Source organism: Gossypium hirsutum, chromosome A09 (assembly GCF_007990345.1).
Source record: "Gossypium hirsutum isolate 1008001.06 chromosome A09, Gossypium_hirsutum_v2.1, whole genome shotgun sequence".
NCBI classification, from domain to species: Eukaryota; Viridiplantae; Streptophyta; class Magnoliopsida; order Malvales; family Malvaceae; genus Gossypium; species Gossypium hirsutum.
Genome location: NC_053432.1, coordinates 60,153,178 through 60,297,356, shown reverse-complemented (window position 1 = coordinate 60,297,356; position 144,179 = coordinate 60,153,178). Strand labels below are relative to the sequence as shown.

General features: G+C 31.4%; 10 protein-coding genes, 2 non-coding genes and 2 pseudogenes across 18 annotated transcripts; 6 read left to right on the top strand and 8 right to left on the bottom strand.

Moving 5' to 3' along the window:
* Positions 1–19,585: 19,585 nt before the first annotated feature.
* On the bottom strand, positions 19,586–19,675 carry TRNAY-GUA (transfer RNA tyrosine (anticodon GUA)). The gene is given in 2 exon segments: positions 19,586–19,621; positions 19,639–19,675. It is a non-coding gene; the product is annotated as a tRNA-Tyr (tRNA).
* Positions 19,676–43,102: 23,427 nt separating this feature from the next.
* On the bottom strand, positions 43,103–43,192 carry TRNAY-GUA (transfer RNA tyrosine (anticodon GUA)). Its single transcript is given in 2 exon segments — positions 43,103–43,138; positions 43,156–43,192. It is a non-coding gene; the product is annotated as a tRNA-Tyr (tRNA).
* Positions 43,193–46,248: 3,056 nt separating this feature from the next.
* On the top strand, positions 46,249–50,716 carry LOC107889005 (probable hexosyltransferase MUCI70). The gene is made up of 9 exons (XM_016813293.2): positions 46,249–46,933; positions 47,585–47,842; positions 47,962–48,175; positions 48,283–48,392; positions 48,481–48,671; positions 48,874–48,977; positions 49,140–49,327; positions 49,420–49,619; positions 50,296–50,716. Exons 1-9 carry the CDS (start codon positions 46,693–46,695, stop codon positions 50,491–50,493), a joined length of 1,704 nt encoding a protein of 567 aa, XP_016668782.2. The 5' UTR covers positions 46,249–46,692; the 3' UTR covers positions 50,494–50,716.
* A 631-nt stretch (positions 50,717–51,347) lies between these two features.
* LOC107890025 (lipoxygenase 3, chloroplastic-like) lies at positions 51,348–55,404 on the bottom strand (annotated as a pseudogene).
* Positions 55,405–69,107: 13,703 nt separating this feature from the next.
* Positions 69,108–72,364, top strand: LOC107890258 (heat stress transcription factor B-2a). Its single transcript, XM_016814736.2, has 2 exons — positions 69,108–69,404; positions 71,920–72,364. The coding sequence occupies exons 1-2, from the start codon at positions 69,135–69,137 to the stop codon at positions 72,217–72,219; spliced, it is 570 nt and encodes a 189-aa protein (XP_016670225.1). The 5' UTR covers positions 69,108–69,134; the 3' UTR covers positions 72,220–72,364.
* Positions 72,365–73,265: 901 nt separating this feature from the next.
* LOC107889004 (putative nuclear RNA export factor SDE5) lies at positions 73,266–77,460 on the bottom strand. Of its 4 annotated transcripts, none has more exons than XM_016813292.2 (12): positions 77,121–77,460; positions 75,839–76,529; positions 75,703–75,728; positions 75,335–75,412; positions 75,180–75,223; positions 74,809–75,092; positions 74,610–74,692; positions 74,426–74,482; positions 74,049–74,116; positions 73,843–73,949; positions 73,697–73,767; positions 73,266–73,623 (listed from the first exon to the last, which is right to left on the bottom strand). In XM_016813292.2, exons 2-12 carry the CDS (start codon positions 76,524–76,526, stop codon positions 73,507–73,509), a joined length of 1,623 nt encoding a protein of 540 aa, XP_016668781.2. In that variant the 5' UTR covers positions 76,527–76,529; positions 77,121–77,460; the 3' UTR covers positions 73,266–73,506. The 4 variants fall into 4 exon arrangements, with proteins under 4 accessions (XP_016668781.2, XP_040932202.1, XP_040932201.1 ...); XM_041076268.1 differs by lacking the exon at positions 77,121–77,460 and adding an exon at positions 76,736–76,853; XM_041076267.1 differs by lacking the exon at positions 77,121–77,460 and adding an exon at positions 76,668–76,771.
* A 7,374-nt stretch (positions 77,461–84,834) lies between these two features.
* Positions 84,835–88,292, bottom strand: LOC107889003 (E3 ubiquitin-protein ligase AIRP2). 3 transcript variants are annotated; one of them, XM_016813290.2, is made up of 5 exons: positions 87,897–88,292; positions 86,548–86,698; positions 86,400–86,466; positions 86,073–86,307; positions 84,835–85,321 (listed from the first exon to the last, which is right to left on the bottom strand). In XM_016813290.2, exons 1-5 carry the CDS (start codon positions 87,974–87,976, stop codon positions 85,111–85,113), a joined length of 744 nt encoding a protein of 247 aa, XP_016668779.1. In that variant the 5' UTR covers positions 87,977–88,292; the 3' UTR covers positions 84,835–85,110. The 3 variants fall into 3 exon arrangements, with proteins under 3 accessions (XP_016668779.1, XP_016668778.1, XP_040932200.1); XM_016813289.2 differs by having other exon boundaries at positions 86,548–86,704; positions 87,897–88,250; XM_041076266.1 differs by having other exon boundaries at positions 84,835–85,329; positions 87,897–88,244.
* A 16,505-nt stretch (positions 88,293–104,797) lies between these two features.
* LOC107889002 (stem-specific protein TSJT1) lies at positions 104,798–107,199 on the top strand. Its single transcript, XM_016813288.2, has 4 exons — positions 104,798–105,238; positions 105,814–106,054; positions 106,161–106,281; positions 106,798–107,199. The coding sequence occupies exons 1-4, from the start codon at positions 105,027–105,029 to the stop codon at positions 107,016–107,018; spliced, it is 795 nt and encodes a 264-aa protein (XP_016668777.1). The 5' UTR covers positions 104,798–105,026; the 3' UTR covers positions 107,019–107,199.
* Positions 107,200–110,153: 2,954 nt separating this feature from the next.
* On the bottom strand, positions 110,154–112,013 carry LOC107889001 (epoxide hydrolase A). The gene is made up of 5 exons (XM_016813287.2): positions 111,827–112,013; positions 111,507–111,721; positions 111,215–111,382; positions 110,917–111,152; positions 110,154–110,571 (listed from the first exon to the last, which is right to left on the bottom strand). Exons 1-5 carry the CDS (start codon positions 111,894–111,896, stop codon positions 110,325–110,327), a joined length of 936 nt encoding a protein of 311 aa, XP_016668776.2. The 5' UTR covers positions 111,897–112,013; the 3' UTR covers positions 110,154–110,324.
* Positions 112,014–113,243: 1,230 nt separating this feature from the next.
* LOC107889000 (probable polyol transporter 4) lies at positions 113,244–117,189 on the bottom strand. Its single transcript, XM_016813285.2, has 2 exons — positions 115,941–117,189; positions 113,244–114,852 (listed from the first exon to the last, which is right to left on the bottom strand). The coding sequence occupies exons 1-2, from the start codon at positions 116,191–116,193 to the stop codon at positions 113,486–113,488; spliced, it is 1,620 nt and encodes a 539-aa protein (XP_016668774.2). The 5' UTR covers positions 116,194–117,189; the 3' UTR covers positions 113,244–113,485.
* Positions 117,190–123,269: 6,080 nt separating this feature from the next.
* Positions 123,270–123,824, top strand: LOC121206016 (uncharacterized). The gene has a single exon (XM_041076173.1). It carries the CDS (start codon positions 123,270–123,272, stop codon positions 123,822–123,824), a length of 555 nt encoding a protein of 184 aa, XP_040932107.1.
* A 4,580-nt stretch (positions 123,825–128,404) lies between these two features.
* Positions 128,405–130,304, top strand: LOC107888998 (polyphenol oxidase, chloroplastic). Its single transcript, XM_016813284.2, has one exon. It carries the CDS (start codon positions 128,428–128,430, stop codon positions 130,183–130,185), a length of 1,758 nt encoding a protein of 585 aa, XP_016668773.1. The 5' UTR covers positions 128,405–128,427; the 3' UTR covers positions 130,186–130,304.
* A 3,851-nt stretch (positions 130,305–134,155) lies between these two features.
* LOC107890023 (uncharacterized protein At4g04980-like) lies at positions 134,156–138,206 on the bottom strand (annotated as a pseudogene).
* Positions 138,207–140,322: 2,116 nt separating this feature from the next.
* LOC107888996 (protein GID8 homolog) lies at positions 140,323–143,069 on the top strand. 2 transcript variants are annotated; one of them, XM_016813282.2, is made up of 7 exons: positions 140,324–140,479; positions 140,631–140,733; positions 141,380–141,539; positions 141,633–141,739; positions 142,001–142,132; positions 142,263–142,419; positions 142,729–143,069. In XM_016813282.2, exons 2-7 carry the CDS (start codon positions 140,680–140,682, stop codon positions 142,848–142,850), a joined length of 732 nt encoding a protein of 243 aa, XP_016668771.1. In that variant the 5' UTR covers positions 140,324–140,479; positions 140,631–140,679; the 3' UTR covers positions 142,851–143,069. The 2 variants fall into 2 exon arrangements, with proteins under 2 accessions (XP_016668772.1, XP_016668771.1); XM_016813283.2 differs by lacking the exon at positions 142,001–142,132 and having other exon boundaries at positions 140,323–140,479.
* The last annotated feature ends 1,110 nt before the right edge of the window (positions 143,070–144,179 follow it).

Here is a 144,179-nt window from a genome sequence, read left to right as displayed (position 1 = left end):
ATTAAGTCATTTATCAGAAAGAAAAACGACTCGTGACCACATTTACTTTTCATCTATCATGTAATGTCGAAGAGAGAATATCATTTACTCATTAGTTGAGCTATGAATTTCACTATTGTGAATGATGCTACATATTGCAGAAGTTGTATACCCAACGCATTAACTTCTGATTCCTTGTCTATTTTAACTCAAGCTTTTACTTACATCAAAGCATACAAGTCACGGATACATAGCCTATCATCTACTCAAGATTAAAGTATGTCACACTATGAACGTCACAAGTAGAGGTGTCCATGGGCCGGGTTAGGTCAGATCCAACCAAAATTTTAGGTCCATTTGTTAGGCCCAAGCCCGACCCAAAAAATGGGCCTAAGATTTTGCCCAAGCCTGGCTCACCCATATTAATTTTTTATATTATATATTATATAATTTTTTTTAAAAAATATAATACATCAAAAATACTAAAAATATTAAAATAAATGTTTCCCAAATAAATTGAAAATAAATATATATGTAGACTTAAATAACACTAAGATAATTGTAATTTAACAAGCAAATGTCTCTAAAATAGTAATAAAATTAACAATAAAACAAGAGTTCTACAATATCCAAACAATAATAACAAAATAATACCAACATAATAGTGAAATAGTAGCAAAAAAGTGAAAAAAAAGGAAAATAGGAAAAAAAAAGTAAAAGACAACAAGGAAAAGCAGCATTTTTTTTTGCTTATTCGGGCTGTGCCCGGGCCAAAAAAGCATTATCCAAGGCCCGATCCATTTTCTATTTTTTTCTCAAGCCCATTTTTCGGGCCTATATTTGTACCCAAACCCTCCCACTTTTCAAGTAGGCCTTCATGCCAAGATAGGTGGCTCGGCCCATAGACAGGTCTAATCACAAGTGAATAAATCCATAAATAGATCTAGGATCTATTCTACTAGAGTCTTGTTTGATTTACAGTCAGTTTAGCCAGTCACTTCTATGTCTTATCTTTTAAGGAGTCCTCTGCTCCGATGCTCAAGACAAAACATCTCCCCAATCAGACTTGATAAATGACATATTAGTCTTTCAATTGGTTTTCTTATTTCTGATTAGATTAAGGACATGTTTAGGTTCATCTACTAGTACAAGTTGTCTTTTCGTATTACAATCCGACCACGTAATATTGCTTAGTATTAGTTAAACGTTAGATAACTAGTGAGTCAATATTTGCTTTCATTTTGCTTTGCATGCAAAAACATTGAGGACAAGATACAAAAAGTAATTAATGGATATTATTATTAAGTCAATTTGTTTGAAAAATACAAGTATGCAAAACGAATATTCTACACTTAAGGCAGTAGATCCAACACTATTGAGAATGGTACCTTAGTCCGATTTTGGGTGGATGATTTTTTGTCGGTCGTGGGGCCATTAATTGAACTTGTTACATCCCCGTCGCCGAGGTTTGAAGACATATTGGTTATGGACATCGTGATTGCATTGGGATTGGAAGGGGATGGTCAATATGCTTAATGTTTAAATACGTGATAGCATTGCAACTATGCTTGTACCCCTGTTGAACATTGGGTCTTATTAATGTATACAAAAACCAGCTACCTCGGAGAGGTTCTTCGTAGCAACGACATATAAAGAAATTATATGTGGTAATTTAGGATCACCAAATGACAGTTGTAAACTGGTTTGGAAGTTGTCTATGTCGTATCGAGTCTAACATTTTATTTGGGTAGTCTTCTGGGAAGGGTTATTAACGAACTGATAGCTCAAATAATTAAATTGAAATTGCCAAGAAATGGGTGAATTGACTTTTAAAAATTTTATGGATGTTAGAGATAAAGGATAGAAAAATGAACACAAGATTTTATAGTGGTTTAGCCCCAATTATCTACTCCACTGCCTTAACTTTCCACTACTAAGAATTTTCTCAAATTCATTAATTCGATAACCTTTGAGGATAAGATTTAACCTTACAAACTCCTTTAAGGCACAAACCCTCTCAAAGAAAATAAAAAAGAAGCAAAAATAAAGAAATAATTCTCACAAGATTAGGATATTTTCCAATTAAGCACAAATACAAGGAAAACAATTAAGTTGCACTACAGGAAAACAGACTTTTAGCGGCGCTTTTAGGCGCCACTAAAACTTTTAGCGGCGCTTTCTAAAACGCCGCAAAAAACACTGTTATATGTAACACCACAAAAATTTGTGGCGTTTATTGGAAAAAAACGCCGCTAAAGGTCAAGGCTTTTAGCGGCGTTTGTGGGAAAAGTGCCGCTAAAGGTCAAGGCTTTTAGCAGCATTTGTGGGAAAAGCGCCGCTAAACGTCAAGGCTTTTAGCGGCGCTTTTTTTACAAACGCCGCTAAATTTGGCAGATTTGTAGTATTTTTTTTCACCAATATCGAGCCCTTCCTGCATTAAAATCCAACCAAATACAACAAATATAATATAAAATGCAGCCAAAAACAGCAAATTTAACATAAAAAATACAACCAAAAATATTAATTCTAAATGATACTTCAAATTTAACTAAAGATATATGATATAATTAATAATAAAGTATAATTTAAAATATTTTTACAATAATGTTAAACGTGACAAAACTTAAAAACATTCTTACAATAAGAAAACTAATGTCTAAGACGGCGGCTTTTGCGATTGTTGAAACATATGCATCATCTGCTGAAGCTGTAGCTGGAGGTCATCGTACTTTTTGCTCTGTTCTGCTACCATCGCTCGTGCCTCTGCCTCTCTCGCTGCAGCCGCTGCCTCCCTCTCTGCTGCCTCTGCTCTAAGTTGTTGCTGGAGTTCTTCATATTTTCGTTGAACCTCGGTAATTTGCTCAACCGTGTTCGCTTGCATCTGAGCTATCTGGTCTCTTAACCTCTGAACTTCAGCTTGAGCTTGACTTCCAGAAGGCATGTATTGCTGGGAGTCGGATCCAAAATATTGGGTCGGGGTAACACCAGATCCTTGAAATCGAACCTGACCGTACCTTTCAGGACCCAAAACTTCAGTGATAATTCTGTTATCAATGTTCTCAAGATTAACAGAACTATCACTCGAAGCAATCGCTTCATATTCCGCCTTCTTCTCCTTTAGGTTCTCCTAAAAAATCAATTAAAGAGTTAGAAACGAAATATATAATAAAAAGAAATGCAACATAACTTAACATTTTTTAAAACTACTAATGATGAATTGAATTAAACAATTATAATTAAAGATTATAAATATTTAGAATAAATCAAATATTATTAAGTGAATATACCATAATTTCTCCAGCTTCGGATGTCATAGGAGATCCATCTTTCTTCCTATGCGTAATCTCAAAAAACTGAAGGCGTCCAACTTTTTGTCCGGATTTGACTTCCTACAATATAGTAGTAAGAATATTATTTAATAATAGAAAGTTATTAATATTTGAAAGAATTAATAAATTCATAATACCTCGGCCTCAGCTACAGAAGCAAAACTTCTCGACCCTGCCGTGTGCGTGAATTTTTGTTTTTGCCTGCTGTTTGTTCCAACTCGCTCACGGTCCTACATAATAAAATTATTATTACGTATATAGTAAACACTATATATAAGAGTTTGGAAATACGCAATACCTCTCCTTTCTTTGAATTCCAAAATCTAACCGCATCTTCCCATTGATACCTCAGCATTCCTGGCGGAACATTTCTCAGTTTTTCCTCGAGGCTTATGTCTTTCTTAAAATATTATTTCTTTAAAGTGCTTTTATTGTCTCTCCATCTTTTACCTAATGCCTTCTTGATATAATCATCAGAGACTTCTAAAGCAAATCTCTCCTAAAAAAACATAAGTTTAGAATGTAAATATAAATGAAACTTAAACCAAAGTATTATAAATTGCATTCACATTTTGTTACCTTAATATTAGCGAGAGCCTGGTTTTTGTTGCTATCAGGCATGTGATGCCATGATTCGTAGTTGATGGGGAACATATTTGCATTTCATGCTAAAATGCCCAAATAGCCTGCTAAAAGTCGAGCTTCAGATCCAACAGGCTGACCATGAGTATTTCTACTTACTTTAACACGCTCAACAGGATCTAAGTCGTATAAATCTCTAAGTAGTGTACGTCTTTGAACTCTGCGCGTCCCACCACTTTCAGCTGAAAAATGATATACTATTATTATAGTAAAATTGACAAATAATTCAATAATAAAAGTCAACACATGTAAAATGAACATAATATTACTTTGAAATTCTTCAGGCTCATCAAGTGTCTCCGGCACATTCGAAGATCCAACAACTGTCTGCTGTTCACTATTTCTTTCTTCCGAATTTGGAGTATTCTCGATAATACTTAAATCCCGTACTCTTCTTCTACGCATTTTTCCTGCAATACATATAAAATAATTAAAGTTTTAGTAACAAATTACAACAATAGTAGTACATATAAAATAGTTAAATTATATAACATGACAATGATTAAAATTATAATATTACATATAATTAAAAAATTGTAAAATCTTACTACATCATTATTCGTAAATATCTTCATCCACATCATGTCGAACCCATTGATGTTGTGTATTAGTACTAGGGATATTTTCATCTAAGTTTTGTTCTGGAAAAGGTAATGTTTCTGATCTTTCGACGATGTCATCTCTACTTCCATTACCCATGTCAAACAAATCTCTAGGGGTGTTCCGGAGTACAACATACCAACCCTCATCAGTTGGATCTTTCGAATAAAAAACTTGTTTCACTTGAGAGGAAAATACATATGGCTCGTCCATCAATTGTTGTCCAGTGTGAATCAAGCGAGAGAAATTCACCATTGTAAAACCAAATTGATCTTTTTTAATTCCTCGAGCAGTATTAACATCTGGCCAATCACACCGAAATAAGATAACTTTCCATCTGCCATAGTAATCCAACTCAATAATGTCAGTAAGAAGTCCGTAATACTCCACATTACCCTCAACCGGATTACTATCCCTAGCACTAGCATAACTTGTAATTGAAGAATTAACAACAACTCCACAATTTTGAGCTCTCCTCATTCTCTCGCGATACTTTGTATGAAATCTGTATCCATTGATGAGGAAGGCACTATATCTTTTTATTACTCTGTTCGGACCTTGGGAAAGCCATTTAACTTCGTCATTGACGTCCTTCCCACTCCAAACTTATTGAATCGAAAGTAAATTAAATAATTAAAAATGTATTATGTAAAAACATTCTTATTTGATTAACTAAATTTCTCGATTATATGTAACTTATTAACTTTAGTTACATACCGTTTCACTTAACCATTCATGAAAAGATTCTGTGAATAACTTATTAATCTCTCGATGTTGTAATCTTCGAGAGCGTGCACTAGATCTCAAAATTTGTTTGTACTCACTATATTAAAAACAAGTTTAATTGGTTAGAAGATAAACAAATCAAAACGACGAATATGTAAGACAATTTTATAACTTACTTGCGCAACGGTTCAATTGAATCGTGGTTAAAAAGTACATATCGATGTGCCTGTATCCACGATATATCATCTAATTCTACAATTTCAACTTTGCTGATTGGTTCTCCATAACTTTGAAATAAATAAGTTTCGGCCAAGTCATTATCATTGAGCCCAGCATTTCTACTTGGTCTATTCAATCGTGTTTCAGCATCTTCTAAATATCTAGAACAGAATGTCATGCACTCTTCTGCCAAGTAGCCTTCAGCAATTGATCCTTCTGGATAACGCTTATTGCGACAATATAACTTCAATTTGCTTAGGAACCTAAACACGATATACAATATTTATCAAAAGTTGTAACTAAATGTATAGAGGTGAATGAATGAATACTTGAGAAATAAATTAGCACCTTTCTATAGGATACATCCATCGATAAAAAACCGGTCCACCAAGGATTGCTTCGTAAGGGAGATGGATTACCAAGTGCACCATAATAGTGAAGAAGGAAGGTGGAAAGATCTTCTCTAAATTGCATAAAGTCAAAGCCGCTCGATCCTGTACTTTCTCAAGTTCTTCGACATTCAAAACTTTGCCACAGATAGCTTTCATTATATTGGATAGTTCAATTATACAGGACGTTACATTTTTTGACATACAGCACCGTAAAGCAATTGAGAGTAAATCTTGCATCAAGATGTGGTAATCATGTGATTTTAATGAATATAATCTTCTATCTTTGAAACTCACACATCGAGATATATTTGACGCATACGCATCTGGGACCTTTATATCCTTCAACACCATGCAGAAAACTTCTTTCTCTTTCTTTGACATTGAAAAAATAGAAGGCGGCAACCGATATTTCCCATTCGGAAGTACTTGAGGATGAAGATCACGCCGGATTCTCATGTCAACTAAATCAAGTCAGCTCTGAAGATTGTCTTTTGATTTTCCATCGACATTTAAAATTGTCCCAATTATGTTCTCGCAGACATTCTTCTCAATATGCATGACATCAAAATTGTGGCGTAAAATGTTGTGCTCCCAATAAGGTAACTCAAAAAAAAATACTCATTTTCTTCCACAACTCCGCCTCATTAGGATCATCCTCTTCGTCAGATTCATCATCAGATTCATCCTTTGATCTTCTCCTTGTTTGCGTGATAGGTGGTTGATTCATCTTCCCGTAACTAAAGTTGATATCTTTTAACATAAACAAGATTTCAGATCCAACGGTCTGCTCAGGAGCTCCTCTGTACTCTTCAGTACCGTCAAATAGAGTCCTCTGAAATCTAAATTTATGATTTTCATCTAACCACCAACGATGGCCCATGTACGAGAACTTCTTCCCATTATACAACCACTTCGAACAAGTTTGCGCAACACAACAAGGACAGGCATAACGTCCTTTAGTACTCCAACCCGATAAATTAGCATAAGCCGGGAAATCATTAATTGTCCACAATAAAGCTGCACGTAAATTAAAGTTCTCCTTTCTCAATACATCATATGTCTCAACACCCGACCATAATTGTTTTAACTCTTCAATAAGTGGCTACAAATAGATGTCAATATCATTTCCGGGACCTTTCTCTCCAGGGATAATCATTGATAAAATAAATGAAGATTGCTTCATGTAAATCCATGGAGGCAAATTGTAAGGAACAAGCACTACAGGCCAAGTAATGTACGAAGTACTCATGATTTTAAATGGATTAAAGCCATCAGCTGCTAGCCCAAGCCTCACATTCCGAGGATCGCTTGCAAAGCTTGGAAATTTACTGTCAAATGATTTCCAAGCTAAAGAATCCGCAGGATGTCTTAATAATCCATCATCGGTCTGTTGATCATTATGCCACGTCATAGATTCGGCTATCTTTGAGGACATGAAAAGCCTTTGAAGTCTTGGTATCAGGGGAAAATATTGCAAGACCTTGACTGGCTTCTTTCTTAACTGTGCCCCACCTTCATCCGTATTCACATCTTCTGTATTACTATTCATCCAACGAGACTTACCGCAAACATGACAAGATTGTTGGTTTTTTTTATCACCCCAGTACAACATGTAGTCATTTCGGCAACTATGAATTTTATCGTACCCAAGGCCCAAATCTTTTATTAGTCTCTTCATGTCTTGACAAGACTGGGGAATTTTTGCAAACGGAAACATCTCTCTTAGAAACTCTAGCAGCATTGTAAAAGAGTTTCCGGTCCACCCTCCCAAACATTTTAAATGAAATAGACGAATGCAGAAGGACAATTTCGAATATTTTGATCCCTCGTAAAGTTCTTCATTCATTTCATTAAGTAAATTGTAGAACTTAGCCGCTTCTTCATTTGGCTCCTCATTAGGTGCACTTGTTCCCGTTTCGCAAAAAACATTTCCACCAATATTACAATCCTCAGATATAATAAAGTCAGGTGGAAACGATTGCTCACCATGACTACGCATATTAAATGCATCCCGCAACATATCTTCCATGTCATCTTGTCTAACATACTGATGGTAATCAGTATCAGGATAAGTCGGATTAATCGTTGAAGAAGTTCCACTAGATGTACACTCTCCATCGGAAATCCATTTTTTATACCCCCGAATAAAGCCATCAACAATTAGATGTTCGTAGACAACTTCACGAAAATGCCAGTAGATGTTGCCACACTTCTTACACGGGCAAAGAATCATATTCTCTTGGCTTGCATTTTGAAATGCAAAATTTAGAAAAGTTTGTACTCCATTTTGATAGGCATTGCTTACCCTTGACAATTTCATCCAACTCCTATCCATTTTGTAGTTCTTGAAATCTAAAGTTAACAACATATTACAGTTACTTAAATGTTCTCAATTGATTTAAATCATATCATTATACTAAATATCAAGTCTCTAATGGGTATAAACTAATTTAGGCAAGTTGCAGGATTTTCGACTATAGATTTATGTATTATGTAAGCTAAGTAAATTTCGTAAACTAGTTATGTATGATATGATATATATTTAAGTATTATGTAAGTTATGTAATTTATGATATGATATATATTTATGTAAATTATATATTTATCTAAGTTATATAAGTTATGTAAATTATGATATAAAATATATTAAGTATTATGTAAGTTATGTAAGTTATATATTTATCTAAGTTATATAAGTTATATAAGTTATGTATGTTATATAAGTTATGTAAGTTATATATGTTATATAAGTTATGTAAATTATGATATCAAATATATTTATGTATTATGTAAGTTTTTTATTTCACGATGTGGAAAATCACATGGATAATACATATCAAATATCAAGTATCTACAGGTAAGTAGCGGGATTAAATAATATTTAATTAAATAATATTTATAAAAATTATTTTAATTAAATAATATACATGTCGTTCGTTTTTATTTGACAAGTCACATGTGCAGTTAAAATAGTCCACACTTAATTTAATTTATGTTTTACAAGTCATCTTTTCTTAAGTACATATTAAAGCACTGTGTGGACATCCGTATTTAGCTTAAAAGCTATGATTTAGTTTGAATAAAAAGTTTAACTTAAATGGTAAAACGGACGATAATATTTGTAATAAAACGGAGAATAATATTTGTGATAAAACGGACGAGAATATTTCAATAATAATTTAAATTTAAGTTAAAAACTATATAAAATATTTTATTAAATATTTGTATATTAGATGGGACATATTAAATTGAAACATTTTAATTTTTTAAGATTCATCATACGTGGCGTTATTACACCTAGGGAGGATCCATTATATCTTGCAGCTCGATATAAGGCAACCCGTTAGGTTTCCAGCCTATATACTTTGAATCTTTAAAATATTTAAAATAAGGTTGGAGAGAAGGTCAGCTATTGTTGTAATTTTGATAAAAAGTAGTTATAACTTTTAAAGAATTTTAAAAATATTAAATATTAAAATAAAACATTATTAATATAAAAATATAGTAATTTGAATATAATAATATCAAAAAAGAATCGTAGTTTAATTTTTATAAGTAAATTGGAAATAAATTAAGGTTATATAAATATTCAATAGTAAATGAGCTCGATAGAACTTTTTTCAAGTCTTTTTGAATTTTTTAAGATTCATCATACGTGGCGTTGTTACACCTAGGGAGGATCCATTATATCTTGCAGCTCGATATAAGGCAACCCGTCAGGTTTCCAGCCTATATACTTTGAATCTTTAAAATATTTAAAATAAGGTTGGAGAGAAAGTCAGCTATTGTTGTAATTTTAATGGACAAGCAAGCTACACGGTAATAAAATTAATTCATACCTATTCATACTTAAGTTGAATCAAATAATAATTAAGTTGAACCAAATATTTAAAATTAATTTGGAAACAAAATAGTTCTACTCCAAACAGAACTAGCAATTAAATCTTTACAAAATCGCAACCCCAAAATATTAATTTTTCCAAAATCATCATGATAAAACTATTATTGATTAGAATTTTGAAATAAAGCCTACCTTAATAAAACGTACCTGGTCTACTCCACTCTCACCAGCAAACAGAGGCTGGAGTCAAAAAAGTAATATTTGTTAAGTAATTTAAAGTGAAAATGCATAGAAATAAGGAAAAATTTTAGCAACGAAACTTGTACGTACCTAGAACAAATGCCAATTGCTGTGGTGTATTTAGTTGCACCAAATATTAATTCAGGTGCTCGATAGTACCTAGAACAAATGTAAGATTATAAGAGTAGCACCAAATATATTTCAGTTTAAGCAAATATAGAAACTTTACCTATATCAATTTTGCAAGTGCCCACTTGTACCAGGATCAAAGACACTGCCAATGAAGCTATACACCTTAGCAAAATATGGCAAAACTGCACAGTAAACACATAAGTTGGATAGAAACATGAAAACAGACCAAAAGAACATCTAAAAAACAAAAATGGAATCACCATTAGTATGTAAACATGAAAATGCACAGCTTTAAACAAACCAACTTTGCATGTGCAGAATCATACTCCACAAAACTCATAAACATTAACTTCTCCTAACCAGAATACCAACTTTATGTTTACAGAGGCCTTGATCAAAACTAACATAACTGTTGATTTATAACTTATCTAATAAGAATCACAGAATGTGCAGAAAGTACCTGAGCATTTAATTTCAAGAGAACCATGTATTTGAAGGAAAAGAGCCAGAAAATGATCAATGTATGCAAAACCTGGTCTATATTTCAAAACTGGAGTAAAGCTTTCATCTAGTACCAAATACATACATATATAGAGACACAAACACACAAGCATACATCTTCCATTACCTAAATCTGTTTCTTGCAAATAAAAGATAAGTACCTAGAATAGATGTAAGATTATAAGAGTAGCACCAAATATATTTCAGTTTAAGCAAATATAGAAACTTTACCTATATCAGTTTTGCAAGTGCCCACTTGTACCAGGATCAAAAACACTGCCAATGAAGCTATACACCTTAGCAAAATATGGCAAAACTGCATAGTAAACACAGAAGTTGGATAGAAACATGAAAATAGACCAAAAGAACATCTAAAAAACAAAAATGGAATCACCATTAGTATGTAAACATGAAAATGCACTGCTTTAAACAAACCAACTTTGCATGTGCAGAATCATACTCCACAAAACTCATAAACATTAACTTTATGTATTTATTTATCTATCATCAACCAAATATAACATCTCATCACTGCCATTTCCAAAACTAATGAATAAACAAATTACAGTCAAAATGTAATTCAATAATAAACCATACCCAAAACACATCTAACAACCATACTTAATTCACTTGAGACAGAAAAATAACAACCACAAATGCATATCATACCAATTAACAATCTTACCAAGATGAGCTAATTATAAACCATACTTATCATTACTTCATACCAAATCATATATCTAAGTAAAATGATTTTTTTTCAAAATCATCATGATGAAACTATTCTTTATGCGAATTTTGAACTAAAACGTACCTTAATAATTTCAACAAGCTGGTCTACTTCACTCTCACCAGAAAACAGAGGCTGGAGTCAGAAAAAATAGTATTTGTTAAGTAATTTAAAGGAAAAATGCATAGAAATAAGTTAAGTAATTAAGCAACGAAACATGTACCTAGAACAGATGTCAATGGCTGTGGTGTATTTATTTGCAACAACTATTAATTTAGGTGCTGGACAGTACCTAGAACAGATGTAAGAAAAAAACAAAAATTGCTTTATGTATTCGGATATTTTCATAAGTTCTAAGAATTAAAGGCTCAAAAAGAATCCATAGATTCGCAATAATATAGCTAAACATCATGTACCAGACAACTGAATGACAGACTGAAAGATGAAGCATATGATTGAGTTCCTAAACTTATTGATGCCCACTTAGAGTATCATTAGCTTATTGATTTTTTTAAGAAGATTTCTAGAAGATCTTGTGTTTTGAAGTAGTAAAACCACAAAGTGCAACTGACAGCTAGAAACCAGAGCATAAATAGTAAAGATGGCATAATAACCAAGAACAGAAACAACATACCTGCATATAAATGCTAACAAATGGTTCAAACTTTCTAGTAATATAAATGCAGAAAAGCACACAGCAATGCTGAATGGACAATTAAGAAGCTATGCTATTTAGACTCAAGTGTAACTATCATATGCATACTATATTAGTTTATTTGAGGTCCATTTTATGACGATTTTTATGGACAATAGGCAGTATTGTTTTACCATTGCTGTGATTTCTCTCGCCAATACATTAATAGTATTACTTGGAATCTTCAGTTTAAGAGCCGAAGTCTTATCAGCTAATCTCTGGTTTAATCCTACTATTACTATGAATCCTGTTATGATCAGCTCCCTAGAAGCTACCAATATAGTACACGGTTAAACTTTTAGAGTCAAATGGACTTCCTGTCCAATTTGGAAACAGGCTTATGATATGGGATTGACTTCAACTGCTATGCTCAATTGTTTCTTAGAAAGATGGCATGCCTTTTAATTGAAATAATGTTGTTTGTGACAGGTAGTTAACCGGTATATTGATGAAGGTGTTGCATAGCTTGTACCAGGAGTTCTATTCATTGATGAGGTCTTGTTCTTTTCTTTAGTTGAGCTGTTTTAGCATACGATATATGTCCTTTAGATGCATGGATGCAATGTATGTTTCTATGCGAATAAGCATGCAAACAAATATATATCTAAAATACTTCTTAGGTCTTGACCTGTGCACATGCTCAAAGCATTTTACACATCATGCATGTTTATGTTCTCTAAATCATGGTTAGCAGGTGCATATGCTGGACATGGAGTGCTTTTCATACTTGAATCGTGCTTTAGAGAGCTCACTATCTCCAATAGTAATTTTCGCTACAAATAGAGGCATTTGTAATGTAAGGTAAGTGAAATCGATTTTGTCAGAATTTTTGAAATATCGGCAGCTTTTAGAGGGCTAGCTTAGTTTTACATGTTGACTTTCCAGGCATGCATGCAATTTGAGAATCTGAATATATTAGACCTCTTCTGCAAGATGAATTGTAATTATTTGTGTTTTGGGCCTGAGTTATATTTTCTATCATCATAAAAACAGCAACTCAATTCAGTAAAACTAATGTTCCTACTATATTAGTTTATTAGTATAAAATTTTTGGGTAAAACAAATAATTCATAAAATTCACAAACTTCAGAATTTATGTATTTAGAATTATGTATTTATATAAACACACAAACAATTCATATAAGTTCAATCACGAAGACGACATCTAAACCTGACTAAGTTATAGAACACACACACGGATAAATATATATATATATAACTCCTATTAAGCTTTCCAAGAACAAGATTCAAATTTCCAAATTCCAGTTTTCCAGCAGGAGCTATTAAAAGAAAATACAACTCCACTTAGTACAAAACTGAATCAAGCAACACAAACCCAGATAATAAACTTGAATGAACTTAGATTATAACATAGCAAATAATGAAAATAACCAGTCAAATTGAAATCTGAAGCGGAAAAGAAATATGATTTTCCGTTGAACCCAAAAATTATCGAGGAGATGAGCAGAGAAGAACTTACAGGTGTAAACGGAAATGGCAAAACCAACGCCTACAGGACACCTGACACTTCGAATACCGATCATTAATATAGAAGAAACAAACTTTGAAAATCATTAATCGTTGAACTATTTTCTTACCTTGAACTGTTTTCTTCAACCCCGAAGCCAACTTCTGAAACCTTTCCTTTCTTAATCCAATTTTCTATAGATGGAACATCAATGGCCAGTGGGAAGGGTGGATTTTAGGGATTTCAAACTGGGGAAGAATGGGCTATTTTCGGATGTCGAATTGGGGAAAAAATGTGATGATTCTTTAGGGATTTGGGAGTAAGGCAGAGAGGGGAGGGGAAAAGAACTGGGGAGACTTAGACAAAATTTCTAAGTGTTATCGTCTGTAAAAATGAAGACAACAAAAACGATGATGTTTTGACAAACTTAATTTAACATTTGCAGCGTTTTTGCAATAGCGCCGCTAAAAGGGTAAGCTATTGCGGCGTTTCAAATAAACGCCACTAATAAACTAACAAAATGACGACACTTTGATCTGAACAAAATAATATTAGCGGCATTTATACACTAGCGCCGCTAAATCCAAACCTATTGCGGCGCTTCACAAAAAACGCCACTAATAAATCCTACAAAACGGCGCCATTTTGTTTAAAAGATGATGCTCTTTTGTGGCGTTTTTCAATAAGCGCCACTAATTATATATTTTTAGTGGCGTTTTTGTAAAAACGCCGCTAATGCCTCTGCACACAAATCATAAAACGACTTCGTTTTGCCTGATTTGAAATTTTTTTTGCGGCGTTTTTTACAAAAACGCCACTAATGCATTTAAATTTTAATAGTTTAATTATTTCTTAAATTCCTTTTAAACTAATTTTGTTTACTTTCAAACAATATATCTAATTTGAAAAAAATTAAATTATATTGAATAATTATTATTTAAAAATTTAATATTTAAATTTTAGGTAAATAATTTCTAATAATTATTTAAAACATGAAATGAATTCAAATAAAAAATATATATATTCGTATAATACTAAATCCATGCGTAATTATCTGGGAATATAAACATATACATCGTAAATACATGTATAAACATGAGATCAAGTATTTAATTAAACCACACTACGAGCACTCCAAAACCTAGATTCAACCAGAACATCATTTAATCAATTAACCCTTAAACCCTAACACTAACTCTTATAACCTTAAACATTAAGACCCTAAACCCTAAATTAATACTTTAAAACAGTACCAAACCCCAAACAACAAACTAATTTAAAACACTATACCCCAAATCCAAGATAACAAACCCGGCCCATACCATTAACTTAATATATATACTATACCATTGAACCGGCCTAAACCATAAACTTAAAATATATATTAATTCTACCATTGAACCCTAAACCATAGGCTTTAAACCTTAAATCCTAAACCCTAAATCTAAAAATAAATTTAATCAACATTAAGTACTTCTTCCACAATTTATTATAAACATAAGCTTTTACATTAATATCTATATATATACACATCAACATGATCCATATGATTTTTTGTGGGGGGGGTTTAGGGTTTTGGAGTTTATAGATTAGTGTTTATGTTTTATGATTTAAAATTTAGGGTTTAGGGTTTAATGTTTAAGATTTAAGGGTTTACAGAAAGCCATAAAACGTCGATTTTAACAGCTTGGTAACTTAAATAAAAATTTGTAAATAGTTTAGTTATCAATTTGTAACTTTTCATAATTAAGTAACAAAAATGAAACTTTCTCATAGCTAAGTGATGAATAGTGTAGTTCCCATTTTTTTATAAAGTTAGCTTTAAATACAAAAATAATTAAATCAAATTCAAAATAAAAATAAGAAAATAATATGAAAATTAAATCAGATCAAATCAAAACGAGTGTCAGTTACCCTACTAAAAAATGCCTGCTAAACTTTTTGCGGCGTTTGGACCAAAAACGCCGCTATTAATCAGTTTTTAGTGGCGTTTTGGATAAAAACGCCACAATTGATCAGTTTTTTGTGGTGTTTGGGACAAAAACGCCGCAATTTAGTGGCGTTTGAGATTAAAACGCCGCTATTGATCAGCTTTTAGTGGCGTTTAAAAATGCCGCTATTGACCAGTTCTTAGTGGCGTTTTTGGCAAAAACGCCGCTATAGTTTAGCTTTTAGTGGCGTTTCGGAAAAACGCCGCCAATGTGTATTATTTGCGGCGTTTTTTGTTAAAACACCACTAAAAGCGCCGCTAAAAGTCTATTTTCCTGTAGTGTTGATAGAAAATACAATGAATGCTCACAAGTACTTATAAGAAGAAGATAAAGAATTAAAGTACAAATGATTGGAAATGGATTTTTTATGTATCTTGAAGCACTTGATCAATGGTAATCTCACTAGTTGTTGTAGGAACTTTAGAAGATGATATTTATACCTTCTAATTGATTTACAGTCGTTGTGGTTGTTGAGGAATTGAATAGAGTCATTGGAGATGAAAATATCAGATCATTAATTCACCTGCAACAAAAAATATCGATATTTTTTTTACGAGTATCAATACTATTAGTATTTAATTCCTGATTCAGAGTTTGTTTACAACAATACCAAAAACATTTTATCGACACCTGGTAAAATATATCGATACTCGTAGAAAAAGTATATAAACTTTTTGTAATTGTTTGAAAATTCATCAAGTCAAAATGCAAAAACGATATCGATATCAAAGATGGTATCAATAAAAATACAATACGTATCGAAACTTTTTGAAAAGGTATTGATTTTTATTGTGATTGTTCAATTTTTGTTTCAAGTTCGTAAGCAAGATTGGTATTGATCTTGAAAAAAGTATCGGTGAAAATTGTATGGGTATCGATACTTTATGAAAGGTATTGATACTTTTTGTAGGGAACAATTTTTCAATCGATTTAAAAATGTTTCAATTGAGTTAAAAAAGTTTAAACCATTTTTAAATTTTGTCTAAACGTTTTCTAAGTGTTCAAAATATTTTCTAAGACGTTTGGAAGTCTTGAAATAATTTTTATACTTTGAACTTTATAATTTCTTTGTTCAAAAACAAATTTTATTCAAAAACACTTTTGTTTGTTATATCAAAAAACATTTTGATAATTATAGTAGTATCTTGAAACTCAAGTCTAACAACCGAACCGGGCGAGGGGTGTTACTTATCAAGTTCTCTAGGAAGATTTAAATCACGTTGGTGCTCCACTTGGAGTTGTGGGTGGTGCTAGATGGATTGGAGGTGGCTTGGGCTAAGATATTCCGACAGGAGATTGTGGAGAGTGATGATATTGAGGCATTATAGTTACTATGTCGAGGATTTGGAGGGGAACATGTATGCTTGTTGGTTTGACGAATTATGGGCATGCTTTAACGACACTGGACTATCATGCTAGAGAAGCAAGAGCTTGTAATACTACCGCAAATTTTATGGCTAAGTGGGTACATGGTGCTGATGATGGTTTGCATTTGGTGGGGAAACCGCCAAGCAGCTACTGGAGGCTGTTGCACTCAGACTTGGGCATGGTTGCTAGAGTTGATATAGTGGAATAGTAGGATTTGAGATTTTTCTCAATTTTGTCATTTAAAAAATATTATAAATATTATAAATACAATAATAAATACATCAAAATTTTAAAATACTATATGTTATTTTTTAAAAAAATTCAATTATAAAACGTAAAATATACTAGTGTAATTCAAATCATTTCTTTTTCTATTTTAAAGGCTTACATAGATGTTTTTCTTTTTAAAACGATGGTTTGATATTTCTAGCTAGCCTTGTATGACTTTACAAGTATAATAATTTATCATGCAAATTTTCTTTAACATGTAATTAACTAGTTTATGCTTAAATTTTGTTTAATCTTTATTTACACCATTAATATTTTTGGGTTAGGCCCGGCCTTGGGATAATTTGTGAGTGTGGCCACTTAGGACCCACGCCTGAAAGGGTTTAAAAAAAATTTCGACTCAAAAAAAATTTTCTTTAGTTTTTAACGTGAAAAAAAAAGTTTTAACATTTTTTAAATCTTCTAATCGACGCTTCATTGCAGAAAGAAAAAAAGAAAAGAACGGTCCCCAATTTTTTATTTTATTGTATTACATTCTATATATATATATATATTAAAAGGGATACCAATTTATTGTTTGGCCTAAGACTCCTAAAATATAAAAAAATGGACCTAGTTTGGGTTAAGTAATCTCGAATTTAGATTTTAAGTTTTAATTGTTTTTCAAATTATTTTGAGTTTAAATTATAGTTTGGATGACTTTAAATTTATGTTAATCTAAGTTTTAATTATTGATTTTTTTAATTAAATTAAATTAAATTAAATCATAATTTATTGAAATGAGTGCGAAGACATATTACTAGATTAGGTGGTTTGAAAATGAGATTAGTGACTAAGGGGATTAGGATTCTATGAATGGAGTAGAAAGAAATCAATCAAGTCGATTTTGTCCCCCATACCAAACACATGCATTATTGTTGTTAGAATATTGCATAATGACTCGGACAAGAATATCCAAGGAACAAATATATATATAATGATGCTTAATTTTCAAGGTATATACTAATTATGGATTAGGATACTGATAAAGTTGAATGTTTTGTCCCCTAAAATGATTGCAATACATGTGTATGATTGGATTGAAATATTCAATCCGAGATTTTACTTCTAACCTACCGTTATCCAAAAATCATCATCATGATGAATGAAATGTATTAAGTTACTTAAAAGATGATTACAATTAAAAATTATTTGAAATTTCTATGATGGTTAAAGTATTAATCTATTTAGGTATAGTCTGGATTCGAATTGTTCTAGTCATGTTGCTATTAAGACTTTACTATTTTCTTCTAATTCATAAAAAAAATTATTTCACTAATAAAAAGACTTCTCTTTATAGCTACTAATTGAATAACTTACCATTATACTTATGGGGCTAATACTTTTTTTTTAAAAAAATAAATGTTTTTTAATTAATATTTATTATTTTTTGGCATAATAAATTTTTTAGCCTTTCAATTTTATAAAAAAAAATCATTTTAGTCATCTATTTAAGTTTTTGTTTCTTTTAACCATTGATTTTGCATTTGTTTCATCAAATCACCCCATATTTGATGGAAAAATTGACATTTTTTAACTTTGCTAATGTGACATATATGTAGATTACCACGTAGATAACACATCAATATTTAATTAATTTTTAAATTTTAAAAATATTAAATTTTTTAATATTTTTAAATAATTTTTATTTTTTAAAAAATAGTTTTTATATATTTTTTGAAATTTTTAAATTTTAAAAATTAATTAAATGCTAACTTGTCATCCACATGGCAATCTACATGTATGAAACATAAACAAAGTTAAAAAAAATGTTAACTTTTCCCTTCATTTTGAAGTAATTTGACAAATAATACAAGTTTGAGAGCTCAAAAAGGCGAAAAATTAAATGGAGAGCTAAAATAATTTTTTTTATAAAGTTGGAGGGTCAAATAAGTCATTATGCCTTAATTTTTTAAACTTGATTTACATTTAAAATATCATTTAAGAAATTGTTTTTATAAGAAAATTCGGCAATTTAGTATTAAAAGATAGCATTAATTGTACCAAATGTTGTTAAACTTTTATCCAAATTTAATTGTTTTTTTATTTTAAATTTTAAATTAGTTCCTAAATTTTAAAATGTTAATTATATGTTCAAATATTAATAATGTATCAATAAAGTGATTTTAATATTACATAATAATTCAAAAATACATGAAATTTTTTGAAGGGATAGTTTGATTTTTTTTATGAGTTAGGTCAAGTCATTGATAAATCAGTTGGGTATAATATATTTTGTCTAAATTATAAATAACTAAGGGAAAGTTGTAAGAGTGACATGATTTGAATAAAATTTTACTATACAATGAACGATTTGAAGCAATTTTTGGTAGAGGGATTAAAATGAACTTTACATAGTAATATAGGGATTTAAGGTAGACTTTTACCATATGTGTTTCAAAATCTGAAACATCATTCGGGGATCATTGTTGAAATTAACCCCAAAAAAATGCTAAAAGAAAATTTTCCGACCTGCAGGATTCGAACCAGCGACCTAAGGATTACTTTGAGTGATCTCACTACAGTCCTCCGCTCTACCAACTGAGCTAAGGTCGGACGATGCTCCTAGCCGAAGGATATATAAATATATATCAAATGAAAGGGCTTTCCCAAAATGTCAGGCTTTTAAATTAACTCAATTCAAAACTGACCTAAATTAACTTATCCCGGGCCCCTAAAATGATAAATTTTCTATCTTGGTCCTTTAAGTTTTAAAATTTTTTAAATTAATAATGTAAAATTATACTTTGACCCCCTAAAAACAATAAATTTTGATTTAATCCTTTAAAAATTATAAATATATAGAGAATTTAATTTTAGCCCCTAAAATTTTTTGCTCACAAAATTCCTACTAATAATATTATCTCATGTACTACTTAGGCTACCTTTAGATCTCACATCAAATATATATATATTTATATTTATATATGTTCTTTTTAATCGATACCCACTTTACAAATTTGATTGGAGTTTTATGCTCCAATCGTGTAAGAGTCAATTTCACATCATAATTCACGTTACTATAAATTGAATCCAAAAACATCTTACAACTTATTTTAATCTCATCACTATAAAAATTGACTTCACTAATATCATTGTTTTTAATTTTACCAAAATTAATCTCATCCCCTATTCAAATAAACCACTATTTATCTAGATTTTGATTGAGATATGAATTTATTAGATAATTTTTAGAAGTTGAAAATGTTTTCTATGGTGTTCTTAAGAGGATTTCCCGTATCTAATTTAGTTTCTCAGCAACGTAGACATTACAAAGATAAATAACATAAAACATTATTTACATTCAATATATTATTGGGAAAGATAACCACATACTTCAAAAGAATTAATTTTCATCGATTGTAATGTTAAATTTGTAAAATAAATCTAAAATAAAACTAAATAAATCAGGATCTATCATGTCAAATCATTAAGAATAAATCAAGAATAAAACTAAATGCGGAAGCGTACCTGAATCCATGAATTCCTTGAAGCTTTTCCCAATCTTGGGATTTGATCTTCCAAATTAGCACACAAGAAATTCAAAGAATATTTACTCTTTCTTTCCTAAGGATGGGATATTAAAAATATATATATTGTGTATAATTTAGGGACCATAACCCTAATATTTATAACCTTGGCATATTAGTTCTAATTCCTAATTAGCCCATCATTAATTAGAATTTGATTAGAACTCAATTACTAGAGTATCTACACATATTGGACCCATACTTTATTTAATAATTAAAGCCCAATAAAATTCTAACCAAATTGGATCACTTTTAATTTGGGCTAACCTATCATGATAGAAAATAATAACATGTAATTACCTTTATTATATATGTGATGTCCATATTTTCCAACAATCTCCTACTTGGACCACACATATATATACTAATTCCTTTATAGTTACATGTTATTATACAACACTATGAGCTCAAAATTTTACTATCATAACCAAAAGATATTCTGAACAATCTCGTTTATTAATTATGCTAACATAGAACCAAGGCGACTTTCATCACATATATCGTAACTCAATCCATCCCTGATCACGTATATTAACACAAATAAATGACATAGATCAAATATGGATGGGTAGCATAGAAATTACATGCAATATGATCTAAACATGTCTATTCCCAACTTGTCATCTTTAAACTTAAGTGAGGTTAGTATCAAAATAATAAACAGAGTGAATAAACTAAATACTTCATTTCTGATCAGAAAATAACCAAATACATAAATGTGTGAAAACAAACAAAAAACAAATAAAATATAAACTCCTACTAAATCATGATATCCTCAAACAATGTAACACCTATGTGAGCAGTGTGCTCATGAAAGACCTTAGGTGGTACACCTTTTGTGAGCGGATTCACTATCATGGAGTTTGTCCCAATGTGCTCTATGGATATTTGACTTAGATGAACTCCTGTTGCTATTGGAATACAACACTACTGACTTATTGTCACAAAACAATTTGAGTGGTCTTTCTACATTCTCCAAAATGTGCAACCCTGTGACAGAGTTCCACAACCATATTTCATGGTCTGATGTCTCATAGCATGCTACAAACTCTGCTGCCATAGTAGACGAAGCAACAAGTGTCTGTTTGACACTTTTCCAAGATATACCTCATCTAGCTAATAGGTAAATATAGCTTGATGTAAATTTCCTACTATGTTGGCATCTAGCAAAATCAAAATCAAAATACCCTATGACCTCCAAAAGATCTGATCTCTTATAACTAAGCATGTAATCTTTTGTTCTCTGAAGATATCTCATAACCCTTTTGGCTTCTATCCAATGGTCTATACCAGGGTTGCTTAAATATCTGCCTAACATCCCAACAATGTACACAATGTCTGGACGCATACATACTTGAGCATACATTAAACTCTCAACAGCTGATGCATAGGGAATCTTTTGCATTTCCTGAATTTCAATGTTACTTTTAGGCATTGAGTAAGACTAAATTTGTCTCCTTTAGCGACAGGGGTGTCACATGGTCTACAACTCTGCATGTCAAACCTTTTGAGTAATTTACCGATATAGCTCTGTCGAAACCATTTTTTTGAAAAACGGGGATCGACTTTAAAAACGAAACATGTAGTCGCCACCGATCTTCTTCGAGGTGCAATCAGAACATCTAACAAAGCATTTTATTTTACTAAAATATTGACTTTGGCCCTTGAAAATCAAAAAAACCGGTTTGGGAGTCGGTTACACACGATGAAGGGTTAGCACCCTCGTAACGCCCAAAATTGGTACCAATTGACTAATTAATGTCAAAACGTTGAAAATTTGAAAAAAAATGCTAAAATACGATCCCCTTAAAAAAGTGTGAACAAATCGAGTTGGATTTTAAGATTCACTCGTTCCAAAGGAATAAAATACCACATCCAGCACGTTAGGATACGATATTTTAAACCTCCAAAAACTGAGATCACCTCATGATTTCCAAAACATGCAACGAAATCTTAAAAGGGTATCGGTTATTTGGTCAAACGGAAAATCAAAACCCAGCACGTTAGGGCACGATTTCTTGAATTTCCAAACACGAAACATTACCTTATTTTGAGGAGTTTCCAAATAAGCAATTATAAAACCGGCTCCAAATGCTTTTTATTTGGTTAGGAATAAGAATGAGCCAACCAATATCCATTAAAACGTTAGAATTTGAGTCATAATTGCGATTGATGCTCCGTCAAAATTCCATTGCCAACGGCGTTTGATGCTCCGTCAAAATTCAGTTTCCAAGGATGATCTTCTGAAGTGTCTTCTTCCGTAGTTGCCACATGAATTAGATCCTTATTAGGGAAATCAAAGTTCAAAGGCTCGTAATCTTCTAAAGATCTACTGGCTAGAAAATCTGCTATTGCACTCCCTTTCACAGCCTTCTGATTCACATACACAATGTCGAATTCGGAAAGCAGAATTTGCCATCGGGTCATCCTCCCACTCAAAGTCGTTGACTCCATCATGCACTTTAAAGGGTTATATTTTGAGATTAACTAAGTCATGGTATAACATGTACTGCATCAATCTCTGAGTTGTCCAAACCAAGGCGCAACATAGTTTCTCTATCGGCGAGTATCTCATTTTACACTCAGTGAATTTCTCACTAAGATAGTATATCGCCTTTTTTTCTTTCCTGTCTCATCGTGTTGGCCGAGCACACATCCCATTGAATTGTCAAATATTGTCAAATATTGTCAAATACAGTATTAATGGCCTACCAAGGCTAGGTGAAGTTAGCACAGGGGGATTGGACAAATATTGCTTAACCTTGTCAAAGGTTTTCTGGCACTCATCATCCCACACACCTGGTTTGTGTTTCTTGAGAAGACGAAATATGGGGTCACATTTCTCAGTTATTTGTGAAATGAATCGGGCAATACAATTTATTCTTCCTAAGAAACTTCGAACTTCCTTCTAAGTGCGCTGCAGAGGCAATTTTTATATAGCCTTGACTTTGTCAGGGTCGACCTCAATTCCCTTTTCGCTGACTATGAAACCCAGCAATTTTCCTGACCTAGCTCCGAAAGTACATTTTGTTGGATTGAGCTTTAGCTGAAACTTTCTCAGCTTTAAGAACAATTTCCTCAAAACCTGTACATACTCCTTTTTTGTTCGGGATTTTGCGATCATATCATCGACATAAACCTCAATTTTTTTATGCATCATGTCGTGAAACAAGGTTACCATGGCTCTTTGATACATTGCTATCATATTATTCAACCCGAATGTTATCACCTTATAGCAAAAAGTTCCCCATAAGGTTATGAATGTAGTATTTTCCATGTCTTCAGGATGCATCTTTATCTAATTGTATCCAGAGAAACCATCTATGAAAGAGAACAGTGAGTAACCTGCCGTATTATCAACCAAAGTGTCGATATGAGGCCACAGGAAGTTGTCCTTTGGGCTGACCTTGTTTAAGTCTTTGTAATCTACACACATTCGCACATTTTCATCTTTCTTAGGGACTAGGACAATGTTGGCTACCCATTCTGAGTAATTAACTACTTGCAAGAACCTAGCATCAAATTGCTTCCTGACCTCTTCTCTTATTTTTACTGTAACATCAGGTCTCATTCTTCGAAGCTTCTATTGAACAGACTTACACTCTTCTTTTATGGGGACGCGATGCACTGCAATATCAGTGCTTAACTCAGACATGTCTTGATACGACTACGCGAAGATATCTTTAAACTCTTGCAGTAATTCCATAAGGTCCCCTCTTGTTTCCTCAGTTATGCAAGTTTTAATATTCACCTCCTTCCCTTCTTCCAAGGTCACATTCTCAATTGTCTCATTATAGGGTAGAATCTGTTTCTCTTTCTGCTCTACCATCCTTAACAAATCCGGAGGTAAGTTACAGTCTCTATCATCTTCAAAATCCTGAGGTCCCTCCAGACACATGTCTCGCTCAAAAGGGAACTTTGGGTCTGTAACAGTGTCACTTACGTCATTGATATCTAGAGACCTATTGTAGGCACGAAAGGATATCCAAAAAATAAAATAATTTAAGCATAGCTTATTTGTATGGCATGATTATAAATGAGATGCAAGAAAAGAATATTTGCTTAAGATAAAAAATATTTACTCAGAATAAAACCTAAAGATGTATATATATATTGAAATAAAGACATTTTGAACATGAGCCTATTTCAAAAAAGATTCTTATTGCTTTTAGGCTTTAAAACAACAAGTGTGTTTTGAACATTACTCTATATTAGTTCTAAAAACTACAGGAATTTCTTCCACAGTCCAGTTGTTCAGAACACCTCCAGGCTCATAAGGGCGAATACTTGCTAAGCCTCCTCTCATCACTTTCACTTCAGATATGACGTTTATATTCAGAATTCCCATCAAATCTTCGGTCGTTCCTTCTCCTGTCATCTTCGGTTCAGGATAGATAATTCCTCCTGACACGAATGTATTGGATATATAGGGAAAAGTCATTGATTCCCACTTGACATCTGCCCCACTCAATCACGCGCTTCGTCTCTCTTGCTTCCTTTCCATCTCCTTTCTCCTTTACCTTGCGTCTGGTTTATACCCTAAGCCAAAGCGATCCCACTTGTCAGCTAAAATTGGCACTTCAACCCGTCCATGGAGATATTTCCCAAACCCCCTTTCCAGGCAATGCCCCATTTTCAACTATTAGTTGCAAGCTCATCTTCATAACCTCAGATATTTTTGGCCTTAGAATCCTACCCCCTTCAATGATGAAAGTCGCATTTACAAACTCCAATGACCGAAAGGAACACTCTATTGCCTCATTAGCATTTTCTATATATGGCGCATTACTAGTAACAAATGCGATAATGTCCTCCTCCGCATTAATCATTATCAACCGGCCCTCTGTTGCCAACTTTAACTTTTAATGTAATGATGATGGTACTGCCTCCGCCGAGTGAATCCAAGGCCTCCCCATATAGACAATTATAAGAAGGTGTGATATCCATTACTAGGAAGTCTACCTCGTATATGTTTGGTCCAATCAGAAGAGGTACCTCAATCCTTCCCATTACCTTCCTTTCGGTGCCATCAAATGTTCTCACTATGTTCTGGCATATCTTCATATGAGAACTGTCTATTGGCAACCTATTCAATATGGACAAGGGCAAGACATTCAATACCGATCCATTATCAATTAACACCCCCGGTAATGTATACATTTTCCAGCGGGTAGAGATGTGCAAAGCCTTAGCGGATCTCATGCCCCCTAGAGGTATTTTATTGTCACTGAAAGAGATGAAATTGTCGGCACTTATGTTGTTGACAAGACAGCCTAGCTTGTTTACCAAAATGTAATCAGCGAAATAGGTTTCGTTCAACACCTTCATCAATGCGTTACAGCGTACCTCTGAGTTTAGGAGCAGAGCTAGCACCGATATACACGTCAGTTGCTTGTGTAATTATTCCACAATGCTATACTCGCTGTGCTTTAGGAACTTCAAGAATTTCTTAGCTTCTTTCTTCGTTACAGGCTCATTAATGGATAATTTCGGCTTCTCTTTCCTTTGCTCGACCACTAAAGATTTCCCTTTTACAAGCTCGGCCATTGTATTTGGCGTGCTGATCAGACTCCCCTCTTCTGATTATGTCACATTACAGTTATAATTCCAAGGCACTCTTTTGTTATCCCTATAAGGAAAAGCCACAGGTTTCTGAATTACAACTCTTGGTGCAATTCTTGCTCCAGATTCATTGATTCTCGGTAGTGAAATGATCACCACTGGATGATTGACCTTAAGAATTTCTCTATCGACCCCTCCTCCGAGGTGCATACATCTTCCTCTTCAGTAAATTCAAAGAACTCTAGCTCTTTGTTGTCTATTAAACTATGTGTTAGGGCTCTGAATTCATTACATCTCTCAATCTCATGATCTTCTTTATTATGGAACTCACAGTAGTTCCTCACCTCTAGGGATTTGCTCCCCGAATCCTGCGTGATTAACCCTCTTTCCACCATCTTCTTCCAAACCTCCCTCAACAGGGTTTTCACTTCTGTAACATTCAAGTTGATTCTCCTCCCCATATTCTCGACTATCGCGTTTACCCCATTATCAGTATGATAGGGGTAACAGATTTTCTATACCAGGTGCATCATCAAATTTTACAACACCCATTTTGATGAGCCTTTTGACTAACCTTTTAAAAGAGGTGCAATCCTCTATCGAGTGTCCTGTGATTCCTGCATGATATTCACATTGATCACTTGCATCGTACCATTTGGGGTATAAGCATTGCAACGGCTTTAGGTAGAAAAGGGACACGATTTGTGCATCAAATAGACTTTTGTACAGCTTCTGATACGTTATTGGAATGAGAGTAAACTGGAGCTTCTCCGTGTTCTGCTTTATATTGGGCTCTTGCCTTGGCGAAGCTTGCTGGCTTGTGGCTACTGTTTTCGGCTGATTTACCGTGATTGGTTTTGCGTAACCCATGCTCACATTACTGACTTCATTTTCTCTGTTCTTCGGGGCCGACTTCCTGGTGCTTTCCCCAGCTTCTATCTTTACGCACCTTATCGCATTCTCTATCATTTCACCAGACATCACTATGTCCACGAAACTCTTAGTTGCACTTCCCAGCATGTGATTAATAAAAGGTACCTTCAAAGTATTAATGAAAAGCATAGTTGTTTCTTTTTCCAATAGTGGCAGTTGGACTTGTGTGGCGACTTCCCTCCATCTGTGAGCTAATTGCTTGAAACTTTCACTCGACTTTTTCTTCAGGTTCTGTAACATGACCCTGTCAGGCGCTATGTCGGTCACATGGCCATATTGCTTCATGTAAGCCTGTGCTAAGTCTTTCTATGATTTAACTTGCATACGACTCAACTGATTGTACTATTTGGTCGCAGCCCTAGTCAAACTGTCCTGAAAATAGTGAATCAATAACTGATCATTATTGACATGACCAGACATCTTCCGACAAAACATCGTGATGTGAGCCTCAAGGTAGCTGGTTTCGTTGTATTTTTCAAACTCTGACATTTTAAACTTCGGAGGCAGTACCAAATCTAGGACTAGACTCAACTCCTTAACATCTATCCCGCAATGATAATCAGCACTTTCTAACGCCTTAAATTTCTCCCCCATCCATTTGTATCGGTCTTTTAGTTACTTTAGAAATTTTGCTCTTACCCTTCCTGCTTCCGCTACATCATCGAGGTCAGGGACTACAGGATTTGTTTGATTATTTTCGAGGTTAGAACATGAGCTTGTTGGGAAATTTATCGGTACCGAAGTACCAGTCTGATATTGGGGTTTGATATTGACAAATACCCCTTACGGTGGTACTGGGGTATTTGTTGGGGTGAAACTTGGAGGGTAAGTAAGGATCTCACTGTCGTCCTCAGTATTGATAATGGGCCTTTTCCCTTTTTCTAGCCTTCCAACTAGTAGCTGAGTTAATTCATTCACCATATTCCTTTGAGATTCCAGCATCTGATCCCTCATATCCTGCTGAATTTTGGCCAACTGTTCTTGCATCTGTACTTGCAGTTGATCATGTATTTCCTTCTGCATCTGTTCCAATTTTTCCAACCTTTGATCCATAGCTTTGATTTTTCTTCGTGTGTAATAGTGATGTTCCAGAGTAACTATAATACAATTTCCAACTAATTAAGGTTCCTTTTGTGAAATTTAATGCACATGATATGATGAAATGCAAATGCATGAGATGAATGTAAAACTAAAAAGACGTCGATTCTGATCCAATTCCATTTAGAAACTTTATTAGAAAACAAAATCCTTTACATAAAACAGATCATATATATGGTTTTACTTTAATGCTCAAAGTTTTAACTTTCTTAAGAAGGCAAGCCAGCTCACGACCCCGGTCTGACTCTAACTCATACTTCACACTTAGCACATCAGCCTGAACCGCTAAGGTCTGTAAATGATCAGCCACTTCTCGTAACTGAGCTACAGCTTCGCCCATGATGTAATCCCTATCCCTGACCTTGTCCTGCGGCCGAAAGAGTTATTCCTTACACTACTCATTATTCGACTCTAGAAATTTAATTTGAAGTTCACAGTTCTGTAACACAGTCTCGAGTTCTTCTACCTTTCCCTTCAAATCCTCGATCCTGCTCATGTTGGATCTTAATTCAATGTCAGAGTTACGACCACAATGCTGATGCAGTGCCTTTTCTAATTCCGCTACCCGAGCTACCAACATCTCCTTCTCATCTTGACCGTCAACCAAGCTCTTTTTTAAAGAGTTTTCACGTGCACGAGCATCATGGAACCTCTTCTCCTATTGATCAGCTTTAGCCATTTTTTCTTGAATTTCTTGTCGCCACTGCTCTGACGCCTTTCCTAATCTGGCAGTTCTCATTGACATACGCAGCTTCTTGTAATCAATCTTCAAACTGTCCAAGTCTTCTTCAACATTTCTTTTCCCTTTTCTCAACTTCTCAGCCTCGAGTTTCTGGACATCGACATCTAACCACAAATGTATTTTTTCCTCCTCCAATGTTCTATCTTTTTCTCTAACTCCAAATTTCTCTTTTTGAAGTCCTACTTTATGATTTCTAGCTCGGAGGGGATTACTTGCAAGTATTCTTCCATCGATCGAACACCCTCTAAACTCGGCCCAGGGATGTTATAATTGATCTTTTTACTCAACCATCCCTTGTATTCAGGAGTCGTCATCGATCCTACAGCCAATCTCTTCATTCAATGTGTTTGTTTCCAAGTATCAGAAATCTCTCGAACCTTCTTCTTATAATTTTCCTCCCCATACAAGAACTCACAATGAGCTAGCCCATGTGTCATCGGTATAAACTGCTTAATCTGTACTGTCTTAAAATAAGCAAAGGGGCATATCCAACAGCTCCCTAAATTTCAGGTAAAGTTACCCAATCAAAATTCCCAAACCGATAGAGGATCTCGTCGAGAACCAACCAAGGAGGTCTCCACTCAACGTCATCTTCTTGGAGATTTCGAAGAAGCACGATCCAATTTTCTTCTGATATGTCATCTCTCCTAGACGTGACTGCTATTTCTTTTAATGGGGAGTAATTCTCGGAGAAAACCTGATAGGAAACTTTATCCACCTTCTAAAGATATCTGTAGAACCAAGCCATCAGTAACTATGCATATCCTATAAATCTACCTTCACCTGCCCTCCGACATGCATTCAAGGATCTGAATGTCTCGGTTAGAATACCGGTACCGGTGTTTGTCAAATCGATCAAATAAGTTGGCAACTGCTTCATCTATATGCCTTAAAGTTTTGGGGAAAATTACCAAACCATAAACACTCAAGGCGAAGACGTCAACTTTTTTTTATGTCTAGATGTGCTACAATTAGGTTCCTCAAACTCACCCAAGGAATTCATTTACCATCACCTTTCTACTGAATTCGGACTGTAACCCACTGTTCACTCATCCTGGTGATACTCATTAATTTCTTTACAAAATTTGGGGCATTAGCAGCCTTAGAATAAGCTTTGTCGACTTGAACCTTTGGACAACGAAGCAAAGCTGTATACTCCTCCACGGTAGGCACCAAACCCACCTTCCCGAAAATGAAACAACTATATGAAAGGTTCCAAAACTGAGCCATAGCCCGGAACAAGTGCTTGTCTGCCTTGATGTCGAGCATGTAGGGTAGGTCACCGAAATTTTGATAGAACAGTTGCTTAGTCTCATTATCCCAACGGGCCCATATATCTCTCAACTCTCGGAACTCATTTTGTGTCACACTGATACGAGTGAAGTCCCACAACTCCGATGTATACCCCTCAGCTAGGCTGTTCTCTTTCTCAAGTTGCATCTTCTCTGGTCAGACAGCCGCATTATCCTCCACTTTATCAAGGAATTCACTCTCCATGACAAGCTTTCTAATTTAGTAACCGAATAGGAATCGACACCTCTTTAATATGAAATGACATGCAATCATAGCCACAATAAAACACAACAAATCAGTATCGAATAATAAAAATCAAAGCAAATAGAAAATAATCAAACACCTATCCGGGTAACCACTAGGGTTCAACATCACTCTACTTAGGGCGAGATCTTAGGGTTCACTATATGTAGCTCGGTTCTAAGTAAGGGTACCTAAACTAGCAGATTCCTCAACCCTCACCCATTATAGGCTCATGTGGATCGAGTTCAGTTCAGGGGAATACATTTCTCTATGGCCATGCGGCGGTGAAAACCTCATGAAGATATAGGTACAGATGTATCCCGGAAGTAGTACATTAGCTTAAATGGAGGTGAAAACCTCACAAAGGCATAGTTTCTTACTCTCACTTAAAAGGTGTGACCAAAATGGTCATGCAATGCAATGCGAGGGGATATAAAAACTCAAAATACAAAAACATGAATAAAATGATGGAAACCATAACACCAATGAAATACAATGAAAGGAACGTATGTAAAAAACCAAATTTTAATTTTTGACAAAAGGACAGAAAATAATCAATTTTACGGCTTGACTCTCTCATTGATATCCCCAGCAAAGTCGCCAAGCTGTCGAAACTATTTTTTTTGAAAAACGGGGATCGACTTTAAAAGCAAAACATGGAGTCGCCATTGATCTTCTTCGAGGTGCGATCGGAACACCTAACAAAGCATTTTATTTTACTAAAATATTGACTTTGGCCTTCAAAAATCAAGAAAATAGGTTCGGGAGTTGGTTACGCATGAGGAAAGCGTTAGCACCGTCGTAACGCCCAAAATTGGTACCAATTGACTAATTAATGCCAAAACATTGAAAATTTGAAAAAAATGCTAAAATACGATCCCTTTAAAAAAGTATGAACAACTCGAGTTGGATTTTAAGATTCACTCGTTCCAAAGGAATAAAATACCACATCGAGCACGTTAGGATACGATATTTTAAGCCTCCAAAAATTGAGATCACCTCATGATTTGTAAAACACGCAACGAAATCTTAAAAGGGTATTCGGTTATTTGGTCAAACGAAAAATCAAAACCCAGCACATTAGGGCACGATTTCTCGAATTTCCAAACACGAAACATTGCCTTGTTTTGAGGAGTTTTCAAATAAGCAATTATGAAACCGGCTCCAAATGCTTTTTATTTGGTTAGGAATAAGAATGAGCCGACCAATACCCATTAAAACGTTAGAATTTGAGTCACAATTGCAATAAAAAAGCAAAGTTACAAATATGGAACATGGATAAAATGTTATAAAAAAATGAATGGCCATAATATGAAATTGGAAAGGAACAAGTTTGGGCACATATAGTGGCGACATACCATACATTATACAAACTAATATTAACATTTGAAGGCTAATAAATTAAAAAGAAAATTAACACAAATAACATGTAGCAAATTTTTAAAACAAGTAAACAAGTGAATGATATAATGAAAATGCAATTTAGAAATATCAATATGCAAAAAATCAATTATATACATAAATCTTGAAATAAGTAATTTACATGAAAGTTTGAAATAAACCAAGAAAATAAAACAAAAAATATATGAAATAATAATGTATAAATAAAATTTTAAAATAAATAATGTAAAAAGGGTAAGTGATAAACAAAATAATATATGTCCATTTAAGTAAATAATATACATGAAATGAAAAAACCTTAATATAAATAAAATACATAAAAATATTAATAATATATGAAAGTGTTTGAAATAAACAAATATATGTATATATATCAAGGTACGAAAATAAATATCATATAAATCCCTAAAGTATAGAATTATATAAAAGAATTTTAAAAACAATAAATCATATAATAAATCAATGTAAAAATATACAAAAGAAAATAAAAAACTACAATACGTAATTAATTAAAACAGTTCAAAATAACATGTTAAAAAGATGAATATAAAATATGAACTAAAACTTAATTGAAATAAAAGCAAACCTAAAGGGATAATTAATAAATAAAATAAACCATGGAAAATGAAATAAGGATCAAAGTGCAATACGTGCAAATGCGCGAGGACCGAAAACGTAATTATCCCAAGCTCCTGCAACACAGCGTTTAAACACGGGCTAATTTGAAACAATGTGCGAATTCCAGGAGAAAATTAAAAACAAAGAACATATAAATAAGTTTTAACTGAACATTGGCGCGAAAGAGGGGGACTAAATGCGCAAATCCCCCATTTAGAGCCAAAACGCGAGGACCCTTCCTGAGGGTCGGGTCAACGCGCGAGTCTTCCCCCCACCATACGGCGCTGTTCCACTCTTATCACTTAAAATGAAACTTGTTCTAAAATCATTCTGATTTTTTTTTTTGCATTTTTCCAATAAAAACCTTAATACTCTCTCCCTATCTCTCCAGCCGAATGGTTGACAACCAGGCCCTCCACCACCGCCTCACACATTGCCGTAGACGGCCATCAAAAAGTACATCCAACCTTTCCCCTTTTATTATACCATAGTATATATACCAGATTTGAATGAAAATGGAAAAAAAGGGAAAAAAACAAAATAAAATAATGATGAATAACCACATTGGAAATGTATTTTTTTGGTTGATCTCTATTGACTTTTGTGTGTATTTTTTGCTATTCTCTTCGTATTCTATTTCTCTGAAAAGAATGGTAAAAAAGGTCCCTTTTACAATCAAAATTTTAAGGCTTTATAGCCGAATACAAGTGGTTTTTGCCTATTTTGTTGTTCAAGTTGCAGGTCGTGAAGAAATGGGAGTGAAGCGCACGAATGTTGGGAGGGCAATGCGCGAGTCGGGGGTCGTGCGTGGGGCATCCGTGGAGGCTGCTGGTGGCCATAAATGCTGCGCGAAGCAGATGGAAACCCTAGGGTTTCTGAAAACTCTAACAACTTGGGCTTATCAGGTTTGATTTATTTTATTCGGGCCATTGTAAAGTTTTTGGGCTTTTGGATTTATTTGTAAAGTTTTTGGGCTTTTGGATTTATTCTTGTTCTTGGGCTTGGTGTAACTGGATTTGGACTATTTTAATTTTTTTTTGTTTTATTTTGGTTCCATATGGTCAGGGCAAAATTCAGGTCTTACAAGCTTTTTTGTGATAATTCAAGAATACTCAAGATCAATCTCGATGTATCTGAATTCCTAAAACAAAAGAGGCATCCTGAAGATCTTTCATCTCAAAATGCTTAGATAAAAACCTCTTAGATTCGTGCAATAAGCCTATATCATTAGCGGTAAGCAAAATGTCATCAACATATAGAACCAAAAATATGTACTTAATCTCATTGAATTTGTGATACACACAACCATCAACAATATTCATCTCAAAAACGAACAAAACAACTATTTGATGAAGCTTACCATTGACGAGAAGCTTGTTTGAGTCTATAGATGGATTTTGACAATTTGCAAGCCATACTCTTTTAGTCTTTCAACTCAAAATTTTCTGGTTGCACCATATAAATTATTTCTTCAATGTCGCCATTAAAAAACACAGTCTTAACATCCATTTGATGTAACTCAAGATCAAAATGAGCAACAAGCGTCATGATTATCCTAAAGAAGTTTTTCGATTAAACTGGAGAGAAAGTCTCTGTAAAATTAATACTTTCTTTCTGAGTATATCATTTAGCTACAAGAAGCACCTTATACCTCTCCACATTACCATTTGTATCCCTCTTGGTTTTAAATATCTATTTATAACCAAGTGGTTTTGCACTTTCAGGTAATGGGACAAGTTCCCAAACTTTATTGTCTTGCATAGATTTATACTCATCTTTCAATGGCATCAATCCACTTTTGAGAATTAGAACTTTTAATGGTCTGATAAAAGTTGATTGGATCATTTTCCATCATTCCATTATCATCCTCACGTTCTTAGAGAAATACAATATAATCATCTAGAATAGCATTTCTTCTTTCTCTTGTGGACCTCATTAATGACACTTGTTCTTGAGGTTGTTGAGTTTGTTCTTCTGGAACAATTACCTCATTTTGAATGGGGAGTTGTTCAACATTGTCTTGTAGAGGTTCTGAATTCACTTCTTGATCAATGATAGGTATAAGAACCTGAACATCGTCAAAAGTGGTAGTAGGAAATGACTTAGAATCTAATTCCTCCTCAAAAGTAATGTCTCTAACCTTATTTCTCCCCCTAAACTCAACATCCTCAAAAAATGTTGCATTTCCCATCTCAATAATATTCCTTATTATGGGATCATAAAATTTATAGCCCATAAATCGCTCAGAATAACCAATAAAATAGTTGCTTACTATTTTGGAGTCCAATTTCTTTTCATGTGGCCTATAAAGTCTCGCCTCAGCTGGACATCCCCAAATGTGAAAGTGCTTTAGACTAGGCTTTTGACCTGTCCAAAGCTCATAAGGTGTTTTTGCAACTGCTAGTACTCTATTTGGAATGTAAGGTGTTCTCTTTAATGCTTCTCCCTAGAGGGACTCAGGTAAGGTAGAATGAACAATCATGCTCCTTACCATATCCTTAAGAGTTCTATTTCATCTTTCAGTTACACCATTCATACTAGGTGACCATGGCATGGTGTACTGTGGGACAATATCGCATTCCTCTAGGAATTTTGCAAATGGTCTTGGACATTGTTCACCTGAGCCATCATATCTACTGTAGTACTCATCACCACGATTAGCTCTGACGTTTTTAATCCTTTTGTTGAGTTTATTATTCACTTTAGTTTTATAAACTTTGAACACGTCCAAAGATTGAGATTTTTCATGAATGAGATATAGGTACCCATAACGTGAGTAATCGTCTATAAATGTTATGAAATATTGTTGACCATTCCAATATGCCGTAGGGAATAGCCTACAAATATATGTACAAATAAATTCTAAGACGTCTGATGATCTGTTGGCACTCTATCTCTTGGTTTTGGTTTGTTTTCCCTTAATGCAATCGACACAGACATCAAAGCCTGTGAAGTCAAGGGACTCTAAAATACCATCAGACACAAGATGTTCAACTCTTACTTTTGAGATATGATCTAAGCGCCTATGCCATAATGATGTTGAATTTTTCTTATTTAATTTACGTTTAATACCACTGGTTCCACATGCATGGTTTCATTATAGGATGCAAGTGTTTCTAGCAAATAAAGTTTGTCATAAGTATTTAAATAACCAATTCCAATAACATTTGAATTTAAAGACAAACTAAAATTGATTGTTTCTGAATGAATAATAATATCCAAATTTGTCCAACAAAGAAACAAAAAACTAAATTCTGTCTAAATGAAGGTACAATAAAAGTGTCTTTTAAATCTAAATAAAAATCAATTCCTAATAACAACCTAAAATGCCCAATCGCTTCCACTTCTACCGATTTTCCATTGCCCACAAAGATAAATCTTTCACCATCACTTGGCTTTCGGTAACTCAGACAACCCTGCATAGAAACACTCATGTGAGTAGTAGCACCAGAATCTATCCACCAAGTGTTTCTAGGTATTAAAGCTAAATTAATCTCAGAACAAACCAAATTAAGAATTATACCTTTCCTTGCATGTCAAGCATGATATTTGGTACAATCTTTCTTTACATGTCCAAACTTGTTACAAAAGAAACAACTCTCTATAGCTTTTTGTTGTTTCTTTTGAGCTGGACCCTTAGCAGCTTCATTCTAATATTTTCTTTTCTTGCCCTTATCTTTAGAGGCATTGGCCAAATGAGCACTTTCAGACTTATCATGCACATAATGAGAAATGAGCTCATTTAGGGTCTATTTCTCCTTTTGACAGTTATAACTAATTTTAAATTGATTAAATTGTGCAAGAAGCGATACCAAAACCATAAGAACAAGCAATTCCTCGAAAAGCTCGATCTTAAGTGCCTTAAGTCCTGAAGCAGTATGAAACATCTCCATAATGTACTCCCTTACGTTTCCTTGACTCTTATACTTCATAGACATCAAATAAGTCAAAAGTGATGTTATCTCAACCTTATCATTTTTAGCAAAACGTTTCTCAATTTCATCAAGAAAACCCTTGGCCTGAGTAATCTCTTCAAATTCTGTGCCCCTAAAGGCTTCTGGAATGCTATGTTTCATGATCATTAGACTCATGTGATTTGAATGATCCCACCTCTCAAAATCCCTCTTAACATCAGGGGTGTTTTCCGCAGTGAGAGGTGCAGGTTGTTCTTCCCTTAGTGCAAGGTCTATGTCCATACAGCCAAGCACTATAAGTAAGTGCATTTTCCATTCCTTAAAATTAGTTCCATTAAGCATGGGTATAGAATTTATATTAGCAGATATTGTGGCAGCAAAATATGAATTAGCTGAATATAGAACAAATAAAAACAAGCTTAAATCAATATTCATAAGTAAACAATAAATTCAAGATAATGGCTAATCCCATCTTAAGATACCAAACACAACATTAATATCAAGTCTTTGGATAATAATATTAATAGTAAGCGGTACTCTTGTTGTAGCAATCAAACATTAACAATAAATTATGTCAAATAATGAATTAATCTTTGGACTAACTTATTGCTCACATAAAATATCTTATAATTGTCACACATTTATCACTACAGATGTCGTTGAAATTCTGCCAAATATTAACTTACCTTTGGGTCGATCAATAAACGCATGAATCACAAAAACATATAATCATTTTAATATTTCAAATAAACTAATCTACACAAAAGAGGTCACTTTGGCGGCATTTTGTTTCAACTAATTCACTTAAAATATTAGACATCCTTAATTAAAAGCTAAAATCTGAATTTATTTGTTTCAAAATGTTTACCTTAATTTCATCTTTCAATCAAATTAAAAGATAATCATATATATTTATATAATTTTCCAAAACAACATGCATTAAACAAATAAAAGCATGCATATATTATAGATTTATATATATAAAAGAAACAAATATATATGAATTAAATTCTATAAAAAAAATTTAAATGCCTTATATGATTTTAAAATATTAATAATAATAACCACATGTTTTGCAGATATATATGCATATATACATACAACAAATCGAAGCATAAATCAAAACAAAACATGATTAATACATATAGCAAAAAGCACTAATTTTAACCTTCATGCGACTGACGAATTAAAATACGATCGCACAATCACCGAAATCATCCAAATTAAAAAAAACAAAACCCTAAAAGTTTTAATATGAATTCAAGATAATCAAGATTTAAAAATATATATAATGATATAAATATTCGAAGATCAACATATATATCCGAAATATAAAACCCGTGAAATTTCATGAATCAATAATTCAAATGAAGAACCTTAATCAATTCTCAATGATTCGATTTGACGACTGTTAGATTTATAAAATAAATATAAATAAAACTGAATAAACTAGGATCTATCATGTCAAATCATCAATAATAAATCAAGAATAAAACTAAATGCGGAAGCGTACTTGAATCCATGAATTCCTTGAAACTTTTCCCGATCTTGGGGATTTGATCTTCCAAATTAGCACACAAGAAATTCAAAGAATATTTACTTTTTCTTTCCTAAGGATGGAAGATTAGAAAAGATCTCTTGTGTATAATTTGGAGATCATAACCCTAATATTTATAACCTTGGCATATTAGTTCTAATTCCTAATTAGCCCATCATTAATTAGAATTTGATTAGAACTCAATTACTAAAGTATCTACACATATTTGACCCATACTTTATTTAATAATTAAAGCCCAATAAAATTCTAACTAAATTATGTCAATTTTAATTTGGACTAACCTATCATGATAGTAAATAATACCATGTAATTACATTTATTATATATGTGATGTTCATATTTTCCAACATATAAAACAAATATGAAAGAAACCTTAATTACACCAAAAAAAATAATCTACATTCTATTATGATATTCTCATTCGCAATATGTTTATTATAGTTCCGAATAAACATGTCATTTGGGTAGATTAGATTGCTTTTCATTTGCATCAATTTAGATCAATTTAAATCAAGTTTTAAGATTTTTTTAGTTGATTTTCAGTTTGGATCAATTCAAATTTAGGATTTGAGAATTGAGATTTTTATTACCATTTGAAGTTTTGGTTACTTCGAGTCTTCGAGTTCAAGTAATTTCAAGTTAAATTGATGCAAACCTAAAATAACTATTTTTTAAAGTACTAATTAAATAATTTAAAATTATATTTATGGAGTTAAAAATTAAAATAAATGTTTTACTTTTAATATTAATTTAAACATGATTAATATTTATAATTTCATTACTTTTTTATCACGTGTGATGCATGGATTTATTGTACATATTTATTAAATTATATTTATTTATTAATTCAAAATAACTTTAAAATACGTAATGTTTGAGAAATAAAATGATTAAAGATAAAAATCATATAAATATGATTGCTTGAAAAATCATATAAATATGGAGCTAAAAATTAAAATAAATGTTTTATTACAATGTTCGTAAAAATCATATATAATATTTTTAGGCTTAATTCCATTTTAGTCCATGTATTATACTGAAATTTTCACTTTGGCCCTTTTACTATTTTTCAACCACTTTGCCCCCGTATATTTTCATTTTGTCATTCAAGTTAACCCCTTTAGCAGTTTCTGTTAAAAAAAAATAAAACCAAACAATGATGCACTGCCATGTGTAAAAAACTTTTAATTTTTACTTAAAAATCCAAAAAATTAATTAAAAATCCTAAAAATATGAAAACTTAGAAATTTATATAAAAATAAAAAATCATAATCTATTTTAGAAAATTATAAAAAAATGATTTTTTTTAAGTACAAGTATGTGAAACTTCCAAAAAAAAAACATTTATAAGCATGAGCTTTTTTTGAAATTTTAGGTTTTTAGAAAATTTTATAATTTCATTAAAAAACAATTTTATGGGTTTTTTGTGTGCGGAAATGTTAGGGATTTTTTTTAATTTTATGATTTTTTATATTTTTAAATAAACTTGAGTATTTTTTAAATATAAAATACCATCAAATTCTTAAAAATTTTCACAAAATTACAACATTTTCTAAAACCCTAAAATTCCAAACAATTTTTTTTCATTTTACAATATTTTTTTTAAGTTTTACATATTTATAAGTAACCCTAGTATAAGGTTTTTATTTTTATTTTTCCTAAAAATCTTAAAATTCCAAACAAAGAATTTTATTGCGTAACTTAGTTTCGATTCACTTAAAAATTTTTAAAATATAAAAAAATCATTAAAATCCCTCAAAAAAACCATAATTTAAAAAAAATCTTAAAACGCAGGAAAACCATAAAAACAGCTTCATTTATTTTTTAAAATTATAAAAAAATAAACTTACAAGTAAGCAAAACCTAAAAAAAATTAAAAAAATAAACTTATAACTTTTTTAAAATTGGAATTTAGGACTATGAGAATTTTATGAAATTTTTAAGAAATTTATGGTTTTCTTTTACTTAAAAAAAACTCAATTTTTTTAAAAAAATCATTAAAATGGAAAAAAAACCTAGAATATCTTTAAAAATACCATAAAAATCTTAATTTTAATAAAATACTAAAATATTTTTAAAAATTTATATATTTTTAAAATTTTTGGAAGTTTCACATACTTATAAATTATTTTAAAAATATTTTTTTATAATTTTCAAATATATTATGATTACTTTATTATTTTATGTTTGCATTTTTTTTAAATTTTTTATTATTTTTTGGATTTTTAATTTTTAATTATTTTTAAGTATTTTTTAACATCATGTCATCGGTTGGTTTAATTTTTTTAACGGAAAAAGTTAAAGGGGCAAACTAACCAAAAATAGTAAAAGGGCCAATGTGAGAATTTCATTATAATACAGAGGCCAAAATGGTATTAAGCCTATTTTCTATATGATATTAATTTAACAAAATAAATATTTAAGTATGTGTTTTTTTCAAGAATTTTAATGTAATTTCATATAACTTAATACTAATATATACCAAATAATTATACGTTTATGTTAACAATTATCGTTATTACATAAATTTACAACTATTTTAAATTTTAAAATAATTTAATTAATTAATATATAAACCAATATAGAAAAATAAAAGAATATACATAACATATATATTTATTTTGATATTGTTTAAGATATTGTGTTCACATACTCTGTATGACTTTTTTAAAATAGTATTACCATAATTTATTATAATCATTTAAAAACGTTTAAACTAAAACAAAAAATACTATAAAATATTTTTAAAAAAATCAAAGCTGAAAATTTTATTTGCATATAAAACCAATCAATTTCATTGAAATTATAACTGGACAATATTCAATTTAATAAATATTTTAAAAAATTATTCAAATTCATCCTTATAATAAGCAGTTATTTTAGAACCGAATGTAACAATTCAAATTTAATAAGAACTAATGTCATAAATTAAATATTAAGTAAATTAATTTTAATTATATTTAGAGGAGGGATGAAATTGTGAAACCATCAATATTTGAAGAATTTATGCAAAAAAAAAGTGTGAACATGTGTCTTGCCAAATGTTAAAAAAAAATTATGTGAACAAGTGTTTATTTATATTTGTAGCCAAAACCTTGTAATATGATAATATATATGTGTTATATCTCCATTTGGGCTTGACAAGTGGCACTCTCAGAAAGTATCAGGTGGGCACTTGAAGACAGTTCTTCACCTCCCGCTAATTGGACTGTCCTCGACCATTCAATCTCTCAGACTAACCATCTGTTGTGAGACCACCGATTATAAATGAAACATCCCTTCCATTAGGCTTCCAATTTATCATGACTAGACACCCACTTTTCAGTGTGAACACTTTCTTTAGTGTCCACCTAGGCATAACAAACTCGTACCCTCTCAAAAGGAATAACATAATAGGTCTTATTATGCATGTCCATCATGTATTCCATGATGATAACCACCTTACCACATCACCACTACCAGACAAGAAGACTTTCCCTATAAATACCCTCCAAATGGAGGGAAAAGGATCGCCTTTCTCATTAACAACCTTAAACACTTATTCCTTTTTATAAAAAAAAATCTCACACAAAGAAGGACTAGTATTAAAAGATAGAGCTAGTCAGACAAAATTTCTTTGAACTCTGATTTATCAAGATTTTAAAATGATTTTTAAACTTTAAAAATGTTATTTGAGTCCTCAAAGCGTTAATAATGAATGACTCAACTGAATTAGTTACCATCTATATATTTATTACATGAATGACTTTGGATATGATGAGCTAAAAAAATGATAAAATAATATTTAATCTTTGAATTTGATACTTTTTCACATTAATTCGTGATTTTTTTATTTACATTAATCACGGAATGTGATAGCTTTTCTCAAATTGATCTTTGAATTTGGATTTGTTAAGGTATGTAATGTGGTACTTTGACATATACTTTTCTAAAATTTATAATTTCTTACAATTTTTAATTATTCTTTAGATTTGATATAAATTTTTAACATTTTGGAATGATGACATGACATTATTTTATAGTGTCACATAATCGTATCTTAACAAAATTTAAGTTCAAGTACTAATTTGAAAAATTTTATCAAATTTCGCGACTAATGTAGACAAAAAAATTTCATGGACCAAATTGGAAAAAAAATTATCAAGTGTAATGGCTAAATGTTGCTTTATCCCTAAAAAAAAGACAACCCTTCTAAATTTTGTTGGTACTTTTAACCATTCAATTAGAGTGTTTTGAAGACAAGTATCGTATGGATAAGCAAAAATCGATTTTAATCGAAAAGTTGACACATTCATTTTAGTTGGCTTTGGCAATCTTATTCGTTTAGACATCAATTTTTTCAATTTGGTCGGTCAATTTTTTATTTTTAAATTTCGAAAATCAAATCGACCGAAAAATCCTTTTTTGTTATATTATATTATTTTTAATTATTTAAATATATTTATTTTTATGATATATTACCCACTAACCTAGCCCAATAAATTTAAACTCAAACCATTAATCCAATAAACTTTAAACCCATTAAATCTAATAGAACGCGACCCAATTAAAAAAAATAAAAGTTGAGCCCATTCTTAAATTTTTTAGAATTTACTAAACAATCTCTATTTTTCAACATTATAGATTTTATGAAATTATCCCTAAATTATAATTTTGCAATATTTACAATTTAATCCTTAAAGTTCAAATTTTGTATTGTTTTACATTTTTAGTCCCTGAAAACAGAATTTAGTTTTCCCAAAAACAACCCAGATTTTTCAGATTTTTATAAACCAGTCCCTTTCTCCCAAACTTCTAGATATTAAAATCATTATAATTTAGTCCTTATTAACTTAAATCTTATTGTATAATATCTCTTTTATAAATTTTCAAATAAAAAACACAAAAAAATATAAATTAAAAAAAAGAAAACTCAATAACTCAAGGATGGTCAGTCGGTTTGAGTTTGATAGGTCTATGTCGGTTAAGTCGGTTCCGGAAAAAACAGCCGTCCTAACCGATTGCTCACCCTTAAATAGAGACCAATTTAAAATCTAAAACATCATTCGGGGACCATTGTTGGAATTAAACCAAAAGGATTGGGAAAATAAATCCGACCTGCCGGATTCGAACCAGCGACCTAAGGATTACTTTGAGTGACCTCACTACAGTCCTCCGCTCTACCAACTGAGCTAAGGTCGGATGATGTAAACGGGTGCAGAATTATATATATAATTAAAAGAGAATGTCAGTTAACTCAACTCAAAACTAATATCTGAGTGATCATTCAATGAATTTAAGTTTAATCTAAATTGAGTGAATCCTCAACTAATAAGTTTAATATTAAAGAATCTTTTAAAATCGAAAAAATGTCCAATGAATTTAAGCCCACAAACAAAGACCTTAGGCAAAGATTCAACCAACTATACCATCATTATGAAAAGTTACTTTTAAAAGGTTTAGTTTAAAATTTTAGTATTTAAGATCTATTTGTTTATATATAAAAGGTTTTATGAAAAATATTTTATTAAAAATGTTTTCCTATATTTGTTTAATAGAAAACAGTTTCATCAACGGAAAATGACTTACAGGTCAACAGAAAATAAGTTATTTTTCCTATAACATAACTTGTCCTTTTGAAAAGCATAAGTCATTTTTCGAAAATGAGTTCATGTATAAGTAATTTTATTTTTATATATAAATTAACTTAAATCAAGCTTAATATTATTATATTGATACTAAATTTTATTTTATTTTAAAAATATTAAAATATTAATATAAAATATTATATTTTTCAATATTATTAAACATATATATTTAATTATTTATATTTAGTCATATAATAACTTATTAATATATTTAATATAAATTATTATTATTTAATAAAATATTTAATTTTTTATTTTTATTTTAATAATAAAATTTAAATAATAATTTTAAATAATATTCTTCACATATTATTGAAAATATTCAATATTAATATTTTAATAATAATAATTTATTATAATTATAAATATATTAATAATAAACAATTGTAGTATAAAGGTTAAAATATGTCATAAGTCTATGTACTTCACAAATTTGCAATTTAGTTTCTATATTTCTATTTTCAAGAATTTAGTCCCTATATACTTTTCAGATTTAAAAATCAAGTCTAATTGTTGTCATTGTTAAATTTTTTTTGTCAATTTTGTTGATGTCACATTTTTAAATAAAAAATGCTCCATTGTTAGTCATGTAACTAAAAAAAATGACATTATAATGAACTTGAATTTAACAAAATGATTTTAATATATGCAAAAATAATGTAAAATGTAAATTTATAGATATAAAATAAACCCAATTAAACAATAAAAAAAATCTCAAACGTATGTGATTCATGGTTTTGAATAAACTTGCCGTTTAGGTGGATTAGGTTGATTTTTAATCGCATCAATTTAGATTAATTTAATTGGAGTTTTAATATTTTTCGAGTTAATTTTCAGTTTGGATAGTTTGGGTTTGGGTTGTTCAATTTTAAAGATCGAATTGTCTATGTTATTTCGAATTTAGATCATTTAAAGTTTCGGTCACTTTGAGTTTAATTGATTTTGGGTACTTGTTTGGGTCACTTAGGGCTCAAATAATTTTGAATTTGAGTTAATTTTGAGTTTGAAATATTTTTTAGTTTGAGGTATTTCAAGTTCAAGTTGAATAATTTTAAATCATTTTTTTTTATGATTAAATTGTATTTGGTCAAGTTTAGGTATGGATTGATGGAATCATATTTTTGTATTAGAGTCAAAATTGACAAATATACTTTCAAACATAATTAAATACTATATTCATCCTCTCTCCACCACTGATTAAGGCACTTCTCCTTTTCGCTAGATACAAGTTTTTTTTGCTTCTCAAGGTGTGATGATTTCGGCGAGTTATGCTTTGTCTGTTGAAGGATTCAACACTCCGTGTCGGAATCTTACAATCTAGTGACTGACATTTCATTAGTGCCATTGTTCGATCAGTGCGGTCTAACTTTTGGTTAGATGATCATGCCATTTGTATCGAGCTCATCTAGTATTCTTTCTTTGTAGGTGTAATGCTTTCCATATCAATAAAATTTTTGTTTTAAAAAAAACCATCATGGTGGTCAAGGGTTCGACCATTGCTCAGAGTATGAAGAAGATTTAAAATTTGTGGTCAGCGTTTATCTTCTTAGTGATCTACAAAACACAAAAAATTAGTCATCAGACTCATTTCAGTGAATAATTTGGGAAACAAAAAATAATAATAACAAGAAACAAGCTCCAAATAATATAAAAACAATAAAACTATATAATAATTAAAAGGGATAAAGTAATATTTAGTCCCTAAATTTGATAAAATTTTCAACTTGATCCTTATATTTTTTTTTGTTCACATTAGTCCAAGAATTTAATAACTTTTATCAATTTGGTAACTGAACTTGATTTTTTTTTTAAAAAGATAAAATCTAAAAAAATACAAAAATAGGAATAAATTATAATTTTTAAAAAAAAATAAGTGATGTCATGGCACAATTGTAGAGTGCCACATCATCATACTTCAACAAAATTCAAGTGCAGGGACCAAATTAAAAAAAAATCATTAAGCTTTAAGACTAACGCGGATAAAAAAAGTTCATGAACTAAAGTGAGAAAAGAAAAGTTGTCAACTAAATATTACTTTATCCTTAATTAAAATATAGCAAATGATATTTTGGTTGTATTGGTAAAAATTGATGTTCTAGAATCTTGAATTATTGAGGGGGTTGGGTCTCAAACCCTAAATGAAAAGATATTTTTTGTTGAGGGAAAGTGAATTTCGAACCTTCAACAGAATATATTGTTTCACTCGAGGGTTTTATTTTTTACTCGAGAAAATACATCAATCAATTGTTAGTGTAAATACAACTTGCAAACTCAGAAGAAAGTTATCAATATTAAAAATTAATTATAGAAAGTATGCCTACGACTGATCCAACCGTCAACCAAGAACCCAAGGTTCACCTCCAATCAACATAATTAAATTGCTAATTGGATTAAATATTATTATTATTTTTTTAATAAAAAAGCAAGACACAGATTCTTTTTCGGTTCACTCAATCTTTGTCTACTTGTCTTTTTTAACCCAACATGGAAATTTTTATGGATAAAATATTGAAAATTTTCATTAAGAAAATTTGTTTGACTATTGTCATTTATAGTAACCTTTATTTTTATTTTATTACAAATTAGTACAAAAAAATAACAATCCAAAGCCATTACCGTACGATCATTTAACATCAAAGAAGATCATATAAGACAGAGATGATAAAAATCCCATTCCAAAACTGAAAAAGGTTGTAACTTGTAATAAGAATTATTATTATTAGCTTGAAAATTGTCTGATCTGAGATTTGATCCCTCGATTTCACAAAAAACCCTTATCAAATACCAATCGTAGAAAAGCCAAAAACTGAAAACCCCAGATTTGTTTTTCCCTTAAATTCTTCAACTTTTTTTTTTCATAATTGAGCTGCATCTGATTTCGGTTTGGGTGGCTCCCCAATGATTTTGGGGGGCAAGTGGGTGTTTCGCTGTTTGAGTTATTGTTTTTTAAACTAATGTAGTTATAGCCTTTATTTTTTTTTTCCATTATATATATATATTTTTTTTTGAAGTTTTAATGGAAGGGGTGAAATTGGGCTGTTGATAAAGAAGATAATGAGTGGAGGGTCATTGGGGATTCGTTCAGGGAGCTATGGGTCACTGGATAAACAAGGGCAGAATGGTGTTTTGCCTATTCAAGCGGCTTCAGCTACAAGAACTAAGGCTTATTCTAAAATGTTGAAAGAAAAAGAGACATTGATTCATTGGATCTGTAAGTTTGCTGGTCGGAAGAAGGTTGGGATGTTGCTTCTTTGTGTCATCTCAGCTGCCGTTTTTGTTTGGGTCGTTTATTTTGGTAAAGTTTGCTGCTGCTTCTTTTCTCCCTTTATTTCACTTCCTTTTTGGATTGTTTATAGTGAAGTAGTGATTCTTGGGCTTTTTTTTTTATGAAAGAAGTAGGCAAAAACTGCATACTTTAGTAACATTGGTGATACATTTGCTCATTGATCCAAATTGAGTTGAGAATTTAATAGAATAATGGTAGTGATTCAACACACACACACACACACATAGTATATGGATTTTTGGAATGCCACATTCCAGTTCTAGCTCAGGACAATCTAGTTTGCTAATGTTAATGATTCAACACAGTCGAATTGCTTTTGTTAATTGGCAAACTTGGAGATTGCTTTCAATTTTTGTTTGATTCCTTGTTATATATGTATATGCATATATAGAAGGTTCTATTAAAGTTCAAGTTCAGGATAATTTAGTCTGCTATTGATAATGATTCAATTGAAGTGGAATTCTTATGTTCATTGTCTAACATGAATTTTATTTTAAATTTTTATTTGATTCATTTTTTTCTCTTTTTTCTAAATAGTTTTTGATGAAAGTTAGATTCAAGTTCAAGCTAAGAACAATTTAGTTTGCATTATCTCGATTGGCTTTAGTTGTTTTGAGGGTACGGTTCGAGAATTTGAATGTATTTTGGCTTTTTTTCCAGGTGAAGATCAGGAGAATGACAATAGTTCTGAGGTAAATGATAATTTGGCCCTAAATAATCCCTTGATAAATGTAGTGCAAAGCATCCGGATCGACAATTGGACATCTTTATCAGTTAGTGTGAAAGAAACCAAAGTTGGAGTAATGCACCCTCCTCCTCCATCGTATTTTCTCGGCTACACTCTTCCTCCGGGGCATCCATGCAACACTTTTACTTTACCCCCTCCACCAGCAGACAAAAAAAGAACCGGACCACGTCGTAAGTTTTGTAATTTTGTTCTCAATTTAGCTTTGCATTTGGTATTTGACATTGCTGGTTCGGTTTTCCCGCACCGAAATATGTTCTTTTTAAGTTTTTATTGCTTGTTTATGACACAGCTTGTCCTGTATGTTATCTTCCCGTGGAGGAAGCTGTTGCCTTGATGCCAAAAGTCCCATCGTTTTCTCCCGTTATTAAAATTTTAACATATATTTTTGAGGAAATTTTAAATAGAGAAACGGAATTTGGAGGTTCCGACTTTGGTGGGTATCCTACTTTGAAGCAGCGTAATGATTCATACGACATAAGAGAGTCGATGAATATGCATTGTGGGTATGGTTCAAATCTCTTTTTCATTTTGGGGTTAAATTTTTGAAAGTGAACACAATTTGAAAGAGAAATTTAGTAATTCGGTTCATGTATGTTATGCGTTTTTCCAGATTTGTCAAAGGACGCAAACCTGGCCGTGGGACAGGATTTGACATCGATGACAGTGATCTTCTCGAGATGGAGCAATGTAATGGAGTCGTTGTTGCATCAGCAATATTCGGTAGCATACTTCTACTATATTTTATTTTATTTCGATTCATTATGTTATAAGATGATGAAATTTATTGAATAACCAAATTCTATTGCAGGAGCTTTTGATATCATACAACAGCCGAGGAATATTAGTGAATATTCCAAGCAAACTGTCTGCTTCTATATGTTCGTTGATGAAGAAACGGAAGCTGATTTGAGAGGGAAGTATGAGAATAAGAAGATTGGAGTATGGAGAATTGTTCTTGTACGTGATCTTCCTTACACTGACGGAAGGCGGAATGGAAAGGTAAATGTTCAAAACGCGCACAAATGTTCTTTGATTTTAGATCGGAGTTAGAGAATCCCCAGTTTGATAAATGATGATGAATATGGTCTGCATTACTTTATTCATTCTACAAAAATAGGAACCGAGCAGTTCGATGCCTATATGTTAAAATGTATATGTAAAGAAGTTTTATGCCTTTTGACACGTGTTATGCCCGTAATAGATCCCGAAGCTTCTACTACATAGGCTATTTCCGAATGCTCGTTATTCTTTATGGATTGATGGGAAACTTGAGCTTGTTGCTGATCCGTATCAAATTCTTGAGAGGTACTTTGGAATTCTTTCACACAGGATTAAAAAGAAAAAAAAAATCACTTTGTGATTACTCTCACAAATACTTTGGCCCTGGTTTGATAATTTTCTGCCAAATTCGGAGCTGGTTTCCAGGCCAATGATTGTTTATTCTAACTCTTAAATCTCTTCCTTCAGGTTCTTGTGGAGGAAAAATGCTACCCTTGCAATTTCTCGGCATTATAAACGCTTTGATGTGTTTATTGAAGCTGAGGCAAATAAAGCTGCAGGCAAATATGATAATGCCTCGATTGATCATCAAGTTGAATTTTATAAAAGAGAGGGCTTGACACCATATTCCGAGGCTAAACATCCTATTACGAGTGGTGTGTTACAAGATAGTTGCTCTTGTCTTACTGTGTTTAATTGTGCTTGTTTTAGCTTTAATGAAGTTTTGCTTTAATTGTTGGCTCTGCAGATGTTCCCGAAGGATGTGTGATTATAAGGGAGCATATTCCGATTAGCAACCTCTTTACTTGTCTTTGGTTCAACGAAGTTGACCGTTTTACTTCCCGAGACCAAATTAGTTTTTCAACCGTAAGGGATAAGATTGCGGCAAAGACGAATTGGACTGTCAATATGTTCTTGGACTGCGAAAGGCGCAACTTTGTCATTCAGGTATTTTATTTTTCTGTTCTTTTGCATTCTTCATTATGAAATAGGCTTAATGAAGGGACTTCCTTTTTCGGCTAATGATCATATCCTGTAAATTCCAAACTTGCATGCATATTTGCGGAGTTCTTCACTGTCTCTTGAATCTGATTTTATATTTGTTCGTTGGCAAATCTCCGAAATTTCGGGTGCTTGTTTTTCCACCGGAGGGATGAAATCGTTTTTCATTAAATTTGCTGTAAAACGCTCAATGATTCTCCAATATTTCTAACTTTTGTTATGCCTCACGATTGATAAACCGTTTTTCAAACTCGCTTCCATTATCTCACTTCATGATTTATTCTTCCTCCCCATGAACGGTTTCGAATTCGTTACCGCTCTCCCAATATCACTTCATGACTTACTCTTCCTCACCATTGATGGTTTCAATCGTTAACGCTCTCATACATGGATTTTAGGCAAGGATTCATTTCTTGCACATCTGTAAGATTATGCGATAACCATACCATGGTTGAAATTTGCATGTCGGACTTGAAAACTCCGAGGATCCATTATAAATTATATGTAGAGACTTAAACTCCATACTTGTGAGGCTTATTTTCGAGAGAAAACCATGACACTTTCGAACTTTTTCTTTCTGGTCTTGACCTCTTTATTCTTTGCCTCTATTTGTTATTTGCAGAAATACCATAAGGATGTTTTAGCCCTATTAGCTCAAAGGGCTCCTCCAGTCATTTATCCACCACCACGACCGGTGCCAGCACCACCGCCCCCACCATATATGGCCAACTATTCACAAAGGAAGGTCCCACCAAGACGTAGAAGAGATAGGAAGTCAGGCTCTAGACATCATCGTAAAGTTAGTAAGGAAATAGTTTAATGTTATAACCAGTTGTCTTAAAATCAAAATTTACCATTCTTTTTCCTTCCCCACTTTTTTGGAACATTCATGGCGGGGCTTGGAACATCATTCAAGAGTGTTGTAATTTTTGCTAAAAAAAAAAAAAGAAACAATGGGATTCATCCATTTTCGTTTCTTTTAACTTTTACCTTGTGTATTTTCATCGACCAATAATCTTATTAAAAAAAGTTAATTTCTGCAATTCGTCCTTGTATTTTAGGAAAGTTCGTTGTGGTTTTAGTCCTATTGTACTTTTCAAATTATAAAATTTCATCTCTCACTAAACAATAAGTTAGACTCATTTCAAAATTTGATTCAACAAACATATAATTATATGTGCAAATACCATATCTAGCTTGTTATTTTTAAATATTACTCACTAAAAATTCAGTTGATAGATTAATTATCGTCATTTGTCTCAAAGGTGGGTTTGGATGGGCGATTGGATACGGTTTGGTACTGTGCATTTAGTTTACTTTTTGTCTCACACTATAATATCTAATCTCACCATTACCGCTGTTTTTATACTAACCACAAGCAAACGCACCTCCCTTCCAAACTAAGGGAAAGACTTAAATTTCAAAATTTGAAGAGTATAGAGACTTAAAATGATCTAATTGGAGAATATGAACTAATCTACAATAGTACACATAGTACAAGACTAGTAACTGAATTTAATCAAGTGAATTTTAACTGTTACTGTTTGAGTCAAGTCTAAAATTTCCGAGACTAAAATTGACTGATCAAATTAAAGTGCAGGGACTAAATCCATAACTTTCATAAAATATAGGGACTAATGGCAGAATTTAACCCCAAAACATAGATTGGCTAAGTACAATTCAATTTGCTTGCTATTGATTTCATAAATGTTGAATGTTTGCCAAGTAAAACTCATAAACATTAACTAAAAATGAATAAAATAGATTTTTTTACCTTCAAATTGAGACACTGTTAGGCACACCTCTGCAAGTAACTCCAGGTCCTGATGATGGCAAAAGTAGCTCATATGGTGAAATCCCAGCCCCACATCTATTCCTAAGATTTGGGTCACCATTTCTTTTTTCAATCTCTTTCCCTATCTTCTTCATTTCCATGGAAAATTTGTAGAATGCTTCAACAATTTCAGGGTCTCGTTGAAAGGTCTTTTCTATCTCCCAAATACTCTTCATCAGCTGAAAGTGTGGATAGTATGTGAAGAACAGATATATAGTGCAACATTTGATCTAAACATGGCAATGATGCTAGGAAATATCCCTCTGGATCCGCGAGGAAAGTTGTGTAGTCGGGGTCATGTTCGTTTGGGACTAGTCGTCGCATAAATGGTGGCCGTACTGGGAAATACCCATCATAAGGGTACATCCCGAAGTTCACCGCCGCATGGTGTGCTGATGCAAGCCAGATAATGGTGGTGAGGATGGAGATAAGATTGTTTGGAGTCGAGAGTTTCAGCCACCAGCTGGCATTGAATATCTGCATGGACTATGTTGATGGATTCATGGTACCATGCATTGAGTTCTGAGTCTGATTCAATGATATTTGCTTCTGGGTAGTAGTAGTGTACGTAGGCTTGAACTAGTTGCTCGATCGCAGACAATATCAGTAAGCCGTCTGTTGCGTATGGATAGTCTTCGATGAGTAGTTTAAGTCCATGTGGCTCGGTTGCATCTTGTACTGCCATTCCTCTAAACAGAAATGAGATTCGAGTTGAATGAGAACCAACATGAAATGCAAGACAACGAGGACGGTTAAGGTTTTCACCTTTGAATCAAGTCTGCAGGAAGGCTTTCCATGTCAAAGCGCCACCAATTTTGATATACAGAAGCAGAAACTTCCATTGAACATGCTGCAGTGAAGAAGTGGGACTCGACAATTCCTCCAGCATTAAGGAGAAGCTGTCGACCCTGTGCGTTTACATCCATCGTGTATCGCATGTGATAATGAAGAAGTTTGTAAATCGATGCATTACGCTAAGTTGCCGATGCGCCGCTATGATAAAAGGTTCAAGGCATGCTTGAGTCCTCAACCTGTGCAGCCATCAATTCCTTGATTCATCATCCAGTTTCAGTCTTTTTGATGATATATGGGAGGGCTAAATAAGATTTGCAAATATACCAGTGATGAATTAGTTGATGAGCACCGGCATCGTTCGAGCAGACATGAGCTTTGCTGAGTTGCCACAACCAGCAGGTAGTGGCATCAACAGGAGGAGTGACGACACGCTTCGGTGGTCAATTCCGGTTCTTCTCTGGCAAACTGAGCTCAATAGCAATTGGCTTTAATGATCCCATATCGGTCAAGACAAAGATCGTTCGAGTTGCATATGCTTTTTTTGTTGGATGAGCGTTTATGCGGTCGAGAAATGGAAGGTAAACATCATGATAATCCAAAACAAACAATTTATTCTCTTCTATTGCCTGAAAACATACCATTAGAACTAACATAATCCCATACTTAATTATCGAATCAAAACATGAACACCCAAGTTTAAAGCTCACAAAAATTCTTTTGGGAATTTAATCAAACAAGTAGAGTGAAGCTTCATTTCGCCATACCTGCTGTACACTCATCCCATTAAGGTGACATATAATTTGTTCTTCTTTCAAGGCTGAATCTTGAGGACCATAAATAGAGGGATCCAGGTTGCTAACTGGTGGAAACACTTGAAAAAAGCCACATATTTTCAGCAAAAATAGTTCAATTTTTGTTCTTTGTTTTATGTGTTGTAATTGAATTTTTATGTAATGGCTGTTGGTTTTTCTTCCCTCACCTTGAGCCTTTCTATGCTTAAGGGATTCATGCCTGCAAGTGTTAAACGTCCCAATTCATCATCTCGTAAACAACATGATGGAATATCACCTGAAAATTGGGGCAGTGTTTTAGAACATCACATCTAGATTCAGTTCATCCATACATAGACATGGAAGGGGATATGACTCATAGATTTATCAATCCAACGAATTGGGTAAATTCTGGATTAAGTTAATCTACCTTTGAGTTTTTTCCAGTTCAGCCCATTTTAGGTTAAATCATTTTGTACCGGTCATTCGTATTTTTCAATATGATTTTTGGATCAACTGATTTTGAGGTTTGTCATTAGAGTTTGATACTTGAATTCAAGTCATTGAACGACTCAGGTCATTTTTCTATTACCTGTTTACATTATTTCTAATTTGGGACATTTAATTTTTGGTTAAACAATTTTTAAAATATTAAAAAATTTGATAATAATTTAAAAATTCAAAAAAGACATTAAACATCATTAAAATCACAACAACTTAACATGAAATAAATTAAAATATAATGAAAAATCCAAAATATTTTTGTTAAAAAAATCTTATTTTTTACCAACAATTGTTGAGTGTAGTAGTAAGGCATATTACACTCTTGGGAGACATAGGTTTAAACCTTGGAGGTGGGAGGGACAACGTAGAACCTTAAATATAGACCATAAAATGGATATCAATAATACAAAAAAAAATTATTTTTTCTATTCTAGATAAATGTTTTAAAAATCAAATTGGTGGTCAAATCGATCAGATAACTAGTTCTTGGGTTAATTGGTCAAGGTTTTCACAACTCAATCGGTTAAACCAGTTTGATTAAATAAATCATTACAAATTTTAAAAATAAAAACAATTTAAAATAAAAAAATTCGATTCAACCGCCCAATTGAATCAATATTTTACCTGATCTAACCGGTCCATAGCTCCTAAGTCAACCTATTTAACGGCTTATTTCAAACCGATACCCCGACCCATTTTTTGTCCAACTGTTTCGGTTCAAACAACATTGTAATTGATTTGACTGTCAATCCAATAATAATTAAATAAATAATTAAAAATTAATAAATTTTAACAAAAAAATAATTATAAATTATAAACTAATTCAACCACAATTTTTTTTGTCTCAATTTCCAGTTTTTAACAATTTCGGTCAATTCCTTTATTTAAGATGACATACTAATCTATTCTCAATTTGACCGGTTGAGACAATTACTCCAGTTTAGTTTGTACTTTAAATGGTAGTTCACATCACCATTTAGAATCAAATCAAAATAAAATTAATTGATCTAATTTTTAAATTAGTTCAGAATCTACACCAAAAAAAGACTAAAGAGAGGAAATATAGTGCTTACTAGAAATGAGCTTTGGAGAGTCAAACTTGAAAACATCTTGCCACTCTTTGATCATCTTATTAAGCAACTTGGGCAAACCACCTTTCTCCCAACATTCATCACCGCCTTCTTCAAAAGGTGGAAGACTCTCTTTCTACAAGTTCAGTAATGTCGGAAAAGCTCTTGATAGCTTTGCCGTTAATGGCCACCTTCTGTTTTAGTGTAGGAACTAGGCTTCTCAGCATTGCTTTCCACTTGCCTTCGGTGATCGCTTTCGCCTTCAAATCTCCGACTGCTTCGTCTCTGAGTACATACTTCAGCATGTATTTGCTTACCGGAGATTCCACATTCACGTCTGTGGTTTTTTAAGAATATCCGACATCTTCAGTTAACCACCATTTAAAAAAAAAATTATACTCTAAATTTTACAATACGTGTATGTACGTGAAATTTTTATATTTAGAACACAAGCGTACCTTTAAAAATAACATATAATAAACTGATTAACAATAATATATGCAATATGTACTATTAATATAAACATATGTAATAAGACGTGAACTTGAATTGGTTGGAGGACGTTTGGAACGACACCATCTTGGGTAGGGTTTACTTTGACTTCTAAGAATTGGTCGTATAAATTCATCTCCTTTATCTGGATTACCCAAGTCATTATAAACATCGTACTCATAAATTCTATCAGATGTCGTTCTACTATCGTCGCTATTGCCTCTTAATTGCTTTAATTCCTTTTCCCTAAGCCTTTTTAGCCCCATCGGTGTGTCATTAGGTAAATATACCTGCTCAATCCAAAACAATATTGCAAGAATTAAACTAAAGTTTTCAAAATTGAACCGGTGGTCGAATAGGTCATAGTATTGATTCTCGAGTCATTTAGTTTAATTAAATAAAAAATTTTAAAAATAAAGATTCATTTAAATATCTTATTCAACTGTCACGTGTTTTGTTATAAATACGTTAGGATTCATATAACTTTTACTACAAATTAAGTTAAAATGCATGAAGATTCAATTAAGTTAAAGTGCATGAAAAATCTTTATTTGAGTACTTTTGTAAAAATTTACTTCTTATGTGAATAATTTTTAAAAGGTTAGACTCTAATATAATTGTAATATAATTCAGTTCAGAGTAAATTATGAAAAATTAAAAAAAAAGAGATAAATTAAAACTTGCTTGAAAAAAAAATCCTTTTGTGAGCATGGAAACCATGTGGTTGAACCCAAGAATTGCAAGCAAAATGAACCAGTAGTCCTTCAATGGCGACGATGCTTTCCAAATAGAACTCTTTTTTGTATTTGTTGGTCACTATAATGGCTCCTGGTACCCCAAAATTTGCATCTACCACAAATTCAACTTCATGGCTGGTTTTGTTACCAACTTTTGTTTCGGATTTATTGACCAGTAGATCTTCGCTTCCTTGCTTAGCTTTGGATTCTCAGAATCTTCAACGAAGTGATTCCAACAAGTAATAAAACTTTTGCATAAAATTTTAATTTTATCAATATTTTCATATACTATATTCTTTTAATTTTATATAAGACTCTATATAAATAATTCACTTTGTATTCGTTTATCAAATAAAGTGAACTAGCATGAGCACGGCTTTTGAAGTATTAAATAAACAAACACGAATAAAACATATTTATAAATAAACTCATTTATTAAATTATTAAAAATTTATTTAAAGTTGTTTTATTGTTGAATTATATAATATACAATTAATATATTATTCTTGTTTATTTATTTATTACTAGTGTACTTATTGCTTTTTTATTGTTTTATGTCTATAAATAAAAAATATATTTATTAATGATTTGTTTTGCTTAGTATTCGTGAACACATTTTTAATGATTTGTGGAACATATTTACGTATATGTTCATAAAAGAATTGCAAACAAATTTTTAATCAACACAAATACAAATAAGTTTAAAATAAACAAATGAAAATGAATTTCACATTCGTACAAACACACGATAAAAATATCATAGGGATTCTTGTAGTAGGAGTTAGATTGCGTTTTTTTCTCTTTATTCAAGAAGTAGGAAAATTAGTCCTTATATATTAGATCAAATAGCAAATTACGGTGATAATATAAAGAAAATAAGTCCCTATATATTAGATCAAATAAAAAATCATATTTATTAATGTGTTCACGAATACGTAAATCTGTAGTTTTTATATATACAAAATTTTGGTGATATGGATGAGAGTAGAAGTGGTTATCAGATTACGGTGTTTGTGTTCAACATTCCGGCGACTATGCATTGGAAGGGTTTATGGGCGTTATTTAGTTTTCACGGAAATGTGGTGGATGCTTTTATCCCGAAGAAGAAAAGCAAAAGTGGCAAGAGATTTGGTTTTGTGAGATTCTCCAATTTCAAGGATGCTCTACGGGCAATTTCAAGACTTAATGGTTTTGTGATTCTTGGAAATAAAATATGGGTTAAGATAGCTAGATTCAAAGAAAGGAGGCATATATGGAGAAAGGTTTCTCCACATCGGAATACTCGGGTTTTTAAAGGAAAAAATAAGGTTGGGGAGGAAGGCGAGAACAATAGAAAGGATTGCGATGTGATGAACGTAACATGGGATAAAAATACAAGCGGTTACAGGAGGAATGCTGTAACGAGTTTAAGGAAGGGGGAGCGATCAAAAGTTGTACAGGATCATATAGAGGATGAACATCTGTGGAAGTTGCAAAAATGTTTGGTGGTGGAGGTGGCATCTTTTTGCGAAACGAGGACTTTAGAGGATAGGATTGTGAGGATGGGTTTAGGTGAAATCAAATTGAAAAGAATTCAAGGAAATTATTTTCTTTTAGAGATTCCAGACGTTGAATTATTAGGTATATTAAAACAGAAAGATTGGTCATACTTGAAGGATTTTTTCATAAGTATTACACATTGGTTTGAAGAGTTTGTGTTTTCGGAGAGGGTTACATGGATTGAAGTATCGGGGGTACCCCTGCATTGTTGGAACTATGAAACATTCAAAAGAATTGCTGGAATCTGGGAAAATGTGGTTTCGATGGGGGGAACGTCACAAAAACATCCAACTTTGAGAAGATGGAAATGCTGGTTTCAGTTGGTCAAATGTCTAAAATTGAGGAAGTAATCTTGCTGGAAGTGGGTAATAAGAGATATCCGATCAGCGTTAGTGAAAAGGGTTGGTCGGAAGATCTTAACATTAACATGTCAAATTGGGAGAGTCGTCAGAAGGAGGTTGAAGAAAGCGTGTCAGAATCGAGATCGGCGATTGAACTGGATCCGGAAAATTTTTCGGAAGGTATCTGTAACGTTTCGGAGGAGGTAATTATGGAAAATGGTATCGAAAATGGGAGTTCTAATAAAGAATGTCAGGAAGTGTCGGGGAAATTAAATAAAAGGGGATAAAGTTGCAGATTGCAATGGGATCGAAGGGGAAGAAGAAGCTGGTGGTAATAGCAATGTTAAAAGCTTGGATCGGGCTAGTGAAGATATAGTTAATATGGGTCTTGCAATTGTTTTAGGCCCAGGTGGGAGTGCAATTGGGCAGGGGAACATTGAAGAGGATGTAGGCTTTTTAAATATTTTTGGGCTGAGTGGGGGTAAGCTTTTAAACCTGATGGTGGAACAGCTGTCTTCATTTAAATCATATGTTCCAGATTTTAGGGGTCGGGCTTTCTATCAGGATTGAAGATGACCTTCTTAACTCTATTCGAAGCAGAAAGAAGAAAAAACAATTCAACAAAAAGATTTGTTCTATGCGGGAGATTCAAGACAAGGTGCTAACTTCTAAAGAAAAGCAGAAGAGGGATAAAATCAGGAGAAAGGAGAAGGACAAGGGTGTGCCTAGGTCCGATGAGAAAATTGTGAATCTTTCGTTGTCTGATTCGGACATTAGCAATAGAAGAAAGGTAATTCTTAGAGACGCGAAACAAACTTAGGAAGTAGGGAAGCAATTGGGGTTAAGAGTGAGGGGCGACGAAAGAGAAGTTTTAGAGGACATCATGAGTCTGGAGGACCAGAGGAGAAGAAAATGAAGGATTTAAAAGCCCGTAAGTTTTCTTCAGGTGTGTGATTGTTTTTAGTTACTGTTGAGTGCATGATCTTAATTGTTGTTGTCTCTTTGAGGTTTTTGTTAGGGTGAGTATGAGGATAGTTTTTTGGAATGTTAGGGGTTTGGGTACAGAGGTCAAAATTGCAATGGTGAGAAGACTAGTGAGTAAGCACAGGGTAGATGTGTGTTTTTTACAGGAGTCTAAACTAGAAATAGTGTCTGGTGATTTTATTAGAAGGATTTGGGAGATGACAATTTTGATTATAGATATGCGGCTGCTTTAGGACGATCGGGGGGGTTAATCACAATTTGGGATAAATCGATTTTTTTGTTGAAAAAGGAATACTGCGGTAATCGAGTTATTATGTTAGAAGGGAACTGGGTGTCTGAAGGTTGGAATGGAGTTCTTATTAATGTCTATAAGCCAAACTTGTTTTCTTAACAAAGGAGTTTTTGGGAGGAGATGGTGGAGTTCCGAAACTAGTTCCCCAGTCACTAGATTATGGAGGGTGATTTTAATGCAATTAGGAATAATAATGAAAGGAGAAATTGTGTGGGACTTTTGAAAGGTTCAAGGGACTTTGGGATGTTCATTGATAGCTGCAAATTGGTTGATTTACCGTTGATAGGGAAAAAATTTACTTGGTATGGCCCTGAGAAGAAGAAGAGTAGATTGGATAGATTCCTGGTGGAGGAATGATTGTTGGAACATTTCGATGATATTCAGCAGTAGGGGCTTAAAAGAACTGTTTCAGATCATATTCCAATTTTATTATTTAAAGGTTTTGTGGATTGGGGGCCGAAACCATTTAAGTTCTTTAATGCGTGGTTTAGCAACAAAGAGTGCCCGAGTTTAATTAGAAAAGAATGGGATGAAATGGGTTGTAGGAAGGGTAGAATTTCGGGGAAATTGAAAAAATTAAAAGGTGCTCTTAGGAAATGGAATGAGGAGAATAGTAACATGTTGGAAAAAAAGGATAAATAAGATTAAAGAGAGGATTCAGTGTCTGAATGTTGAAAGCGAAAATCGAGAGTTAACAGAATTGGAATTGAAAGAATTGCGAAGATTAAACCTTGATATTGGGGAATCAATGAAATTTAAGGAGTCAATTTGGAGGCAGAAATCAAGAATGTATTGGTTTAAAGAGGGTGATTCTAACACGGCTTTTTTTCATAGGGTGATGAAAATTAAAGCTAAGAGGAAATCAGTGTATAGAATGAAAATTGGTAACTCTTGGTATTGTGATCCCAAGGTGTTGAAAGAAAATATGGTTAATTATTTCAGTTATCACTAGTTATCCTTTGAGGAATTGGAAAATAGATTTTGTCTTGAACTTTAGAAGGCTGAATGAATCAGAAGCTAGGAAGCTTGAGCTACCTTTTTCCATGGAGGAAATAAAGGAAGCGGTGTGGAGTTGTGATGAGAACAAAGCCCCAGGCCCTGATGGTTTTAATATTTTTTTTAAAAACATGTTGGGACGTCGTACAAAATGACTTGTTAGAGATGATGAGGGAATTTTACTTATCCGGAAAATTGGATAGAAGCATTAATTCGTCTTTTATTGCATTGATTCCTAAAAATAAAAATCCGGTTGAAATATCTGAATTCAGACTGATATGTTTGGTGAGTTCGTTGTATAAAATTGTTGCGAAGACTTTATCAAGGAGATTACGTAAAGTTATTGGAGGAGTGGTTAGTGATACACAAAGCGCTTTTATTAGTGGTAGACAAATTTTTGATGGCATTCTAATTGCAAATGAAGTTATTCATTTGATAAAAAAAAAGGTTGTGGGGGGTTCTTTAACTTTTAAATTGGACTTTTCAAAGGCCTATGACTGTGTACGGTGGGACTTTTTAGAGTTGGTTCTATTGAAAATGGGTTTCGGTGTGAGGTGGACTGGATGGACGCTTGAGTGTGTTTCAACTGCGAGAGCTGTTGTGTTAATTAATGGGTCGGTCTCTGATGAATTCAGCTTCTACAGAGGCCTTAGACAAGGAGATCCCCTTTCTCCTTTTGTGTTCATCTAGGTGACGGAAGTCTTGCACTTAATGTTGGTGGAAGCGGAGGTGTTGGGGATTATTGAGGGGATTAAGAATGTTATTCCTGGAATGTCTATCTCACACTTACAATTTACGGACGATACAATCTTGTTTTTAAAGGCGGATAAGGACGTGGTGAGAAATACTAACACATTCTCTGTTGCTTCAAAATTTTCTCAACCTGAGTATTAATTTTAGTAAGTCTTGTATTGTGGGTTTTGATATTGAAGAAAAGTTTTTGTATCATATGACGGCTATTTGTAGGTGTAAGATTGGGGTTTTACCGTTTGATTATTTGGGAATTCCTCTTGGGGCTGATCCGAGGAAGATATCTTCGTGGAATGAAATTATTACTAGAGTAGAGAGGAAACTATCGGGATGGAAGTGTCGTTCTCTTTCTTGGGCAGGTCGCATTATGCTTATCAACGCTATGTTATCATCCCTGCCCATTTATTTTATGTCAATTTTTAAAGCGCCTGCCGCAGTGGTCAATAAAATTGATAGAATTAGAAGGAATTTTTTATAGGGAAGCATAAGTGCAGTAGAAAAATGGCGAGAATAAAGTGGAATCGAATTTGTTTTCCTAAAAACAAGGGAGGTGTTGGGGTGATTGATATCAAGATTAAAAACAAGTCTCTTCTGGCCAAATGGAGTTGGAGATTTACGTTGGAAAGGGAGGCGTTGTGGAGAAAGATTATTGCTGCGAAGTATGGTTCTACAATGCTTCAGTGGAGATTTCGAACGAGTAACACAAGAGATATGTCAGTGGTTTGGAAGGGCATTATGGAAAACACAAAAGATCCATTTGTGGAAAAATGGATGGGGATTGATTCTTTTCGTTGGGAGATTGGGAAGGGGAACAAGTGTTTGTTTTGGGAGGATATTTGGTGTGGTGTTCGACCTCTGAGAGTGGATTTTCCAAGACTATTTTGGTTAGCAAAAATCAAGAATGGTTCGGTGAAAGATTATTCGTTCTTAAATTGTTTTAAGGAGGTTAACTGGTTGGATTTTTTTATTCGCCCGTTATTGGATAGGGAGCTAGCTTTGCTTAATTGGTTAAAGGAAATTGTTTGCATTAAGGTGTTGATACCATATGTGGAGGATAGATTGATATGGGTCCATGATAATAAGAGGGAGTTCTCGGTGAAAAATTATCAGAGTTAATAAAGGAGGGTGTGGAAGTCTTTAGTTGTGATTGCTATGAGATTTGGAAGTTGAAGGTTCTTCCTAGAGTGAGAAGCTTTTTATGGATGATCTCAATTGATTGTCTTCCTACTAAGGATTTCTTGAGTAGAAGAGGGTTGCAATTTAGCAATTTGGAGAGGAATTGTCCTTGGTGTAATAGAGAACCGAAAAAAGTGGAGCATCTTTTTTTTCAATGCAAATTTATTATTGGGTTTTGGAGGAAAATTTTCGAATGGTGGGATACTAAGTGGTTCCCTGTAGAAGGGTTTTCTGAGTTCTTCTCTTTATGCAACAAGGTTTCTTATTTAGGAGTAGGCAAAAGTTTATGGTTGATTTCAGTGACTGCGGCATGTTGGTCTATTTGGCTTGTCAGGAACGAGCTAGTATTTGATAGAAAATCTCCTTCAATGAATGGCTTAGTGTTTCAATCCAAACTGAGGGCATTGATGTGGGTGAGGGCTATCCATAATGAACTTTGTGTGGAGGAGAAGCTTTGGTGGTTTTGTCCGATTAGAAGTTGGAATAAGGCTTTTAAAGGTGGGGTGCGTGGCAGATTATGGTGTCCTCCGAGAAAGGGTTGGGTTAAATTTAATTTATGTGGGGTCGTGAATGAGGACGAAGCTAGGTGTGGTGGGGTTTTAAGATATCTGAATGGGGTTGCTAGGGCAGTTTTTTCGGGTCCAATAGTTGCTAAAGACTCCTTAGTTTCCGAGGTGGTTGCAATTTTGATTGCATTCGAAATGTTTTCTGCGATTGGATGGTTTGGTAAAAGCTCTTTAATTATTGAACTTGGCTCTAAAGAGGTATGTTGCTGGTTAGAAAATAATGGATTGAGACCGTGGGGGCTGCTTCCTTGCTTCAGGGAAATTGATTCGAAGGTGGCCAGTTTAGGTAATGTTTGTTTTACGATTGCAGAGAAAAATGGTAATGATTTGGCGTTTGCTCTAGTGGTTGCTGGCATTAGAAGGCCTGGTATGTACAAGGCTTAGTGGTGAGTTCTTTTTGGGGACTGGTTGCTGTTTCTGTCTTAGCTGTTTTTCAGTTTTTTACTGTTGCAGCAATTTTGTTTTAGTTTATCGTTGTTGGTTTATTTTGTTGTTGCGCTCTATCTTTGTGGGCAGAGTTATTGTGGGGGTGTGTTGATCTTTGATGGTTCAATTGTCTTGGCTTTTTAGTGGGGTTTTGTTTCGGGTGCTGGTTTTCATAGGGGATTATTTCATTGGTTTTTGGTTTTTATGTATGCTCTTTGAGTGAGCGAAAAAAAAAACCAAATAGCAAATTGATTCTTTTTTTATAAAAAAAAATTCATCTATTTCTATTGTTTAAAACTGGCGTGGTTAATAGAATAACAAAATAATTACACATGGCTTGCTATGTGTACCTCGTGTTAATGTATAAGGACCAATTTTTAACAGTATAAATAGATGAAATTTTTAACAAGATGACCCATTTGCTCTTTGATTTAACGTACATAGACTTATTTGTCTATTTTTTAGTAAATGGAGTAAAATGCAATCTAACTCTTAGTATAAAGGCTTCCATGATACTTTTACCCCCATCAACATATATAAAACTAGAATAATTACATATTATTTACTACAATAAAATGTTAGTTCAAATTAAAAGTGATATACAGTTAATGTTAGTTATTTAATAAAGCTAAGTATATGTAAATACTCAAATAACTAATTTCTAATTGATGATAGATTAACTAGAAATTAAAGTTAATCTACAAGAGTGACATATTAAGGTTACAACCTTTAAATTATACATAACACAACTTTTTAGATATTTCATCTTCATAAAAGACTCAAGGATTTTATTATATTTATGAATTCATGTACATTTCCACATTAAATTTTATTCTTTCTAATTTGATATGATCAATTTTAATTTATTTAATATTATGTCAAATTTTTACTATTCTTACATTATAACCCTAATTTTATAAGATTTTATTGCATATATTTTGTTTAATTTTGTAAAAATTAACATAATAATAACAAACATTTCGTAAAATTTCGAGATTGGTCGTTCGACATAACACTGAAATTTATGTTGGAATTTTAAGTGAATAGGTGATTTCTCCTTTAATTAAGTATTTGATTTAATATTTATAATGATAAATTCTATTAAACCTTTCATCTCTCACTGGACATTAAATTCAGAGTACTGAGATGGAGGGCAAGTTGATAGGAAACTATGTCAATGGTGGGGAACCAGTACACGTGCATGGTGGATTAATATTACATGACAGCCTACTACAATTGCTCTCTTACAATTCCTACCTGAATCCTATAAATTTGTTTGTCGGAAAACCACATTTATTACAATTGTTGTTGAGGTCATCAAATGCAAGAAGACCAAGATCTGGGTTTCTTTGATTTTATTTTTAACTTTGCCTTCGTCATTGTGGGTCTCGTTGATTGTGAAAAAACTATCAAAAGTATTGTGAATTCGATTTTAGATCAGTCAGTAAATTTATTGATATTTCATGTGAGAAAAATAACATGAACTTGTCTGGATGAGAGAATGACCCATTTCGTATGAACATTTTTATCATATTTAGATCCAAATAGGGTTTGGTTTGTCGGATTCTAATTTGCGAACTTATTGTCTAGTGTGTAGTCGAGTTGGTCAGCAATCACTATCCAACCATTTTTGTAACACTTACGGGTCAGTTGATAGATTTTTTCTCATTGTTTTCAGCAATATTTTTCTCTATACGAAATCGAGTCAAGAAAATTGTATATGGGTGGATGTATAATAATATTTTTTTTATTTATAAATATTGAAGATATAATTTTATTTTATTAATTATTCTTTAAAAAATAATTTTTTAATATTATTTGTATTTGATCAAATTTTATTGCTTGTGTGGATGTGTGAGTTGTAATTCAATGACATAAAAAGTATATTTAAAAGAAAAAAAAAGAAAAGCTTATTTGAGTATAATAAAAGCTTATTTATATAAATAAATATAAAGGTATTTTTAAATAAAAATTATAAATTTCCAAAGTTTTTTTTATTAGCTTAGCTATTTTAATTATATATTATTATTATTATTAATATTAGAAAAAAAATAACGATATGATGGAAATTGAACTCAAATCTAATTTATAAGTTTAGAGTTTAATTAAATTTAAAATTTAAAATTTAGAGTTTAAGATGAATTTTGTGTTGATTAAGACTAATAGTGAATTAAGTATTTGAATTTTTTTAATATTTTATTTTTAATTCCTTTAATTTACTTGGAAATCCAATTATTGTTGTGATGTACATTCTATTCATAGAGCAACTTGGTTAATTATTTGAATTCACTAAATATTTTAATTTAATAAATTTATTTTTTAAAAGTAATATTATAAAATTAACCAAAAATTAAATAGTTATACGATTTCAAATGTATACGGACTCATTTTTTTTATATGATGAATATATATTTCATGTTTATTTTATGATTTATAAAGATTAATCCTTTTGATATTTATATTGGTCTCTCTCGATAATGTTTAGGGTTTTAATCCAAGTTCTCTCCTTAGTAATTTTAGTACGTACTATGGTAAAATATAATACACTCTCAAAAATAATTGAGTTCAAATCCTAAAGACAACAATATAAGAAAATCCAATCACAAACTCTAAAATAATTCATCCGTAAAAACCATAAAACCAAGATGAAAAATCTCACCAAACTTCATATAACTTCTCGAAAAGAGATGCTTACTTGGATCAACTTGAGTGCTAACAAGCTGAAGAACAACGCCTGTTTGAGCTCTCTGCGCGTCCAAATCTAACCAACGAAACACCATATCTTTCACATATTCCATGGAACCACACTTCACCGTCACCACAGCTTTCACCTGGCATTGCGCTGCCGTTTCAGCTGCCGCTTTAATCGGAGTTGCCGCCACCACCACCACCTTCCTCGGTTGCACCAACAACCTCTTGCCCGAATCGTAAGGCAAATAGTTTGAACGAGGAAGTCGGTTATGCTGATGAAGGTGGCGGTTGAAATGGCTATAAATAGAAGATTTTGTAGGCAACCTGGTAGTTTTTGGGAGTGAATAAAGGATTTCCCTGGTCCCTGCCATGAACGTACCTTCTGAAACACTAATTTATATAGTAATAAACAATGTTAGAATGCCGTGCTTGCTAATTCAAGTATAGTTTGTTTGCCTCTTGATTTTATACCAATCCATCAACTTGGAGAGATACTAAATGTGTGTGGGTCGGGAAGTTGGTGTACAAATTTATACTCCACATAAGCAATGCAAGTCATTTCTTATTATATCAGAGGTTAATTGTTAATATTATTTTTTGAAAAAGTGAGACTATGAATCAGTTTAATTAAGTTTCAAATTAAGATATGATTTTTTATCTGACTCTTCCAGTAAAGGTTATTAGGACCGTATTCATTCGCTATCGTTTTTGAATGGATATATTTTGTTGTATCTTCTTAGATTTATCTGTATTTTTATAATTATTTTTCACATATATATATATATATATATGTATATAAAGATATTTATATGAGTTCGATTGGTATAAACATTGTTGTCAATGTAGAAAAACGTAGATTCAAGTGCGTTGAAGTGTATTATACTTCTATTTATAGGTTACGGAGGGATTATAAGTACTTTTAAACGATTTTTTTTGTCAAAAAAAAGTATATATTTATATGTTACTATAAATTTCTAAAATATTAATTAGGTAATAATTATATTTTATTTGTACTGTACAACTCTTGCCCATTATATAGTTTATTTTTGTGGTTTTTGACTAATTAATCTTCTTAATAATATTATTTCCAAAATTCGAATCTATATCTCTCTTTTAAAGTGTAACGTATTTTATCACATCACTTAATATTTATTAATAAAATTTTTATAATAATAAACACTTAAAATTAAAAAAATATATATTTTTCATAAAACTTTCAAAAACAATTTTATTTTTCAAACCAAACTTTTGAAAATCATCTACTTTAATACCAAGTTATGATGGAAAGGGTTAAGAGCAAGCAGTATGTGTAGCCAATATGGATATTCATGATCTCTAAAAAGAAAAAAGCTTACTATCTTGATATATGGGAAATGACTGTCAATGCTGCCAATCCAGTTTGATTTCCGTACATATCCACTTTCATCCATTTAAAGCCAAATACTGACGCCATTTTCAGCGGCTTACTTACCATCTTCATGCATACAAAATACCCTCAAATTCTTAAAAAGTTTCATTATTTTCTAAAATTTTCTTAAAAATTATTTTTTAAATATTTTATATTTTGCAGACTTATAGTTTTATTTTTTTATAATTTTCAAAAATATATAATTATTTTTTTATAATTTTCTGAATTTTAAAATTTTTGAGGTTTTCAAAAAATTTTATGATTTTTAAGTGATTTTTTTCCCTTGTAGCAGTGTGTCATTAGTTGATTTAATTTTTTTAAAGGAAATTTGGGTTAAGGTAAAAAGGGTTATAGAATGGAAGTACAAATATTAAACTGATAAAAAAACAGCATAAATACCAAAATAATAATTTAGTCATAATGCAAGGACCAAAAGTGGTATTAAGCTAAAATAAAAAAAGATGCAGAAGAAAGAGAAAAACCAAGACGTCAGAAGTTAAGAAGAAGAAAGGGCTGGGGAGTTGCAGTTATTATACTTGGGTTTGAAAATATTACCATAGCTTACAAGTTGCTTTTAAACCCATCTATCTGACTATTTTTTATATCACATAAAAATAGAAAATCTGCGATAATTGACATAACCCAGTAATCTGCTTAAAAATAGGTTGGTTTGGATAATTAAATCTTCATTAATTTTTCTATTTAATGGATGATTTTTGTCATAACTGAAATTTGTACTAATTTGACTTTTCTTCACACATTTAATTGACATAACCCAATAGCCTCCACACGAAAGGACTTCGTCAACCTCAAATATTATTCATTTTGGTCTAAAAATCTAATGATTTTGTCTTACCGGTTCCTAACTTTGTTTATTTGTATCAATTGAAAGTTTTTTATTTTTTTTTTATAAAATACCTTTGAACGGTAGAATCTGTGAACTAAAATTTAAACAATTTTTTTATCTAATTTTTAATATTGACTGTCAAATCAACTTGGTATGTTTTTCTACTCGTTGATAGAAATTGATCCACTATACCGGTTGTTGAAATATTTTGTAACTTTTTAAAGTTAAGTGATCGAAACATATACTTTTTGAATTAGTTTATACGAGCAACTACAAATAATACACATCTTAATAACTATAGTTAGAATTAATCTTTATAAAGTACAATAAAATTGATAATCGGAATAATATTTAAATCTATACCAAAATAAATTAAAAATCAACACATAATATTTAGAGATACTCCAACATCCATCTTATACTATATTTAAATCATTTTCAATATTATTACGAAGATATTTTTATCTCTATATAAAAAAATTATAATTTAAACCTAAAATAATCAAAACCTCAACCTACAACATTCCATGACCAAAAGAAGAAGAAAAAAACAAGATTTCAATTTATTATAAACATCTCAATGGATGTTGTCAAAAATATATATAGAATTAAATCACGTGACAAAATTATATTGTTTTTCAGAATACGGCAGAAAAATAAATACATACGTAAATGAATTAATAATAATAATAATAAAAAGAAGTAAGAAACTTCCAGAAATAGTCAGACTTGACTGCCATTTTTTTTTCTCTCAACTTGTGGGAGGATTTAATTTCTGCATATTATTTAATATTTTATAGCCTAAGATAAATAATTTTCAGTAAATGACCCACAAAACAATATATATTTAATTTTCTCATGAATTCCTCCAAAAAAATTGTAATTTCATAATCAACTAATCGAGTTAATCTAAATTAAAATAATCTTGGATTTTAAATTTATTTTAACTTCGGATCATTTTAATATTTTTGAGGTTAGAATGGATTATGTCATTTTTGAATTTAGGTTAATTTGATAATTTCATAATCAACTATTAATTTTAAATCGAGTTAATCTAAATTAAAATAATCTTGAATTTTAAATTTATTTTAAATTTGGGTCCTTTTAATATTTTTGGGGTCAAAATTAATAAATTTAATAAGAATACATGAGTATAGAGTAAGATATATATAAAAGGAATGTATATTCTGGGAAATAGATTACCGAGATTGAAAAGAAACAAAAGAAAGGAAAAGAAAAAGAAATGGAATTGGAAGATCCTAATTATCAAAATAACAAGAGCAAGAGTCTTGTTACAAAAGGCACAGCTCCATTTTTGTTGAAGACTTATGCTTTATTAGAAGAAGCTGAAGAAGGAGGAGGAGGAGAAAAAGAATACAAGAAAATAGTTTCATGGAATGATGAAGGAAACGGATTCATAGTTTGGTCGCCTACGGATTTCTCGGATTTAACTTTGCCCAGATATTTCAAGCACAACAATTTTTCTAGCTTCATTCGCCAACTTAATACATATGTGAGTTTTTCTTTTTCTTTTTCCTGCAATTATTATTATTATTATTATTATTGCATTAAAAGCCTTTCTAAATATGCAAATAGTTTTCCTGTTTTTGCACTAAAAGCTTCGTTTGATCTTTCAACAATGTTGGGTTTCAGAAAATTAATGTTTATGGCTATTGTTGACTACCTATTTAAATGTGGTTTGATTTCAAATGAGTTCATATTTTGATAGTATGGAAAGCAAATTGCAATTCCAATACCAATCAATCACCGGATCAGGTTTGGTTTGGGTTTATATTTGATATCATCAAGTTCTTTTTATTTGAAATGAACCTCAAGTTTTGTTTAAGTCTATTCCTATTTGTAATTAGTTAATTCAATTTTTTTTAAACATAATATTTTTTAAGTAAACATGATTTGGCGTATACAGCCAACTGATTCAACACTTGGATTACTAAAATGAAAATGAAAGTCAAGTCGGTAGTTTTTATTTTTTATTTTTTAAGGGTAAACTATAAAAATAGTTATTTTTGTTTGCCTCATATTATATTTTAGTCACTTATGTTTGAAATATTACGTTTTAGTCACTTACGTTATTGTTTTGTTACGAAGTGGTCACTCTACCGTCAAGCTCCATTACCTCCCTAACAGTTAAATGGAGAGTGACCAATTCGTAACAAAATGATAAGATAAGTAACTAAAACATAACATTTCAAAATGTAATCTGAGACAAACAAAAGTGACTATTTTTATAGTTTACCATTTTTTTTAATATATATTATTGGGAATGAATCTACTTATACCAATATAAAACTAATATAGGATTGATCACGTTACATTCATATAAATCATACAAGTTAAGTTTAGCACAAAGTAATTCTTTTAACTATTTGTTTTATGTGAAAAAATTTTAATTTTTAAATATATATTAATATAAACAAAATTTTAGATCGATATGATGAAGATATTAGATTGATTAGAAATTTTATATGCATGCAATCACAATTATATTTATAAATTCAATTGTTGGATTGTTAAAATAATAATGATAGAAAAAATTATGAAATAATGTAAAAAAAATTTTACAACGGCGTTGGTGGATTTCTCTCTTGTGTTATTTGTTTAATATTTAATAATTATATATGTTTAATATTTTTTAAATATAAACAACTTATTAACCTATCATATTTTAAATATTTGTATTAAAGTATAAAGGGTGGATTTATTTATAACTTTTTTATAATTAATATTTTAACAAATAATCCAACAATTGAATTTATCACTATAATTGTATTTGTTGTGCATGTTAAATTTCAAATTGATCTAATGTCTCTATCATATTTATCTAAAATTTTGTTTATATTAATATATATTTAACTGTTAAAATTTTTTACATAAAATAAATAGTTAAAAAAATTTCTTTCTTCAAATTTAACATACATGATCTATATGAATAGAACATGAAATTCAATGCTTGAACTATTAAAATATCAATAAAAAATTATAAAATGATATAAAATCTTATTAATTTTACACTTGTGTAAGTGAATCCGTTTTAAAAATATTATACATTTAATTTTGAATAAAATACATCATATATAAAAATAAAATAAAATAAAAAAATAAGTTAGGCTGAGTTTTGGACCTTAACTATTGTAGCCCAATTATCAATATTTTAAATGACATTTTTTTCCCTTAATTTCATTTCTAGATTCTAATTTTTTTAGGCATAAGGTGTAAAAAACTCTCAAGTTAAAAAATAAAAAATAAAAAATTAAGCCATAGTGTTTTTTTTTTGCACTTTATGGGTACTTAAACTTTCAAAATGTATTAAAAAGGCTTTTTTATCATTAATTTTAACAGTTGATCGTTAAAGTTAATTGTCCTTATTTTTTTTACGATTTTTATATTTTTTTCTAATTTTTATAAATTTAAAATTTTTTATTTTTTACTAAATTTTAATAATTTTTATGATTTTTAATAATTTTTTATAATTTTTTTGCCATATTTCAAGTCGAGGTGATGACATAGGGTGACTTTAACTAAAAAAAATAAGAGGCAGTTAACTTTAACGGTCAACTGTTAAAATTAATAGTAAAATGACCTTTTTGATACATTTTGAAAGTTAATCCATAAAGTGCAAAAAAAAAACAAAAGGGTTTAATTGTTTTTCTTTTTGAAAAAGTTTGAGGGGCTTTTTGATACATTTTGAAAGTTCAAGTACTGAATTGAGTGCAAAAAAAAAAGAGTAGGGCCTTAATTGTTTTTTTAAAATGAATTTTGAGGACTTTTTACACCATTAAGCCTATTTTCTATTCAAACCTTTCAAATATCAAGTGAGCTTTTGAACTTGAGTGAGAAGTTTGCTTTTTGAATAGGTTTAACCATGTTATAAGAATTAATTGAACTAAACTCAAAAGTTCGTAAATAATTGCGGATATTGAAATTTTAACTTTCGACTAACTAAATATTACTTTTTAAATATGATTGTATGAATTAATTGAGTTAAAGCTTCGGGAATTTTGAAACAGGGTTTTAAGAAAACATCATCAAAAAGATGGGAATTCAAGCATGAGAAATTCAAGAGAGGATATGAGCATATGTTAGTGGAGATAACAAGGAAGAAAAGTGAGGCAACCACTGCATTTTTGAAGTCTAATTGTGGTGATGAAGATAATATGATGATGAAGAATGGGAATCAACAAACATTGATGGAAGAAAACGAGAATTTAAGGAAAGAAAAAATGGAATTGGAGACCCAAATTGCTCAATTCAAAGCCCTAGAAATCAAGTTGTTGGATTGCATTGCTCAACATATGGGACCAAAATGATTTTCACAACCAAAGGAAGTTGCTTTAGCTTTAATGGTAGATGGGTGAATTTGGTGGTTCTTGTTCATGGGTGCTTGAGAAAAAAAATTGTTAAGGTTTTTTTGTTGAGATCCCAATTATCAGGGTTTAAACTCTGTTGATGTAATTCTTTTTCTCCAATTTGTAAGTTGAAATTGTATAAGAAAATTTTATTTAGGCCGAAAAAAATATTATTTAAGTGAATTAGGTTATGGTTGGATGAAACGGATTTTACTTGTCCAACCCAACTCTGATCCAAAGTTCATCTTGTTGAGAACTTATGGTGAAAGCATGGTCAAAATGAGACCAATACTACAAATGACACAATCAACGTAGTTTGACACCTATTAGTAAGATTGATCAAAGAGTTACAACTAACTAGTTTTGCAATCAATCTGCACTTTTCCTAAATTGGACTAAAACCCAAAAGCTAGCTTTTGAGGATGGAGAGCTTAGCATCCGTATAAACCCCACTAGTAAATCTCTTACTTCCTTATGTAGGATCCAAGTCTCATTAACAATCCACCAAGCTCTGCAGCCCTGGCGCCCATGCGGGTAGGCTTTGCGCTAGCTTAACCTAGCCCTCGGCGAACACTACAATGTCAACGTCACCACCTGCGTTGTATGATTGCAACTGAAAAGCATAATGGCTAACTCAGATACCAATTGATATAAACCTTTGGAGAACCATACCCAAAAAACTAACTATTGAGGTTGGAGAGTCTAAATCCATATAAACCCCGCTAAGAAATCTCTTACCTCGCAATTGGAACATAACAAGTTACTTTGAGAAACTTGTAAAATTTGTTTCAGTTTCCCAATAAACTCATGATTTTCACTTTCAACCGTTTGAATTTTCTCCACTATTACACGATGAGTAGGCATTGTTTCAAACACGAACACAAGCACTCACTCAATGTACCAACTTACAACTTACTACTTTGAGATGCTTTAGTTGTCAATACATCAAAGCATACAATTCAAATATACATAATCATTAACTCAGAATTAAGGGAAACACAAAATAATAAACCCAATATCCAAAAAGGATAATAGTTTTGCGTTCATTTTTTTTACATTAGTTTAACACAAATGTATTTATTGATGACAATAAAATACTTCCAAATACATATAGAGAGAGAGTTTACAACAATGCCAAAACTTGCAAATTTACTTTCACTCTTTAAACTTGAGTTTTTAAAACAATGGTTATTAGTTCATAATTTAAAAAAGTTGAATGGTTTTTTGAGATACCAAATTGAAGCAATGCTAGTTTTTAGCAAAACTCAATCTTTTGGGGTTGATATTATCCAATTGAATCAATATTATCCCTGAAGTTTCTCCTTCACTCCAACTGATTGATTCCTTCTGCAATAGCTTCATCACCTGTAATGAATAATATGGTTAAACTATTCGATTTAAGCCGAGGGTTTAAATCGTCTCATTTAGGTGGTCTTACCAATCGTCTACAAGTGCCTTTTGAGGAGTCTTCTTTGTCGGTATTGATAATGACCTTTAGGTACTTGAAGGCTGATTGTAAAACACAACCGTGAGTAGAACAGTTTAGCTCGAGAGCAGAACCGAATTGGGAGAGTGGTGACTTACATGGGATGCCGGCTAGTGAAGATAAGTGACACTTCAAAAGCTGGATTGCCTCCCTTGTGCCATGATTGTGCAACTCGAGCAACATTTCATCGTCCGTCTCAGTGTTCCTGCGAAATACAATTGGGAAAACGATAATAGAGAGCGAGAGTGAATGAAAGAACCAACAGGATTCTTCTGCAAACATGGTCAAAGAACAAGAAGCTAACCGAGTTTCGAAAATCTTTTGATTGGATTCTTCATCGGCTTGGCGAGCCTTTTCTTGAAAAAATTGTCCCTGCCGCACCAAAGTCCTTCACTGGTGTCATTTAACTTATATATTAACACCCAATTAGCCTAAAACTGAATATCGGAACTCGTATTTTTAAGTTTAAATTAAAAAACAAAGCTCCTGCAGCCAGATACGCATTGCTAACAAAGTTGAAAACCTGACACCAAAGCTTAGCATTGAGAAAACTTCCTTTCACTCGGTTTACTACTCTTTATCTACTTTATCCGTAAGTTCCCAGGAAAAATAGGTCAATTTAACTTGATTCTCGATCCTTTTGGGAGCAAAGAGTATCTATGGAACACACATATATGTTACCTGTTCGAGAAGTTTGTTTGCTTCATCTTGATCCCCCTTAGCAAAAGCATCAACAGCCTGACAAAGAACATAAAGAAGTTAAGAATATAAAAGGGATTGATAATGTATAAACGGCATCGGACATTTGAGAAAAGTGGCATTGTGCAAATACGAAGGACTGACATTTTAAAAACTCAAGACTTACAGCTTTATAGTATTCCTTCATTGTGCCCCTATATTCCTTCACGGCTCTTCGAAGAACCTGGAAACTATCTTCTTCATCTTCATCTGCAAGTAAACATCGAAACAAGATATACTAGAATTCACTTAAAAAAAAGAAACCCAAAGTACTGCAAATTTACTTGGTTACGAAAGTTCGAAGTCAAATGGACAAGAAAATGTACCTTCTTTTTTATCTTTTTGTGAGCAAACTCTATCAACCTTTGGCTCAGCAGTAACATCAATTAGAGGCCTTTCCACGATTTCTCCTAATGCAATAGGCCTTCTTGCTGGCCTCTTTGATCTCCTTGGCAATTCCTTGGATCTCTCAGGCAATTCCTCGGATCTCTCAGGCAATTCCTCAGATCTCTCAGAAGCATCGAACAGAGCAGCCAAGACTTCCTTTTGGAGATCATTTCTGTCCTTCTGTTGTCTTTCTGCTACCTCTGCATTCAAGACTATGTTCATGCTAGAGAGTAAAGCATGGGAAGGTTCGTCAGGTGTTGCAAAATGTGGAACAAACAATATGAACTCAACAAGAATTCATACGACTTACTTTTCTTGTGGAGGTCTACTGGTCCTTAGATGTATATTGTTAGTCTACAAAAACAGAAGAGAAAAAGAAAAAGACATGCATCATCACATTTATTTTAATCTCACAAAGAACAACAATACCAGCTCGTAGCCGGTTTACACAATCACAAGACTAACCCTTTCACTGGACTCCCCAAGAGGTTTTTTCTCTTTGTCCAAACTCACGGCTGACCAGTCAAGAAGCTTCTTCATGCTCTTATAAGTCAAGAGAGAGGAAAGGAATATTCATCAGTTCTAACAAGTTCAAACGTACCACAGTAAATAGAGAAATGTCATTCACAACCGTTAAGAAACCTTCAGGATTATCATGTTCCACAATGTAAACTGCCATTAAAAGGCCAATGAACAATAATAAAATAACAATAGAAACTTCATTTTCCCAAATAATGCACAATAAATTGCACTAACAAAGCTTAGCAAGTGCATATCCATTTAATACGAACTTAAGATTCTCTAAAACGAGGATATTGTCCATAGTTCCATACCTTTTGCATGTTGTATCCACAGCTATCTGCATATTAAAAAACATAAAATTTAGCAGTTAAACAAACGTAATTTTGACTCAAAATTCAATTAACAATCATATATGATTTTGTATGAATTTGAAAGATGTTGGTTTACTGAGAACTTCTCGAATCACGTCCCTTTCCAATCGAAGTCCCTCTCCTAGCATCTTGAAAAGAAAATCTTCCATATCCTTGTGCATACGGTCCTCGTTCTGACTACTGGGTTCGAGTTCTTCACCCCAAAACAGAGACATTGGCATCTCCTTTGAGTCCACTTTCATAGGTTTGGTTCCTGGATACGAACCATTAGCCAAAGGGACAGATTTCATATACCCCTTTCCTAGCATGCTCGAAACAGTGCCTCCTGAAACCGGTCTCGCCTTTTGCTTCGGAGATCTTAAACCCCCATTTTCTTGACAAGAACGTTGAAAACTATTACAACAAGATGATTCCATGGGTTCATCCTTTTTCCTCTTGCCACTACATTCATCAGTAGCGGCTGAAACCGGTTGATCTGCCGTAAAAACCTCACTTGCTTGTGAATTATTTTGTGAACTTTTAACATAACTTGATCCCGAAGTTTCATTGTTTTTCACCTCATTGTTAGATTGATCAGTGGCAACTAAAGGAAGGATCCCCAGCATTTCACATAGAATTAAACCAGCCAAACCCGGATTCCGGCCGGCCTCACAGTAAGCAGAAGCGATGTCATTAAGAGAAACAAGGGATCCGAAAGCATCAAGCAAACTGTTCAATGCCTCCTCCTCATCATTTTGCAATCCATTTAAGCTAGAAACCTCCATTTACTGGAAATAAGAAAGGATTCAATGTACAATTTAAGGAACAAATGACAAGATTTATATATTTAAACAAAGAATTTGCATCCATGATCAGCATTAGAACATTATAGAAAAGAACATGGATTTGAAACAAACATGAATTACCGAAATCACCAGAAAAGTAAAATCAAAACATAGAAAAAAAAAATTTTTTAAAAAAGGAAACAGATAACCCTTTTCTTTAAGTTAATAGTTAGCCATTGATATAATGCCAAGTTCATCTTAACCGTAACCCAACACAACTTTGATTGTTCCACTGTACTTTTCTTTAGGACAATCATACAAAATGCATGCAAGAAAGATTCCGTCTTTGAAGCATAAATGAAGTAACTTTGTTTCGTTCATGGTAACATCTTAATGGCTACACTAAATGGAAAAAGCATGAAATCATGAAATTAAAATATTTCATTAACAACTAATAAGAAATTGAAAAAAAAAAAAACAAGAACCCATTTCAGATAAAAGAGAAAATATTTTAAAATTCAAATCAAAACCGCTATTTAACAACAAGATGAACAAAAAAAAAAAGAGAGAGAGAGAGAGTTTTAAAGAACTTACCAAAGGGTTTTTGGAGGAAGCTAATTGAAATTCTTGTGAATTATTTATAGAGAACTTAACAATTAAAAAGAAGAAGAAAAAGCAAGCGAAGGGGAAAGAGAATAAAAGGATTTTGGCGCTCTGAATAACTTGGCTCCACAGCTTGCTTTGATACTTTGTTTGAAAATGTGGGTATTATATACTAAAATAGGTTCGTAATTTGGATTATTTGTTTTGATTTTTTAATCTTCCTTTCAACCCAATTCCTCCTTTAATAAGTTGTCGAAACTTTGCCCAGAAAGCTTCATTTTCATCCAAATTATTAGAGCTCACTCCTTCCTTTGCAAGTTTTCAGAAAATGGAGGTGCTTTTAGCCGCTAAGATCAGTTGATGTATAATTAATGCTTTTGGTCCCTCTATTATGCAAAAAATTTATGCTAGTCCTTATACTTTGATGTGTGATGTGATAATTTGATACTCTAATTTTTATGAGTTACTTAAAATTACTGATTTTGTTATAACATTATAGTTTTTTCATAAATAATTTCTTATAATTTTTTTTATAAAATTACTGATTTTTTTTAACAAAATTGCTAAACTCTCTTGAGTTACTGAGTAGAAGTGTTCAAACTTCGGTTAAAAACGAACTCATCGACCAAATCGATCTAATTCGATTAATCAGTCGGTGGCTGAACTTAATTTGGTCAGAGGTCGATTAATAAGTTTTTAGAATTTCGATTATCGATTAATTCGATTCGAAATAGGATAATTAACCAAATTAACCAAACTTAATAATTATATTTTTCTAGAATTAATGCCTATGTCCAAATTGTTATAGCTATTTTCAATTAAGTGTTGATGTGAATTATTTTGTAATAATACCTTAAAGCATAAGTTTATTGAATTAAGTAGTTTGATATCATTAACATTTCGCCTGACATGTAAATGTCTAAAAGATATTTCCGATTAGTGTTTTATCCAAAATTGTGAATAGTTTAGACTAAAAAGATTAAATGATATTAAATTAAAATATAAAGATAAAATTATAAACTTTTACATAATAGAGGGAGGAAAATTAAATTATACCATTTACTTCTTTTTAAAAAGGACCACTGTAAAATATGGATAAATAATGTCGGAACAACATACCCTTTTCGCTTCGGTAAATCATTTTGATTTTTCCATGTTTTTTTAAATATTATATGTAAATATATATCAATTACATGTATATATATAAAAATATAATTATATACAAATATAATTCTTAATTCTTAATTTTTAATTTAATTTAGTAATTTAATTAAATTATTATATTTTACTTTTAATCTTAAGGGTTCCACTAAAAACTAAGTATTTTCAAAAAAAATTAAAATTAAGTGCTAACCACTAAATTGTAATAATTGTTTTTTTTATTATTTTCACCATGTTTTACTTTTGGATTGTTACAGGTGAGAGCAAAATTATTCTTTAAAATTGCTAAAAATTATAAAATATTTTAAAATTATTAAAGCTTACAAAAATATAAAAAAGTGTAGAAAACATGATAAAAATATTTTAAAATAAAAATAAAAAATATGTAAAAATTTGTAGGAAAAAATATATAAAAATTATTAAATTTTATGAAAAATAATATAAATTTTAAATAATTTTTTAAACTTATGGAAATAATAATTTGAAACTTAAATTTTGAAACAAAAAATAGTTGTGGAACTGGTATGGACTATATTCTTTTGACATCCTACTAGAAGAAATTCAAATTTTATTATCCAAGTTCTTTGACAAATTCCAACTAGAACTGGACCAAAAACACATCTGAACAATCCATTTCTTCTCAAAATTGTATATTTCTTAACTTATTTTCTGGAATTATTCTTATGGGAATCCTATTATTAGTTCAGAATTTTAGAACGAAATAATAGGACAAATTTAATGATGACAAATATAATTTCAATTATTTGGATGATTATTTCAATAAATACCCAAGATTATGTAAGTCCGCTATCTCGGATCAAACTACATCAAAGTTCCTTTAAGCCAAATCAACTGCCAATTCAATCTTGGCTCAGACCAAAACCAAGAAGGAATACAAAAAACTAATAACCGAAATGCTTAGCTCCATAAATTCTAACTCAAAATATGGGAAATCCTTAACATTTTTTATCAAAACAGTGGATCTTGCAGATGATGTAACAGTTCGATTTTAGTTAAATCAGAACAGTGGTTTTGAAACCAAAAATTCGAAGTCGTAAAATTATTCTAATATTATATTTGGTATTTATAACATGTGAATATATATGTGAAAATTTCGTGAGCTAATTTTATCGTTTAATAGCTCAATTTGAGAAAAAAGACTTAATCGCGTAGAATGCAAAAGTTACATTCTATACGATAAAGGTGTCTATTTACTATGGCTTATTAAATTTGAAGTCCTTATGTTGTAAATAGACCATTGATAGTGGGAATGGACATAAATGGTCTTATATTTAATGTTTTAAAATGGTTTTAATTAAGGCTAAATTGGTAATTTGGTTATTAATGTATAATTAAGTAAAAAAAATCAAATATGGTTCCATTATCATCTTTTCATGGCTGAATGAAGCAAAGAAGAAGATAAAAATAGGGTTTAAAATTTTGGCACTTGCATAGCTTAATTAAGGTATGTTTTGAGCTCGGTTTTTTATGATTTTTATGTTTTTGTGATCGTTGCTTCGTGTTCTAGCTAGCTCATGCCCTAATTTTTGAATTGGTTGATGATTTTGGAAGTTTTCATTGATGAATTCATGTGATTTATGATGTTTGATGATGAATTATGAAAGCTTGGTGTTTGATATACATGTTTTGTAAAGTGATTTTGAGTAAAAATGTTAATTAGGGATTAAATTGAGAAAATGTGAAATTTGTGGTTAAATGTGTGAAAAATTGATAAATATGGGTTTCTAGGGAGCTATAGAGAATTCGGCTAAGCATGGGCTATATTGAATTTTGTGTATTTATGAAATAGGGACTAAATTGTAAGAAATGTGAAAGTTTAGTGCCAAAGTGTAAATTCGTTTAAATATATTTCTATGGATGAAATTGAAAGATAATGTGATTAAATGGGTTGAATTGTTATAATATAGATCAAGAAAAGAAGAATCCGGACTTAGATCGAGGCAAGAACAAAGTACTCGACTAATCGACTAGTTTCATCGTTTTTACGTCCGAGGTAAGTTCGTACGTGATAAACATTGTTACAATTATGTTTTTAATGCTTTAATATTGCATAAATTGTATATATGCAACTATGATTGTGCACGACGACAAATTGACTATGTTTGGCACTTAGTGTACGATTTGAGATAGCTTCGGCTATATATATATATAAAGCACTTAGTGTGCGAATTGGAATAGCTTCGACTATATGTGGCACTGAGTGTGAGATACCGAGATAGTTTCGGTTCAATGTGATGGCACTAAGTGTGTGATATCGTTATAGCTTCGGCTAATCATTTTTGCACTAAGTGTGCGAGTTCTTAGAGTATTGATAGATTTTTGAATTATTTAACGTATTAAACAAAGAGGTGAGAATGAAATAAATAAATATGGCAAAGTATAGGTACGTACAATACCTATGTGGTAGTTGATACTATGTCTATGAAACTTGATGGATTTGTATATATATATGATAAATAGTCATGGACTAGAATCAAATGATGATATGAGACTTACTAAGTGTTTATTAATTGATAATTTGTATATTATGAACTGTTGAGTAGATATTTAGTACGAACTTCCTAAGCTATGAAGCTTACTGTGTGTTATTTGTCTTTGTTTTACAAAGTATCGAAGCTAGCTTGGACTCGGGGATCGTCGAGAAACGTCATCACACTATCAATCATTTCTTTAGTACTTTTGAAGCATTGTATGTATAGTATATGACATCTATAGGCTAGTGTCACTACGGTACATTTTATGTTATGAAATTATAGCTATGTGATTTGGCTTGTATATGGTAAAGTTGTAGGATGTGAGTTTTGCTTATATAATGTGCTTGTACATGCTATGTGGTGTGAATGGTATACCTTGTGAGTTTGGCATAGTATGGTATGGTTTATGGATGATGAATTACTATGTTTTGAAGCATAAAATAGATGGTAAGTTGATTATGAAAGGCATATAGAATTTAAGGTTGTTGCTTATTATTGTGGCATGATTTTGGTTGTGAACTTGAGTAATGAAATGGTTGATTAGGAAATGGCATGAAATGTATGTGAATTGGTATGTTTTGGCTACCTATATATTTATTGAAATGATATCATGTTGATGGCTAGGTGTGCATGAGAAAAGGGTGGTAAATTGGCTTTGCAAATGGCCTATTTTTGTCCACATAGGCAGAGACACAGGCGTGTGTCTCAGCCATGTGCGACACATGGTCATGTTACACGGTCGTGTGTCCCTTGGGGTACCCTTTCGAATTAAGGTAGTATACCCTATAATTTTGACACAGCTTAGACACACGGGCGTGTCTACTGGCCGTGTGAGACACACAGGCTGGCACATGAGCATGTGGCCAGCCGTGACCCAAGTCAATAACCTCCCTGATTTTCCCACGGCCTGTGCCACGGGCTTGTTTCCTTACACGGCCTATTCACATGGGCCTATGACCCTTAAATCAAAGAAAATTTTCTAAGTTTCCAAAAGTTTACAAATGTTATCGGTTTAGTCTCGAACCACTTTTAAGCATGTTTTAAGGTCTCTTAGGACCTTATAAGGGACAAAGTGATTAAGATGGATGGATTTTAATTATGAGTGCACAAATGTATGATTTATGTTATGGTTGTTCGGTAACGTCTCGTAACCCTATTCCGGCGACGAATACGGGTTAGGGGTGTTACAGATGACACCACCATAATTATAACAATCACCAAAACATAAAATAAAAAATGAACAGGTGAACAAGAGTAATTCTCTAACAAAAGAAGACAAACATCAATAGTAAAGGTGAACAGGAATGATTCAATAATGATTCTTTGCCAAAAACAATAAAAAATGAACAGTAAATATTATTTGAGATTAACAAGAATGATTCCTTGCCAAAAGTGGACAGACATCAACAGTAATTCTAAGTTTTAAAAATCTTCAAATTTATTTTCAATATTTTTGAGTTTTGGTTCAACTGTCTTTATTAATGTATTATTATTTTTGTTGAATACTGATACATAGTTCGGTTAGCCATGGGTTAGGCGCATTAAGGATAGAGTATATCCCTGTAGGCAATGGTAGTAATTCTGAAATTTTGATAGTAGAACCCCCATAAGAAATACGAAAACAAAAAGATGTTTCATTTCCTTAGGAGAACCAATTCTTCTCCAAGCTTTACCTCCAACCAATCTTAAGAATCTGATCAAACCTCAAATAATACAGTTAATCAACAAAAAGAACATTATGAAAATATTCTCCAAAGATTTGATAATTGAACTTTTTTAAGAGCTTTAACAAACCAAATTTATAAGAAATCAACTTTTGAAACTTTAAATGCTTTTTGTAGTTATTTCAAAAAAATAAAATAAAAAAGTTTACCTATCCAAAAAGATTACGAAACCATCTGATTATTATATAGAATTGTCATTAATAAATTTAAAGAGCAAATTTATAAATATATCAATTTTAGATTAATTTAACTCAACATCTAACCAAAACCAATACAGATAGATATATTTATATAAAATTATAAAAATATAAAAATATTTAAAAATGTTAAAAATGTAAAAAAAAATTACAAAATATTATAAAAAATAGTAAAATTATAAAACAAACTAAAAATATATAAAAAGTTATAAGCCAAAATTTTCTCATTTCCAACAAATAAAAATATAACATTTTCTAAAAATAAAATGGAAGTTATGAGTAACTGAAATGGAGAGTGGATCACTGACTTTAATAGGTTATTGGATAACTATTCAGTGTTCGAAGCTAAATTGTGGGGCATATTAGATGAGTAAGATATATTAATTGATCGAGCTTTTGACAATGTATTGATCCAGACAGACAACTTGGAAGTGGTTACGATCATCTAGAAAAGTCTTATAGTAGAGTCCAATTTAGATCTGATCTCAGCTATTATATGAGATTCACCATTAGAATATTTGTCACATACCTAGGTAAAAGAATCAAGCAAGTTGGCTCACTTGAGAATTCAAGATCTACTGACTTTTGAAATATCCTCATTTGGGAATTTGAATTTGTCTATATAAATTGTGTCAGTGTAATTTCTTTTTCATCACCAAAAGAAAAAATAAAAATAAAAATTATAAAAAATTATTTGATCCCTCAAACTATTTGTTTCTTAGCCACCACATGAGAAAACTCTAATTGATCCATCCCTCCTTTGGTCTTTGTTGTGTTCGCCCATCCTAAATCTCTCCAAAGCCTGCACCTCTTTTGTCTATTTCCACATCATTCACTGGCATTCTCCCTCCCACTATCGTTCATACCTCTTAACCACCATGAATATCGACGACGAAAATGTTACCACAAACAACAATAATGGCAGCATTTTTAGCTCGGTTTTCGTCATTTATTTTTGGTGATTTCTATGATGATGAAATGATAATTGCGAAGGGATTATATATAAATAGGTTTCTCAAAAAAAAAAAAAAGTGATGAGCAATGAAAGCAATGTGTTTTGAGATGTAAATTAAAGTGTTGAAACGAGTTGAGGGGAAAAGTAACAATCGAGGCTATATATGAATTGTAATTTTTTTATATATTTGCAATAATTTTCCACAATTTTCTATGTATATATAATTTTTTTATTTTTATAATTTTTAAATAATTTTAAAAAGAAAAGACTTTTTTTCACAAGACACAATTCTAGTGTGACTAGAGGTGAAAATAACCCAAAATGCTTTTAACAGTCAACCATTAAAATTAACAAACAAATGATTTAATTGATGAAAAATTAAACCTTATTTTTAAATTTAATTATAAAAAATATTAATTATGATAAAAGATGTTAAAAATTGAATTAAAATATTAAAATAAGGACATGTCAAATTACAAACTAGTATGGACTAAAATAGATTGAAAACATGTGTATTAATATTTTAATCAAGATTGAATTTACATTACTTAATATCTATATTTATCAATTACACAAGAAATTATTTTATAAATACTTTCCACCACATTAATCATAGTCTTGCCCAATTAAAAAAGGACGTATCATCTTTTATTTGAAAGTACAAATGATGTGGAAAAGAAAGATGATATATCATTTTTTAATTAAACGAAACCATAAATAATATGATAAAAATGACCCATAAAATAATTTTTTCAATACCGATAAATCTCAAAACAACACCAATTACTATGAAAGGAAGAAATTAATTTGTAAAATAAAAATTAAAACATTTAAGTAAAAAGGTAACCGATTAAATGTAGTTTAATCCAATGAAAAAGATTTAATACACAAAACATATTTTTAATGCATTAAACTTTCGTTATTTGAATGAAATTAATATAAATAAAGTATTATTTAATCCTGAATTTAATAACTTCTTTTCACTTTTATCCTAAAACTCTTTTTTATCAACATTAGTCTAAAAGCTTGATAATTTTTTCTAAAAGATATGATGCCATGATTACCTCATCACCACCTTTGGACTTGAATTAATTTTTCAAATTCAAGACAAAATTGACAAAAAATCAAAACAAGAAAAAGAGCATAACCCCAAATATAAAAAAAAGCCATATATAAGATTAGAAAATGATATTTATCATATCAAGCATCAGGCTATACAAGCATGTACAAATGTAGTAAATACAACTTTGAAGGGCTCCTCCTATATGAACTACCTCAACTTCAGCACCAGCCCCACAATAACTTTGGGCATGGAATCCACTGCAGCAGTAGCTAAACCTAACTACATTTTTCCAGAACCAAGTGATTCGGACTTTTATGTAATTGAGAGAAATCATCGACCAGAAAATACTTCGACCGCAGATAAGGTATATATTAGAATGTACTTGATCACCTTAGGTGGGAATCGTAAGTATCAAAAATGGTATCAGGGACAATTAGTGGCAACTTATCTATATACAGGAAAAGCCTTCTAAGGTTCTCCCTTGTCACGGTGGCCATGTCAATTATATTCCGGCTGTCGGTAAATACCCAGAGATCCCCGGAGTTTACTCTCTTTAGACTGTCACGACAGAAAGGGCATGACTGTGATCTAGTCCGCCTGCAATTCTTTGCAATGAAAGTATCATGAGAAAAAAATAATAATAAAATAAACCTGAGATTCAGTGAGTGAGAAATTAGCACTTATATTGGACGTGTTCAAAACATGTCACGGTTTGAATGACTAGTCACGATTTTAAGACTGCTTATAGATGAACCATCCATTGACAATCTCTAAACACGAGATGGACTGAAAAGGGTTATAAGGATTCCGAAAGGAAAACGGCAGACAACATTGCAAAGTTATCAAAGATAAAATTACCGGATTGCATATTACAAGGACCAACACTTTTCAGCTCTTCTCTGCTGTTTGGAGCTTTGATCGGGAAACTATATGAAGAAAACTGGAAACCAAGCTAGAACATTTACTCGGTTATTTTTTAAGAACACCATCTGAGTTAGATTCAATGGTGCCCCTTCGGTTTAAAGGTGTAGCAACCAGTCAACAATCCCTCTCTAGTTGAACCAAAAAAATAGATGCATAAGTTTTACTTAAGTGGTAAAGCAATTTGCTTAACTCAAGACAACTACCGAATGATGACATCAACAGTTCTTAAAACCCGATATAGAGTTCAAAAAAAAGCATGAAGCTGAAGTAAGGACCCGATAAAAAACCCAAAAACAATCAAAAGCAACTAAGTCAATACTGGATGACATGTACAGTTGTAAGGAAAACATCATCGTCGGTATAAAAAAATCAACGGCTAATGAGAGAGGGATAAGGGGATCAAGTGAAGGGGGAGGAAGAATACCATTCACGGTAACATTTCAAGCACATGGCATGACTGCAGTTCGGTAGCACAATTTTACCATTCAACTCCATGCATATTCCACATTCTTCTTCTCTTTCAACATCAACATCAATAAGCTGTCTATACTCCTCGTCTTCATTTCTTCGGTACCTTTCCATGCACACTGCTTTCTGTTTTTTATCTTCGGTATCAGTGACACCCCTCTGAAGTTGCAGTAAAGAGGGATAGATAACAGCTGGATACAGAAAACATGGAAGCATTAGAATAGCTCGAAATAAGAACTATAGTTTATAAGTGTAACAAAACATACAAATTGAGAATAGATACCATAGAACTCCCTTATGCTTGCTTTCCTTTCATGTGTAGACATGGTGGTAGTACCATCAACATAAACCTGCACAATATGACAATGATGAAGAAACAGCTAATTTTCACTATTACAACAAGAGCTAAACACGAAGTAACAAAATATAACCTTGTAAATTAAGATTCTTAACAGCCCGAGTGCACCTGCAAGGTGACAGTCAGTCCACTGCACCAAGAATAGGAAGAGGTGTGCAGCCGGACTGTATGACATTCTCATTTGAAGGCATTCACCGTCATATTCCCTTGGAAAATCAGAAGCCCTGCACCTTGCATTACACGATGGCCATTTACACAGGATGAGAAGAACATAATGATGATATTAAGCAATAAGAATCTAAAAATACTCATCAACAAACACAACTACAACAACAATGGTTTCATCCGGCAGTACACTTCTGTCCAACTATTCAAGTTCAAAGGAACCGTATTAGTTACTTGTAAGACCCCGGTTTCAGCAACCACAGAGAAATGTATACTTTATCTTCTAGCTGTTTAAGATATGCCGGAACTTAACTAACCGTTGTTATAACCATAGAACTTACTGAATTACTCAATTGACAAGCAATTTACATCAACTATACCGACCAGTACAACAAAGAACAACTCCAAAAAAGAAGAAATGTTACAAATGTACAAGAATCAAATCACTAAATTCATGCATTAAATGAGCTGGGACCAGTAATTGATGATTATTGGATCTTCATACTGATATTGTAGTGATCAAAGGATATAATATTGAAAGCAGTACAATCAAGTGGAACCCATTGACCACGTGAAGTTAGATGGATAAAGAAAAAGATAAAAAATCTATAAAGATAACGAAAATTATCCTCACAAACATGCAATCTCTGAAAAGAAACATTGCACTGTTTTGTTACTCTATTTTAACATTACCAAAATAAAAGATTATATAAAAAAAAATGGCACTCATAACTAAGAAATATAGTGTCCAATTGGGGAAAATAAGTGCCAGATAAAGAAATTGAACTCAACCTATCATATAACTAGAAATATTAAACGCATTACTCACTTAAAATAAGCTGGAAGATATAACTTCATCAAAAAGGTACTATATCTAAAAAAAAAACATAATTAAGCTCAATTGACACTGTTTCAACTACAATTTAAGGGTTTAGAAACTGTGTCCTCCCCTCGGGGAAAAAAAAAATCAAGTGTCTTTCAATATCTTCAAGAACTTAAAAAATTATTGATATCCAAATTTTTCCTTGGGAAAAGATTAAAAGAAAATGATCTGAATTATGAGACCCAAAGTTAAAATGTCAAAATTAAAAGAAAAAAAAAAAGAAGAAAATTCTCTGGGTTTTTGGGAAAAAAGTTTCAAACTTGATGAACTGTAGCATACATTCCAAAGTCCAAACACAAACTTTAAAAAAAAACATAAAAAAATTCAAAAACCCCAAAATGAAAATGGTATTTAAAAAAAAAAAGAAGACTTACAGAGTATTGGCATGTTGAATATCAGCTTCAAGTACTTTAAGAGAGTCCTTGAAAGACTTTCGCATGGAACCTATATACATCTCTCTTCCCCCACCCAAAAAAACCCCCAAAATTCCCCCAAAAAATCAAAACCCCACAAAAGAAAAAACCCTAATTTCCTTCTTCTTCTTTTTTTGAAAGAGAGAATCTATGTGTGTGTTTTTTTTTTGGCTATATTTTTTTTTTTTGTTGTATCTCTTAGTGACAGAGAAGAGGCCTCTGTATATCCCTGGCTTTTGGTGGGGGTGGTTGTAGGTGCCGGTGACAGTGGCATTTGTATTTGAAAGTGAAGGCAATGTGTTAAAAGGTGATACGTGGATAATGGTCTGTCGTGGAGCGTTTAAAACTATATGCTATGTTACTGTAGGTATTTTTAACTTTTTTAAAGGCTCACTAATAGCCTTCATTTATTATTTTAATTTTTATTTTATATAAATAATTGGCGCATTGATACCAAACTTACCAGAATTGAATTCCATTCCATCCCACCTTTAAATCCATCATTGCAACTTCAATTTGTTCCATCTTTTTTATTTATTTTATTTTTAATTGATAAAAAATAAAAAATAAAAAAAATATTCAATCTTTTTAACTATGATTTTGTAAATCTATTTTTTTATTTTTAAAACAATTGAATCATCAAATTTAACTGATTGAATCAAAAATAAAAAATTCAACTGATTCAATTATTAATTTAATTTTTATAACATTAATTGATAGTATCCATTACTAATTTTTAAAAACAAATAATTCATTTTTAATGATGTGAATTTTGGAATGAATTATTTAATTCAATAATTATATATAAAATTATGCTGTCTTATTAGATGCATTCATGAGTTAAATTAAATTATTTCAGCCTAAATTTAGTTTAATTTGCTCAAATAATATGTTTTATGAATAATAAAATTAATTTTTTAATATTTATATATTTTTATAATTAAATTTAAATAAAAATAATTTTAAAATTATTTAACTTTGATTTGACCCAAACCAACCAGAATCAAAATTAAAACATCATTACTCAAAATCCGACCCAAAACAAGTCTAACCAATCTAGCGAAACAGTCCACCCGACAAATGAACTAGTATAACGTCTTAAAGGCATTTATTTTTATTTAATACTATAAAAAAATGAAATATTGAACGCCTATCAAAACTTTTTAATAAATTAATTTTATTTCTAAATAATTTAATTTATTTATAATAGTATTAGTATGGATTATTTTTATTTATAATATTATTATACATCAAGTTATGGTTTTAGTCATTCTTTTATACAATATTAGGATATTTTAATCATTTTATTATACTTAAATTTAAGATTGATTTGATATAGTTTAATTTAATATTTTATTTTTATAAAACCATTACCTAATCAAATAATTAAATACAGTTAATTATTCCGATTAAAAAATACGAATATAAATTTCTGAAAAAACCATATTAATTGAAATAATTAACTTCATTAATTAATAGTATTACCCGACGAACTAAATTGCCATTTTAGTATTTATAGAGAAAGGCACCATTTTAGTAATTATGAATAATTGTGGGGCCCTTTGAAAAAAGTAAATTAAAGCGAGGGGTCGTGAATGTGACGCCTCTTATCCGATATGGAAATCTCCAAAATATCCCTATCTAGTTAATCGGGCGTGCCATTTTGTGAATTTTTTGGTCGACATGAAATATGGATATAATAGTAAAATGAAAATGATATAAAATATTATCGAACTAAATTAAATATTAATTATTAAGGTATACGTGTACATAAATTCATTTTAAGGTTTTTATTTTTTATTCTTTTTCTATTCTTAGAATTTTCTTTTTGTGGTTTTTTGTCAATTTGTCTGCCACCTTTCACTTTTGCTTTCGGTAGCTTTCCTTATACGCATTCCTCCAATATTTTGAACTTTTTTTATTTTTTTTTATTTTTTTCAATATATTCTCTAGCTTTCATCTAATTTTAAAAACTATAAAATAGTTATTAAATTATTTAAAAATTATCATTTAAGATATTAAATTGTTCAAAAAGTTTTATTTAATTTACTAAATTGTTAACTTTTTTTTAAAAAATTTGGATAACGAACTTTAAGGAATGACTCAGCAATTACTACAATGGATTAGTACTAAATGTGGGTTTAGAAAAAATGTTGGAAGGGCCAAATTCATATTATAAATTTTTAAAAAGTCAAATTGTAATTTTATTATATATTAATTTATGATTTCAACATTTTCTAAATGGACTAAACAATTTTTTTTTATTTTTTGAGAGCCAAAATGCAATATTTACCATATATAAATTTATTATTTAATAATATATAAAGGAAATTTTCAATTGTCCATTTTTTTCTTTTGGAAGGGTCAAGGCCCCGCTTACCCATTTGCATTTGCCCTTGATCAGTATGTGCTGCCTATGGAAATCAACCCTATATACCTTCACCAAGGTATATAAGTTATGCAACAAAACCTAACTCAGTTGTAGAGTATGTTTATGATAAGTTGTAGAGTATGTTTATGATGAATGATAATCATCTTATCGAGATAGTTGAAATATGTCATTAGTGATATGTGTATAGATGGGATGAAATTTATTAAATTCAATTTACCAAAGTTGTTAATTTTCAAGTTTAGGAAATCAGTAGACTTGTGATGACTTTTTGGATGGAATCCAGGTATTTCTGAGTCAAGATGTCTTCATGGAGTTCGAAGATCTATCTCATAACTTTAAAACGCATTTTGAATCACTCTATTTTGAGTTTGGGAGCTCAAGTTGTGACTGTTTTAAAAAAGATTGTACGAGCAAAATTTCTGGACGTAATTATGACGGGAATTATGAGTTTAAGGCTTTTAATTTGAGTTTAAATCATACTTGGTTCGAGTTTTGGACTTAATTTTTATTATATATGAGCCCAATATTGTATTTATCAACTCTAATTATTTAATTATTTTATTATTCCAAATTTTTAATAATTAATAAGTAGTTTAAGTTATATGTCAACAAGAAAGTTTGGTTTAAAACTACTACTTGTTTAGATTAATTAAAGTTTTAGTATAATTAAGAGTTTTATTTAAATTAATTAGAGTTTAAGTTATACGCTTTTGCATTGTACATAGAGGTGTCCATGGGTCGGGTCAAATTCAGGCCAGGCTCAACCAAAATTTTAGGCCTGTTTGCTAGGCCTAGCCTGGCCCAAAAATGGGCCTAAAATTTTGCCCAAGCCCAACCGGCTCGCCTGTATTAATTTTTTATAGTATTTTTATATAATCTTTTTAAAAATTAAAATACATCAAAAATACTAAAAATATTAAAATAAATATTTCCTAAAAAATTGAAAATAAATTAAAAAAATATGTACACTTAAATAACACTAAGATAGGTGCAACTTAACAAGCAAATGCCTCTAAAATAGTAACAAAATTAACAATAAAATAAAAGTTATACAATATCCAAACAATAACAACAAAATAGTTGCAACACAGTAGTGAAATAGTAGCAAAATAGTGAAGAAAAAAAAACAACAAGAAAATAGCAAAAGAAAAACAACAATTTTTTTTTGTATATTTGGGCCGGGCTGGGCTGGGGCAAAAAAAAACCTTACTTGTGGATCAGCCCATTTTCTAAACGGACCTTATTTTTTTGCCCAAGACTATTTTTCGGGCCTATATTTGTACCCAACCCCTTCCACTTTTTCGGCGAGCTTTCAGGATGGGCCAGGTGGCCCGGCCCATGGACAAGTCTAATTGTACACTAATCATTCAATTCATTATTATTCAACTTCTCTTTTGAGTTAATAAATTCTCTTTGAGTTTTCTTTTTCAAGAATTTCTCTTGAGATTCTTTTAGATGAGTTTTAACAATCTTTTCAGATTGTGGGGATCATCTTCAAGATTTTTCTTGCCAAGTTTTCTTTTTTTGAGGGGAAATTAGAGCCGCTTGAAGGGGGTTGTGGATTCTTCGTGTTTCTAAGGCTTCTTAGGACTTTTACATACTACATTCTATCTTTTCATCTATCTTCTTTATTTTCTTTCTTATTGTTCTAATCGTAGATTTATTATTCTATTTTAATTATCTTAGTTATTTATTTTAATTGTTATATCTAACTTGAATTTGATTGCATTTCAGGTTGTGTAAAAAATCCAAGTTTCTTTCCAAACTTCTAGAGCCCTAAGTCAAATCAGCGACTTTGACAAACTTTACGATTCGCTTCCTCATTCATCCACCTTATTCCTTATCACTTAGACTCAAACAAGTCATGTGTCAAGGGAGGAGGCTCTTGGCAAGGTTTGGTGGAGGCCAGGCAAAGTATGCGTAACAATTGTTCCCAGTTGATAGGGAGGTTAAAACTGTCTTTTCCTAAGACAAATGTGTTGAGTGAAGTCTCCTTTAAGAAGCAAGTGTGTGGCGAGATGTTTTGGTGTGGTGTAGGATATAGATTTGAAATTTGAAATTTGCATGTTTGATTTTTTTTGTAACTAGTGATTTAATTTCTAACTTGATCGGTTTTGAATATGTCTTAGTTCTCCTAGTTTCGTCGAAAAATTAGGTTACAAAAACCCTAAATTCGTTTCCAGCTCACATGCATATTTCTAAAAATAAAACAAAAATCTATGTGGAGATGATAGTCTACGATCCAATTACATATCCCAAAATTTATTAAAACCTAAAATTACATCCAATCTAATTCTAGGAATCAAAATATTAACAAAATTACTTTATCATATATGTAATTAAATACATTCATTTACATAAATTACCCAAAACATACATATAATTAAAAAAATGTCACATCTTATCAAAATTAACCAAACATGAAGAAGAGAGAAACTTCAGTATCAATTTACATTATAAACATAACACAACGTGACTTTGATTCTAGTTATTTGAGAAAATAAGGTTAAGAAAACGGCTTTGATACTTGGTGAGAAAAAGCATTTATTTGTGAATGCACCCATTTCTCTAGCTTTATCATTTCCATTCATTTATATGCATTTGATCCTACACGCAATTCATTTATGGTTTCAACAAGCTAGCGAAGGGATCGATTGAATATATATACAATTATGGCTCAAATAATTTATAATTAAGTGCCAGCTTTTCGCTTATTAATTATGAACTTATTTAGTCACGAAATCATTCCACTATAGTATTGTGATTGAGCTCTCCTTAATTACATATCATTACGAAAACTACTTAATAAGTGTTTGCCCAATGACTTTGTCATAAGTGTGTTACCCTCATAAGATATACTTAATCTCTTCGGGATAAATTCATTCTCCCAATATGATTCTATTTTATCTCATATTAACCATTACATCTTATTTCACGAAAAGTTAATTAATATAAAATAGTAATCGAGTCATTTATTGTAAAGACAAACGACCTGCGACCACGTTTACTTTTTATCTATCATGTAATGCTAATGAGAGGATATATTTACCTATTAGTTGAGCTATGAATTCCATTATTGTAAATAATGCTACATACCGTGGAAGTTAGATAACCATTGAACCAATATTTGCTTTCATTTTGTATTGCGTGCAAAAATATTAAAAACAATATATAAAGAATATTAATATAATTAATAGATATTTTATTAAACCAATTTATTAAAAAAATATAAGTAAATTTAGACGAAAATACTATACTAAAGGCACTAAATCTAACACTTTGTTGAGGTAATTGAGTGATGTATCATTGGACTCAAGTGAGGCATATGTTAATGTAACTTTTTTATTATGCTTGAAGGAGGGTTAGATGTATCAGTTGGCTAAACTCACCTCACTGGAGAGGTGTTCCAAGGGCAACTACAATGAAAGTGTTTTCAATTGCACCCAATTTTTTTCAAAACGCACTGGCCTTGGATTGCATCCAAACAGGCCCTTTAAGTTATTTTATTGCTAAAAAAAAACATTCAATAGATAAAGAGAAATGGAAAGTAGGGAAGATAATTATGACATTTATAATATTAAATTATTATTAAGTGTAATTATTTAATTGTAAATTAAATTCAAAGTTAAAATTAGTTTGTTATATTGAATTGCATAATATATGAAAAATACAAAAACAAAAAAAAATGACAGAGTTGAATTGTTTTGGAAATTGGGTTTGAGGTGGGCTGAACCTGTAATACCCCGAAAATTTTTACAGTAAAATATTATCCTTGATATAGTAAAATAAGGAAATAAAGTGACAAAAAGGGAATTTTTGTGTGATGTCAATATTGAGAAGTATATTATGATATATTAATTCAAGAAAGGACTAAATTGCAAAGATGAGAAAAGTCTTGTTGCACAAGAGTAAATACTCAAAATTTAAGGGGTTGAAGTGTAAATATAAAAAAGTTGAAGGACTAATGGTGCAAATATTTTAAGGGTGGAATGATCTAGAAACCAAGAAAAATTGATGAATTAGGACCAAATTGAATAGGTAAAAATTATGAGGGACTAAATCGTAATTTTACCAAATTAAGTGATGACTCAAGGATGGAATTCTAAAAGATCATGAAGGGCAAAATGGTCAATTAGTAAGAGAGAGAATTCTAGAATGTAATGATTATGTTGATGATATTTTAAATTAATTAATTAGATAAATATTATTTTATTAATATTTTATGAGATGTTTATTATTATTATATTATTATTTATTTAGTATAAAAGGAAGGAAAGATGAAGAATTATCAACACATTTCCTTTCCCATGCAAACAAACGTAAGATAAGAAGAAGAAAAGAAGTTTGCTTTCTTTACAATTTAGTCCTTCCACCAAAAATTCATTATTTTCACCTAAAAATTGAAAGAATTTCCATAGCCATCAAGAGAGAAAGATAGTAAGGAGATGATGGGGAGCAACAATATCAAGTTTGATTCAAGAAATAGAAGCTGGAGGAGAGAGAAAAATCAAGTTAAAGATTGAAGTCAATAAGAAAACTTAAGTACATCAAGATTTCAATATGTTTTTAAGTTTGTTATTATTGATAAAGCATGGAAATAATGTTATAGTAGAGTTTTCTTACATAAGGTCCTATGTTCTTGATATGTTAGTGAAGAAAAAATAAGAGAAAGTGATGAGAAATGGTGTAGAAAAAGAAAATAAGGATGTTATAACATGGTAATTAATATCTTGTACTAAAACAGTTTTGGAAAGCAGCAGTAGTCTAACTTTGAAAAATCATCAAAAATTGTAGAAATATAATTATAGGATGAATAAAATATGAAATTAAATCTTATTAAGTCTAGTTTCTTATAGAAGAAATTATGTAAGCAATGGAATTCTAAATCATGATATATGATGAATTTTGTGAGACAAGGTCAGAATGATTTCTGGTTCCCCTGTTCTGAATTTGTAAAATCATAAAAAAATTGGATAAAAATAATTATGGGCTTAAATTTATATATTTAGAATTCTAAATGAGTCTATTTTCAATAGAAACAAATATGAACATCATTCGAATTCTTTACAAGGAGATAATTAATTTTTAGTGAAGAAGGGTCACAACTGTCAGACAGCATAATAGGAGTAACTTTAAAGAATAAACTGTACTTATTGACTAAACCAAAAATTCTGAAAATTTTATGGTAAGAATATATATGAGTCTAGTTTCAGGGAAAATTAGCGGATCTTAATTTGGAGTCCTATAGCTCCAGATATAAATAATTTAGTGACTATGACACAGATGGACAGCTTGAATATTCATAAAAGTAAATAATAAGATTATAGATAATGTTACTTACAAGTGTGCTACATACATCAAGGATGTGGAATGGAGAGGAGTAGGAGGAAAACATATATGAATATTCATTAAGCATGGCTAATTTGCATATTTTAAGCTTAGGGACTAAATTGAATAAAAGTAAAACTTTATGGGTAATTTTGTAAAAATGTCAGAAATGACCAAATTGCATGAAATGGATTATTTTATTATTTAAATTACAAAATTGAATGAAATTATTAATTTAGTTCAAGATCGGGGGAAAACATGTTTTAGGGATTAAATTGAAAAGTGTTGAAATTATGAAAAATTCTGATATTTTATAGAATTCATGGGTTGTTATCAACATATATGAGAATAATAACTGGAAATAAGGATTAAATTGGAAGAATTTTATTTTCCTGACCCTAAGGATGAAATCGTCATTAATTAAAAGTTTAGGGGCAAAATGGTAATTTTGCCTAGAGCATTAATTAAATGCATTAGAATATGAAATGAATGAAAATGATGATCAAATTTATTTATAAAGATCCGGACGACTCAAATATGAGACTTGATCGTGGAAAAGAAAAGATATCAGATTAATGAAATTATAAACACAAACAAGCAATAAGGTAAGTTCGTGTAACTTGAATTATATTCTTAAATGCTTGAGATTGTATGTTATTTATGTGAATATGATTTGAATGTTCATTATATGAAAATTTATGAAACATTGATAAATTTGATAAAATGAGAAGAAATCCCGGTTGAATGAAAGGAAAATTCGATGATCTCTGAAAAGGAATTGACGGTAAAAAGGATCTAGCCTGGACGGGTGATCTTATCCTGATATAGCCCTCCCGAAGAATATTTGTAAAACGGATTTAGGCCGGACGGGTAATCCGAATTAGGGTCTAAATTTAGCCTGGACTGGTAATTCAGATCCAAGCTCATTAGAGTAATTGTCGTTGCAGGGGATTTAGCCTGGACTGGTAATCCCGAAAATACTCTATGAGTTTATATTACAGGGGGATTTAGCCTGGACTGATAATCCCACTGTAAGGATGAGGTTCGCGGGAGTGTGCTCTCTGATATGAAATGTGTAAGACCATGGTTGAAAGATACCATGGCAACCTGTGTGTAAGACCATGGTTGAAAGATACCATGGCAGCCTGATATGAAATATGTAAGACTATGGTTGAAAGATACCATGGCAACCTGATATGAAATGTGTAAGACCATGGTTGAAAGATACCATGGCAACGTGATATGAAATGAACAATACCATGGTTGAAAGATACCATGGTAACATGACAGAAAATGAGTAAGACCATAGTTGAAAGACACTATGGCATCATGTCAAAGATAAATAAAACCGTGGATGGGAGACGCTCTAACATCTGTTGAACAATTGATATTTAGGTAATATGTATCAAATGACGAATGGTTATATGAAATAATTATGAAGATAGATAAACGAAATAAGTATAAGTACATGGAATATAATTTATGTTAAGTTTGATATAAGCTATTACCGGAATAAATATACATAAAATATATGGAAATGATGGAGCATGAAATATTGATATAATGAAATGAATGATATATGCTTATGAAGAAACGGTAAGAGCATGATATGTTTCATGACATGTACATATATGATTATCTTTGATACGTTGATACAAGGAAATTATGTAAGTTGAAACTATTATTAAACTCAAGTGCGATATGTCGAGAAATAGATATATCAATGTTGAATTTATATGAGATATGTGCAAGTATACTAACAATGTTGCTGTTTGATGCTTATACAAGTGTCAAACTGTTGATTGAATGATAATATATTTATTTATATGATACATTGAATCGGTAAGTATTTAAATTTTTTTTAGTGATCTGTAAATGGTAGTAATGCTCTGAAACCCTGTTCTGGCAACGGATACGGGTTGGGGTGTTACAGAACCGAGTCTAGTTCTTCAATTAGTTACATCAGGTTGAGGTTGGGTTAAGGAAAAATCCATCTTGCCTTGGCCCAAGATAATTATCAAAACAATTTAAAATATATGATAATAAATTTTACATTAATATTTTTTCTAACATAATTATATTTAGAAAACAATTAATAGTATATTAAATTAATAAATAAATTAAAAATTATTGTTTTATTTTGATAAAAATATTTAAAAAAATCATGACGTGTTGGACTTAGTTAAGTCAGGCCAAAGTCAAGCATAATTTTGATTTTTTTTTCAAGTTGAGTTCAGAGCGGCAAATTAATATTTAATTTTGAGTCGGGTTTAGAATGTATGAATTAATATTTGTTTTTTGGTTGGGTCTGGATCAAGTTATGTTGAAAATATATTTAGTTGTGATCGCAGCAAGCAAAAAACTGTCTTACTTCACCTGTTGCCATCTCTAAACTTGACTAACTTGTGGGCAAACGTAGTTCCTTGCACTAAGTAGCTTGAGTTTAACTCGAAACTTATAATTAGCAATGCAATTAGAATTAAGTTGAATTTTTTATTTCACCGTTGATGTAGTGATAAGATATATAGAAAGATAATTTAATTCAAATATTAAAAATTGTGATAAAATAAAGAGAGATGGAGAGAATAAAGAATAAATAAAATATGAAAGCAATAAAGAATGTACTTTATTGATCAAATAGATGATTTACAATGCTTCATCAGAGTCTCTATTTATAGGCATAAGAAGTATAAAAGAAATAGATATCATTAGAATTTAAAGTACATCAAAACTTTATCATGATCATGATAGACATCAACTTAATAAGATATTCATAACACTCTCTATTGGATGTCCATTGGTAGATAATTTGCCTCGTTAAAACCTTATTAAAAAAACCCTGTGAGATAAAAAAACCTGATGAAGGAAAAAGAATACATAATCTTCTATTACAAGCTGCCTCGTTAAAAACCTTTACCAGGAAAACCAATGGGACAAAACATTAGTTAAAAGAAAATAGTATAACTTGTTTTTAAACTCCCCCTGATGGCAACATTACATTACATCTTTGAGTCGATGCATTCCAATCTTGTGTAGTAGTCTTTCAAATGTTGAAGTTGGCAATGCCTTAGTAAAAAGATATGCTAAATTATCACTAAAACGAAATTGTTGAACATTTATATCACCTCTTTTCTCAAGATTATGGGTGAATAATAATTTTGGTGAAATATGTTTTGTTTTATCACCTTTGATGTAACCACCTTCAATTGAGCTATACATGCTGCATTATCTTCATATAAGATATTTGACATCTTTTTCTATAAAGGCAAATTACATATCTTTTGGAAATGTTGGGTCAATAACCTTAGCCAAACACACTTTTAACTTGCCTCATGCATTGCAATTAATTTTGCATGATTGAAGAAGCAACAAGTAATGTTTGCTTTGTTGAACGCCATGATATGGCAGTACCCCTACATATAAATAAATATCCTGTTTGATATCAACTTTTATGTGGATCTAATAAGTATCCAGCATCAGCATAGCCAACTAATAGGGATTTTGAATCACTTGAATAAAATAACCCGATATCAATGGTCCCTCTAAAATATTTAAATACATGTTTAGTTTCATTCCAATGTCTGCATGTTGGAGAAGAACTAAATCTTGCTAACAAGTTTACAAAGAAAGCTATATCAGGTCTTGTGTTGTTTGCAAGACACATCAATGCCCCTATGACACTTAGATATGATACTTTAGGACCAAGAAACTCTTCATCATTCTTGTAAGGACAAAATTGATCTTTATTCACATCTAACGATCGTACAACCATGGAGTACTTAATAGGTGTGTTTTATCCATATAAAATTTCTTTAATATCTTTTCCATATAAGTTGATTAATGAACATGAATTTCATCTTTTAAATGCTTGATTTGTAATCTAAGATAAAACTTTATTTTTCTAAGACCTTTCATCTCAAATTCTTTCTTTAAACAATTCATTGTATTTTGAAGCTCTTCAGGAGTTCCAATAATATTTAGATCATCAACATAAACAAAAATTATTACAAAATATGATCCAAACGTTTTTATAACATTCTTTTAACAAGTATTCATTAAGACGATTGTACCACATACATCTAGATTGTTTTATTCCATATAAACTTTTTTTTAATTTGATCGAGCAATTTTCTCAAGAAACTTTATATCTTTTTGGGATTTTAAATCCTTCAGGAATTTTCATATAAATTTCACTATCAAGTGTATTATATAAATAGGATGTAACAACATCCATTAGATGCATGTCAAGTTTTTCCCGTACTGCAAGACTAATAAGATATTTAAACGTGATTGCATCCACGACATAAGAATGTGTCTCTTCATAATCAATGCTAGGCCTTTGCGAAAATCATTGTGCTACAAAGCGAGCTTTATACTTACGACTTCATCAATTTCATTTTGTTTTTACACAAATACTCATTTATATCCTACCGGTTTTACACCTTTAGGTGTTTGGACTACAGGTCCAAAAACTTCATGTTTAGAAGGTGAATTCAAATATGCTTGAATTGCATCTTTCCATTTTAGCCAATCTTTTCTATTTTTTACATTCCTTAGTAGATTTAGGCTCAATATCCTCATTTTTTTTTGTTATTTCAATAGCAACATTATAAGCAAAATTGTTGTCGACAACTACATTTTGTTTTTGTTCCATCTTTTTCTCGTATTGACATAACTTATCGAGATCTCTTTATTTTTATTATTTTCATTTTCACTTTTAAGTACCTGAATCTCTTCTTTAGTTTTATAATTAGTTATGTCATGGGTCTCTTCAGGAACCCCCGCCTCCAGTATATGACCATCTTGAATGTTTGTTCCCCTTTTTTTTTACGAGGATTTTCATCTTTAGAACTGGCCGGTCTTTCACGTTTCATGCATCGATTACTTTCTTTTGCATTAACAGTTTGCCCTATTATGAAATCAATTCGTATTGGAGCATTTTCAGCTGGTATGTGAGATTTAATGAATCTGGTAGTTGATTTGTAAAATGAATTATCTGTTGAACTTCTGGTTCACATTGTTTTGTACGAGGATCTTAGACATTGATAATTCATTTCAAGTACTTTATTAATCCATCTTTTTATTTTCTCCCCTAATGTTGGGAAAACTGACAACTCTTGTCATAACTAAATATCGAATTAATAGCTCAAAAATATTATAAGGAGACTCATATAAATATAGATTCCTAATCTTTTATGATGACCCATCTTTGTGCGTAGTGGTGGAGCAATTGGAACATATACCGCACATCCAAAAATTGTAAGATGAGAAATATTTTACTCTTGACTAAAAATCAATTGTAATGAGGAATGTTTATAATTTATTGGCTTGATGCATACAACATGTAAATCAACACAATCTTATGCTGAAATAGAAATTTTTTTCTCATAAAGAATGATTTAGCTATTAGTTGGAGGCATTTGATAAACAATTCAGCTAAATCATTTTGTGTGTGAACATGAGCTACAGGATGTTCAACTTTTATCCCAATTCACATGCAATAATCATTGAAAACTTGGGATGTAAACTCACCAACATTAGCAAGATGAATTGTTTTAGTTGCATAACTTGAAATTAATCATTTAAACGAGCAATCTTGCAAATGGCAGGTTGCAAGTTGATAACGCATATGATTATTTTGTAGATGCATCTACAAAAATCATATAATATTAAAAAACCATTCATTTCAGAAATGCAAGATATTAAATCTCAACTTTAGCTAGTGAGTTTCTGATAACCATTTTTTATTGAGAACAAGCAACAAATGAGAATTATTTAAATTAAATAATCTTCTAGTTCTTTAATAGATGTCTGTATGAATTCTCAATTAATTTTCGCATCATATACGATCTAAGATGATCTAACTGGTCATGCCAAGTAGTAAACACATTTGTATTAGTAAACTTCTGATTTACTTTAACATGTATTTCAATTGTACTAAATTGTAACAAATTGATAATTTTATTATCATTCCTTTTAATTTGTATTCACATATAAGTACTATTATGACATTTACTACTAGAAATGTCTAAATCAATGTAAAGTCTATAATGCTACCAAGTCAAAAATGTAATTTCCAAATAATTATATGCACTATTCGCTTCAGGGAAATGCCAAAATCTTCAAATGGCCAAAAATCTATTAATAGCAAACTTTAAGAGTGAATCTTATTTTTCAGATGTACAACAGTTATATAACTAATGACTTTTCATACATAAGTTTTCTCTCTTGCAAGTTCTCAGCAAATATTTTACCACGTAATTTTAATTGATAAATTATTTTGAATACTGTAGAGTTATACTAACAATTTTTAAAAAAAACTTGCAACTTTAGGTTCATCCAACCATAATAAACTTTAGATAGAATTATCACATTTTATTGTTCATAAGTATATCTTTCACAGTCAAATAGTTGTTTTCAACCCTTTAATATGGATGATGACAAAAGAATATCACAAAGATTATAAAATAAATATAAATTAATAACCCAATCCCCTTTTTTTATTCATATGAAATTTAATATTTTCCTCATTTACAATCTGAATATGAGATCCATTACAAATAACTTTTAAAAGTAATGCAGTAACCATCACAAATTTTGTGCTTTTTGGATAGTGATATATTAGCTCTTCTGGAGCTTTTAACTAATTTTGTACTATCAAATATTGGAATAATATTTGTTTGTTTCAATACCAAATAAGATAAATATTTTCTATCTGTAATAATAGAATTCATTACTCCATTTTCATATCATTCCTCAAAGAACATTAACAGAAATAAAATATTTGGGAATACGCTACATATGTGGCTAGTAATCTTTCATATCATATTGATAACATAAGTTCTCTTTACCCTTTAAAAAGTTACATTGAGAACTCTCATTGTCCTCTTATTTATTACTATATTCTCACTTTTAGTGGTTCATGGGTATATCTTTTATTTTCTTTATATTTACATTCATTTCGGGGAATGTAATTGATTTACTAGGATGAACTTATAAACGTCCCAATAAATTCTTTGTTTCATAATCACCATCGCAAACATGTGTAGATTTTAAATTAGAATCTATCTATTCATGTTGTCATAATTAGTCTCTAATTATAATAACATGATATAATAAATAAAATATAGTAAAATATACGTAAAGATCTTTAATATCATCGTCATCACCTTGACAAATCTATTCTTTACCTATGCTTGTACAATTATAAATCAAAGATCGGGAATAAAAACCACAATCTATTTTGAGATTGAATCTTTCAACATCCTGAAGATGAAGTTGTAAGGGAGAAAGTTTAAGGTGAAAATGAATTTGATTTGTGGGGCGACTTCGAAAGATTTTGAAAAAAAAAATAGAGAATCATCGCGCTGATAACGTGTTATAAAATAATGAGAGATGAAGAGAATAAAAAAAAAAAGAAAATATGAAAGCAATAAAGAATGTACTTTATTGATTAAATGGACGATTTACAATGCTTCATCAAAATCTCTATTTTATAGGCATAAGAAATTTAAAAGAAGTAGAGATTTAATTCTAATAGCTATTAGAATTTAAAGTACATTAAAATTTTATCTTGACCATGATGAACATTCACTTAATAAAATATTTATAATAAAAATAATATTATTAAAAATGGAAAATATGATTTTCAAAAGGTTTAATCTTTATATGATATAAAATAGCTTAATTATAAAAGAAAAAAATGATTTCAAACAAATTTTATCTTTAAAGTTATATATTTATGAATAAAAATGAAATTAAAATGGTAATGGAAATAAAGATAAAAATTAAAATAAAGAAAATGGTTGATGTTATTATAAAATGAAGACGTCGAATATTGGATGATCTTATCATTTCCGACAGTTTTGAAAGTCAGCGGCAGAAACCATGTGCTGACTCAGTTCACCCTCACTTCCTCACCGTTTTATTAATTTAGCCTCTAAATTATATTATATTATTTATATATTTAACTTTTATTCTCACTTTCACATTTGAGCACAAATATAATTATTTTCCCACATTGAAATATGAAATATGATATCCATATTTATTTAAATTAGATTAAATTCATCAATTGAATTAATTTAATTAAAAATTAATTGGAATATTAATTTAAAGAGACTCTAAATTAGTTAATTTGAGAATCGAATTAAAAAATTAATTAAATTAAGTTTTTAATATTTATTTAATTAAACAAGACGAATCGATCATATTGTTGAATTAGTAGCATGATTATTCGATTTTTATTCAAAAGAATAGCATAATGTACATATAGATTATTATGCATATGTCATGTTTAAAATTTTAATATTTTAGTCAGTATTTCTATTAGAAAAATAGTCATCAAATTTTTTTAAGAGTAAAATTTAATTAAATAATAATAAAATTGATAAAAGATGTAAAAAATAATTTAATAATTAAATAAGAGTTGGAATCGTGAGTTTTAAGGCATTAGTTTATTAACTAACCTTGATTCATCACCGACTATCGTTTCTTAATCTGAAAACTACATTAAAACACAGAGTTTCAATCAAATAAGAAAAATGCATAATTAAATATTCACAAGTCAAACTTCTAAGTCATTGTTTATATTATCTTTAATACTCGTGCCATTTAATTATAATTATGCCATAATATTTTTCTTTCAATTCTATATAAATTTTATTGGTATAATAACAAATTTAGTTCTCATAATTTATACATTTTATAAATTTGTCACGATATTTTTTTGTTAATTTGTTGAGGCTGAATCTGTAAACGTTGAAGTTAATTTTTTTAGAATCAAGACTAAATTAACAAAATTTATAAATATCAAGAGCTAAATTTGTTATTATACTAATCGAAATTATGTGCAATTGACGAAAGATATTAACACCATGATTAATTATCCTTAATTACTCACTTTGAAAATTTACAGGGACCAAATTACAATGCTCGATTTTTTGATAGGTACTAATTTTCTCAAATTTGAAAGTGAGAGGGATTGGACAGGTTTTTTTACCCAAAAGAGCTAAAACGGATTAAAATTAGATCACTAAAGTTTCAAGAAGGGCTAAAAGTGAAATTAGACCATTTAATAGAAACCCACTCAATCTCTTTCCTACTTCCAACATTAAAGAAGAAAATTGGGTACATATATCGAAGATCTTGTCGAGAAAAAACGTGTAACCAAATCATACATCTATTGACATTGGATAAGGTTTCCACGTCATCATCTCTCTCCCTCAACATTTTATATATAGTCACCTTATTCGGCGTTCTTCAATTTGATTATTCTTTCAGATCTTCAAAGCTATATACCTGCATTTTTATATTTGGTTTTTTTTCTTTTGAAATCTCGTTTTAGAAGATCAAATTTCTTCAAAGGAAATATGTTGGCGATATTTAGCAAAGGGTTAGTGAATCCACCCCAAGAGCTGCATAGTCCAGCTTCACTCACTTCATCAATGAAGCCTAAGCTTCCCTTTGAAATCCTTAATGGTTTTGTCTGTTCAAATCCCACCAACGCTTTTTCAATGCGGTTTGGATCTTCAGCTTCTTTGGCTTATGTTCCACCCCACAATCCTTCCTCCACTTATAAAAGGTAATCATACTCTCAGTTAAATTATGGTTTTCATCCCTCTACTATGTTTATATTTTTAATAGGGCCAAGTTGGAAAAAAATTTAAATTTAAATCGAGTTATACTATTTTAATCAAATTAAATTTATTTTATTAAAGGGATAAACATGAAGTTTCTCATTTAAGGGACTACGGCCTTGTTAACCCCTAGGTTCACCCCTAATTTGGGGCTCAACCTTTGCATGTACAAAGTTAGAAATTTTGTATTAAAAGAAGTTTTTAAAAGGGCCAAAACTAAATTTTCATGTTAGAAAGTGTTTCCATTAAATTGAGTTTAAATTTTATGGAGGGATCTAATATGAAAGTAACCCATTTGAGTAAGGGGTCAAATTATTAGGGGATCTAGGATTCATTAATGACATTACAAAAATAAAGGTATTAAAATTATCGTAAACTAAAGTATAAAATTTAAATCTTATATTTGAGTATAATAGAGGGACTAAACTATAATTTAACCTAAATACTTCAACAATACATTAAAAAAAAAAAGAAGGAAGCCCTTTTTCTTTTGTTTAATGTTTTATGATTGAAATTGCAGGTTGTTTTGTGGAGTGGATGAAATGCATTGCATATTCATGGGTAATTTGAACAATCTATGTAGCCTCTTAAGGCAATATGGTCTATCAAGAGGCACCAATGAAGCAATGTTCATCATTGAGGCATATAGGACCCTTAGGGACCGTGGTCCATACCCACCACATCAAGTTCTCAACCACATTGAAGGTAGCTATGGGTTCGTCATCTACGATGCCAAAGCTCGAACAGTGTTTGCTGCAGTGGTAAAGATTTAACTCGAAATTAAAATTCGAAGTTGAGTCAATTGGTTCATTCGTATTCGCTTTTTGTATCTCGGGTTTAATTTTATGTTTATTTAATGTGATGTAGAGTGCAGATGGAGGGGTTGAACTCTTTTGGGGAGTTGCAGCTGATGGATCTGTGGTTGTTTCAGATGATTTAAAGGTTATAAAAGAAAGCTGTGCCAAATCGTTTGCACCATTTCCTGCTGGTATGTGTTCTTTTGTTAAAGTATGCTTTGTAGTCCCTGTACTTAGATAAAATTTAACATTTGGTTCTTATATTTAAAAAGTTAAAAAGGAATCAAGTCCTCCTACTTTTTTCTATTTAAAAATCTCAACCCAGCCCTTAAAATTGTATGTATTTTCTATCTAAATTTGTTAACTTGAAATTTTGATTAGGCTGGTATTTGTTTGATCGGAAATAAATATGTTAAGTTGATAAATTTTGACAGAAACTACCGACTACAATAATGATTAAATTAGGATTTTTTATGAAAAATAAAATGATTGAATTTTTAATTTTTAAAATATAAAGATTAAATCTCAAATTTTATTACTCTTTTTAAGTCAAATTGTAAATTTAGTCCTTATACTATGTTAAAATTTGATGTTTAATCACTCTACAACATAATTTAATCTCTTCACTTCTATAATATTATTAATAGATCAATTGCAACTATTAAAGTAATTGAGATTTAAAGCTTGATTTTTTTTTTTAAATGTAGGATGTATGTTCTATAGTGAGCAAGGATTGATGAGTTTTGAGCATCCAAAGAGCCAAATGAAGGCAATGCCTAGAATCGATAGTGAAGGGGTGATGTGTGGAGCTAACTTCATGGCCGATGTTCAGTCGAGAATAAGCGGAAGTAGTGGTGGTGGCAGCGGCCGCGGCATGCCACGAGTCGGCAGTGAAGCTAATTGGGCGCTGCGAGGCTCGAAAGCTTGATTGATAAGATATATACTAACAAGATTGGGATACGATATGCACCCCCACAGAATTTATTCCTTACGATTTTTAATGATTGTTGTGTTTTCCTTTGGCTTTATTACTCTTGTTTATAAATTTTATCACTTTAAAAATTAGAAAGGGATGTTCGATAAATAAAAAGGTTAAATAACTTTTTTCACCCTCGAACTATATAAAAATTTCATTTTAGCCCTTAAATTTTTTTTCCATGCCTTTTTTGACCCTCAAATTATCATGTGTGGTCAAATTACCTAATTGGATGGAAAAAAAATGAACTTTTCTGATAACTTACAAGCATGGCATCTTAGTGCTCACGTGGCATTTGTGATAAAAATTATAGTCTATAAAAAATTAAATTAAGTTTTTTGGTGGAAAAAAACAATACTAAGTGATTACTTTGAAATAATTAAATCCGTGTAAAAGCATTACTCTCAAACTGCAAAACTCCTTGTAGTAAACTTGGTGGATCTATAAATAACAATAAATTCGGTGTACTATTATTTATGTACTTAGCCATTCGATTAGCAATCGCATTTTGATTCCTTGGAATATGATGACGTCTTATCTTCCAAGTTCGTCTGAAAATGCAATTAATTAAACGTAACTCTACCAAACTACTATTGGTAACTCTACCAGCTAGCAAAGTCTCAACTAGAAGTGCATTATCGTATTCTAGTTCTAATTGCCTGAATCCTTTCTCCCATGCTATGCGAAATCCTTCAAGCATGGTACGTGCTTCAGCGCGAAAAATTGTTTTCTTAATAACCGCCAGTGAAAACCCACACAACCGTCTCGTATCAACATCTCTAAACACGCCTCCCACCAAAGTACAATTGCTAAAGTAAGACACAACTCCATCCGTTTTGAGTTTAACCCACCCTTTCTTTAGTGGTGACCACCATATAGCCAACACCATAGGATTCAGTTGAGGCCAGATTGAATCCAACATTTTCATGCTAGTGCTATGGGTGGTCATTCAGGGGTACATGCAATGAAAAGCAGGCTGATTAGTCTTTTATATTGGAAGGGTTTAACCAATGATGTTAAGAGATGGTGAGAGAATGTTTCACATGTTAAGAGGTGTAAATCAGAAAAGGTTGCTTCCACAGGACTATTGCAGCCTCTGCCCAGACCAGAGAGGGCTTGGTCATCCATTTTTATGGACTTCATAGAAGGACTCTCTTGTTCAAGAGGTAAGAGTGTTATTTTTGTGGTGGTTGATCGCCTTACTAAGTATGGTTATTTTTTATTTTTTTTCCCTGGCACACCCTTTTATTGTTGTTGTTGTAGCTCAAGAATTCATGGACAATATCTATAAATTACATGGTATGCCAGATTCACTGAAGTCTTGAATAGATGCCTTGAAGGATATTTGAGATGTATGTCTGGGGAGAGGCCACAAGACTGGCAGAGTTGGCTTCTATTGGCTGAGTGGTGGTACAACTCCATCTTCCACTTGGACATCCAAATCACCCCTTATGAGGCATTGTACGACCAAGCTCCCTCTCATCACATGCCATATTTGGCTGGGGCATCCCTGGTAGCTGTGGATAGAAGTCTGCAACAACGTGAGGCCGTGAGGAAACTGTTACAATTTCACTTGAAAGAACTCAGGACAGAATGAAATAGCAAGCAGATAAGCACAAGACAGAGAGACAGTTTGATGTAGGGGATCTTGTCTACTTGAAGCTTCAGCCATATCGACAGTATTCAGTGAGAAAAGTGTTGAACTGGAAACTAGCCCCTAAGTTCTTTTGGTCATTTTAGGGTGGATGGCAAAGTTGGGAAGGTGGCTTACAAACTTTAGCTACACCAAGGTTCTCGTGTGCCCCCCACCTTCCATGTTTCTCAATTCAAAAAACATGTGGGAGTAGCACCTGTCCAAGCTAATTTACCAATAGTCAATGTTCATGGAACTTGGGGTAAGGAACCTATTAGGATTCTGGATAGGAGGATGGTGAAGCAGGGTAAGGCTGCTGTCACCGAAGTGTTAGTGGAATGGGCTAATTCTTTTCCAGAGTATACCACTTAGGAATCATTTCAGCAGCTCAAGGATGTCTTCCCTCATATTGATCCTTGAGGTGAAGAATCCTTTCGAGTAGGAGGTACTTGTTATGGGTCGAAATGGAACAAGGGGAAGCGGTGCGTTTTGAAGCTAAGTTAAATGAAATGGTGCGCAACATGGTTTTAGTTAAACGGAGCATTTTATATTCGGGTGTAAGGAGGGTGAGTCAGTCATGAAAAAGAAATCAGTTGTTGCACAAACTTCTCCTACAGTTTCTGCGATTGTTCTTCTTTTCTGTTTTCAACCGTACCATCCTACATATTTGAATTTTATAATTTCAAGGATTCATCCTATCTTCTCTACAAATCTGATCTGCACATGAAGAAAAACAATAAAATTAAATATATTTTTTAAATTAAGCAAAAAGTTTAAACTCTAAAAGAGAAAATAATTTTTTTTTTCATATTTTTAAAATTGTATACATATATTTTTATTTTTTAAAAATTAATTGGTTAGTGACGTGACGTGGTGTTGATTGTGTGGGTTGAAATGCCACACCATAAGTTAACTTCAAGTATAAGTATTTTGACCAAATACAATAGTTTGAAGGTTAAAAAAAGATGAAAAAAGAATTTAAAGGCTAAATTGTTTTTTTTTTCATAGTTTAAGAGCGAAAAAAACTCATTATGCCTAAATAAAATGCAAATAAGCAAAAGTTTGAGCTACAATTGAAAACTAACACTGAAATATTTATCAAATTTGAAAAAATAAAACAAATAATATAAACATGTAGAATTGTAGGTGGTAAAAATGCCATAGTTACCTCTATATTAGAAATAGAATCACATCTTTTTCCCAGATAAATTAATCATTATATGAGTAAATTTCATCCATTTTTATCATTGAGTGGTGATGTATTACAATCCTCATGTTTAATTTAGTCCCTCCACTTTTGCTTGAATTAGTACTTGCATGTCAACATTATTGCATCAGTCATTTTTGCTCTTAACAATAAAAATACTCTTTGATCTTGCATGCAATAAACAGAGGACATAATCCAATTACTTCAGCGTATAAATAAAAATATACAACAAACGAGGAGAATCAAATTCATCTAAAAATTAATGATATACTGCATTTAGGGTCTCCACTATCAGTGGGTCTCTGATTTATTCCAGTCAATAAAACCATACACACAGCCTGTTGTCCCCTAATTACATTACAGTAACTGTGTTTCATATCCATACAAACACCATTCAAATCTCAGACACGGCACACTATCACATATGACTCCGGAGGAAGTCCAGAATTAGCTCGTTCACGAGCTCGGGTGATTGCTCTTGAACAAAGTGGGTTCCTTCAGGCAAATATATTATATCCAAATTAGGTACAAGTTCTTTTGCCTTCCCAAACTTTATGTATTCTTCCATCCCAGGAAATTTCAAGACATAATCTTTGCAACCCATTATCAGTAACGCCGGAACTTTAACTATTGGATCTGTTATCCCAAAGTCTTCATCGAATGACCTACAAAAAGCATAAACCGGAACTAAGACACAACTAGTTTACAGAAACTTGCAATCGTAGTGTGGTTAATACTTATAAGCATTGCATTCTACACAATTCTATATGCTGATGGTATGGACGATCTGCTGCTGCTATGACCTACAAAAAGCATAAATCGAAACTAAAACTTGACTGGTTTGAAACTTGCAATCGTAGTGTGGTTAATACTTAAAAGCATTGCATTCTAAATGATTCTATATAGGCTGATGGTATGGTCGAGCTGCTGCTATTTCATATCCATAATAACAAAAGGACCATGTAATGCTCGAAATATATCACTGGTTTTTGTTAGGAACAACGCCATACCTATATGGAACTTGCAATGCAGTCTTGAATCCGGATTTCTCGTATAAAGCTCCGTATGTTGCGAGAACTTCCTCAGTGAACCAAGGTGGAAGAGGAACAGAAGCATCCACCATATCCATGATCTCCTGTTTTTCATCTGCGATTGGTATTTCACTTCTTGAGAACAGTATGTAGATGTTCCTCACAACGGTTTTAGCATCGAATCGTCCAAAATCAGCCTCCGCTCGTCCAGGTTCCTGCAGGAAATCCAAACCAAATAAAAACAGTACATTTCAACAATAAGTAATCCAAAACATACATTCCATCTTGAAATGTAGAAGCCTTCCGGGAGAGACTCTCGATACTTCCGAGGTTCCAAAGGAACATGTGGGACACCCAATGTTACAACACACGACACTCGATGGGGATGAAGCAGAGTTAACAGATAAGCAGGCCTGACCCCAAAATCCTTTGCAACAACGAAAACCTACGCACATAAACATAAAACAAAGCAACGAAAGGTAAAGAACCAATGATGCACATTTTCACTCAAGCAAACAACAGCAACATGGTGTGCATACACAAGTTTATAAACCCTAACTCATTCGAACCTTATTAATTCCCAGGTGATCTAAGATAGCAACAAGGTCGGCAACGAGGTCGGCAAAGGTTGTCTTTTCGGGTTCGGGTGGTATGTCGGAGAGTCCGTAACCTCTGTAATCGGGTGCAAGAGTACGGAACCCAGCATTCGCTAAAGCTACCATTTGGTGTCGCCATGAATACCATATCTCAGGGAATCCATGTAAGAAGAGTACCACGTTAGAACCTGAAGATGAAATTAAAAAACCCAAAATTATTCGATTAAAAAAAGTCGATGAATATGGCAAAAGAAGTGGAGAAAAATCAAATCGAAGTGGAACCCATTTTTTACCTTCACCGAGCTCTGCAACGTGAAATTTTAGACCTCTTACAGTGATGAAGTTGTGCTGGATTTGATCCATTGTTATGTGTTAAGCTTCGTTTTTTTGGTTATGTTTTTCTTTGTTAGTTCAGCAGTGAAGCTTCGTTGAAAAAATAGGAAACCGGATAGGTTTGGACCCGGATTACGATTCAGGCCCATGAGTAAGGTTTTAATAACGGTAAACTACAACATTAATCACAAGACTACGATTAAATTTTCATTTTGATTACTTAAATTAGAAGCGGTGATTAATATTTTTAAAAAATTATTTATCTTTTGATTATTAAAGGTGTCTTTTTAATTGGTATAATAATAATATTAGTACTTAATTTTTATATTTTTTATTAATTTAACCTTAATCATAAATAAAACTATAAAAAAATTAAAATTCTTTTTAAAAATTTATAAAATTATAAAAATTAAATATTAAATAAAAGTAGATAAAAAATTAAAAAATGGATAATTGAGAGAAAATTGAAATTCTCTATAAAAAAATCCAATATTCATTATTTAAAAAACATAGAAAAAAATAAATAGTAAGCAAAAATCATAATATAATTTATTTTTACAATTTGGGTTTTGAAAAATAATTTAAATGAATTTAAAATTTTGAATTGATTTTAAAAAGGAAAATTTTGTGGTATATTTTGTATTTGTTTTACTAAAATAACGCATCAAAGTTAATTTCACAAGTCTCTATAATATAAGTTCTTGTTCTTCAAGGGTTTGAAACTCAACTTGACGATATTACTACTTTAGTTTCGAAAAACAAGAGGAAGTATGTAATGATTTTTTTTTGTTTCGTTTTTTTATTTGTTATTGAATTTTATTGAATGATAATTTTATTTATTTCCATACATATTAGTTTTTCAAAAAAAAATATATTCAAGATTTTATATTTCTAGAATTTTTATGTATAATTTTTTATTTTAAAATAAATTTTGAGTTTTTTTAAATAAATTTTATATAAAATAAGGGTCAAACTGATAGGAAATATAAAATTCAAGGACTAAAATTGTTATTGTACCATATAAAAAAGTGTCATGTGACAAAGAAACAATTTTCAAAACATTAGTGAAATAAGTGATCAAAATAAAAATTTATCCATAATTAAATGATTAATAGTGTAATTTACCCATATTTTATATGAATAATATAAAAATTAAACCCGTGGAAAGATCGGACAAAGATTTCCTAAAGTCGGCTTTGAAGCCAATAGAAAGGATAATACCAAATAGTTACTTTGAGTTAGGCTATTTACAAATTAAAGTTCCATTATTTCTTTTTGGTGAATTATAAAAAGAGGGCAAAGCTCTAATAACAACGTGATTAGTGCGACTAAGACCCAAACTACACTTGGGACGATGAACACGAATAGATGGTAGGGTTAATAAAAATTAAATTTTATTGCTATAAAAATAATAAAAAATGAAAAGGGGAAATTTTATACAAGTCTAGCCTTTTCTGACCACAATGCCACGTGGGAAATTTAGATCAAGGTATGAAAATGATGCAGGAACAAAAATACAGGTATTAAATTGGAAAAATTGAAAATTGTATAGGAATTCTTTTTGCGATTATCCCAATCTATAAGAACTAATAACAAATTTAATGGCTTAATAAAAAATTTCATTGTCTCTGCACCAAACATTCTGCATCTCCCATCTCAATCTCCCCACCAACTTGCAATTCACTTCCCTTTTGAAACAACATTTCGATTTGTTCCAATGATTTCCCTTTCGTTTCCGGCACGCACGTGTGGACGAACACGACGGATAGAGCCGAAATCACCGAGAACACGAAGAACGTCCCTCCCACCGTGATGGCACGAGACAACGTTAGGAACGACATGCAAATGACACCACTACTAACCCTACTACCCACCGCTCCAAGACCGGATGCTTGAGCTCGAAGCCGTAGAGGGAATATCTCGGACGAAACCACCCAACATATCGGTCCAATCCCGACCGAGAAGAAAGCTACATTCGAGCAAACGAAGAGGATTGCGAGACCGATCCCGAACCGTTGGTCCCCGAGAAATGTCAAAGTGAAGCTCAAACAAAATAAGCTGATTGTCATCCCTATTGTGCTTATATAAAGCAAAGGTTTTCTACCTAATTTGTCAATGAGAAATATTGCAACTAAAATGAACATTGTTTTAGTGAACCCAACAGCAACTGTTGCTGCAAGAAGTTCAGTGTTCCCTTCTATGCCAGCATCTTTAAAGATTGTCGGACTATAATACACGGTCGCATCGATACCCGAGATCTGTTGGAAGCATTGGATTCCACAACCGGTGATCAACATCCGTTTAATGGCGGGACTCGGGTTTAATATCTCGAGCCATACGGCTTTCTCTTTGTACTTTTCCGCATTCGCAATTCTAGCGGTTATTTGTATTTCGGCTAACCTTTGGTCTACTTCTTTTGTATCATCATACGTCTTCAAGAGCACGGTCCTTGCTTCCTCGATTCGGTTTTGCATCACGAGCCATCGAGGGGATTCAGGGATTATGAACAAGGCGAATCCAAGGAAAACCGAGGGAGCGATCCCCACACCGAGCATGATTCGCCAATTTGAATGTACCGGAAGCCCCGAAAATACGTAATTCGAGATGTATCCGAGGAGAATCCCTAGGTTGATAAAGATCTCAGGGAAGGAAGTAAGGGAACCTCGAGCGATGGAAGGGGATATCTCGGCAATGTATACCGGGGCGATCATGATGCCGAAACCGATCCCGATTCCAGCTAAGAGTCTACCTATCATGAGTATTTGATAAGATGGTGCCAAGGCCATAATAGCTGTACCTGACTGAAAAACAATGCAGGCTAAGGCCATGGTCCATTTCCTACCAATGGTGTCTGATGTTTTGCCACCAGCTAAACTACCCAAAAGTGAAACAATGCTTAAAATTCCGACAAGGATTTCTTGTTGGGTCTCTGTTATCTTTAAATCTTGTTGGATGAATATAATTGCTCCACTCATAACACCCACATCTGTCAACAAGGTTACAACATCAACACATCTCAAATTAAAATCATATATATAAGTAAATATGTTTTTTGTTCAAAGAAAATAGGAAAAGGGTTGCATATATGTAGGACATTTGAATTCGGGTGTAGTGTTGGATATGAGTATGTGATTGGTTTTGTAAAGATTTTTGGAGGATTATATTGATATTTTCAGATATCGATATCAATGTATACTTGAGATATGAGTGTTAGAGTTGGAAGAGTATGAAACTATATTGATCAGATTCTACAAAAGGCCCTTCTATTTTGAATTTTTTCAGATTTAGTTTATAAATCTAGTCTAGGATCGAAGTCAGAAAATTAGTTTATGAAATCATAGATGAATCATAAATTTTTTAGGGTTAGAGTGTAAATTTACCATTATGTTAACATATAATTTCTTAAAAGTCTGAAGAGGCTACAAGGGAAATTTACCACTTTCGGGGGCCAAGCAGCTACCCTTTTGATCTACTCCTACGCTTTTCTAAAGTTATATTTTCAGTTCATAGGCTAAATGTTTTTAAATGTATACAATTTGATATTTTCTACACAATCAGACAAAATTACACGTAAGTAGAAAAGGAAAAAAATTATAATATTTGTCCAATTTGACAGAATTAAAAGAAAAAAAGTTGATTTTAAGATCGAAAATACATATTTTAAAATATAAAATCAAAAAATAATTAAATTATAGCAGTGAGGTTAGATTAAAAAATAATAAGGACCTTTTATAGAATTTGACAAAAAGTGAAAAGAAAACAATTACCATCATCCATTTATGAACAAATCTCCAAATTCTGTATTGATATCTGGACTGGTTAGCGTAAAAATAACTATGGCGATGGGATTAGATATTGAAGCGTGAAACAAAAAGTAAGTTAATTGTATCGTACTCAATTGTCTATCTAAATCTACCCTTAATCAAATATTTAAAAAATAACTGGATTTTTCTAATTAAACAGATAAAACCAAGACAACAATTTTAAATCAAATTTAAAAAAAAATATATTGCAAAAAGAAATTGAAAATAAGAGAGAGAGAGAGCGAGAGAAAGAAATGGTGAAGACACAAACCGTAGCCAAGAAGCACAGAATTGAGAGAGGCAAAAATGGCACAAGCCACAACATATTTCCTCGTATCGTCCCTTATATTTTTAACATTTACAATATCATCCTCGTCTTTTGCCAATTTTTGTTGCACCTTATTATTATTATTATCTGTACGCATAATTTCCTCTTCTGCTGCATATGTTTCAATTCTCTCGTACATGTTGCTGTCGTTCCCATTTTCCTGCACTCCTGTTAAATTAAGAAATTTTCGAAGCATTTTATAATCTTATAATATGTATAGTTTATCTCCCAATTTTACTATATTTTCAACAAATGAATATTTTATTAGTATTTCTTTTTATAAATTATTCTGCTTTTTCTTCCTCTCTGAAACTGTAATTTTTTATTTTTATTTTGAAGGAAAAAGAAAAAAGAATAGAGAGGAAGACGTAAGAGAAAAAATATCTTTGCCTTTTTTTTTGTTGTTTCTGAAATAAATAAAAAGATGTAGATTTTTTTGGTACTTATTTATTTTTATTTAGGTTAAAATAAGCTATAGGTCCCTGTTCAGTTTATAAATTTAGAATTTAATCCCTATACTTTTATTTCTAGGAATTTAGTCATTCTACTTTTCAGATTTTGTTAAATTTAGGTTCATTAAAACATTATTTTTTAGTTACATTGCTACCAAGTGAGTTTTTTTTTCAAAATGTCACATAGATGTTTACAGTTGGATCTAATTTTTGAAATCTAAAAACTAAAGAGACTAAATTCCTAAAAATAAAAGTATAAGAACTAAATTATAAATTTATAAAGCATACAGGATCCATAGCATAGTTTAGCCTTTTTATGTATTTATGGATATTGTCATTTTTTTAGGTTCCGACAGGACCAAGCAAGGATACGAGATTTTCTATAAAACTAATTAAAAAAATTAATTAATTATATACATAATCTATTTTTTTATAAAATATGTAAATAACTTAAAATCTAAAATAAAAGTTAGTGTAGTCAAAGTGTTTGGTACTACCAACATGCCACGTGAGCAATTGGGATAAAAAAATTAATTTTTTGATGGCGTCACTTGTATAAATATTAAAAAAATACTACAAATATTGAAAAAAAAAGGGTTTAAAACAAATTTTTCTTTTTTCTGGTAGAGCCAAACAATTTGGCGCTATCAATTCTTTGCCAAACAATTTGGCGCTATCAGATTCTTTGTCCTTTTTCTTATTTTTTTATTTGTTTATTATTTATTTTTTAAAGTATTTATTATTTGTTTTATAATATTTTAAATGTTTTATAATATTTTTTATTCAAACATTTTTTTAAATTTTTTTTAAAATTATTTATTATTTTTTATAATATTTTAAATGTTTTATAATATTTTTTATTCAATTTTTTTTGAATTTTTAAAATTATTTATTATTTATTTTATAATATTTTAAATGTTTTAAAATATTTATTTATTCAAACGTTTTTAAAAAAATTATATTTAAAATTTTAAAAAATAATATTTTATTTAGTAAATATTATAAAACATTTAAAATATTATAAAATAAATAATAATTAATTAAAAACAAATTTTCAAAAAAAAAGAGTTTAAATTAATTAAGAACTAAATAATAAAAAATTATATTATCATTGTCTCTAAATTTTACAAATCATTATTTAACACAAATTTATTTGTACAATTGAGACTGATCCATTCATTAATCGAAATTATATCTATGTTTATAAGTATGATTGAAGCCTTAGTTAGTGTTGCTCTTGTCAATTGTTTAGTTATGGCAAATCGAGAAAATACATATACAATTCGATTTAATACAATTTTGAATTTAATTGAAAGTATTATAAGGGTATAATAAAATATTTAAAAAATTAATATATTTTTTTAAAATAGAGATATTTGTAAATTTTTTAAGATTATTTGTGAAATAAAAAAAATACATTACCAACATAACAAATATATATATAAATTTCAATTAGTCAAACATTTCCATGAATATTAAAAGGATTGAATAATTAATTAAATGATTTAAAATTTTCGAATTAATAGAATTGATAAATTTTGTTTTGTATATAAAATTTATGTCTCAAATTCAAACTAAACTATTGAATACGAATGGATTAAAAAATTCAAATAACACCAAGTAATTAAATCAAAAATAAATAATAAAAAAAAGATTTTGGTTGAAAATTTAATTAATTAATTTTATGAAATGGAGATAGATGTTTGAGGTTGAGTGATAAACTTAGATTGCTTGGGTTGACCAAATTAAAATTTCTCCCATATCTACGTAGTATGTTATTCCGCCCACCAGATTAAAGGGTAATTGAAATAATTAGAAGAAGATGTGTAAGTTGAATGATTTAATTTTAAGATAAACAACTTGAGAAAATTACTATCAAAGAAATCATTTAGATGATTGCGTCTTTAACATATATTAAACTACTTTACATACCCATGAGTTCTTTCTATGTATCTATTAAAATCATTTTGTAAATAATTCATAAATAATTTACCATATTATAACTTTATTTACAATAAGTATTAGCAGTAAGTATTTTTAATCAATTATTTAATAATAAGTCGATTTTTCAAAATGCTAAATAATTTTATATTTTAAGTTTTGCACGTATTAATTTAAATAAATGAAATTAAAAATAATATTTTTTTACTAAAAAACTAATAATTTATTAAAATAATTTATATACAACTAAGGCAATTTTTTAATGATTCACGGATTCGGCTTTATGTATCAATTACATTTTATAGCATTTCAACAATACTAATATTTAGAAAATAATAATAAACTAATACAAATATTTAATTTTTAAAATTATGATTTTGTATTACGATAAATATATAAATTAAAAAATTATTCTTTAAAGTAAAGGTAAATTAATATAAATCCAAATAAATTAATTTAATTCAATGACATTAATAGTGTATTGGATATTTAATATTTAAGACTCCATTTAAAAAAAAGTATATTCAATTTTATCACATCATGAATATGGAAAGGGTTTTAAAAGGATCCCCTTGAACGTTTAATAATCATCTTTTAATTTTGCATAAGTTGCAAAGGGGAGAGGATCCATTAAAAGTCCCTTTAACCCTAACTCCCTTTTGGGTACAAGTTCATGATATTCCCATGGGTTACTATTCTGAAAATTTGGCTGCATAATTGGGAAATTTTATAGAAAGTCTTCTAGAGTACGATGGCTCGAGTTTCGGGAAAGAGAATAAAAATTTTATGCGGATAAGAGTTCAAATTGATATTCGTCACCCTCTAAAAAGGAAAATACAAATCATGTTTTGTGGCAAATGCTCTTATGTCAGATTCAAGTATGAAAGACTGACCCCTTTTTTGCTTCTATTGTGGCTGTCTAGGTCATAGTGATTCCTTTTGTACAACCAAGATGGAGCTAGGGGCAAAAATTGCTAACATGGGCTGGGATCTGACTTTACGTGCACAGACAACAAGAGCCCAAACAATGAGTAGTGTTTGGTTAAAGGAGGAAGGAGGAGTTGTGAGCGGTCTTAATGCAAATCCCAGAGGAAACAGTAGATGGGGAGATGTTAGAAGTTTTGGCTGTGATACAAATATTGACCCTATCTTAGGATTCAATTTGGAAGGAAAAAAGGTTCACCTAAGCCTAGAGAATGACGAAACATTGGGTGGTCAAATTCAAACGACAATGGATCATGATCTGGAGAATGAGGTGATTATAGGAGAGGAGGGGAAAAAGAGGCCTAGAGGGTACATTGAAGAAAGCAGTACCATGAGGGAAGAAATCGGAGAATGTCTGAAGTTACTCATTTATTATCGCCGGCTGTCAAGAGGCAGGCCGACCGACCGCAATGAAAATCTTAAGTTGGAACGTCCATGGTCTGGGGAATCCATGGACAGTTCGAAGACTTCGGCATAGGCTGAAATTACATTATCCCCAAGTGTTCTTCTTTATGGAGATAAAAATTAATAAGTATCAAATGGAAAAAGTTTGGCGGAGTTGCGGGTTTCATTTTGGTATTGATGTTGATTCAGTTGGTTCTAAAGGGGGACTAAGTTTAGCATGGCGAGGGGATGCTAATATAATGCTACAAAGTTTCTCTAATCGACATATTGATGTGATTATTGAGGATGTAGGTGATCAGAAGAAGTGGAGATTTATAGGTTTCTATGGTTCTGCTAACACACATGATAGGGATGATTCATGGAATTTGTTGAGACGTTTAAGTAATAACGAAGAGTATCCATGGCTGGTTTGTGGGGACTTTAATGAGATCTTATATGGCTTTGAGAAGAAAAGAGGTCTACCTAGAGATGAGAGAAGAATGGAAGCTTTCTGAAAGAAGTTAGCTGATTGTAGCTTGGTAGATGTGGGTTATTCAGGTAGTTGGTTTACTTGGGAAAGAGGGAACCTCCCAGAAACGAACATTCAAGAGAGGTCAGATAGGGGTATACCTACGGAAGAATGGATTTCTTTATTCCCAAATTTTCAAATTAAACATCTCCCCCATTCATTCTCGGACCATTGTCCACTTCTTATTAGTACAGAGCACAGAGTTGGAAGGTTGATTCAAAAAAACTTTTAAGTTTGAGGCCAGGTGGGTTTTGGAGGAAACATTTTATAAGGAAGTTAAATGTATTGGGAAAATGCCGGAAGTGATCTTTTCAGCAAGCTAGATGATATCAAAAGAGGTTTAACGAGTTGGGCAAACCAAATTTGACGGTGCAAAAAAATGAAAACAGAGGTCCTAACATCAAAGCTGGCAAAATTACTAGAATCTGATAGAAGTGATGAAAATTTGGCAGAGCTTAGTAATACAAAGATTAATTTGAATTTTGAGATTGAAAAGGATGACTGCTACTAAGAGTAGAAGGCCCGAATAAATTGGTTGAAACTTGGAGACAAAAATACAGCTTTTTTTCATAAGCAGGCGACCCAAAGAAAAAAGTGTAATTTTATTCACAATATGCAGTTTGAAGACGGCATAGAGACAGAGGAGGCTAAAGAGATGGAAGAAATTGCTAGATCATATTTTCTGAAATTATTTTCAACAGGAAGACAAGATAACTTCTTTAAAATCTTGTTCGGAATTGACAGATGCATTTTTGAGGAAGATAATGAGAAATTAAAGACAAGATACACCAAGGAGGAAATAAGAGAAGCTCTATCAGGATTAGGTCTTACAAAAGCACCAGGAGATGATGGTTTTCTAGCCTTATTCTATAAAAAATGTTGGCCGCTCATTAGGGAGAATGTATCTACTTTTTGCCTTCAAAGATTAAATGAAAGTATGTAATTATGCTCGATCAACAAAACAAATATTGTACTAATCCGAAAAATTCTAAATCCTTCCAGTATTACTCAATTTAGGCCAATTAGCTTATGGAATGTGATTTATAAATTGATAGCTAAGGTCATTGCTAAACAGCTTCGGGCAGTGATTCATGAATGCATTGATTCAACACAAAATGCTTTTATTTCAGGAAAACTGATTTTTGATAACGTGTTACAAGCTTATAAGGTTCTGCACACTTTAAAGCACAAGACAGGAAAAAAAAGGTTTATGGCTGTGAAACTAGACATGAGTAAGGTATATGATAGGGTTGAATGGAGCTTTGTGAATGAGGTAATGAAGAAAATGGGATTTGACCCATGATGGGTTAGTTCGTTAATGAATTATGTGTTTACAGTATCATAGTGTAGTTTTCAACAGAAATGTAGGAGAAAATTTTCTTCCATCTAGAGGTCTTAGACAAGGGGACCCTTTCAGTCCGTTTTTGTTTTTACTCTGTGGGGAAAGGCTTTCGAGTCTAATGCGGCTGGCGAGAACAAGAAACATTATAAAAGGAGTTAAAGTTTGTCGAAGTAGGCCAACCATCTCTCATTTACTCTTTGCAGATGACTGTATCTTACTTGCAGAAGCTACTGAAATGCGGGCACAGTCACTAAAACAGGTTTTGAATGAGTATGAGAGGAGCTCAGGTCAATGTGTTAATTATGATAAATCGACTGTATTCTTCAGTTCAAATACACAAGAAGGGGAAAGGGTTGCAGTTTCGAACATAGAGTAAGGTCAACTGATCTAGAAAGATATCTAGGGCTCCCTAATATGGTGGGAAGGAAAAAGAGGTCGTCATTTCAAAATTTGAAGGATAGATTTAAACAACGAATTGACAATTGAAGTATAAGATATCTCTCCCAACGAGGAAATGAAGTTCTTATTAAAGCTATACTCCAATCTATCCCAACTTATACGATGGCTTGTTTTCTACTTCTTAAAACTCTATGTGCTGAATTGGAGGTCATAATAGTTAAATTCTAGTATTGGTGCGCTTGGAAAGATTTATGCTTATTAAAAGAAGATGGTGGCCTTGGGTTTCGAAATCTTGCGAAGTTTAATGTTGCCTTTTTAGCAAACAGGGGTGGCGTCTTATCAATTCCCCAAATTCATTATTAGCCCGCGTTTTGAAGGTAAAATATTATCCTAATTCTAATTTCTACAAGGCTCGGTTAGGAAATTTACCTTTGCTTACCTGGAAAAGTGTCTGGGCTGCAAGAGGGCTTCTAGAGAAAGGATTATAGTGGAGGGTTCGGAGAGGGGATCAAATATCTGTTTGGGATGATTTATGGATATCAGGAAATGAAGCAGATAGAATATCGAATCAAGACAACAATGATAATATTAAGTTAGTTTCAAATTTAATCGAAGCCACTAATAGAAGCTGGAAAACAGAGGTCATAAGGAATACCTTCCGAATGGATGTAGCGGAAAAAATTCTGAAGATCCCGCTAGCGGAGACAGCACACGAAGATTTTTAAGTATGGAGAGGGGAGTTGACAGGGGAGTTCTCCGTTAGGAGTGCCTACAAGCTATTACATGAAATTTGCTTGGATTCTACTACTATTATTTTATAGACCGAAATTAGAAATTTTTACAGAAAACTATGGAAATTATACATCCCCTTAAAAATTCAAATTACAGTTTGGAGAATATCTTGGAACTTCATTCCATCTCTTGTCAACCTTAGGCTCAAGAGGGTTGTGGTGGATGCCCAATGTCCTAGATTTCGCCAAGAAGAATAGTACAACACTCATATTTTTCAACAATGTCCATCTACAATCAAAGTTTGGAATCAGTTAAGACTAGCATGGGTTTTAGGCCATAATAATCTGAATATGTGGCAATGGTTTACCTAGGTCTTTGATAAAGGAACAGATGAGTAGATCCGGCTATTTTGTTGTGGTCTTTGGTTAATCTGGTTCAGCAGAAATAAGTTATTATATGAAAGAAGACATATAACAGGAATCGAAATAGTAAGACAAACTCAGAACTATATGGTAGAACTGGATGCAATAGAGGAGAAAAGATTTACTCTTCAACCAGCTGAAAATACTCAACAAATACGTAGAAGGGGAAGGATCACAGTTTATTTTGACGCAGCCTTCAACCGACTATCGTCCAGATCGACTACAGGTTTGCTCGTACGGAACGAGGAGGGGGAGATCCTCGCACCGAAGGCAGTCATGCACTCCGAGATAGCAACTCCGTTCACGGCAGAAGTATATGCAATATTACAGGCAATAAAATTAGGGATTTCTATGGGGTTAAACAAAATAGAAGTAGTGGGAGATTCGAAAACTATCATTAAGAAATGCCAAAGTATTGATACAGACAAATCGGTCATTGGAGCAATTATCAGAGACATACAAAGCAAAAAAGACAGATTCCAAGAGATCGACTTTCATTTTATTCCTAAGGCAAAGAATGTCTACGCTCATGTTATAGCAAATGAAGCCCTTAAGAGAAGAGAAAGCTTTTACCTGATTGGAGGAATCCCAGATTCGGTTCACCAAGCAGTGGAGAGTTTTTGGCCAAAAGCTCCAGACTGAGTGAAAGAAGAAATGAAAAGTTGTGAAGTGAAAAGTAGCAGATGAGAAGTTAATGCATTTTTTGAAAACCTGCTATAATTAATGGCTGGAACGGTTGATTTGAAAAGATGACAGCTATTGGTTTCCAGCTGTTTGATTTGACTGGCACAGGATAAGTCTTAGTTCCTATTTTAGTCTAGTTAAATTCAGACGAATTGGGCTAGTTATACTAGTTCTCTCTTTAGGCCCGATTCTAAATAGACCTTTACTTCTGTTTTCTGATTTCTTTTATTTCTATTTTTATGGATTTTAGCCCAAACTCTGCTTTCATGTATTTTAGTCATATAAATAAATCCAGTCAGATTTCTTATTCAAAAAATAAAAAGTCTATCCCGAAGTCTATTTAAAAAAAGTCACCTACCTTTTTCTCCTTCCCACCAACATTCTTTTCTTCTCATTCACTCCGCGGGTCTTTTCTCTTCTCAATTTGCATATCTGTCTTGTGGTTATCTTTGTTGTTTTCACAAGTTATGATAGACAGATGATGACACCGGTTGTTCGCTAAAACTCCATCGACCACCAGTATTTTTTCTTGGAAAGGTGGTGGCTCTTCGTCAGCTTATTAATATGTTTATATTTTGAGAGTATTTCAAAATAATAAATAATTTCACTAGTCGATTTGATCCCGTGTTGTCTTAAGTTTTATATTTTTTTATTTGTTTTTTCATTGTTTAATAAGTTTTCAGTTTTAGAAATTTTTGTCTGCTTTTGTAGCACATTTTTTTAATCTTGCTTATGCACGTAACCTTAGTTTTACAAGTGATTTTAAGGATGGTTTTGTTGTTGTCCTTTCTAGTTTGGTGAATGCACAATTCTTTTGTCGATTTTTACTTGCCGCTGGACTATTTAGGGTTGATTTCCTTATCATATTAAGTGCTTGCAATCACTCTAGATATGTTGTGCTTGAGTTGTGCTAAAATCAATTGTCAACGTGTCATAATATTCTATTCATGTTAAAACTAAAGTCTTTGTTGTGTTGATGGAGCTTATCATTTACCATTTACGACGAGTGGTTGTTATTTTTCCCTCCAAAATTGTATGATTTTAGTCATTGAATAAATTAATGAATTTAGCTTAAAAAAAAGTTTATCTGTTTAGGCAACTTTATATTCACATGTGTATTCTTAATTTAATATATTAAACAAAAACACAAGTTGATTGATAGAGGTCTAGTATTAATATTACAATATTAGCATTGATGGTAATTTGTATTTTTTTTTTTAAACATAGTAAGAAAGAGAAAAACTGAATAGAAAAGTTTACAACACAATTTCTCTAGCTATAGCATAGCTATCCCTATCCTCCTGCATCGCAGTTAGTAGCTCCTCCGGTGAATTATGCATGGGATATGTATTAGTATTATTGATCAAATAGTTATGTTTAATTATGATATGTATTAGGTATGATTTTAAAATTTTAATATGAATTGTTAACTTTTAAAATATAATGTAGATCCTAATTAAAATGTCTTTTAAATTTATAATGTAGGTCATAATTAATACAAGAAATTAATTTATTTTTAAATAATAAATTTGGTAGGAAAAGAAAAAAATCATAGCATTATTAAAAAAATACGTCTATTAGATAAGTAATTCATGATGGAGATTTCGTATTTTAAATTAATTGATTCTAAATTCTTAATTTTTTTTAAAATTAATTAATAATTACGTGATAATTTTATATATTGATAAATGGCAAATATATTGAAACATCAAATTACTATAGTGTGTATATATATGATTATGACATATAAGGTAAAAAAAATTTTATGTAACAAATATATTTATAAAAATTAATTTAAAGATCAAATAAAGTTTTAGTTAAAATAATAAATACATTGAAAAGTATAGTGTTTCGATTTCAAATTTTATCAAATGCATTTTTTAGATTTATATGATTTAAATGACAAAAATATCCTTAAAAAAATATTTGTTATTTTATAAAAGGAAGGGGTTTTTGATAATTATTCAATTGAGTTGGGATTCAATTGAAGGATGACAGTAACTCAGTAATAATAACCCATTAAACATAAATATGATATAAATTAATGATAAATATTCTTAAATGTATTGGTTTTATAATTTTTTAATGTAGTAATATCATTATTAATACCATTACATTGGCCCATCTATAAGTTCTATATTGATTTTTTTATCTATATTATCTTCAAACTTCTATTTTAGCTAGTGTTGTAAGTAATTTGCTACCAATTCCATAGAAAAATTGCTACATTCTCGGTGGTGAAGATGCAAGGTAATAGTATGGTTGTAGCTTTGGCTATTGTTGAGGTGAGAAGATTAGAGCTATTTAAAGTTCGAAGGTGATATATGTTTGATTAGTCATTAAAAGTTGGGTTGAATGACGAATGTTTTTATCCTTTGTTTATTCGGCTGTTTTGTTATTTTGACTAAAAAGCTGGTTGAGTTTTCCCACTAACTTTCTAGTTTCAATTATGCATATTGACGGAGAAAAAAGAGAAAGAGTAACAAATGTTATTATAAAATTGTTTAGATTTTTAATATTTTTATATAAAATCTTTGAATAAATCAATTTATTCATTTAAAAAAAAACTATGCTTTCCTTCTAAAAGTATACCATTTATCCATGTTCTTTTTTATTACATATTTTCATAACTTTGTCATCTTACAAATTGGATGTCACATAACCTGAAACTTATTAGATTTCTTTTATCATATTATATATAAAATTTCTCATTAAATTAATGCTACGATTTAAAATTTTTAATATAATTTTTAAAATTTAATCTATTCATTTAAAATTGCCTATTTAGTTGATTGAATTTTAGTTTGATTTATATCTGTATTATTATTAGTATAGGAGGATATGGATTTGAGTGCGCTGAAATGCATTATACTCCTATTTAAGGGTTAAGGAGGGCTATAAATAATTTTAAACATTAAATAAAAAAAGTTAACTAAGATAAGAATCTATAATAATATTAATGTTTAAAAAAAACTTCCTATTTAAACTATAGACTCCTAATGAGTATTTAAAAAAAAAACTGCCCACGCTATTTTTTTTTTATATATATATATTTATATATAAAATATTACTATTTTTTTCAAAATAAAATTGATATATAAAATATTATTTTTAGCTATAAGAATAAATTATAGTATTTATTAAACAAACATATGAATTCTTCATCTTAATTATTTTTATATCAAATCCAAAGAACAAAGTAGATGATTTAGAGTAAGTACAAAAGAATAAATTGCTGACGAAAACCAAATCTCACTTCAAAAAAAATAAATTTATTACTTACATCAACTATTTAAAGCAAAACCTACCACGATCACATTAGTTGTCAATAGGTTAAAATATACTACGTACTACAAGTCCCTGAATTCATTTTTTATTTGTAATTTAGTTTTTTTTTTATTTTTAAAAATTTAATCTTTTAATTCTGTATATTTCAAAATTTAGGTTTAATTGCTAACACTGTCAAAATTTGAGACAAATCTCAAATTTATAATGTTATACTTGAACTTTGATTTTGTACAATTATATACATGAAATTTTGATTTTATTTAATTCTCACTAACCACTAACACAATTATGAATATAACATCATTTTACATTTACATATTACATACAAAAATAATTATATTTATCTAATATGTATATCAATATATTTATTTCTTTAAGTATGTACATTTGAATCAAAATCAAAATTTTATATGTAAAATTATACCAAATCAAAGTTCATGTATATTTTAAAGATTTATCCTTTATTTTTTTTTAAAATTCACTGGTGTAATATTTTAAAATAAAATACTCATTACAAAAAACATTCTCAAAATAAAAATTAAAACTGTGATTATAATTAAATTTATATTTTTTAATTTGAAAAGTAAACAACCACATTTGAACATCGATAAAATAATGAAAAGCAATGCAATATTAAAAGAAAAACAAATCCACCCCAACAGGCAAAGATGTGGTGTTTCCACATGTTATTTAAGACAAATGTCTGACTTTTCTTTTCTTTTTTTTTTAGAGAAAACAATTTACGAGGTTATTTAATAATGGATTAGGTGTAACTAATCTTCTTCATTAAGTTTCAACTAATCACCTCAAATTGTTATTATCATATGTCAAAAATATTACTATATTTAGGCTTTCTATTAAAAAAACAATATTCCCAAATTCACATTAGTTAGAAAATATGAATAGTTAACAATTGATTAACATATACTAAAATCTTAGCGTATAGGTATTGTTGTTAATATAAAAGGATGTGAGTTTAAGTGTGCTGCAGCACATTATTTTCTTATTTATAGACTAGAGAGAGACAATAAATAATTTTAAATATTATATCAAAACAAGTAAATATAACCCAACCTTTGTTAAAAATTAGATAAAAGTATAAAATATACAATATAGTGGATCAAGGTGGCGTGCATATTGTAAATTGTCTTTAACATTTGTCAAAGAATAGAAATTCTCTAACGTGCATTACCATAAAGTCTAATTTTATGCATTATAAAACCTCCCTTTCATCTTCATACTTCATAGATCACATTTGTCATTAGACCAAAGTATGGTTTCTCTTTTACCACCATCGGTGGCCATATCTGGCGGCGGCGGCGGCACCACCACTTCTTTCCTTCCAAAAACTTCCCAACTTTCAATACCTGGTAAACGAAAGCCAAACTTCATATCCAAACCAGTGTCATGCAAAGCCACAAATGGTGATGATCAAAACAAGTTTGATAGAAGAGACATTCTCCTTGGCCTTGGAGGTCTTTACGGCGTATCCTCGCTTAACGAATCGTTAGCATTCGCGAAGCCAATCACCGGCCCAGACTTCACTCATTGCGGTCGACCGGACCTACCTACCGGTGCTGCAAACATTAATTGTTGCCCACCGAAGTCGACGAAAATCGTGGATTTCGTCCTCCCTCCTTCGAATGCCCCATTACGAACTCGACCAGCAGCTCATTTAGTTAATGGTGATTACTTGGCTAAATTTTCCAAGGCCATTGAGCTAATGAAAGCTCTCCCTGCTAGTGATCCACGTAGTTTCATGCAACAAGCAAATGTTCATTGTGCTTATTGTGATGGAGCTTATCATCAATTAGGGTTCCCTGATCTTGATCTTCAAGTTCATAATTCATGGTTGTTTTTCCCCTTTCATAGATTTTATCTTTATTTCTTTGAAAAAATATTGGGGAAATTGATTGATGATCCAACTTTTGCAATGCCATTTTGGAATTGGGATTCTCCGGCCGGCATGCAAATGCCTGCTATTTATGCAAACCCTAATTCTCCCCTCTACGATAAGCTTCGTAACGCCAGTCATAAACCGCCGACCCTCCTCGATCTCGATTACAACGGCATTGATGAAACCTTGTCAAGTAAAGATCAGATATCGAGTAACCTCAACGTCATGTATAGGCAAATGGTGTCTAATGGGAAAACTGCTAAACTTTTCCTAGGGAATGCTTATCGTGCCGGGGAGGAACCTGACCCCGGTGCCGGTTCCCTTGAGAACATCCCTCACGGGCCGGTCCACATTTGGTGCGGTGACAATACGCAACAGAATTTTGAGAACATGGGGAACTTTTATTCGGCCGGGAGAGACCCTATTTTTTATGCTCATCACTCAAATGTGGACCGGATGTGGTCGGTTTGGAAGACATTGGGAGGGAAACGAACTGATTTCACCGACTCGGATTGGTTAGATTCGGCTTTTCTTTTCTACGATGAAAATGCTAATCTTGTACGTGTTAAGGTTCGTGATTGCCTTGACACTAAGAAATTAGGATACGAGTATCAAAACGTCGAAATCCCTTGGATAAAAACCAAACCAACACCTAAAAGGGTTACAAGTAAAGTGAAAAGAGCTTTGGGAGTTGCCAATGCGGCGGAGACAAAGAAAAAGGTTGTAAGAATTGTTAAGTTCCCTCTCGTTTTAGACGATATCGTCAGCCTCGAAGTTGCGAGGCCGAAGAAATCAAGGAGTAGAAAAGAAAAAGAAGAAGAAGAGGAGGTGTTGGTGATTGAGAACATCGAATTCGACCGACATCAAGTGGTGAAATTTGATGTGTACATTAACGATGAAGATGACACGGTGATCGGACCAAACAACACTGAATTCGCGGGGAGTTTCGTCAACGTGCCGCATAAACATAAGCATGGGAAGAAAATGGCGACATTTTTGAGGTTAGGGTTGACGGATTTGCTGGAGGAATTGGATGCTGAGGATGATGATGGTGTTGTGGTCACTTTGGTGCCTAAATTTGGTAAGGGTTTAGCTAAGATTGGTGGCATCAAAATTGGGTTTGCTCGAGATTGATCTATTAGTTTCATGTTTTTTTTACACACGAAATTATTAATTGTCTCATGTTTTGTTTATTTATTGAGATGTACTATTACTATATCTTGTTTTAGCAATAAAAAAATAAAAAATATGGAGACATATATTTTTTTTGTTTGCGATGGTGAAATCTCTCTATTATAGGGATGGAGTTAAAAGACACCCTTTTACTATTAAATAGATTAATTTAATTTTTTTATTATTAAAAAAATTAAATAAAATTAAATTTTAATAGAATTAACATTTACTCTCTAAAAAATATTGTTTATTGTTTAATAGATAGTTAATGTTTTGAAATTTTTTATAGTTATGCAAGTGAAACATTTTATTTGGAGTTGAATAGCAAATGAAAAATATATATTTTTCATGTCATTTCTTAAATAGTAAATATTATCTTTGTTATAATTTGATCTTATTTGATTCTTTTTTAATAGTACATGAAATAAATTGATCCATATTTAATAATAAAGAGACTAATTTAATTACTTTTATTACAGTCACAATACCATGCACCAAATTTTTTAACATATAGTTAATTAATATATACTTTAGAAGTTTTTATTGCTTACAAGTGAAACGGACTGCAAATAAAAAAAATCATGTCATTTTTTAAATAATAAATATTTAATGTACGGATTTTTTACCCAAATAATATATAAAAAATTAATTACGAAAATGGTATGGAAATAGATTAATTACAAAAATAAGCATTTGCTACAATGTTTTGCTAGTGCCGTTTGACATATTGGCGGCATTAGACTGAAATGTGATGACCTAAAATATTCAAGAACCTGACATGTAAATTTCCCAAAGGTGTCGCCTGATAGTGTGGTGGCACCAAACCTTAAATAGGGTTAATTGCTTGATAAACCCTCATTGTTTATTATTTTTTATTCTTCTGCAACACGAAAAATAGAAAGATCTCTTACCAATTAGTCCAAAAACTTTTTCCTACCAAAAAGCATTTTTGTAAAAAAAAAGCCGATTCCAACTGAAAATAAATTTTATTTATTTTTCAAAAAATAATTTTTTTGTTCATATTATATCTGACATAAAAATTAACGACATTGATAGTAGTTTTCTTTTGTTCACATTATATTTTGAAACTATAAATTTAACTAGTAATTATAATTTATACATAATAAGATTTTTCTAAAAACTTTTATAATTATAATTTTATAGTGTGCCCACAAATAAAATTGGTAATAAGGATAATTATAATTTTATTATCAATTTGGTTTACAGACATATTGTAGTATAATATAAAAGCTTTAGAAAATTCTTATTATGTATAAATTACAATTATTACTTAAATTTATAGTTTCCAAATATAATGTGAGCAAAAGAAAACTACTATCAATGTCGATAGTTGTTATGTCAGATATAATATGAACAAAAAAATTATTTTTGAAAAATCAGTTGGAATTGGCTTTTTTTACAAAAATACTTTTTGGTAGAAAAAACTTTTTGGACTAATTGGTAAGAGGCCTCTTTATTTTTGGTGTTGAAGGGGAATAAAAGAAAAATAATAAACAAGGAGAGTTTATGAAGGAATTTACCCTATTTAAAGTTTGGTTGCAAAGCTTTTCCCAGCAGCCAATTTAAATGGAAAATTTGCATATCAAGTCCCTAGATATTTTAGGTCATTATGTTTTAGTTTAGGGCCGCCAATATGTCATGCGACACCTGCGGAACACTATAACAAATGCCTATTTTCGTAATTAATCTATTTCTCATACCATTTTCTTAATTAAATTTTTTAAAAATATTATTTGGATAAAAAAGCTTTAATTTACACTTTAACAATATTTAATTTTTTAATAGTCTATGAACTAAATTAATTTATTTAATTATAGAAAGACTAATTTGTGATAGTTCCTATAATCAAGGGAATTAGCGGGAACTTTCATCGATTTATGATTCAACATTTGATAAACTTTAGGACATGATTTGGTATATTTTACTTTTACAAGCAAGATTTAAATATCGTTACAATATTTTAATTCTTAAATTTTTACTTTTTTTTATTATATCTTAAATGGAACATTTGTCGCCTCTAGAATTTTGTTAGTAAAATTTGAAAAACTCCATTAATAAAAATATAAAAATATTTTTAATATTGATTTTATATTTGATTTATTGATAAATAACACTTTAGATTAGATTAAATGGATTGAATAAAAATTAGATTTCGAGTTGGATTTTGTATATCATTTACTTTTATGGTTGAATCCGGAGCGGGTAAAATTATATTAAAGTTAAAAAGTCACGTAAGTTTTGAGGTATAGAATCAACATATCATGTCGGGATTGAGGCGAGCAAAAAACTACTTATCTCGTCTAATTATCATCTTTAAAGTTAAATTAAAATATAAAAATTAAATTTGAAAATAAATAGATAAATGAACAAAATAAATCAGATAAGTCAAATTAAATGGGTAATCTAACCCCTAAAGAAAAGTATACTTTGCCCACCTAATATCACAATTTTCGTTGAAGCCACTTGCATTTTTCTTTCTTGAGGTAATGCGTCATATGTTAGAAAAAATGGGTTAGTTTCAAAGTATAAACATGAGTTGCATTTTTTTTTTTGGTTTATTAACAAAGTCAACCTTAATTAATAATTATCTTGAGATTTGTCATTAGGGTGCACATTTTAATCCCCAATTTTCTTTGCATGAATTCATACAAAATTCTCTAGTGGTACACTTGAATTTCTGAAAAATATAATGAAAATAAAATTTGGTTTTGTTTGATTTTTTTAAAAAAAAATATTTCGGGATGATTTTCGGATTTTTAAAATAATATAAATTGTATGAAAAAAATACATATAAAAGGTGTATATACTTATTCTGTAATGAAATTAAAGTTACTGTAAATATTTAGAGAAATTTATTATTCATGCTTTATATAATTGTTTAAAATCACATATATAATGTACAAAACAATTAATTCTCACAAATTATATAATAAAGGAATTTAAAATCTAAATTTTAAAAATCATATTCCCTCTCCCAAACATAACGTAAATTGATAATAGTTTTCATTTGAAAACATTTCATATGAATCATGAATGTACAAATTTCTTTCTCAATATTTTATTTACAAGAAAAGATTATATAAAATAGGGATACTATTTATTTTCAATAGTCTAATATCACATTAATCAACAATTTCATCTTAAATTTCAAGATTTTTATTTAAATTTAATTTTTTTCAATATGAATATTTAAATTTGAAGTCACTGTTTTGTACAATCCTTTCTTTCTTATCTACAACAAAAGTGTAACCCTCCAATCTCATATTTAGAAAAATTAAGATTCCGTTTTATAACGGATTTGTTAAAACAAAACTGTGATGTTTTCCAACTAAGTAAGTCCAGTCTTACAAGTTGGACACGTGTTCTTTCGAGACGCCATTCTTCGTGGCATATTTTTCCTTCTTCTTGGTGTTGGTGTCGCCTCATTTCTGAAAAAAGAAAAGACAGAAGGAAACATTAATAATTTTACATTTTCGTGTAAATTAGAACTCTTAAATAGGTGGGTATAGTTTGTTTTGAGTTGAGTCAATCTGGTTTTTAATATATATTTTTTTGAATTACTTTAGGTTTGGATTGTTTAAGTTTCTCAAATTGAATTATTATAGGTTTAAGTCTTCTCTCACGTTACTTTTTCAAGTTTTTCAATTCTAAATTATTTTGGGTTTAAAATAGTTTTATGGTTTGATTAAATAGGTTAGAGTTGTTGACTTTTTATATTTAAATTAAATTGGGTCAATTTTGGTTCAAATTTTTCGAGTTAAGTTCTCATGTTTGGGTTTTAATTTTGACATGTTTAACTTAAACCTTAATTATAATTCCTAAATAGAGCTGACAAAATAACCTAAACCTTCAAATCCCAATTCAATTAATATAAGGATTTGAGACCTAAAGTAATAAATAAAATCGGGTTTGAGATGGTTTATACATTTATAAAAGGAATTGGATCGGATTGGTTAATTACTGGTTTTCGACTTCCTTCTCAATTTCTTGAGCCAATTCTTGTGTCAACTTCTCGGCACGATCATCATGTCCGCCGGCAAATGTGTAAACCTGGAAAGCGAATTGGAAAACCCTCCATAGCAGCTTAACGCCGCCATTTTTGTTTTGCCCATCACCTTCTCTTCTCTCCTGAAATAAGTCCCAAAAAAATAGAATGGAAAATCCAATTATGATAAGCTCGACATATACACACACGAGTATAATTGAGTCAAGCTAAGCTCAAGTTGTAAAAAAATCCAATTATGAGGGTAGAGTTAAAAATCGTAAGAAGTTAGGGCTCAATTTGAAATTCAGGTTTCTAAGTTCGATTCAAGCTCTATTGAGTTTCATTCTTTAGGATCAAGCTCAATTCGAGAAAAAATTAATCTGCTTAAAGTTGCTAAACTTGTTTAATAAGTATAGAACAAAATCAATTTTCGTATTCAATTTCAAGCTCGATTATTTGTGATTGTGCTCGAGATAAATTTGAAAATTTTCAATATATTAAGCTCATGAGCTGCTAAGTATTAAGATACTCAAAGTTTAACTCGGTTGAATTCTCAAACTGCTCTAACTCGTCTCTACATTAACAAGATTAGAATTTGGATCAGTTACCTTCAATGCCAACTCCATGCAATCGGAGGAAACGTCAACCATTGTTTCTTTGATTCGCATAATAATTTGGAAGTCAAATTCAATATTGTAGCCCTTAAATATCTTGGCTTCTTCATCTTTGGTTCGCTCCAAAGCATCTATGTCCCCTTTGATCTGAAAATTGTAACATAACTTAAGCATTTTAATGAGTTATTGGAAAATGGCTTTGAATGGAATGATATCAAAGACGGTACCCTCAACAAGTTCAATATTATTTTTTAATGCGGGTTTTGTCTTCCAACACTAAATTTATTTAGGACTATATCCTCAACAAGTCCAATATTATTTTTTTAATGTGGGTTTTGTCTTCCAACACTAAAAAAAACTCTAGGATTTGAAAACATGGCATGTTACAGATTCATAGAGCAGGATGGCGTAGCTAAACCCTCACCAAAAAACAATACTGGACGAAACGGTCCTACAATTTTCAGGTAATATGGCCAGAATGGTGCCTTAGTGAAGGAACGAGAAACCTTGTCAAGTAGTTGTGGCAAAGGAGGCTCAATCTTCAGGTTCTTGAGTTCTTTAATCATTGATTCTAATTTAGAGTAAAGTGTAGAAGATGTCCTTAAAGCTTCCAATTTTTTTGTTGGGAAATCTTCAATCCTTGCTAGAACCTGCGATCCATAAACATCTGGAAGCTAAACATCGATTTTGATTGTCAAAATTAATTCTAGTTAATCTAATATTAATATTGTTGATTTGTACTGTACTTGCAATATCCTTAAAAATTACCTTAAATCTAACTCAAACTTAAATTTGAAATTCATCATAAAATATCATCAACCAAAACTCGAAAATCATCTGAACTAGAAATAAATTTAAACCGACCCCAACTTAGAAATTATCAAAACTTATAATAAACCAAATCAAAATAACCCAAATTCAAAAAACTTTTAATAACAAACTTAAAATTACAAGAGCTCGAAATTACCTGAGTTTCATCTGTTAGGTTCTCGAGAACGGATTCCACTTCTTTATAGAACTGAAGCAACTCGTTCATGTCCTTTGTCTTGAATTTTCCGATGGCACCTTTGAGCTCATAGATTGATTTTGAATACTTCTCAACATCTTCTTCAATTTGTTGGAAATAAGCTGATCTGAGACCAAAAGGAATAAATATGGTAAGTCAATGTGACTTATATTATTCGGATTATTTGGATTGGAGTGTGAGTATCGGAAATTTACTTCTTTGTTATTTCTGCTAATGCATCAGCCATGCCTTGCCCACTGTTGTTGTTTTTAACCCCACCACCACCACCTTTTTTTTTACCAAATGCTTTGCCTTGCATTGGAGATCCTTCTACTTTGCTCTTGAGATTCCTATATAGGTTACCCATATGACTTGATCTCTTCAATCTAGTACCTCCTTTCTTAGTGCGGACAGATTTTCCTCCGGGAGGCGGAGGAGGCGGCGGATTAGCCCCCCATTTGCCTGTGACCCGGGTGGCGGTGGTGGTGGCGTTGGTCCAAATTTTTTCGTAAGCGTTCTGGATAGTGAGGGTGCTGGTGGTGGTGCTGCTCCTCCTCCTGATGCAGAAGGTACTGGAGGTGGCGGAGGAGGGGGTCCCCCGGGTACCTCCGAAGTTGACTTCCCCGGAGGAGGAGGTGGCGGTGGGATTGCTGTTTCAGTTTTGGGCACTTCTGGTTCTTTTGGATCCAACTTCGGGGGTGGGGACAATGGTGGTCCTCCTGATACTACCTCTTCCTTCGGCTGCAAGGAAGCTGGCGGCGGCGGCGGCGGAGACGGTATCGTCGATGAAACTTCTGCCGATAGTGCTGGTGACGGTGAAACTTCAGCTGTTGTTGGAGCTAATTTAGTATCATTGCATCCATCATTACCATTTTTAGTATTATCATCACTAGAAACCGGCTCTTTTAGTCTCTTATTTTCATCAATGTGACCTTCGTCTTTGTCAACAATGGATGAATTAATCACTAAAGATCCATCATCACCCTTTGCTTCTTTCTTTTCTTCTGAATTAATCACTAAAGATCCATCATCACCCTTTGCCTCTTTCTTTTCTTTTTCTTCATCGTCGACGTTGATGTCTCCGACACTAGCGATCTTCTTCGGGTTCAAACAACTGGGAAGCTGAAGCCCAAAACTCGGAAATATATGTAACTTGAGTCGCTTAACATCCGTCGAATTCAATTTTCCCACCGATTGAACCCTAAAAGAGAATGTAACGGACGAAGAATTCGGTTCATCAGTCGCCACTTCCGGGATGACCGATGTTGGGGAAGGGCAACCGGAGCTTATTTTCGAACAAGATTTCTTCATTTCCTTCTTGAACGAGTTAGTTTTAGGATACAACCCTTTGTTTCCGCCCCCCTCGTCGTCGGGGGCGGCTATATCGAATTGCTCTCTCGCCATTTTGATCAACACATTGAGTTCCGCCATGGCAAATTCAACTACCAAAAAAAGAAAAATGAATAAGATGTCATAAACAAAATAAAAATCAAGAAAATCAAAAACCCATTCGAGGAGATTACGTACTTAGTTTATCAACATTTTTGCAATTGTCGTTCTCATATATATCATATTTATTTTTGTTTATCCGCTCATCATTCATCTTTGATGTGTTATCTCCAAGTTCTTGCAATGCCTTGCAAAAGTATATCAACATCTGTTTATGCAATTTTTTTCATATAGATTGTTAGTTTATATGATATAAATCAATATTCAACACATTGGTTTCTCTCAAAAAATTGAAACAATTTAATCATTATCAATTTAAAAAATATAAGAAAAATTAGCTTGAAACATATATTAATCGACGAAATTTATAAATTTTAAAGACTAAATTTATTATTATATCAATTAAAATTACGTAGAATTGATGAAAAAAATATTAATGTTATGATTAATTATTCTTATATACTCATTTTTAAAATAGACATAAATTAAATTATTAAAAGAGTCCAATTTACTCAAATTATTAATTGCTCAAATCAAACCTTATCAAGTGGTAATCTTTTCAGTTCTGACTTGTGGAAATGTGGTAAGCTTCCAGGGTAGAACTTTTGGAGATCTCTCAATGTTCCTAATAACAACTGCAGAAATTCAGGATTTAAGCGATGTAAGATAAAAGAGGGGGTTTTCAAAAGGATTAACTTGAATATAAAAAATTGTACAAAATTGGAGATGTTGATAATACCTGACTTGTTGAAACCGATGTACTACAAGGTGGTAGGTCAATAATGTCGCGAAAGGTTACAACTTTTTTCCTAAGTTCCATTATAAGAATGAAATTACATGCCGGTTGAGATGAGCTATCCTTTTTGAAACGAGAACGCATCGTTTTCTGCGAATTCTTGTCTACCATCGACTTCGGATACGTTTTTAATCGCTGCGAAAGATATCGAATTTTCGATTAATTTTTATATGGATTCATATATTACTTGTGTCTGAAAAAAAATTACGTACCTGGGCAAGTTTTACTGATTTGCTACCAAATAACATTGACATTGATGACAGACCACAGCAAATTGGAGGCATGATTATTAGACCAAGAAGCTAATATATACACCAAAAAGGAAAAGCTTTACAAAGTCTTCAATGGAACAAAATCAATGGTAATAATAATGATGTTGGACTAACATACAAAATATAAACATGTATACATGAGAATGACAAAGCCAATTCAAATTCCAAACGTTTTGTCTGTAAAAAAGTGAACACTTTTTTTTTTTACAAATAAAAAATTTAAAAAAAAATTGAAAGAAAACTAGTTTTGGGGTTTGTTCATAAATTTAATTGTTTATTATTATTATTATTATTATTTGCATGCAAAGTATCAGGAGAGAGGAGCTAGATTTTTGGCCTGAAACAACAATAACAACAAAAGTATACTTAAAATGACAAAGTCAAACATTACTTACTGTAATAAGACAAGTCAATATAGAAAATAAATAGATATATTTATGGAGGGAGGCATCTTATCTGTCTTTTGTGAATGCCTATATGGTTTTTTTCTTATATTGCTAGGTTAGGTTTTTTTTTTTTTTTTATAAGAACTGGTTTGGTTTTTAACCTCTAACAAGATGATGGCAATGGGTTTTATCTTTGGAAGGTGGCCAACTAATCTTTGATAATGGGAATAAAAATGTATTTTATAATTTTATAATTTTTGAAGAAATTAAATAATAATTTATTATGGGCGGAGAGGACCGCTTCCTCTTTATGCTATTCCTACTCTAAAGAAACTGGGGAGAAAGAAGCTTAATGATGATGGAATTGAATTTGAATTTTTTTAACTAGTTTTTAAGTACAATATAACTTACTTATGTCCAAATGGTAAAGGAACTTATCATCATCAGCATCACATTTAGGGTTACATTCTTGAAAAACCAAATACAAATTTCAGATAAGAGGATGTATTTATTATGGATATGTTCTATTGATATAGGGAAGTAGCTTGGAGGAGGATGTGGTGGAGATCAAGGATGGTTCCAAAGGTGAACCCAGAAAATTTTTTTTAAGGGGGACTAGATGAAATTTTAAATTTTTATATTATATCTTTATAATTTGTAAATGATTAAATCGAATTTTTATACTTTTAGAAGGTCAAAGTGTAATTTTACCTTTACTAATTTAAAAATTTTTTAAAAATTTAAGAGTTTAAAAAATAATTTTACATTTTAGGGGGCCGAGGCCATGGCAGCCCCCGGCTTCGCCCCTGGATGGTTCTTCCTACTTAAGAGGATAGCAGTATTGTGCTAATAGAGAAGATGGGGAACAAGATGGAGAGAGACGAGGGAAAGGAGAGGATTGGTAGATGAGAGAGATTGTAAGGTAAGAGATAAGTGAACTTATCTATTCTTAAGATGAAAGAGAGCTTAAATAGGTTGACCAAATAGGACATCCTAGTAAGTCCCTTCCAAGATCTTTATTAAGTGAGCAATGTGAGATCTCTTAAACTAGACCAAATAGTAATTGTCTTATTGTATAGATTATTAGTCAAAGATGGTTGACTTGAATATTATTAAAATCTTGACATAACGTGTTTGTGGCGGAGCCATGCTAACAGAGTTAGGATGGCAGAGCTAGGGGATAATGCTATAGCTGAGGTAATCTCATCAAGCTTGGACAAGACAAGATAAATTTGGCTTTAGTTCGCACTTAGCTAGGTTTCAAATGCAATTTTATTTAAATTTAATTACAAAATATATATAATATTAATAATTTTCTTAAAAGTTCAATATTAAATGAATAGCGAAAAGGTTCGTCTGGATTATATTCGAATTGCAATCCGAACCAATCAGACCTATCAACAAATCTAATGTTGGGCAAGGAGCTATCATCAAAGAACATTTTCAATATGAAAAATATGCTTGAGGCCCCATAGATTGAGACCCAGAATCTTAAACCCAACTCTTAGGTCTCAACAATGTCGGCTATGGCCCAATCAATCTAAAAAAAATATATGTATATATTTACAGCTTAGCAAAACATAAAAGAAAAGAAAGGGATCGCAACGAGAACAGATTTGGAAACCCAAGAAAAAGAAAACCTTTTTTTATTAGTATTTTTCAATTTCATATAAGTATATACAATCATTGCAATTTCAATCATTTTCTCAATCCATCTTTCTCAAAGGTATTTTTTTTCCTAATTTCAGTCGGAAAAAAGGGTTTTATTTGTTGACTAATTGTTCAGTTGAGTTTCAGATATGAAAAAAAGAGCTGAAATATTTTTTGATATGAAATTTCTGGGTTCTTCTCTTTATATGTATAAATATATTTTGTAGGGATAGCTGAGCAATTTGGGAATAAAATGGGAGTGAAGGTGGAGCACTGATGTCACTGTTCTGGTTTGTGATTCGTCAACTAGCTGAAATTGAAGAACAAATGGTATAATTCCTTTATATTTTTTTTTGATGGTTTTGGGATAATTTGATCATTGATTCTTTTAAGAAAAATAAACATGTTTAATCTTTAATTTTAGCTGTGAAAGCAACTAGAAGTTAGCTATGCAATATGATTTTTTTACTGTACTATATATATATATTTGTAATAATTAAATCTTTAATCTAGATAAAAGATAAATCTAACTTTCGCATAGCTTAGCTTAGTATATTCTTTTTCCTCTTAAATTGTCATACTGAATATTGGGTCATGGATGGAGAACTGAGATGTTTTTGTATCAAGGTTGTATGATTGCAATATGTATTTGAGTTCAAAAGAGAAGTTAGAAATGAGGTTACTTGATTCCGAGTTAAGTCGAGAGAAAACTATTTATGGTGATTTGGCTATGTAGGATGTATATCAAGGGATGCGTGCATTAGTTGGATGTGAAATAAGTAGAACTCGAAGAGAGGATGGTGGTTGTAGCCGACCCCAAATATATTGGGATTAAAGATAGTCGGTTCAGAAACTGTCAGCATCGTATTTGTATTGAACTATGTATGAGGGACATAGTAGATTACCGGTGAATGGATTATGTTCCAATTTGTATTGTAATGGAATGTATTTACGATTCAAATTGTTCTGCTGACAGGCTACCTCGAAGAAAGTGATTACACGGGAAGAGTGGGAAAAGCGATTAAACGATGTTAAAATAAGGAAAGAAGACATGAATAAATTGGTGATGAATTTTCTCGTCACTGAGGGTTATGTTGAAGCTGCTGAAAAATTCCAAATGGAATCGGGAACTGAGCGTATCCTATAAAGAAGATCAATGCTTACTCTTGTGCTCGCTCTGTTACTACTGTTCTTCGAGTTTTAGTTTTGTTTTCCTTATTGTGGAACAGCAGATATTGATCTTGCAACAATCACGGATCGCATGGCTGTTAAAAAGGCTGTACAAAGTGGAAATGTTGAGGATGCGATCGAGAAAGTTAACGATTTAAATCCTGAGGTAGTATGTTTGATTACGATGCAATGACTTCTGTAACTACTAAAACTCTATTGATCATCACTGATTCATTGTTATTATACGTCAAATATGAAATCTGCGATATGAAAGGTACAAATTTTGATTTGAATGAATAATCCTGTATTTAGTGGTGGTCAAGCAATTTTCGTTTTCCGATATGAATATTTTTCCAATACTTGCTGTAAAAGAAACTAATATTTTGAAACTATCTTCACTTTCTGGAAATTCATTTCTTTTCTGTAGATATTGGATACGAATCCGCAACTCTTTTTCCATCTCCAGCAACAGAGATTGATAGAATTGATTAGGAATGGAAAAATAGAAGAAGCCTTAGAGTTTGCTCAAGAGGAGCTCGCACCTAGGGGAGAAGAAAACGTAACTCTTCTTCATTCTTACTCGAAAACTCTTTTATGAATGCTTATTTTGCTTCTAATTTTGGACATGTAACTAGCATTATTCAGTTCTTGCTAAAATGCGGATTTAAAATGTCGATTCTTTTCTGCAGCAAAGCTTTTTAGAGGAGTTGGAGAGAACTGTATCGCTCTTGGCTTTTGAAGATGTTTCAAACTGCCCAGTCGGAGAACTTCTGGACATATCACAGCGACTTAAGACAGCAAGTGAGGTGAACGCTGCCATTCTTACTAGCCAGAGTCATGAAAAAGGTTTGTCTGTTGTTACTCGATACCAACTTTTCTAGGTTTTGTCTTAACTTTCTACAGGGAATGGAACTTAAGTCTGATCGTGCATTTCTTGTTTACAATTACGGATTACCTGTCAATTTTATATACAAACTACTTAGTTCTTTAGTGGTCTGGCCTTGATACCTGCATGTTAAATAAAAACGAAAAACCAGGAAAAGAAGAATGCAATTGTTTGCTTTGTACATAGTTGACATGATTTAAGCTTCGGGTTTATTTCGCCTGCCTTAGAGAATTAATAAGATCTGCTTAATCTGCATGCTGGAGTTCCAGACCCCAAGCTTCCAAGCTTGCTAAAGATGCTGATATGGGCTCAGAATCAACTCGATGAGAAAGCTGCTTATCCTCGAATAAACGATTTGTCGAATGCCACTCTTGAAGATCCTACAGTTTGAAAAGCTTGCAAGCCATTCTCGGGGAATCGAGTTGCCTCGAACGATCCTCTAGATCGTGATGAACGAAGCGGTTTTATGCTTGTAACCTCTTCATAATGACTAGCTAGGAATTTGTTGGATTTCATTTGCTAAGATGTGATTGATGTTTTATTTTCAGCCTTTGATTGATGTTTACTTTGTTCTTAGGTGAAAATCCAGTCCTCTTGAGCCATTGTACAATTTGCTGTTCATGCATTTATATACCTTCAATGGAGATTCCATTTGATAATTTAAAAAAAAAAAAAGGAAGAACAAAAACCCTAAATTTTTTCCAAGATTGCGGATATCGAGATTCAAATTTCAAATCTGCATTTTACATAACAAAATGACCAAACAACAAAGAACATAAAAGAAAAGCAAAAGCTTTGGTTTAAGATTTGACACGAGGAACATGATAAACACACATGTTCTTACATTGTGAACAATCCCGAATCTGGTCAAGTCTGATCATGTTTGCTTCTAAACCGGTATCTGACCAGCAACAACCATCGTCGAAATTGAGAGCATAACTTGAAGGATCATATTGGAATATGAACTGCTGTTTTCTCTTATGGTTCTTCACAGTTTTCTTCAATGCTGCTTTGGCTCTCCAAAAGAGGCTTTTGCATTGCTTCTTACCATAACTATTCACCCAATCCAAAGTTCCTATGAAATCAACATAAGCTCCCATTCTTTTTAGAACCAAAACTCAGTGATCCCTTTAGGCTAAATGAAGAGGAAGTGGAAAGAGAGGAAGGGATTTTAAAAGGGAGATTTTACGAAGGGTTTGCAGAAGCAACAATGGAGGAACAATAAAGGCAAAGAAAAGGGGAAATTTTTGGGGAATTTCATTGGGATGCTAAAATTCCACCCCAAAAAGACTGAAAGTGGGGAAAAAAATAGAGATATAATGGGCAGAGAGCCTTTTCCTATGAATGTATTTTCACCATCAGATGACAAGTCTACAACTACTTTCTTTACTTCTCAGTACTCTCTTAATTTATACCCTCAAACTTTAGTCTAGTGTAGAATATAATCAAGTTTGCAACTTATGTAACCATAGGATTTAAGGTCATATCTCCCATGTTGCCCTCTACAAGAGAGGTATCGATTCAAAAATATGTCTTGAAACTTAATCATTATAGCTTAATCTTGATAAGTAAACATGGGGTTAAAGGACTTTGGGATCCATTGAAACCCAAAGCTATGACAATCCTTTGGGTCAAGCATTAGAGAATGTTTTAGAGCACAAAATTTTGACACCCTTATAGTTTACCTTCGTCTTAAAGAAATTCAAGAGCATTCAAATTT

Coding starts and splice junctions, on each gene's coding strand:
- LOC107889005 (XM_016813293.2), top strand. CDS start 46,693: ATGAGTGGAGGGTCATTGGGGATTCGTTCAGGGAGCTATGGGTCACTG. Junction 46,934..47,584: donor TGTTTGGGTCGTTTATTTTG/GTAAAGTTTGCT, acceptor CTTTTTTTCCAG/GTGAAGATCAGGAGAATGAC. Junction 49,620..50,295: donor GGCGCAACTTTGTCATTCAG/GTATTTTATTTT, acceptor TGTTATTTGCAG/AAATACCATAAGGATGTTTT.
- LOC107889003 (XM_016813289.2), bottom strand. CDS start 87,976: ATGTATATAGGTTCCATGCGAAAGTCTTTCAAGGACTCTCTTAAAGTA. Junction 86,467..86,547: donor TAAGAATCTTAATTTACAAG/GTTATATTTTGT, acceptor CATATTGTGCAG/GTTTATGTTGATGGTACTAC. Junction 85,322..86,072: donor TTGAAATGTTACCGTGAATG/GTATTCTTCCTC, acceptor AAAGAATTGCAG/GCGGACTAGATCACAGTCAT.
- LOC121206016 (XM_041076173.1), top strand. CDS start 123,270: ATGGTAGAACTGGATGCAATAGAGGAGAAAAGATTTACTCTTCAACCA.
- LOC107890258 (XM_016814736.2), top strand. CDS start 69,135: ATGGAATTGGAAGATCCTAATTATCAAAATAACAAGAGCAAGAGTCTT. Junction 69,405..71,919: donor TTCGCCAACTTAATACATAT/GTGAGTTTTTCT, acceptor ATTTTGAAACAG/GGTTTTAAGAAAACATCATC.
- LOC107888998 (XM_016813284.2), top strand. CDS start 128,428: ATGGTTTCTCTTTTACCACCATCGGTGGCCATATCTGGCGGCGGCGGC.
- LOC107889002 (XM_016813288.2), top strand. CDS start 105,027: ATGTTGGCGATATTTAGCAAAGGGTTAGTGAATCCACCCCAAGAGCTG. Junction 105,239..105,813: donor CCTTCCTCCACTTATAAAAG/GTAATCATACTC, acceptor TTGAAATTGCAG/GTTGTTTTGTGGAGTGGATG. Junction 106,055..106,160: donor GAACAGTGTTTGCTGCAGTG/GTAAAGATTTAA, acceptor AATGTGATGTAG/AGTGCAGATGGAGGGGTTGA.
- LOC107889000 (XM_016813285.2), bottom strand. CDS start 116,193: ATGCTTCGAAAATTTCTTAATTTAACAGGAGTGCAGGAAAATGGGAAC. Junction 114,853..115,940: donor TTCTGTGCTTCTTGGCTACG/GTTTGTGTCTTC, acceptor CCTTGTTGACAG/ATGTGGGTGTTATGAGTGGA.
- LOC107889004 (XM_016813292.2), bottom strand. CDS start 76,526: ATGGAGGTTTCTAGCTTAAATGGATTGCAAAATGATGAGGAGGAGGCA. Junction 75,413..75,702: donor GTGGATACAACATGCAAAAG/GTATGGAACTAT, acceptor TTGACTTATAAG/AGCATGAAGAAGCTTCTTGA. Junction 73,624..73,696: donor AAGGCACTTGTAGACGATTG/GTAAGACCACCT, acceptor TATTCATTACAG/GTGATGAAGCTATTGCAGAA.
- LOC107889001 (XM_016813287.2), bottom strand. CDS start 111,896: ATGGATCAAATCCAGCACAACTTCATCACTGTAAGAGGTCTAAAATTT. Junction 111,383..111,506: donor ATCACCTGGGAATTAATAAG/GTTCGAATGAGT, acceptor TTATGTGCGTAG/GTTTTCGTTGTTGCAAAGGA. Junction 111,153..111,214: donor TCTACATTTCAAGATGGAAT/GTATGTTTTGGA, acceptor GATTTCCTGCAG/GAACCTGGACGAGCGGAGGC.
- LOC107888996 (XM_016813282.2), top strand. CDS start 140,680: ATGTCACTGTTCTGGTTTGTGATTCGTCAACTAGCTGAAATTGAAGAA. Junction 141,540..141,632: donor AATGGAATCGGGAACTGAGC/GTATCCTATAAA, acceptor ATTGTGGAACAG/CAGATATTGATCTTGCAACA. Junction 142,420..142,728: donor TAGCCAGAGTCATGAAAAAG/GTTTGTCTGTTG, acceptor CTGGAGTTCCAG/ACCCCAAGCTTCCAAGCTTG.